This window comes from Cetorhinus maximus, chromosome 3 (assembly GCF_964194155.1).
Source record: "Cetorhinus maximus chromosome 3, sCetMax3.hap1.1, whole genome shotgun sequence".
Lineage (NCBI taxonomy): Eukaryota > Metazoa > Chordata > Chondrichthyes > Lamniformes > Cetorhinidae > Cetorhinus > Cetorhinus maximus.
The window spans coordinates 99,334,483-99,478,661 of NC_135881.1; the positions used below are offsets into that span (position 1 = coordinate 99,334,483).

The following is a 144,179-nucleotide window of genomic DNA, read 5'->3' on the forward strand; positions in this document are numbered from 1 at the left end:
ACTGCAAGGCTGCATGTTTTATTTGAACCATGGGGGAGGCTGGTCCAAACCGGAATGATGACATTGCAAGGGGCTGTGAGCATCTCCACCAGTGACTGCTCCATGGCCAGCTTTAGCAAGGAGGTTGTACGATGTGCCCAGTCATCCAACTGTTCTGCATTCCACTAAAACGCTCATTAGTTTGCAGTCTGTGCCCAAGGGGTGAAACGCTCTGGAGCACTTGGCGGCACTTTGATGCCTCTGCATTGCTTGAGTGGGCAGAGAAGCTAGAGGCCCGGCTCCAATCATATCAACGTGGCTGCACCTGAACTGTCTCAGCTGCAGGGAAATGATCACTTTATATACGGTGCCTCTAATGCATGGCCACTTCCCTCACCCACCCCACCCTCCCCACCCCACACGTGCTTGTGCGCTACCTTCAATCACAGGGCATCCTTTGCACCCCCTTCCCCCCAAAAAGTCACCTCAACCGCAGGGCAGCCTTTTCCCCCCAACCCAGAGTTGCCTCAACCGCAGGCCAGGCTTTGCCACCCCCACCAAACCAAATTTGCCTCAACTGCAGGGCAGCCCTTGCCTTCCTCCCCTCAACGCGCCTCAACCTTGAAGTCTAACAGGCTCCCCTCGTGAGTGCTCTGCAATGTTGCTATGCACTCAACTCCAAGGTCCCCTGGAAGTGCATCCCGCCAAGTGTGCACCATTTGTATGCTTTTGTGAAACATTTCTATGTGCAATCACACTGACGTGGGTGAATGATCCGGCCCGGGGGCAGGGGGGTGGGGGGATCAATTCCAGCAGGCTGGCCTTATAATGATAAGCTGATGTATTACAATGAGGTTCCTGATATCTGATGGCAGGAAACGTGGCCCGCCATCAGACGTCAGCTGAGCGGACGATCTCAAACTGGTTTCACGACGTCATGAAACCGGTTTTTGGCCTTCTCGTCAAATTGTCAGCTCAGGCCACCAAGCATGCCTGACGCCAGTGGGCACAGATGATTCTGCCCTCTGTCTCTGCTTGAGAGGTAGCCTTATAGAAATGCAAACGTGAGGTCCAGTACCATTTTCAGTGAATCTTGAAGTAGTTCTTGGCATCATCAGGTATGAAATTCTAGAGAAGGATGACATGGTATGTCTGAATTTTAATTCACAAAGGAAGTTTCCAGAAAACTGGTCAACCTATCAAACCAGACATCAGATGACTTGTGGCATCCATTTTAAGTCAGCGTTGTTTCTTGCTTTTAAAAAGTCCTTTGTAAACAGTTCAATATATGTTTGATCAGCCAGTGAAATTACAGATTGACATCACTCACTCATAACTCACAGCATTGTGACACAGTTCCTTTATACAGTTCCTTTTGACAGTTCCTTTTGACAGCTCTCTCAACAGTTTCAATGAGCTTGACAGTTCCCATGCATTTATGCACTTTTTAATGCATATTCAAATCTACTTTTAACGATCCGAAAGGGCACACTCCCCCTCTCAAAGGGCACCTGACTTCCCCCAAAGATGTTCCAAGGTCATACTCAAAAGGATACCTTACCTCTCCAAAACGGTACCCTCCCTTTCCAAGCAAATCTTCAAAGTTTAGGCCTGCTTCTGCCAGGTCTGATCTGCACACATCATGTTTCCCACTCGTAGCTGTTGAAAATCAGACATGACTAGAGATAGCTGCTGTCTTATATGGACAGCATGAAAATGGTAGATGCCATGTTCAGGGACGGGACTTCCAAATTCCAGCCTTTGGAGCCATTTTTGCAATGATGGCATCAGTTGGAAACAGGTGGGGACAAATATTTCACCTAGTTTGGACAGTGCTGAAGGCCAAGCGTCTGCTTGGGGGCTTGGGAGTCATTAGAATCCACAGTTCCAAAGTAATGTGGCTTCTCAGTGGGGCAGTGTGTACAAAGTAAAGAGCGTTTCCCAGTGAGGGAGTATGTTCAAAATAAAAATGCTTCTCAGTGGGGGAATGTGTACAAGGCAACTGTGCTTCTCAGTGGGTGAGTGTATACAAAATCAGTGTGCTTCTCAGTGGGGAAGTGTGTACAAGGTCAGAGTGCTCCTAAGTGGGGAGTGGGTATGTGGTAAAGTGAGATACCCTGTACCTTTAAGAGAATGAATGTGTACTGATCATGTGACAGCACTGGTGAATCAATGTACAACATGGGCATCTAGGAACTGTAAGTCTAGATCTGGAGGTTTCTGAGTGAGCACGTATGATCAGGTGCTCTGCCCTATGTCTCAATAAACCATCACTGTTTATTCTTACATCAGTCTCTCCCCATTATTGATTGCGAGCAGCAATTGATGAGAACATAGGAAGGCGTGTAGTTAGAGTTTGGTTCGCCAATGAACTTATTTACCCAAGACATAAAAGTGGTGATGAGGGTAAAAACATTGCAAGACCCTTGAGTGTGAGTCCACAAGACGGGTGGGCAAAGCATTGGAAAGAGTGACAGTGGGCAATTGGAGCAGAAAGCAGTGCTGCAGTTTCAAATGAAATAAAAACCCTGCAGAATCGCGATCGCAGGGATCCCACCAAAACTCAAAAAGAGTGAGAAACCCAGCAGAGAAAAGCCGACAGCAGCAGAGCTAGAGTTAAAAAAAAGGCGACTGCTCTTAAAGCAACAATGTATTTAAACTGGTAAATGCATGAAAATGGCTATGGGCAGAAAATTATAAGGGCCCTCAGAGGGAGGGCAACTTTGTGAAAGACAACAAGAGACCCCAGAGAAAGGGCAACTCTGCGGTAAGCCAAACACCTAAATTCGTTATTACCTGGAAAGCCTATCGGAAGTGCAGTCCCCTTGCAGTTGTTCACGATGCTGCAGTTTGGGTGTATCTATCCATTCGACCCCATTTCAGATGACTGGTCTCAGTATGTCGAACGCCTAGCGTTCTTTTTTACCGCTAACGACATCGCGGGGGAGGAGAAGAAGAGGACAACTCTTTTGTCCTCATGCGGAAGCAAAATGTACGGGCTGATCCACAGTATCATGTCACCTAGCGCCCCAAACTCAAAGACTTTTGACGAGTTAATAAAAATTGTACAGAGCCACCTGAGACCAAAGCCCTCAGTTACTATGCAGCGCTTCAAGTTTAATTCAAGGAACAGGCTTCCAGAGGAGACAATAACTGACTATGTGGCCATTTTAGAGGCATTAACTGAGCATTGCAAATTCAGAACATCCATTAGTGATATGTTGAGAGACCGGCTGACATACGGGATTGGAGATGAAACTATCCAAAGGCGTTTGCTAGCCGAACCTAGTCTAGACTTCAATAAGGCATTAGAATTAGCTACCCCGATGGAGAGTGCTGTTAGAAATTCCGAAGTTATGAAAAATACACAAAATGGCGCCGTCCATCTGGTCGAGCAGGTCAATCCAGCAACAGAAGGCGCGAAAACCTCAGACTCCACAGAACGGTGGGAAATGGTCTTTAGCTCTAAACCATTGAAAAATAACGGTACTGCAGTGAAAACCCACAAAATGAATGAGAGAAATACATCCAGGCCTCCAGTGAGTGAATGACAACTCAAACAAGTCGAGTGCTTTTTCACCGCTGTGGCCACATAAGGCAGCACTGCAGAGAAAGGCTAAAACAACACTATAAAGACAGAAGGAAAAATCGTGAAATATGCATCATGGAAGAGCCAGAAGAAATAGAATCAGACATCCATTCATTATATAACCTCAACGTGGGTAGAACCAAGCCAGTCAAAGTAGTCATTACAGTTAAAGGAAAACCCATTAAGATGGAAGTTGATATGGGACCGTCGATGTCTGTCATTGGAGAGCATACATTTAGATATTTGAGTAAAGGAACCCATCCTATGAAGTTAGAAGCTTCAGACACAAAGCTGAGGACATACACATGCGAAGAAATAAGACTGAAAGGGTTATGTCAAGTCTCGGCAACGTATGGAGATCAATCTGAAAGGTTGCCCTTGTTAGTGGTAGCTGTAGAGGGCCCCAGCATAATAGGTTGCATCTGGCTCAAAAAGATTAAATTGAAATGGGCCAAAATTTTTCAAATTTTATCAGAAGGCTTACAGGAATTGTTGCAAAGGTTTGCTTCCATTTTCAACAGCGAGTTAGGAACGATTTGAGGGTTACAGGCCAAGATCCATATAGACCCAAACACAACCCCCAGATTTATAAGAGCCAGACCAGTCCCTTATGCTCTACGGGACAAAGTTGAAACCAAACTGGACAGACTGGAAAAATTGTGCACCCTACAACAGTGCAATTTTCTGAGTGGATAGCACCCATCGTATCTGTACTGAAGCTGGACCAAAGCGTGCGTTTATGCGGTGACTATAAGCTAACTGTCAATAAGGTGGCCAAACTTGATAGACACCCAATACTCAAGATTGAGGAATTGTATTCGAAGTTGGCAAGGGGCACCACATATTCAAAATTAGACATGAGCCATGCCTACCAACAGGAAGAGTTCGAGAAGGATGCGAGGGAATTTGTCACCATTAATACGTACCAAGGATTGTATCAATACACATGGCTACCCTTTGGGGTCTCCTCAGCATGTGTTATTTTCCAAAGAACAATGGAAAATTTGCTCCAAGGATTGCCCCATGTTATCGTTTACTTGAATGACGTATTGGTCATGGGACTGACTGACGATGAACACTTAGCAAATCTAGAAGGGCTGCTCAAATGCTTCTCACAAGCTGGGGTACATTTAAAACAAGAGAAGCGTCTGTTACAAGCTAAGGAGGTAGTTTACTTGGGCCACAAGGTTGATGTGCAGGGCCTGCATCCTGTGGAAGAAAAAGCCCAGGCCATTCGCGAGGCACCTGCCCCAAGAAATACCACAGAGCTTAAGGCCTTCTTAGGCATGGTTAACTACTACAGCCTCCCAAACCTCTCGACTGCGCTGGCCCCATTGTATGGCCTGCTTAAGAAGAACCAGAAATGGAGTTGGCAAGCCCCAGGATGCCTTCCTGAAAGTGAAGCAATTGTTAAGATCGTCGGCCTTGTTGGTCCACTTTGACCCCAAGAAGGAATTAATATTAACATGTGATGCGTCCCCTTATGGAATAGGGGCTGTCCATTCACATCGGATGGCGGATGGCTCTGAATGACCCATTGGTTATACATCTCGCACACTCAGTGTCACAGAGCGACAATATTCATAGATTAAAAAGGAGGGCTTATCTATTGTGTTCGGCATCCTGAAGTTTCATCAATATCTCCACAGTCACCATTTCCATATTATATCCGACCAAAAGCCTCTACTGGGATTGTCTGGAGAAAATAAAACAATACCACCTATTGCATCAGGTCACATCCAGGGATGGGATCTAATATTAGCTGCCTACGAATACATTTTTGTTCACCGTTCAGGAACTCAAATCGCACATGCCAACGCACTAAGCCGCCTTCCTCTGCCACCTAATAACGGGGAGGCTCCGATTCCCCAGGAGCTGGTTTTAGTGTTAAATTTTCTGGATTCCTCCCCTGCTCAGACCAGACAAATCTGTGAGTGGACAAGCTGGGACCCACTATTGTCTAATGTCTGGGAGCAGGTCTTGAACGGTTGGTCGGGTGGACCTAAATCCGAGGAGATGAAGCCTGATCGCAAATATGAACTCTCCCGCCAGGATGGCGGATTATCGTACCCCTGAGGGGGTGAAGGCTGTAATTAGCTGAGCTACATAGTGCTCACCCGGGCATTAGCAGAATGCAGATGCTCGCACGCAGCTATTTGTGGTGGCCAGGCATGGACTTGCATATAGAAACTCTGGTCAAAAGCTTTCCTCAATGCCAGCAGGTGCAAAAGCTCCCCCCCTTATCTCCATTGCACCCATGAGAATGGCTGGGGCGGCCATGGGTGCACCTCCACATCGATTACATGGGTCCCTTCTTGGGCACAATATTCCTTTTACTGATTGACTCCCACTCCAAATGGATGGACGTCTATAAAGTCCGGTCACCAACGTCGGCTGCCACCATACACCGTTTGTGGCAGAGTGTTACAGTGCATGGGTTGCCGGAGGTCCTCGTGTCCGACAACGGGACCGCTTTTATCAGCGGGGAGTTCCACAGGTTTGCGACCCTTAACGGCATTACCCAAATCAAAACCTCACCCTACCACCCAGCATTGAATGGCATAGCTGAGTGGGCAGTCCAAACCTTTAGATCCAGGATGAAAAAGAGGGAAGGGAATTGCATGAACACGAGATTGTCCCAGTTCTTGTTCGCATACTGGACCACACCACACAAGGTGACTGGCATTGCCCCTGCAGAACTACTAATGAAGAGATGTCTCCGCAACCACCAGACTCTTATCCAGCTGAATTTAGAGGGGAGGATGGAGAAAAGCCAAGAGGTGCAGAAAACCAGGCACAATGGTCATGGTCGCGAAAGAACTTTCACGGTGGGAGGTGCAGTCCTCGCAAAGAACTTTGGAGATGGGCCCAACTGATTGTTAGGCGAAGTGAATGCAGTAACTGGACCTCTCTCCTGTAATGTATTGGTAAACAGACTAATAATTAGACGACACGTGGATCATCTCTGCAAAAAAACACCAGTTCCACAAGAAGAAACACAGTCTTCATCTACGCTTGAGTCTGTTCCGCATGTAGAGGACAGCTCACACAATTTGTAAGCGCTGGTGGGGCCTGTGGGACCCGAGGGGGTCGGGGAGACAAACCTGCTAATTTCTACTGAGGAACCTAGTGGACAACTGTCCCTTGATAAGGAGGTCTTGGAAATACCAGCCGCTCGCTGACATGTAAAATCCTGCCTTATAAGCCTAGTTCTGGAGGTTTCTGAGTGAGCACGTATGATCTGGTGCTCTGCCCTATGTCTCAATAAACCATCACTGTTTATTCTTACATCAGTCTCTCCCCGTTACTGATTGAAAACAGCAATTGATGAGAACATAAGAAGGCATGCAGTTAGATTTCGGTTGGCCAATAAACGCATTTACCTAAGACATAAAAGTGTACAAGTCAGAGTGCTCCTCAGTGGGGAGCATGTACAAGGTCAGAGTGCTTCTCAGGCTTCATTTTAAATTCATATGTTCTGACCTTGATTTTATCTATTTTTTTTATTTGTTCATGGGATGTGGGCGTCACTGGCTAGTCCAGCATTTATTGTCCGTCTCTAATTGCCCTTAATTCCATATTGCCTAATTGCCTTTTGATTCTATATTATTTATAGTTAATTAGCAGAACTTATGTCAATTTGGAATGCAGAGTAGCAGGACTGGTTGGGGAAATGCAGGTTGAAAAACTGACAGATACAAAACTGACACTACAGTGTTATCACTGGCACGAAGGTGACATTACAGCATGACAAGTCCTAATTACCATTATTGATGTGGATGTTGGAATTAACAAAAATGTTTAAAAAAAACTTGAAACCAAGTAATTTTTTTAAAACTAAGATTAGGTTTGTTGATGGTCAGTTTTCTTTAATATAAGTGCTGTACAGTTTGTAGTCATGTCCAAAAAATTTCAATTTGGTTTTGTGGTTTGTTAGTAGCAGCTGTAAAACCAATGCCCCTATGCTGTATAATTTATAGAATATGGCAAAGTATGTATCTATCAGTATAATTCAATAATTCAATTTATTATTGCACATGCCATATCAACATAGTCTACAATAATGAAAAGAAATTCCCTCTTTCAATCTATTTCTGAAGATCTTCATATTTAGTGACTGAAATGCCTTCACATTGTTACGACCAGATGAGGAGGGGTCGAATGGCTCCCTCATTTCCCTCTACTCATTTGACCACAACAATTTTTTTTTGTTTGAAAAGTATATACTTGCCAGTTCAGTGGGCACTTAACTGTATACATGCTGTGATCATAAGAAAATCTGTCCTACTGTTATTTTGAGTTTAACAAAGAAAGAGGTTAGCTTTATTATACTTAAAACTCTCTAAGTGAATAATAAAATATGCATTGACCTTCTCTCTCACTTACACACACACACCACACACAGAGGAGAAGGATGGGTTGGCCAAATTAGAGTCCATAAAAAAATTTAGAGTATACAGTTTGTAGTTTGGCAAGTCGGTTGGCTTCAGGCTGAATGTGATGGTCTTGTTGTTGCTGATTTAAAAGATGTAGACAACTGAGTTTGTTGTTCTTCTGGAAATGATAGATCTGGGTTTGGTTCTTTTAAGAAATCTCTATCGATAGCAGGGCATCCCTGGATGATCATAGTCAGCAAACAGGGCTCAAAGTTTCAGTTCTGATGAAGAGTCATACGGACTCAAAACATTAACTGTATTCCTCTCCACAGATGCCGTCAGACCTGCTGAGCTTTTCCAGCTATTTTTGTTTTTGGCTCAAATTTTACCAGGTGGGTTGGAGAAAGAAAGGAGGTAGGAGGGACCCCACTTAGGTCTTCTCACTAAGCAGCTTGTCCTCAGTTCTGCTGAGAAAACATGTGCTTATAACATTGCCATGTGACCTTCATTCTCCAATTGCCAGATGATTAAAAAAAGACATTGTCCATGTATTCCAAGGTGACTTGATTAACTCATATCTGGAAGCTAACTTGGTCAGGGTCCCATTGTACAGGTGATTAGTTTTAGTAGCCCACATCCAACAGTTGAATACCTCTGGTGAGTGCCATAGGTGTCTTGCTAATGAGGCAGGGCATGTGAGTCCTTCACATTCCTCTGAAGTCATTATTTTTGATGGGCACAGACTGACTCCACTTCAATGAATTATAAAGTGAAGCATATAATAATGCAAATTGAGGTTAGCCATTTTGGGCTGTGGGTTCAAGTTACTTTAGTCTCTGTATCTTTAAAAAGTCTGTTTTTAAAAGTTCAATTCAGTTTCTCAATGGTGGATTGAAAATTGTTTGGCATAAAGCACATCTTCATGACAGCATCTTTAGGTATGAGTGTACATAGCAACGTTTATTTGTAAAAGAAAATACTCTCTTTTTAAGAACTTTCTGTACAAAGCTCACTGCAAGATTATTAAAATGCTATAATTGTTTTAAATTTTCATGACCTAGAGCATCCAAAAGTGCCTTACAACCAGTAAAATGCTTTTGAATTGTAGTCACTGTTGTAGGTAGGAAATGCAGCACCCAATTTGCACACAGCAAGCTCTCATAAACATGATAATGACCAAATTGTTTTTTTTAATTGCTTGAGTAACAAACATTAGCCAGGACATTGGGTAGAACTCTTGTCATATGCTATTTATGCGAAATAATAAAAGGCATATTTTGAAATCAAACTTTTGCTACAGAAGAATTCCTAGAACAATTCTGGCAGAGAATAAATTTCTCATGACTAATTACAAACTTCAGTAAAATTACCTTTCCAAGACTCTAGTTTATAAAAATACATTTGTCCATTAATGCTTGTGAAATCACCTTTATTTCCATTATGCTTTTGGAAAAATAAAGAAATGGGCATTTCGGTAGCAGTTCAATAGATTTAGCAATCACTGTTTGTTCTGTTTTCACAATAACAAGCAAACACATTGCTACATAGAGCTGTCAACATTAGTGAAATTGTCTGAGTAACATAGACTTTGAACTCATTTACATTCAATTTAGCAGGTTGAATGGCATTTATTTGTCAAAACAAATTGCATCAAACAGGTTAATCTTTAAACTAAAAATGCATGTGTTTCACTCCATTTAGTTGTAATAAAAGTTTTGTAATATGTGATTTACTGTACTTTCATTAAAATGTGAACCACCATCTCCTAAAGAATGGTTCTCATTCAACCATTGGCAACCTCAATGTAAATTTGCCAGGTTTGCAACATTGAGAAGATCTTGTAAAAGTTTAACCTGGATTGTACCCTTGTAATGTTGTTTTTGAAATGGTTTTGAATGTGATTGAAGATTTTTTATGAATAAAGTATATTTTTACAAAAAAAAAAAAAAAATTTCCTGCTGCAAGAATGCTCCACTCCGGTTAATTAATGTGCACGCCCCGTCACAAGGGGCCGAGCGGCTGGAGGTTTTTCAGCAGCTCCCACTGCTGCTGGCGACCTCCAGGCCGGTCATTCTGGGCGGTGACTTCAAATGCATCATCGATGCGGCTGGACGATCCAGCAGGGCCGACAGCAGATCCCTGATGGAAACAGTTAAGGATGCCAAGCTGCACGACGTCTTCAGCAACCCTGCAGACGGAGAGCAGCGTAGATACACCTGGTCGCGGCCAGACGGGTCCATCCGTTCCAGGATAGACTTCCTGTTTGTGTCCCGAGCGTTCGCAGTCAGATCCAGCAACATCAAGCCGGTGTTCTTCTCTGACCACTGCCTCCTACTGGCTGACTGCCACTTAGAGAAGGGCCAGAGGGTGGGCAGGGGGGCATGGAAGCTAAACGTGCAACTGCTGACCCCAGAGAACATTGAGGAGCTCAAGAGGGAATACAAAGGTTGGAGAACCGTGAAACCCCTCTTTGAGTCCCTGACACACTGGTGGGAAGCGATCAAGGGAAACATCAAGAGGTTTTTCATCCTCAAAGGCACCCAGAAAGCTAGAAAGGAACAGAGGGAAATGTCCCGACTCCAGAAAAACATGCAGAATCTGCTCCGGCTGCAGTCGATGGGGGTCGATGTCAAGGAGGAACTCCAAGAGGTGAAGAGCCAGCAAGCCTCGCTCTTTGCCTCGGAAGCCTCCAAGATCATCTTCCATTCCAGAGTCTGCTCCGTGGAGCAGGATGAGACGTGCTCACGTTTCTTCTTCCAAAATGTTCACAGAGAGAGCTCTGTGATCAGCAGCCTGAAGGAAGAAGACGGCTCAGTAAAGTCATCACGGTCCGACATTTTGAGAATCAGCAAATCCTTTTATGCCGGATTGTATGACATGAAGCCCACAGACAGCACGGCCTCCCAGTCCTTCCTGTCCTCTATCACGGAGGTCTTAGACAACAGTATGCGGGAGAGCCTGGACAAACCGCTAACTCCTGACGAACTGACTAAGGCCCTTGAGTCCTTCGAGAAGAGTAAAACTCCTGGAAGCGACGGCTTGCCGGCGGAGTTGTATTCGGCTCTGTGGGACTTGATTGGCCCAGACCTGCTATAAGTGTACAAGAGTATGCTCCTGGCCGGCAGTATGTCAGAATCCATGAGGAAAGGCATCATCACCCTCATCTACAAGCACAAGGGGGAAAGGGAGGAAATTAGAAATTGGCGACCCATTTCACTGTTGAATGTGGACTATAAGATTCTGTCCAAGGTCATCGCCAATCGGGTCAAATCCGCTCTGGAATTGGTGATCCACCCTGACCTGACCTGCACTGTGCCGGGCAGGAAGATATCTGACAGCCTCATGCTGCTCAGGGATACGATTGTCTATGTACAGGACAGGGGTGTGGACACCTGCTTCATCAGCTTGGATCAGGAGAAAGACTTTGACAGAATATCGCACACCTACATGGGGGATGTGCTCTCCAAAATGGGGTTTGGGGAGGGAATTCGCAATTGGATCCGACTGCTCTACACCAACATCAGTAGCGCAGTCTCAATCAATGGGTGGGAATCAGATAGCTTTCCGATTAAATCTGGAGTCAGGCAGGGCTGTCCTCTCTCGCCTGTTCTTTTTGTGTGTTGCATAGAACCCTTTGCTGAGTCCATCAGGGAGGATCCGGGCATAAGAGGAGTGACGATCCCAGGCAGTGGAGGCACTCAGGTCAAAGCCTCCCTGTACATGGATGATGTCGCCGTCTTCTACTCAGATCCACTATCAGTGCGCAAACTGATCCACATCTGCGGCCAGTTCGAACTGGCCTCCGGAGCCAAGATAAATCTTGGGAAGAGCGAGGCCATGTTCTTTGGGAACTGGGCTGACCGATCCTTTGTCCCCTTCACCGTCAGGGCTGACGGCCTGAAGGTGCTGGGGATATGGTTCGGAGGGACCAGAGCATGCATTAGAAACTGGAAGGAGCGAGTGTCTATGGTGAAGAGGAAACTGGGCATGCGGGAGCGATGCTCCCGCTCCATTGCGGGTAAGAACTTGGTCATCAGATGTGAGGCACTCTCGCTGTTGCTGTACGTGGCGCAGGTCTGGCCCATTCCACACTCCTGCGTGGTGGCAATCACCCGAGCCATCTTCCGCTTTACCTGGAGGTCGAAAATGGATCGTGTCCGCAGGGACACGATGTACAAGCCTCTAGATAAAGGGGGAAAAAACATGCCCAACATCGCCCTCATACTGATGGCCACTTTTGTGTGCGGCTGCATCAAGCGGTGTGTAGACCCTCAGTACGCAAACACCAAGTGTCACTACATGCTGAGGTTCTACCTGTCCCCGGTGTTGCGAAGGATGGGTCTGGCCACGCTGCCGCGGAACGCTCCAAGTAGTTGGACCGTGCCATACCACCTGTCCTTCGTGGAAAAATTTATGCAGAGAAACACCTTTGACCACAAGTCCATCAGGCAGCGGTCGGCACGTAACATCTTAGAGGCCCTGCGAGAAAAGGAGGGTGGATTCTGTTTGATGGTTCCCCGAGCAGACTGTCAAAGTCATTTGGCAGAATGCCTCATCACCAGAACTTTCCAACAAGCACCAAGACTTAGCTTGGCTGGTGGTGAGAAAGGCCCTCCCTGTCAGGTCCTTCCTACACGCCAGGAGTCTCACCCCCTCAGCACGTTGCCCTCGAGGTGGCTGTGTTGGGGAAGAGACCGTTGTTCACCTCCTGTTGGATTGTGCCTTTGCAAAGAAGGTCTGGAGAGAGATGCAGTGGTTTCTGACAAGGTTCATCCCATTCATCTACGGGCTGTTCCCAGGGACACACACCGAGACAAACATCAACTGCAGCTGGAGGATCATCAACTCGGTGAAAGACGCTCTTTGGTCTGCCCGAAACTTGTTGGTCTTCCAGTGCAAAGAGTTGTCCCCGACCGAGTGTTGCAGACTGGCACATTCCAACGTCCAGGACTACGTGCTGAGGGATGCACTAAAGCTTGGGGCAGCCGCCGCAAAGGCGCAATGGGGAAGGGTCGCTGCCTAAGACCTTTCTACCACAGTGCACCGAGGGATTGGGAACTGTTTAAATCCCCTCGGGCTGTACAGCTCAAAATGAATGTCTGCAAATGATTGTAATATTCATTTTTTGTATCAATGCATTTCGTGACACACGTTGTAAAAGTTGAACCCGATTGTATTTTTGTTTTGGTGATTTTGAAATGGTTTGAAATGTTGTTGAAGATATTTTGTGAATAAAGTATATTTTTGTAAAAAAAAATTTCCTGCTGCCAGAGTTACCATGCCGTACCACCTGTCCCTGGTAGAAAAATTTATGCAGAGAAACACCTTTGACCATAAGTCCATCAGGCAGTGGTCAGCACGTAACATCTTAGAGGCCCTGCGGGAAAAGGAGAGGGTGGATCCTGTGGGATGGTTCCCTGAGCAGACTGTCAAAGTCATTTGGCAGAATGCCTCATCGCCAGAACTTTCCAACAAGCACCAAGATGTGGCTTGGCTGGTGGTGAGAAAGGCCCTCCCCGTCAGATCCTTCCTACATGCCAGGAGTCTCACCCCCTCTGCACGTTGCCCTCAAGGTGGCTGTGGTGGGGACGAGACCGCTGATCACCTCCTTGTGGATTGTGCCTTTGCAAAGAAGGTCTGGAGAGAGATGCAGTGGTTTCTGTCGAGGTTCATCCCGAACAGTTCTATGACACAGGACTCTGTGCTCTACGGGCTGTTCCCAGGGACACACACCGAGACAAACATCAACTGCAGCTGGAGGATCATCAACTCGGTGAAAGACGCTCTTTGGTCTGCCCGAAACTTATTGGTCTTCCAGCGCAAAGAGTTGTCCCCGACCGAGTGTTGCAGACTGGCACATTCCAAAGTCCAGGACTACGTGCTGGACGCACTAAAGCTTGGTGCAGCCGCCGCAAAGGCGCAATGGGGAAAGGTCGCTGTCTAAGACCTTTCTGCCACAGTGCACCGAGGGGCTGGGAACTGTTGAGAGCCACTCGGGCTGTACAGCTCAAAATGAATGTATGCATTGAATACTAATTGTATTATAAATGTATTGAAGCACCTCTGAGTGCAACATGATGTATGTTGATAACTCCAATACCATTGTCTGATTGTCTGCATTGACCAGATTGAAATGATTGTAATATTCATTGATTGTATTGATGCACCTTGTGATACATGCAATACATTGTGATAAAAGTTGAATCTGATTGTACTTACGTGATGGTGATTTTGAAATGTTTTGGAATGTTCTTCCAGATATTTTATGAATAAAGTATATTTTTCAAAAAAAAAAATTTCCTGCTGCCAGAGTTAGCAAATTTACCAGGTTACATTGGGATTGCTGCTACTTTTGGAACAAGGGATGCAAATTGCCCACACAGACCAATGAAGTTGCTTTTATATTGTAATTTTGATATCAGGAGAGCGAGTTCCTAATTTATTTTGTAACAGAGTCAGTTTTTTCCTGTAATCTGTGAATTAGTCAGTAAATTCCAACATCTGGTAGTTAGGGATATTAGTCTAGATTATTCAGCAGTGCGTGGCCAAGCCAAGAAGCCAAAGGAAAGGATCGATAGAAATTGATCCTTGGACTACATCAACATTTTGGGAGCAAGTTGCCAATATTGGTCTTACCCTCATATACAACTTGCGCAATGAAAAAAACGCATCCCAATTTTTATTGTGTCACAATAGTGGAAATGGTTTGTGTGTGATAATACCATAACACTACCACTGGAATGCACTGCTTTACTCAAACTCATGATGACTAACAGTAGCCAAACAGACCTTCTCCTGCCCACCCCCCACCAAAATAATTCATTGCAACAAGACTAAACCATTTTAACAGGTCTTGCTTAATTTGATCACCTGTTGTGGGAGATTCGTACTAAGAGGTGCCCAAGAATAATATGAAAACAATTCATGATTCCAGAATATGTTTTGGGTCATAGATTGTAAACCCATTTATGAACATGTATTTTTAAGACCGATATAAATAAAGCTAGTTACATTTGTGAAAATGACAAGTCTCACTGCCAGTGTCTGCTAGTGTCTCACCTCTTTCAGATACAATCTTTTTTGCTGTACTAAGCTGTAGCAAAAAGGCCACAACCCTCCTGTCAAACTCTCAGATGTCGAAAAGACCCTCTTCCCATAATCTGAATTCTTCTGATGACCTCCCAATCCTGATGTCAATTCATGCAGTAATCCCGTCCTCCCGATGCACTAATCTCAGCAATTGGAGTGATGTCTCCCCAAATCATCGTTCTTACACTGACCAGGTCCCCTGCTATCTCTCTGCCCTGACCCTGTCCCCCCATCTCTCTGCCCTCCCTGGCCCCCCATCTCTCTGCCCTCCCTCCCCCCCCATATCTCTGCACTCCCTGCCCCCCATCTCTCTGCCCTCCCTGCCCCCCCATCTCTCTGCCCTCCCTGCCCCCCCATCTCTCTGCCCTGACTATGTCCCCCCCGCCCATCTCTCTGCCCTGACCATGTCCCCCCGCCCATCTCTCTGCCCTGACCATGTGCCCCCGCCCATCTCTCTGCCCTGACCCTGTCCCCCATCTCTTTGTCCCCCCATCTCTCTGCCCTGACCCTGCCCCCCATCTCTCTGCCCTGACCCTGCCCCCCATCTCTCTGCCCTGACCCTGCCCCCCATCTCTCTGCCCTGACCCTGCCCCCCATCTCTCTGCGCTGACCATGTCTCCCCCCATCTCTCTGCCCTGACCCTGCCCCCCATCTCTCTGCCCTGACCATGTCCCCCTGCCATCTCTCTGCCCTGACCATGTTCCCCCCCCATCTCTCTGCCCTGACCATGTCCCCCTGCCATCTCTCTGCCCTGACCATGTCCCCCATCCATCTCTCTGCCCTGACCATGTCCCCCCGTCCATCTCTCTGCCCTGACCATGTCCCCCCGTCCATCTCTCTGCCCTGACCATGTCCCCCCGTCCATCTCTCTGCCCTGACCATGTCCCCCCGCCATCTCTCTGCCCTGACCATGTTCCCCCGTCCATCTCTCTGCCCTGACCATGTCCCCCTGCCATCTCTCTGCCCTGACCATATGCCCCCGCCATCTCTGCCCTGACCCTGCACCCCCCATCTCTCTGCCCTGACCCTGCCCCCCATCTCTTTGCCCCCATCTCACTACCCTGACCCTGCCCCCCTCCCCATCTCTCTGCCCTGACCAATGTCCCCCCCACCCATCTCTCTGCCCTGATCAATGTCCCCCCCACCCATATCTATTTGCCCTGACCCTCCCCCGAGATCTCTTTACCCTGACCCTCTCTGTCTCTACTACTTCCCACCTGCTGCAGTCTCGGCGCCTGCGCACTCACTGTCACCATGGCCGCTAGCTGCTCCCGGTTGTTTATCCGGAGCCGGACCCGGCTTGGGGCCCGGGTTCCAGTGCTCTGGTCCCGGTGTTATTCCGAGAAAGCGGCCCGTGAAACAAGTTCGGTTCCACCTCCTCAGGACATCATCTACACTCAAGAGCATTACAGCCTGAGGGAGTCTCTCCGAAAGGTACCGGGGGAGAGGGGCGGTCTCAACTCCCGGGCCCCGGGCTGAGGGGGGACAGTGACCGGCCCGGCCCTGGGCTGAGGGGGGACGGTGACCGGCCCGGTCCGGCCCCGGGCTGAGGGGGGACGGTGACCGGCCCGGCCCGGCCCCGGGCTGAGGGGGGACGGTGACCGGCCCGGCCCCAGGCTGAGGGGGGACGGTGACCGGCCCGGCTCGGCCCCGGACTGGCCGCTTCTGGCAGAGATATTTTGCCGCAGGTTCTGAGACCTTTGAGCTGAACTAACCAAGGACAGGCCGGGATTAGGAATGAGGGGTCTCAAAACCTCCCTCACACGGCGTTGTTCAAATTGAGAATGAACATATTTATAAAGTTCCCTTAAAGCATAAAATAATTTCACAGACACTTCACAAGAGGACAGCAGGTCATAGAATGGTTACAGTAAAAAGGAGGCCATTTGGCCCGTCATATGTGCACTGACTCCACGAGAGGAACTTAACCTGACCCACTCCCCCACCTTTTCCCCGTAGCCTTGCAAATATTTTCTCTACATATAATCCAGTTGTCCTTTGGAAGCCTCGATTGAATCTGCACTGCCACACTCAGGTAGTGCATTCCAGTTTCTAACCATGGTTGTGTAAAAAGGTTTTTCTTCATGACACCTGTTTCTTTTGCCAACCACCTTCAATTGGTGCCCTCTGGTTCCAATCCTTCTGCCAACGGGACCAATTTCTCCCTATTTACTCTGTCCAGACCATTCACGATTTTGAACAACTTAATCAAATCTCTTAACCTTTTCTTCAAGGCAAACAACTCCAAACTATACATGTAACTGAAGTTTCTCATTCCTGGAACTATTGTCCTGAACCTTTCCCACACCATCTTGAATGCCTTTGCATCCTTAACATCCTTCCTAAAGTGTGGTGCCCAGAACTGGAGACAATATGCCAGTTGAGACTGAACGTGTGTTTTATAAATGTTTAGCATAACTTGCCTGCTTGTGTACTCTATATCCCTATTTATAAAGCGCAGGTTCCTGTATGCTTTATTAATTAATTCTCAACCTACCCTGTCACCTTCAATGACTTGTGTACATATACCTCCAAGTTTTTGAGTTGTCGAGATGGCTCAAGCGTGGAGGGGGCGGGGTGCAAGGAGGAGGGAGGACCTCCTTGTAAGCCTGTTTCTGGGCCTGGTTGAGGTGGCTTTCAACAGATCCAGACAGCGGCTGGTTGAGGGGGTCATCTGGCCTGACCACCCCTCTACCGCAGCTATGTTCACAGTCGGGTGGCTCTGGAGAGGGAGCATGTAATGTTCACCGGTATGCTAGAGGTCTTCCGTGATCGGTGGGCACCGCAGGGGCTGGGGTGCATCATCACTCTCCCTGGAAATGACATTTTGATTTAGTTTTGTAAGTTTTCTTTAACGTTTTTGTTTTAGTTACAATGCCTCATCAGAGGCTGTCACCTCTTCAGATTATTGATTTTTAGTTTAATTTATTGATTTTGTTTCTCAAAAAGAGTATACCTCCAGGTTTTCGAGGTGTCGAGGCAGCTCAAGCTTTGGGTGGCGCGGTGGGGTGGGGGGGGTGGGGTGCGTGGTAGGGAGGCAAGAAGGGGGAGGACCTTCTCGTAAGCCTGCTCCTGGGCCTGGCCGAGCTGGCCATTAAAAGGTCCAGGTAGTGAGCGATTGAAGGGGTCATTAGGCCCAACTGTCTGCCTCTCTTCCATGGCTATATTCAGACCAGGGTCTCCCTGGAGAGGCTTGAGGCCTTCCGCGACTGGTGGGTGCTGCAGGAGTGCACCATCAGCCCCGGAAACAACACTTTAATTTAAGTTTCTTATAAAGTTTTTGTTACAGTGTCCATTTAAGGGTCTGTTGATTAGTTAATTAGTTCATTTTTTAACTTGTGCTGAAAAGAGTGTACCTCGGGTCCCTCTGTTTCTGCATCCCTTTTAGAATTGTACCCATTATTTTATATTGCAGCTTCCTGCTGTTCATACCAAAATGAATCATTCTATTAGATCTCTTCTGCCGTTTGTCCACTCATCCCACCAGCCTGTGTATGTCCTCCTGAAGTCTATTACTGTCCTCCTCAAAGTACACAATTCTTCCAAGTTTGGTGTCATCTGCAAATTTTGAAATTGAACCCTGAACACCTAAGTTTAGGTCTTTCAATATATATTAAAGAAACCATGCCCCCTGCCTTCATGCGCAGATCCCCTTCTAGGTCCCTAATCGACCCCACTCCTCCTTTTCCTATCTTTTTAGTATTTATATGCCTATAGAAGACTTCTGGATTCCCTTCTATCTTAGCTGCCAGTGTCTTCTCATGCTCTCTCTTTCCTTCTCTTAATTGTTTATCACTTACCCTCTGGACCATCTATATTCAGGCCTTTCAGGAGCAGTTTGAGTATTTGGATTTTAGCAAGGCATTTGACAAGATCCCACATGGCAGATTGGTCAGGAAAGTAAAAGCCCATGGGATTCAGGGTAATGTGGCAAACTGGATAAAAGGTTGGCTTTGTAACAGGAAACAAAGGGTAATGGTCGATGGATGCCCTTGCGAATGGAAAGTTGTCTCAAGTGGTGTTCCACAGGGCTCGGTGTTGGGACCCTTGCTGTTTGTGTTATATAAATTTGTGTTATATATTAACGATTTGGACGTGAACGTGGGGGGCAAGATTGGGAAATTTGCAGATGACACAAAGATTAGCCGAGTAGTGGATAGTGTAGAGGATAGCCATAGGCCTGAATTTTCCTGTTGACGATTTGGGGGCGGGGCCCTCTTGCCGACGGGAAAATGACGTGGGATGTCATCCCACCCCATTTAAATATGCAGGAAACTCTTTCGAGTTATCAACAGTCACAGATTGCAACTCTTTCAAGTACAATCGCAGTTCTTGGTTTCCGGGAGTGGGACATGAACCCACAACCCTCTGATTCAAAGGCGAGGGTGCTATGGACTGTAAATATGCAGGAAGGCGGGCGGACAGTGAAATTAGCTGTCTGCCCATCGACCTGTCAATGGCCATTGACAGGGTAATTAAGGTAATTAAAGGCCCTCCCTGTCCAACCTTCAGGCTGTTGGCAGGCCAAGAGCCTCAGCGGGCTTCTTATAAAACATGAAACCTCATCCACTGGCCGGATGAGGTTTCATGTCCGTTTTAATAATCTTAAATAAACTTTTTGAGATTTATTAACATGTCTCATCTCGTGTGACATCGTCACATGAGGGGGTCATGTTAATTTTAAAAAATGTTTCTATTTTGACACTTTGAAGCACTGTCAGTGATCTCCCTGAGACGCGCGCGAAAGAGCGCACTTTGACAGTTGGGGAATCCCTCTCTCCCCCACCCCCTTTGCACAGGAAGCACATAGCGCTTCCCGTTGGGCAGACCGCTGGGTGGGCCTTAATTGGCCCGCCCACTCAAAATGGCGGTGGGGCCCGGTTGCCCGCCCGCCGCCGAGCCGGTGGGACCCGCCCACTAACCTAGGGCAAAGTTCTGCCCATAATCTCCAAAACGATATTGATGGGTTGGTGGAGTGGGCAGTAAAGTGGCAGATGGATTTTAACATAGAGAAGTGTGAGGTCATACATTTAGGGAGGTCAAACAGTTACAGGGATTACACAATAAATGGGAATATACTAAGAGGGGTAGATGAAGTGAGAGATCTTGGCGTACAAGTACACAGGTCCTTGAAGGCAGCAGTTTAAGTAGACAAGGTTGCAAAGAAGGCATATGGAATGCTCTCCTTCATTGGCAGAGGTATAAAATATAAAAGCAAGGATATAATGTTGGAATTGTATAAAAAACTGGTGAGGCCACAACTGGAGTATTGTGTGCAGTTCGGGTCACACTTTACAGGAAGGACATAATAGCTCTGGAGAGAGTGCAGAGGAGGTTTACAAGAATGTTGCCAGGGTTAGAAAAGTGTAGCTACGAGGAGAGATTGGATAGGTTGGGGTTATTTTCCTTAGAACAAAGAAGGCTGAGAGGTGACTTGATTGAGGTGTACAAAATTATGAGGGGAATAGATAGAGTGGACAGGATAAAATTGCTTCCCTTGGTGGAGAATTCTAGAACCAGGGGATATAGATTCAAGATAAGTGGCAGAAGGTGTAGGGGGGACATGAGGAAGAGGTTTTTTACGCAGAGAGTAGTGGGTGTATGGAATTTCGCTGCCCAAGTTGGTGGTAGAGGCAGAAACTCTAAACTCTTTTAAAAGGTACCTGGATCTGCACCTAAAGTGCTGTAAGCTGCAGGGCTATGGGCCGGGTGCAGGAAGGTGGGATTAGAAAGGGCGCGTGGGTGTCCTCGGGCTGGCATGGACAAGATGGGCCGAATGACCTCCTGTGCTGTAACTCTTCTATGGTTCTATGGTTCTAATAGCGGAGTAGAGAGAGGAGGGAGTGTACAGAAAGCTAGAGGACTGGCGGAAATAAGGTTACTGAAGTAGGTGGGGTGATGCTATGGCAGGAATTTTTCAATTTTATTTTAGATGTATTGGAGGACAGAGGCGATGTTAATAAGTGAGGATAGAAGTGATGTATCTGTCGGATTTAGTATGAGACAGATGTGAGTTACAAGTTTTGGACAGTTTAGAATTTATAGCGAGTGGAGGCCAGATGGCTGATAGGGAAGCATTAGAGAAATTGAGTCTAGAGATAATGAAAAGATTGAAGGTTTCATTGAAGGTAGCAGTGAAGGTAAATGTGGGCAATATTGCAAAGTATAAGTATACAGCCTTAGTGAAGGGTAGGGTAAAGTTTGAAGCTCAGCTTTAGATTGAACAGGATGCTGAAATGGCACACACAATCTGTTCAGCTTGAATGAGTAATCAGACAGGGAGATGGAGTCAGTGACAGGGGAGAGGGAATTTTGTTTGAAATTGTAGAAAATTCTGACTCACTTATGGTGTAATGCTCGACAGACAACTTGACAATACTGAAAAGGCAGGGGGGACAAGGAAAGTGGTGGTGGGAGAAGAGTTGGATGTTGTCAACATAGAAATGGAACCCGACCCTGCCAATGGATGAGGTCACTAAGGGATAGCAGATACAAAGAAAGCAAAAAAAAAAAGTAATGAGCCATAAAATCATAATATTTTCTAGAAAAGAAAAAAAATCAACAATTGCTGGAAAGTAATGTCAATGAAAGAAGCAAGCGAGAATAGTAAATTAATTTGGGAACATAGAAGAGAGTAGACCATTTAGCCCTTTGAGCCTGTTCCACCACCATTCTGTGAAATCATAACTGATTTGTAGCTTAGATCCATATATCTGCCTTTGTCCCCTATCGCTTAATACACTGCACTACAGGAATTCACCAAGGCTCCTTAAACAGCACCTTCCAAACCCACGACCACTACTATCTAGATGGACAAGGGCAGTGGATAAATGGGAACATCGCCACCTGGAAGTTCCCTTCCAAGTTATTCACCATTCTGACTTGGAAATATATCACTTTTCCTTCACTTTCGCTGGGTCAAAATCCTGGAACTCTCTTCCTAACAACACTATATACCTACACCACACGGACTGCGGCGGTTCAAGAATGCAGCTCACCACCGCCACCTCAAGGGCAAAAAAGGATGGGCAATAAATGCTGGCCCAGCCAGCGACACCCCCACCCCGTGAACGAATTTTAAAAAATACATTTGGTTAACAAAAATCTATCAATCTTAGTTCTAAAATTAACAATTGATCTAGTTTCAACGGCCATTTACAGAAGAGTTCCAAATTTCTGTCACACTTTGTGTGTTGAAGTGTTTCCTAACTTCATTCCTGAAATACGTGGCTCTTTCTATTTTTAGGCTATAAGCTCTAGTCCCCAATCAGCAGAAACAGTTTTTCTCTATCCATCCACTCTGTTCCTCTTAATATTTTGAAAACTTTGACTAAATCTCCCCTTAACCTTCTAAATTCCAGGGAATCTATGCTGCACTTCCTCTACGGCCAAAATATCCTTCCTAAGGTTTGATGCTCAGAACTGAACACAGTATTTCACATGTACTAAGCAGGGCTTTGTATAGCTGTAGCATGACTGCTACCTTGTATTCTAAGTTGCCACCAGATTAAGTGGCTAAAGGATGTAAATGCATTGGAAGCAGTTTAGAGAAGGTTTACTAGGCTAATACCTGGAATGGGCAGGTTGTTTTATGATGAAAGGTTGGACAGGCTGGGCTTGTATCTGCTGGAGTTTAGAAGAGTAAGAGATAATTTGATTGAAGCATATAAGATCCTGTGGGGGCTTGACAGGATGGGTGTGGAAAAGATGTTTCCTCTTGTGGGAGAATCTAGAACGAGGGGGCATTGTTTAAAAATAAGGGGTCACTCATTTAAGACAGATGAGGAAAAAATTTTTCTCTTAAGAGTTGAGTGTCTTTGGAACCCTCTTCCTCAAAATCTCCTAATTCCGACTGCAGCCTTGACTATCCCTGCCGCTGCGGCCCTAGCCCCACCTCCCAACACCCGACCCTGCCACTGAGCACCTGACCCCCATCCCACAATTCTACCCACTTACCACCTTACACACATACTTTCTCCCTGATTTCTCATAGTGGCTGGACCTTTATTGTTACCGCCCAATGGCTGTGTGAGTGCCGTAAAATGCAGGCCTGGCTTTCTTTCTCCCTGACTCTGCTGCACTCAAGCAAAGACCTCAGGAACCCACTGTACCGCACTATCCTCAGCCAACCCGAGTTGGAAGGTCAGGCGAGGAAGCTGCAGCTCCCCACTAAGATGGGAGAAAAATAACGGAGTAGCAATCCGACTGCCTTTCCTTGGAAGCTCTGGCCCATTGGCACAAAGGGTCTGATTTTACCCAATTCAAAATGTATTCACTTGCATAGAGTTACTGACCCTCTTGTCAATGGAAACAGTTTCTCCTTATTTACTCTATCAAAACTTCTCTCAGTTTTGTGCTTCTTTATTAAATCTCCCCTTAACCTTATCCGCTCTAAGAACAATCCCAGGTTTTCTCATTTCTTCACGTAACTAAATTCCCTATCCCTGGAGTTTCATGAAGTCCATTGACCCAGCTGATTAAATTTCTCGAATCATCAAAGAATCATAGACTAATATAGCACAGAAGGGACTCTCTAACCCTTGTGCCTGTGCTAACTGTTTGGTAGAGCTATCCAATTAATTTCACACCCCAAATTTTTTTTCTGTATATTTTTTCACTTCCATTCTCTTGAATATAACTATTAAATCTACTTCGACTGTCTTTCCAGATCACGACTGCTCACTGTGTAAAGGAAAATATGTCTTCATGTTACTTCTTGTCCTTTTGCCAATCATATTAAACCTGGGTCTTCTGCTTATCAGCATTTCTGCCACTGAAAACAGGATCTCCTTATTTACTCATCCATGATTTTGAACATCACTATCAAATTTCCTCTGAACCCTCTCTGCTGTAAGTCGTCCAGCTGCAATTTTTCCAATCTCTACATTTCTGAAGTCCCTCATTCCTGACTGATTCTTAATGTTCTGACAAGCCAGTTAGTTAGTTATAAAAACAATTGCTGGAAAAAGGCTCACATTCAATGATTGCTGCATTCTCAGCTTCACCCATACTGTGAGAACAAACTTATGAAATGTTAGTGTCTGTAGCATGTGATATCCACTGTACTGGGGATGGGGTGAACTTGCATCATCAGTTTGCTGCCAAATTCAGCGGTGTCATCAGTATAAATGGTTAAAAGTTACAGAATTATTATGTTGGTTTTATTGCTTATGAAAGCAGTTTTTGGGATTGTAAGCGTGCATATGTGTGACGTAACATTTGTTGATCAATCTTAAATCTAAAGTACCCTTGTATTCTGTTGCTTTTAATCATAGAATCTCAATACTACATACAATTCTTTCATTATGATGCAGCCACTTAAAATATGATTTTTAAAAAAGTTCTGTAGAGAAGAACTTCTACTGATGTTTTGGATTTTTAAAATGTTCTTTCACAGGATGTGGGTGTTGCTGGTGGGGCCAGCATTTATTGTCCTAATTGCCCTTGAGAAGGTGGTGAAGAGCTGCCTTGAACCACTGCACCATGTGGTGTCAGTACACTCGTTGTGCTGTTAGGGAGGGAGTTCTAGGATTTTGACCCAACAACAGTGAGGGGAAAGCGATATAGTTCCAAGCCAGGATGGTATGTGACTTGGGGGGATCTTGCAGGCGGTGGTGGTCCCAAGCATCTGCTGCCCTTGCACTTCTAGATGGTAGAGGCCGTGGGTTTAGAAGGTGCTGTCGATGGAGCCTTGGTGCGTTGCAGCTGTGCATCCTATTAATGGTGTACACTGCTGCCACTGTGTGCCAGTGGTGGAGTGAGTAAAAGTTGAAGGTGGTGGATGGGATGCCAATCAAGCAGGCTGCTTTGTCCCGGATGGTGTCGAGCTTCTTGAGTGTGGTTGGAGCTGCACTCATCCAGGCAAGTGGACTATTCCATCACACTCCTGACTTGTGCCTTGTAGATGGTGGACATGCTTTGGGGAGATTCATACTCAATTCATACAACAGAACTGTCCCACTGCAGTGACGATGGTTTCAGTGAAATCAGTTAGGCATAAAACATTAAACTTGCCAGAAATAGGGTTGTTGCCTTTGCTTGGATATGCTATAATACGGCAGGTTCCAACACATGACCTCCAATTGTCCTGCCCCATCAAACAGCCTTTTCTTCGCCTCCTATACTTAGAGAACTAACAAATGAAAGTGTTCAAAGAAAATTTCAAAAATCATTATTTTGATGCCCCAATGATGTTTCTGCTAGGTTGCTTACAAGAGTGTCCAGAAGATTAATCTTCAATTCTTGGAGATTTGAGGACAGTCTTCGGAGGAGATAACCCAAGTCTGAGACTGCGCTACTTACTTGATGCTGGAAACCGCTATACTGAGCGGGAAACCTGCATTCCTACTGTTTAGCATGATTTTCCAGAATTGGCCAGTTCACAGGTTAATTTAAAGTTGTACATTGGTGTTTACATTGGAGCTGTAATCATATCACTGTAAGCAGGCTAATGGGGAGAGAGGACCTTCTTGAGAGTCTCAGTGATGAAAGATTTTTAAAATTTACTTTGTTCCATAAGAATAGGGAATACTTTGAACAAAATGTACTCATGCACTTTTCAACTCATTTAGGTGCAGGCAAATATACTTCTACCACTCTAAATGCAGTTCTTCCATGACTAGCATCATGGTGAGTTAGAGCACTCACTAAGGAGCTTTCACATTGTGTTGTGCAAGTGTACAATTACTCAGAGCAAGCCTTTCAGTCCAACTACTCTGTCAATGTTTTACCCTCCACATGAATAAAAAGTTCTCATCATATTATCAGCTCTGTTCCCACATACCTTTGTCCCCTTTTTCTTCATCCACCTATCCAAACTTGAATACTGACACAATATTTCAACCATTAAACTTGGAGAGAAATTCCACAGCTCAAAAACTGTGCCTCTGGGTCTCTGTTATAAATCTCTTACATTTAACTCTTACCTCAGAGCCAGAAAGTTGTAGGTTCAAGCCCCATTCTAGTGACTTGAGTACATGATCTAGACTGGGATTTTGTGCACTACTTGAGGGAATGCAGCCATGATGGAAGTGCTGTCCATGGAAGAGTCTTTTCAGGTGGACATAAAGTCGTAAACAATCCCATAGAACTATTTGAAAAAGAGCTTGAGAGTTCTCTCAGTGTCCTGGCCAACATTAATCCCTCAACCAACAGATTTATCTCATTGCTGTTTGTGGATCCTTGCAGCTCAGATTGATTGTTACGTTTCCCTATATTACAATCGTTGCTGTACCTAAAGATTAAAAAAAAAACTTCACTTTGGGACATCCTGAAGTTATGAAATGCATTACATAAGCACGTGTTCGTTCTTTTTTCCTTTCTTATATGTATGTTCTAGGCCACTCTGCTGCTTCTACCTACCTTGTTCCATCCTTTCATAATTTCAAATATTTCCATTCTACTATCCATAAAATGCACTGTTCTAAAAATAAATGCCAGAGTTTTTCAAGCATTGCTTTGTATTTGTTTTTCCTCTTTGGGCATCATCCTAGTGAATCAGCATTGTAACCTATCAGAAACTGTAACGTTGAGTCCAACACTGCACACAGCAGTCTAACTGAGACATGATAAAATTTTTATATCATAGAACAATATAGCACAGAAAGAAGCTATTCAGCCTATCATGCCTGTGCTGGCTTTTTGAAAGAAGTATCCAATTAGTCCCACATGTGACCTGCATATGAACAGCAAATTCATTTTCAAAATGGAGCAGTCTAATGAGCTGTCTTTCCTCTATGTGCTAGTTGAGAAATCCGCTGAAGCATTTTCTACTACTGTCTACCGCAAACATACTTCAGTATACGTGTTGGGATTTCTACAGCTCCCTGTACTGCAAGATTGGCTGTATTGGCATTCATGTAAATGGGGCCCGAGCCATTTGCTCACCACGCAAGCTTTACGTTGAATTAGGGTACTTCAAAACTATCTAGGATAATGGCTACCCCGATCAGATCATTGCTCACTGCATATCCCACATGCCACATGTTCACGAATGGGCCTAAGGCTGCCACTTTTGGATGTGATAAGTGTCCAGTCTGCCTCAAACTACCCTGGAAGGATAAGGTATCTCAAAAATTTGAGCAATAGGTGAAGCTAGTGATTCACACTGCTACTTTGCAGTGGCAACGTGACTGGTGTTTTCATAAGACCATAAGACGTAGGAGCAGAAGTAGGCCATTCGGCCCATCGAGGCTGCTCCGCCATTCAATGAAACCATGGCTGACCTGATAATCCTCAACTCCGCTTTCCTGCCTTTTCTCCATAACCCTTGATTCCCTTACTGATTAAAAACCTGTTTATCTCAGCCTTGAATATACTTAACGACCCAGCCTCTACAGCCCTCTGTTGCAAAGAATTCCACAGATTGATTACCCTCTGAGAGAAGAAATTCCTCTCATCTCTGTTTTAAATGGGCACCTCCTTGCTCTGAGATTATGCCCTCTGGTCCTAGACAAATTTATTAGAATTCTTTGAGGAGGTAACAAGTAGGGTAGATAAAGGGGAACCAGAAGTTGTAATACATTTGGAATTCCAAAAGATGTTCGATAAGGTACCGCACGTAAGACTATTTAATAAGAGCCCATGGTGTTGGGAGTAGTACATTAGCATGGATAGAGGACTGGCTAACTAATAGAAGACAGGGTTGGTATAAGGGGAAACAACCTCTCAACATCTACCCTGTCAAGCCCCTAAGAATCTTATATGTTTCAATAAGGTCGCCTCTCATTCTTCTTAAGTCCAATGAGTACAGGCCCAACTTACTCAACCTGTCCTCATAAGAAAATCCCTCCAAACCCAGGATCAACCGAGTGAACCTTCTCTGGACTGCCTCCAATGCCAGTATATCTTTCCCTAGATAAGGGGACCAGAACTGTTCATAGTATTCTAGGTGTGGTCTAACTAGTGCCTTGTATAGTTTTAGCAAGATTTCCTTATTTTTATATTCCATTCCCTTTGAAATAAAGACCAACATTCCATTTGCCTTACCTATTACCTGCCGAACTTGTATGCTAGCTTTTTGGGATTCATGCACGAGGACACCCAAATCCCTCTGTGCTGCAGCTTTCTTCAGTCTTTCTCCATTTAAATAATATTCAGCTCCTCTATTCCTGCCAAAGTGCATAACCTCACACTTTCTCACGTTATGTTCCATCTGCCACGTTTTTGCCCACTCGCTTAACCTGTCTATATCCCTCTGTAGACTTTTTGTGTCTTCCTCATCACTTGCCTTCCCACCTATTTTTGTGTCATCTGCAAACTTGGCGATAGTTCATTCATTTCCCTCATCCAAGTCGTCAATATATATTGTAAATAATTGAGGCCCCAGCACTGATCCCTGGGGCACTCCACTAGTTACAGGCTGCCATCCTGAAAATGCCCCCCCGTATCCCAATTCTGTCTTCTATTAGTTAGCAGTCCTCTATCCATGCTAATGTACTACTCCCAACACCATGGGCTCTTATTAAATAGCCTTACGTGCGGTACCTTATCGAACACCTTTTGGAGATCCAAATATATTACAACATCTGGTTCCCCTTTATCTACCCTACTTGTTACCTCCTCAAAGAATTCTAATAAATTTGTCAGGCATGATTTCCCCATCATGAAGCCATGCTGACTCTGATTATATTATGCATTTCTAAATGCTCTGCTATTACACCCTTTATAATAGACTCCAACATTTTCCCGATGACAGATGTTAAACTAACTGGCCTATAGTTACCTGTTTTTTGTCTCCCTCCCTTTTTGAATAAGGGTGTTACATTGGCAGTTTTTGAATCCTCTGGGACTTTTCCAGAATCTAAGGATTCTACCAGTGCATCCACTATCTCTGCAGCTGTTTCCTTTAATATCCTAGGATGTAACCCATCAGGTCCAGGTGACTTATCGGCCTTTAGCCCCATTAGATTCCCTAGTGCTTTTTCTCTAATCATAGTTATTGTATTTATTTCCTGCCCCTGCCTTTGGCCCCATAATTATTTAGTATTTTTTGTATGCTATCAGAATACCGCCGTCAAACCAAAAAGAGGTTCTGCCTACCACACAAATGAGTAATGTGGTATATGAATTTCAGTGCTGGTGCGATGCCAGATACGTAAACTGAATGTACCAGTGACTGGCGGTTCATATCAAGCAGCACATCGCTTTGGCTGGTTACAATAGGCAGAGTACTGACTGTACTCAACCAACCCATGCTTGCAAAAGTCAGAACATAATGTCTAATGTTAGGTGTGATTCTGCACTCGCTGAACAATCCTGAGTGTGCTAAGAATTACACTAACAACCAATTTAAGATAATCAGTTGGGCTCGCAATGCAACTCATTTATGCTTGCTAGAAGCTGCATATATTCATATGCAGGGACCTGTCCTCTGCAGGCAAAAGGAATACATCCAGACATTGCATCTTTTTTGAATAAACAAAAGCATGGTTGTCAATAGCTTCCTGGTGCACTCACCAACTTGCAACCAATCAGCATCCCTTTTCTCATGCAGTATAAATTGTTGTTCCCTTTGAAATTTGACATTCTGTCCTTTTGAGTACAAGTTGAAAAGCTTTGACAGCATGTCTCTTTTCTCAGCAATATTCAAGTTCTGTGCTTCCAAGAGACTAATTTTTAATTGAAAATAAAAGCAAAATACTGCAGATGCCGGAAATCTGAAATAAAAACAAAATGCAAGTAAAACTCAGGTCTTGCAGCGTCTGTAACGGAGTTAAGGTTTCAAGTCCAAGATGACCCTTCAGAACATTTTTAATTGAGTTTGCTAACCTTGGTGACCAGTGACCTGACATGCTTAATGTTGAATGTACTACCATATCTACATCCCTTTCTGCTTTATCTTTGGGGTTTTTTTCTGCATTTTCCATCATATACTTGTTGCATCCTTTTTCCTGCCATTGTGTAATTTGTGTTTGTCTATAATGAATTTCATCTGATACTAATTTGTGCAACTATGTAACTTTGTAGGTTCTTTCTTTGTGTCAATAACTGCTCCAGTTTAATATCCTGTACATGTCAACTATATTAATACATAATATGTTGAAGAATTTCAAATAATACAATTTCAAATTGCTTCACCGACACAAAGTTGTTTTGACTTTTCCTAGTCATTTGATATCTTTTTCTTATAGGAGAACTATTTTCTATTGTATTCAGGTATATCTCTAGTGAATGAGGCTTTGTCTAACCAACAATTATTAAAAATTCTCATCACTTGTAATACTTTTAGAAATCTAACTTTTATTAAAAACTGGTCATCTTTCATCTTTTCCCCATGCATCATTATTGAATATTTGTGTTAGGTTGACAAGTGCCATAAATTATAGTGCAGCTGATTAGGAGAAGTTACTGAATAAGACAATGTCAGGGTACTGATTAAGACACGGTTGGAACTGAGCATATAACCAAGCCATGTTTTATCTTTGCTTATGTTAACTGAGCTCCTTCCTATATTGTCCAGGCATGAAATTAAAAATACATTGTTCTGGTGCTAATATGATTCATGAAATAAAGGTCTGTAGCATATTATGAGGCTGTTATCCAATGTCACCTTTTGTAATTTGCTGCGCTTAACTGTTTAAGTTACATGAGTAGTAAATCCCCAGTGGACAAATTAGCAATATCTATTATCAACCATTTTCTCTTCTGTGGTCTGCCATTTCGTTTTACTGCACTTATTGGCCACAAACAGAATTAGTTGCTTTTTAAAATTTTTGTTACCATGCTGTTTTGGACTTGATGGACTTGGCTAAATTTACAGCAATAAAGTGTTGATGGAAAAGTCTATTTCCGTAATTCCACAAGGCTACACTTGTTTTCATTTCTCTTTCAGAGGATATCAAAACTGAAGGATGATGATTGTAGTTGGAAGAACTCATGCTGTTTGATATTTTAAATGATTAGGTGTCAGCTGAGTCTTTTCATTGCTAAATCGTATTTATGACTCTTATAATAGAGTTTTACATGACTGGTCCAAGTTGAACAGTAGAAGTATTAGAAAGCTCGTTCCATAAAGACACTTCTTTTAAATGTAGAATTCTGTTATAAATGTGCATCTACAAATCTGAAATCTGTGTGGCAACTTTTTTGCTATGCTCTATTACAGCATTCGTTGTTAGAGTATTTATTTTGCAGAGAGCAGTACATGTAACAGATTTTCCTATTTGAGATTTTAAACTTTGCATGGAATCTTCTGCCCTCTCTTGTGGCATGTTCAGAGGTTGGGAGGGTATTTAATCAGGCAGGAGGGTGGTGGGTGGGGACCCTACCACCTTCCCGCCTCCATCCCACTTAGGCCCATGGCGGGAAGGGTGCTCATGACCATGAACGGCCTCTTGCCCTGGTGCCAACTGAGGCCCTTAACTGGGCAATAAATGCCCACATAAAGGCCTTGACCCGCTGCTGCTAGCATTAACCCCTTTGCGGGCAGGCGGTTGGCCATGCAGGGAGCAAGACCTGTGCAAGGTTGCTTGTGGTCTCCTGGAGGGGCAGGGGTCACTCAATCAAAGACACTCACTGCTTGATTGGGAAGATAAGATTAACTGAGAACCACCCCCTTCAAATTCCTTCACCCCATGACTCTCATCCGTTGAAAATCCCCTCGCCATTAGTTACCTGTGGCCTGGGTTGTTCCTTGATCCTGGGTCTCCAGTAGCTGTCATTCCAGCAGCAACTACCACCTCCCTGATGATGTTGCTGCGCAAAGGAGCTGCTGGACAGTCAGAGACTGGCAGCTGTCAGTGGACAGGATGTCCTGCCCTTGGGGGTCCTGCTAGTGGCCTCTAAACTGCCTGATTGGCTCATGATTCAGTGGGCCTTTGCCAAAGGAGTCAACGCTAGTCCCACGCCGACTCTCCAGCCAGCAAATGAGACATCCATTGCTTCCACAAGATTCTGCCCATGTCTCTAATCCCCATCAAAACGTCAAAATTCCATTTTAGATGCAGTCTAAGTTATGAAATCAGGCATTTTGCACTATTTGTGTACTAAATACTACGTTAATTTGTAAACACTTGGATCTTTATATTTAAAACAAAATAGAATCTGCATTCATCATTTTTAAAAACATAATTATTCCACAAATGGGAAAGTGCCTAGCAATTGTATAATTTCCAGAAAATGTTAGATGTATATAAGATTACTCGAGACAGCTCTTTGTGAGAAACCGTTTTTTTTCGTGGTAATGAAGTGTCCTTGAAATCTATGCAGATCAATCCACAATTCTGCCATTTTTTTCTATCATAAGTTTCTGCGACGATATTTATGATGAAATGTCACTATACAAACTTGGAAGGATATGATTACAGCGCTTAGCGTCAATAATTACACATCACTTGGATGAACTATTAAAGTGGTGCTACCACTGGAATAGTACTCCAGCATGAGTCACTGCTTTAAGAGGAGAAAATTGAAAGCATAAATTGGAGGGAAAAAAAAAGTGGATTCCAATTCAAATTAAGTGGCAGTAAAATTTTACTTTGTCAGGGGTGCAAATGGATATTAACATTTTTGCATTCCCATTATACATCCCGCCTGGTTTAACTATCCATTGGTAATGTTGCAGTCAGTTTTGTGTCTCTGCCGAAGTTGAATTTCACCCCCTTAGAATTATAAGTTTTTTTAGCACTGGAGACCATTATGTCTATCCTAACTCAATATCAAGTTTGGCAGCAGAAGCAGGACAAATTCAATCCGGCCAATTACTGCCCCTCAATCTATTCTCAATCATTAGCAAAGTTATGGAAGGTTTAGTTGACAGTGCCATCAGGTGGCACTTACCAATAACCCTGTTAACTAATGCTAAGTTTGGGCTCCACCAAGACTACTTGGCTCCAGACTTCATTATAGCCTTGGCCCAAATATAGACAAGACTAAACACCAGAGGTGAAGTGAGAGTGACTATCCTTTTGATCAAAGCGGCATTTGACTTTCTAGTTTAAAGAAAGTGGGGAGGGGGAGGGAAGGATAAAACTCCAAGAAGTATAACTAATGGGAAACAAAGCAGCAGGTTAGCGTGTGGGGGGGTGGATTCAACTTCATGGAAAATTATGAAAATACTGAAAAGAAAGTAGAGCCCAGGAGAGGCTATTAAAGTCTCCAGAACACAAAATAGGACAGAGTTTTGGAAAGGGCTAGGAATCTAACTTCAAGCACATCAGATTAAGGGACGACGATGAGAAAGGGGACGGGAAATACAGGACTGAAGGTGTTGTATCTGAATGCACGCAGTATATGAAATAAGGTAAATGAGCTTGTGGCGCAGATTGAAATTGGCAGGTATGATGTGGTGGGCATTACGGAGACATGGCTGCAAGGGGATCAGGATTGGGAGCTAAATATCCAAGGATATACATCCTATCGAAAAGATAGGCAGGTTGGCAGAGGGGGTGGTGTTGCTTTGTTAGTAAGAAATGAAATTAAATCGATAGCAAGAAATGGTGTCGGGTCAGATGATGTAGAATTTGTGTGGGTAGAGTTGAGGAACCGCAAAGGTAAAAAAAAAACGTTATGGGAGTTATGTACAGGCCTGCGTAGTCAGGATGTGGGGCACAAGATACACCAGGAGATAGAAAAGGTGTGTAAGAAAGGCAAGGTTACAGTGATCATGGGGGATTTCAATATGCAGGTAGACTGGGAAAATCAGGTTGGTAGTGGATCCCAAGAAAAGGAATTCGCGGAATGTCTACGAGATGGCTTTTTGGAGCAGCTTGTGGTGGAGCCCACTAGGGAACAGGCAATTCTAGATTTAGTGATGTGTAATGAGGCAGATTTGATAAGGGAGCTTAAGGTGAAGGAACCCTTAGGAGGAAGTGACCATAATATGATAGAATTTACCCTGCAATTTGAGAGGGAAAAGCTGGAATCAGATGTAACGGTATTACAATTGAATAAAGGCAACTACAGAGGCATGAGGAGGGAGCTGGCCAGAATTGACTGGGAGATGAGCCTAGCAGGAAAGACAGTGGAACAGCAATGGCAGGAGTTTCTGGGAGTAATTTGGGAGACACAGCAAAAATTCATCCCTAGGAAGAAGAAGCATACTAAAGGGAGGACGAGGCAACCATGGCTGACAAGGGAAGTCAGGGACAGCATAAAAGCTAAAGAGAAAGCATACAATGCGGCGAAGAGCAGTGGGCAACCAGAGGATTGGGAAGCCTATAAAGACCAACAGAGGACAACTAAAAATGAAATAAGGAGGGAGAAGATTAAATATGAGGGTAAACTAGCCAGTAATATAAAAGAAGATTGCAAGAGTTTTTTTAGATATATAAAGGCTAAGGGAGAGGCAAAAGTGGACATTGGGCTGCTGGAAAATGACGCTGGAGAAGTAGTAGTGGGGAACAAAGAAATGGCGGAGGAACTGAATAGGTACTTTGCGTCAGTCTTCATGGTGCAAGAAACGAGTGACATCCCCAAAGTTCAAGAGAGTCGGGGGGGCAGAGGTGAGTATGGTGGCCATTACCAAGGAGAAGGTGCTAGGAAAACTGAAAGGTCTGAAGGTGGATAAATCACCTGGAGCAGATGGATTACACCCCAGAGTTCTGAAGGAAATAGCTGAAGAGATAGTGGAGGCATTAGTGGTGATCTTTCAGGAATCACTGGAGTCAGGGAGGGTCCCAGAGGGCTGGAAAATCGCTAATGTAACCCCCATGTTTAAGGAGGGAGTGAGGCAAAAGACAGGAAATTACAGGCCGATTAGCCTGACCTCGGTCGTTGGTAAGATTTTAGAGTCCATTATTAAGGATGAGATTTCAGAATACTTAGAAGTGCATGGTAAAATCGGGCAAAGTCAGCATGGTTTCATCAAGGGGAGGTCATGCCTGACAAATCTGTTCGAATTCTTTGAGGAGGTAACAAGTAGGTTAGACAAAGGAGAGCCAATGGATGTTATCTACTTGGACTTCCAGAAGGCCTTTGACAATGTGCCGCACAGGAGGCTGCTCAGTAAGATAAGAGCCCATGGTGTTAGAGGCAAGCTACTAGCATGGATAGAAGATTGGCTGTCTGGCAGGAGGCAGAGAGTGGGGATAAGGGGGTCCTTCTCAGGATGGCGGCCGGTGACTAGTGGAGTTCCGCAGGGGTCAGTGTTGGGACCACAACTTTTCACTTTATACATTAATGATCTAGATGAAGGAACTGAGGGCATCCTGGCTAAGTTTGCAGATGATACAAAGATAGGTGGAGGGACAGGTAGTATTGAGGAGGCAGGGAGGCTGCAGAAGGATTTGGACAGGTTAGGAGAATGGGCAAAGAAGTGGCAGATGGAATACAACGTGCGGAAGTGTGATGTCATGCATTTTGGTAGGAAGAATAGAGGCATAGACTATTTTCCAAATGGGGAGAGAATTCAAAAATCTGGAGTGCAAAGGGACTTGGGAGTCCTAGTCCAGGATTCTCTTAAGGTTAACTTGCAGGTTGAGTCGGTAGTTAGGAAGGCAAATGCAATGTTGGCATTTATTTTGAGAGGACTAGAATATAAAAGCAGGGATGTGCTGCTGAGGCTTTATAAGGCTCTGGTCAGACCACATTTAGAATATTGTGAGCAGTTTTGGGCCCCGTATCTCAGGAAGGATGTGCTGGCCCTGGAGAGGGTCCTGAGGAGGTTCACGAGAATGATCCAGGAATGAAAAACTTAACATATGAGGAACGTTTGAGGACTCTGGGTCTATACTCGATGGAGTTTAGAAGGATGAGGGGGGATCTGATTGAAACTTATAGAATACTGGAAGGCCTGGATAGAGTGGACGTGGCGAAGATGTTTCCATTAGTAGGAGAGACTAGGACCCGAGGGCACAGCCTCAGAGTAAAGGGACGATCTTTTAGAACAAAGATGAGGAGAAACTTCTTTAGCCAGAGAGTGGTGAATCTATGGAATTCATTGCCACAGAAGGCCAGGTCATTGAGTGTGTTTAAGACCGAGATAGATAGGTTCTTGATTGGTAAGGGGATCAACGGTTACGGGGAGAAGGCGGGAGAATGGGTTTGAGAAACTTATCAGCCATGATTGAATGGCGGAGCAAACCCGATGGGCCGAATGGCCTAATTTCTGCCCCTATGTCTTATGGGTGTGACATCAAGGAGCCCTAGTAAAATTGAAGTCAATGGAAAACTCTCCACTGACTAGAGTCATGCCTAGCACGAAGGAAGGTGGTTATGGTTGTTGGAGACCAATCGTCTCAGCCCCTAAATATCGCTGCAGAAGTTCATCAGGTCCTAGGCCTAACCATCTACATCTGCTTCATTACTGACCTTCCCTCCCATCATAAAGCCAGGAGTGGGCATGTATGTTGATGATTGCGCAGTGTTACTTGCATTTACAAACCCTCAGATAATGAAGTAGTACCTGTGCACTTGCAATAAGGCCTGGACAACATTCAGGCTTGAGCTGAGAAGTGGCAAGTAACATTCATGCTACACAAATGCCAGACAATGACTATCTCCAGCAGGAGAGAGTCTAACTACCTCCCCATGACATTGCATGGTAGATGTTACCATCGCTGTCTCTCTCACCATCACATCCATGGTCACCATTGACCGGAAACCTAACTGGAACAGTCCACATAAATACTGTGGCTGCAAGGGCAGGTCAAAAGCTGAGTATTCTGCCATGTGTAACTTGCTTCCTGACTTCCCCAAAGCCTGTCCACATGGCACAATTCTGGAATTCAATTGAATATGCTCCACCTCAATGAGTGCAGCTCCAACAACATTCAAGAAGTTTTATCCCTCCAGGACAAAGCAGCCCGCATGATTGGCACTCAGTCAACCACCTTAAACCACCACCACCTGCAAGTTTCCTTCCAAGTCACCATCCTGGCTTTGAGATGTATCGCTGTCCTTCGTGATCACTGGGACAAAATCCTGGAACTCCCTACCTAACATGCTTGTGGGTGTACCTGCACCACCTTCACAAGGGCATTTAAGTTTGGGCAGTAAATGATAGCCTTGTCAGCAATGGCTATAGCCCATGAATGAATAACGAATAAAAAAATGCATATTCAAGTATCATTTCCTTCTACTTTTCAGAACCTTTATTCAAAATCCTATCTAATTCCCTCTTAAATGTTATAATTGACTGGACTTCAGCCATGACTTATAGCAATTCATTTCATTCACTATCATCCTCAGAATTTTTGTTTAAACTTCCACTGTATGCTTCAACTGCCAATTTTAAATTCGTATCTCCCTCTTGTTATCAGTTCTTTGACCAACAGGAATAATTTTTCACCACTTGCTCTGTCAGACCCTGTCATAAATATAAGTACCTCTATTGGACGCTCTCTTAATTATTTATGCACCACTGAATATGTTCCAGATTTTCCAAGTCTTTCAACATAACTAATAGTCTCACATCCCAGCTATTAGCTTAGTAAATCCATGGAACAACTTTACAATGTCTTCGACAGTCTTTCTGTAATGGAAGGGCCCAGAAAGTGCACATTGTGCTCCCAACTGTGGCCTGACCTATGTCTTGCTGAAATGTCATCAGTGTCAGCTGTGACCCAGTAGAACATTCTTGTCTCTGAGTCAGACAGACTTTGGATTCAAAACCCACTCCAGAGATTTGAGCACACAATCCAGTCTGACACTTCAGTGCAGTATTGTGGGGGTGCTGCACTGTTGAAGGTGCTGTCTTTCAGATGGGATGTTAAACTGTGGCCCCTATCTGCTACCTTTGGTGAATGTTAGCGATCCCATGGCACTTATTCAAAGAGCAAGTCAGTTCTTCCTGGTAGTGTCTTGTCTCATATTTATCCCTCAATTAACAGCGCTTTAAAAAAACCAGATTATTTCACTGCTGCGATGGTGCCTGGCTATGTGCAATTTGACTGCTGCATTTCATATACCTTAAAAGTAGCTGTAAAATGATTTGGGATGTCCTGAGCCTGTGGAAAGGTGCTAATTAAATAGTCTCTTTTTCCTTAGCCCATGCATCTATATAGATCTCAGAACCACATTCATCTCTTCCATAGTTTTTTTTTCCTACTTGAGATCCCACTTGTAAAGATTCCTGTATCAGCAATCCTGGATAATTCTGCACTTGACTTTATTGAGAATTTTACACTATAGGTTATATTTTCATTCTCTTCTTTTTCCCACAATATGTTACTTTACATTTATCTACATCGACTTATATTTGCCACATATGGACACAACTTGTATGTATTCTCCCATCTCTCACGTTTTCCTTTATCATTCGTCATGCTCTGAGCTTGTTATTGCCAATAATTCTCAATATTAAACAAATTTTTTTGTGTGTAGAATGAATAGTTCAAGCATGGTTCCATCAGCCCCCTACTGGCTACATCTTGCCACACTGAGAGCATCTCTTCCTTCAGTTTATGTTCTATCAATGCTGTCACTTTATATCATAGACTTTAATATTTGCAATAAATGTCTTATGTGCACTTTATGACTTGCATTTTTGAATGTCCAAATGTATCATATCCACTACATTCATGTACAGCATATGTTTGGTAATGATCTCAAACAATTTAAATAAATTAGTCATGCCCTTTACAAATCTGTGTTGAATGTCCATGATTCATTTTTGATACATTCATTATCCATTGTTACGGCAATTAGCAGTTTTCCAATGACATGAGACTAAGTAGCTTATAAATACCTGCCATCAGTGACAATTACATCAACCAAAAATTATCTGCACTGTTTGTTTTTTTGACGTGTACACAGTGAGGAAAGGAATCAGCTCAAAATGTGAATGGTGGAGCTGCTGTAATTAAGCATGGTAGAAAGAAATTTATGTAGTGCCTTTTACAACCATAGGACACCCCAAATCATTTTACTGCCAATAAAGTACTTTTGAAGTATGGTCACTGTTATACTGTAGGAAACACGGCAGCTAATTGTACACAGCAAGCTCCTATAATGTGACATTGACCTGCTAATTTGTTCTTGTGATGTTGATTAGTGGTGAGTATTGTCCAAGACAATGGGAATAACTCCCCTGCTCCTCGTCAAAATAATGCCATTGGGTCTTTTACATCTACCGGAAAGTGCACAAGGCTTCAGTTTAGCATCTCATCTGAAAGACGACATTTCCCTCAGTATTGCAGTGAAATGTCAGCCTTGATTTTTGTGCTCAGGCGTTGAAATGGGTCTTGAACCCACAGGCTTCTGATTCAGAGGCAAGAAAGCTTTGGGCTGACACTCGTATTTCTGTAGTGTCCACAACAGTTAAAAGAAACCTTACTCCAAAGATGCAAACGCATAATACTGCAGGCACTGGAAATCTGAAATAAAAAACTGAAAATGCTGGAAATACTCAGCAAGTATGGCAGCACCTGGGAGAGAGAAACAGTTAATGCTTCAGGTCTGTGACCTTTCATCAAAACCAGCAACTACATGACAGTTAGTTTAACATCAGTGATAGGAAAGCTTTTAGAAATGATAATTTGGGTCAAAATTAACAGTGACTTGGAAAAATGTGGATTAAGAAAATGTTAAGAACTTGTTGAGGGCAAATTGATGAACATAATGCGATTGATGTGGTATACATGGACTTTCAAAAGGCATTTGATAAAGTGCCACATAATAGGCTTGTTAGCATGGTTAGAGCTCATGGAATAAAAGGGACAGTAGTAGCATGAAGCATACTAGGTCATTAATATATCTCACAAAAAGCAATAGTTCTAACACTAACCCCTGGTGGACTGCGCTGTATACCTTCATCCAGTTTGAAAAATCACTGTTCATTACTACTGTTTTCTGTCACTCAGCCAATTTTGTATCCAAGCTACTACTATCTCTTTTATTCCATGATTTTATGCTGATGTTGCTGGTTTTATCCTTACAAATAACATTTGCAATTCTCCAGCCGCCACCACACCACACCCCCTACCCTCTTCTAAGGAGGATGTGCCTCTGCAATTTCCACCTTTACTTCCCTCAGTATCCTTGGTTGCACCTGATCTGTTCCTGGTGACTTGTCAACTTTAAGTACAGCCATCCTACCTAATATGCCCTCTTACCAATTTTTAGCCCATCCAGTGTCTCTGCCTCCTCTTTCACTATGACCTAGGGAACATCTTCTTCCTTGGTAAATTCAGAAGCAGAGAATTCATTTAGTACTTCAGCCATGCCCCCTGCCTCCATGCATAAATTTTCTTTAAGATCCCTAATTAGCCCTACTCCTCCTTTAACACCCTTAACTATTTATATGTCTATAGGAGACTTTGGATTCTCTTTAATATTAGCGTCCAGTCTTTTTTAATACTCTCTTTTCTTATTTGTTTTCTCACTTCCTCTCTGAACCTTCTATATTCAGTCTGGTTCTCAATTGTATTATGCACTTGTTAAGGCTACTTCAATGATAGCGCTTTGAACTGAAAACACAATATCTCTAATGGGTTTCTTCCTAAAATTGTGCTTACTTTGAGGAACAACAATTACACAATTTAAAATGTCTTCAATACTAAGGTGAAGGCATGATTTTCAGTGAGTGACTTTAATATGATTATTATAAATTGGGAATGGTTTCTGAGAACGTCCCTCTATCTTTCTGCCTGCTTTCAAAAGTCTCCATATATTCTCTCTAACTGTACCTTTATCACTGCACCTCTGCCGCTCTCTACCCTTGTTTCACTTGGCTTATTGTGCATTGTTTCTCTCAGCCTTGTAATATGCTTTGAGGTGTCCTCCAGTATATGAGTTCTAAAGTGGTAATCAGGAAAATTGCTTCACATTTAATGAATTCTGACATTCTTTGAGCTTCTCTCCAGTGCTAGTACAATGTCACAATGTAATTGCACAAATATTTTGCCATTTAAAAATCGGCAGGTACTAGCATCAGTTTTAAAAAGAATACCTGGCGAATACTCAAGGTTAAATTAATTAGCTTGGAAAGCTATTTAGGTCACACTAAATGGATATATAGGTTTTAGATGACTGTTCTCCTTAATGGATCAGCCTTGAGAAGACTTGTCAGTGGACAAGGTGTTCCACATTAACAATGTGACTGATGTAAGGTAAAAATAGAATGGTGTGACAGTAAGACCATGTCATTTTTATTTATTAAAGGCAAAGAGCTGTTGAAATTCAAATGATAGTTCTAAACCAAAGGTTTAAATTATGTCCAGGTATTGTAAGAACATATAAACAAGTATGCCCCTTTATGCCAGTTCCAAATTCATGCCTGTATTTGAATGACTCATTTTCTATATGAGGGTTTATTGGTAGTGGTATCCAATTGTAACTTGAGGATCATTCATGCCATCTACAGGTATTGGAACTGTTTAAGAAAGATTTTGCCTACTTCAAGTCCTGTTATTGTTCAGCCTGTTTTTGTTTAGTACCATGTTTTTTTGCCTTGTTCCTTTATCTTGTCTGTCTTGGAACTTATTCCTGTTTGACTGTCAGCTCACCCTTCATTCTCACTGTTTGGTCTCACTATTGTTACCTCTCTGCAATCCTGGAGAAGCCTCCATTATGAGCACTGGACAGGGTTAATGTAGAATCAATCCCCAACTGCCAAACACCTAGCTCCTCACATGAAAGGTCAGTCTGAAACTTCATGTTTTTTTTTACTAAATGGAAAAGGAAGCACTTTTGTTCTTTTCATATGTTAAACACAAAGTTTGATGTGATACAACTAGATAAGAGCAGTAACGAGTTTAAAAAAAAATTACTATGCAACCAAAATAACACAGTAAGGTATTCTTTGATTATATACCTGTACCACTGAATGGTTTCCTTTCTACACTCATGCCAGCTGTCACCCTGTTAGCATTTTGAGGGTTTGTGTTTACGTTTGCACAGGAGTGCCAGTGTTTGCTGACAAAAATCAATGTGATCCAGGTTTCTCCTCCTTTCTGGCCCCTCTTTGCTCACACCCAACTTCTTGCTCCCCCAACTACTACCTTTATTCCACTAATTCTACCTTCATACCTGACTCCAGTTGCTAAAGCCCCAAGTTTTCCATGTCACTTGTCCCAGCCGACGAATACGGTAATTAGGAATTCATGCGAAAACATAAGTTTCTGCTAACGGTGGACAGCGGCTGGTATCTTGGGGAGATTGTCAGCATTAATTGAGGAGGAGTGGGGTGAGCACGAGTACTAGCAGTGACTGAAGATTGTGAAGACACAGGCTGGGATTTTCCGTGCCCACTGGCGTCGAGCGTGTTTGGTGGCATGAGCGGACGATATGGCGAGAAGGTCAAAAATCCGTTTCACGATGTTGTGAAACCAGTTTGTGATCGTCCGCTCAGCCCACCAACGACGGGCCGCATTCCCCGCCATCAGACATCGGAAACCTCTTTGTAATACATCAGCATAGCATTATAAGGCCAGCCCGCCTGACTTATCCTGAATTGTCCTCCCATGTAGGCTGGAAAACACGCCGGTGCAGAACATGTCTTGACAACTGTGACGTGCAGAAGTTGGGACTTACCGCCAGGGCCTTGCTGACATTGTGGATATCCGAGGAACTAAAGATGCTGGAGTCCAACACCAATGGGATCCTGGAAGAACACCCATGGCATGCTGAGTAGATTCTCATGGACATGGCTCTGCTGCGAAGCAGCTCACGGAAGTTGGAAAGTCATTGTTGATGCTCACAACGGATGATGGTCGAGGGGGTGGGAGAGGAAGGCCTAGGACTGACTGGGAGAGGGAGAGGTGTCGGGATGAGGTTGCCGGGGGGTGAAGAAGGTGTTGACGGGTGTGAGGTTGGGAAGGGAGGAATGAAGGTGCCGGGGGAATGAGGTTGGAGGGGGGAATGAAGGTGCGAGGGGGATGAGGTTGGGAAGGGGGAAGGAAGGTGTTAGGGGGTGAGGTTTGGAGCGGGGGGATGAAGGTATCGGGGGGTCAGAGGCTGCGAGGAGGGGAATGAAGGTGTCGGGGTGAGGTTGGTAAGGGGGAATGAAGGTGTCAGGGGGATGAGGTTGGGAGGGAGCAACGGGGGAGAAGATGGCAGCTGGAGAGGTAGCTGTTAGGTGGGTTTAAGGGAAGGAGTACATAGAGGGGAGGGAGTAAGGGTGTAGGAAGAAGTAATGGTGGGGGAAGGAGTCGGGAAGGGGGAAGGACTAAAATTGGAGGAAGAAGTGAGTCTGGAGGAAGAGGTAAGGCCGCAGGAAGGAGTCAGGAGGGGGAAGGACTAAGAGTGGCGAAAGAAGTAAAGGCACCTGAGGGAGTCCGGAATGGGGAGGGACTAAGCGGGGAGTGGGGGGGAGGGGGGGGAGAGTCCGGGGAGGGGTGGGAGGGCCAGATGGGGGGAAGAATCCCGGGGTGGGTGAGGGAGGCCAGCGAAGGAGGTTCTAGGAGGGTGGGGGATGTGGTTCCGGGATGGGGGAAGGAGTGCTGAGAGGGGGAAGGGATTCCAGAGAGGGAAGGGGCCCGGAGAGGGGGATGTCCAGGTGCAAGGGAGAGGTCTGATGGGTCCATAACTGCCTCCTGAGGAGCGAACTGAGGGTGGGCCTGGTATGAGGGAATGGTGAGAATGACTGAGGGCAGAGCGAGGCGTTAGGGTGGGAGGGTGAGTTTCCGATGGTAGGGGGTAGAAGGTACGGCGAGGGTGGTTGGTGGGGACTTGGAGGTAGATACGGACCCTGGGGGTGGGAAGGAGGATATCGGGGAGGTGAATGTCAATGGGGGTGGGACTTTCAGGAAGGAAGGGAATGTGCACTTTCACCTGGGCATCCCAGAAGAAAAAGGGTTGTGGCTGGTAGGTCATGGAGGGGAGATGGAAGGTAATGTCAGCAGGGTCAACAGTGATGGGGGAAAGGAAATGGGTGACTGGGGGAGGGGTAAAGATGGGGAAGCGCACAAGGAACCAAATCCAGACCATGCTGTCCAAATCGGTGAAACAACAGTTGTGGTGGGCGAGATCAGGTGCCACGTGGGAGTGTGATCATTGGGTGGGCAGAGATGCGTGTCAACTCAGATGGACTGCAGGAACTCACCCATGGCCCCCGCGATGGTGTGCAGGTCTGCACACATCTTCACGTTCTGCTGGACCAGGGTCTTGATGGTGTCCGCCATCTTCCCCATGTAGACCTCTATACACACTTGTGGGCACCACTTTATCAGATAGCAGGCGGACGCACCCCTCCGACTCGCGTGCCACTCTGCTGAGGGCTTCCAACAGCTCTGCGTGATGTTCCCATGCCTTCTGCTGACTTTCCAGGAGGAGTTGGAAGGCCAAATCTAGAGGTTTGTCATCTGACTCGGACCTCACAGATGCCTGATCCCCAGCAGTCCTCTGAGTGCCGGGGAGCTCTCACGAACCTGCCTCCTGCTGCTGCTGACGTGTCCGTGCAGTGACCACCAGATTGTGAACCCAAGCCTGCTCTAGATCTAGGCCCACCGGGGTGTGTTTCTCTGCACTGGTGCAGGGTGTGGATAAGAGCTGTGACAGACCTTCCAGGCTGCTTATTTCCAGCTCTTCAGTGGAGGAGATGTCCTCTTGGCTGGAGGTGAGGTCATGGATGGAGCTGAGGGAATGTCTGGCTGAGGTTGTCAGTCGCTTGGCAGTGCTCCCTGTGAACTGGAGTAGAGATAAGTAGTGCTTGGCAGTAGAGTTAAAAGCAGGAGAGAGAGCACTTCCATTTGTGTTGAGAGAAGGATGTTGTGGTGAAGGATCTTTGAGGGTGTTTGTTGCTGACCTCACTGTTGTCGCAGGCATGGTCCACATCCTCACCAGTCAGCCTGATGGTACGCTCCTCAAAGTGAGTGAGGGGCCTAATGTGGATAATGGTTTCATGGTCATCATTAGACTTTTTAATTCCAGATTTTTATTGAATTCAAATTTCACCATCTGCCATGGTGGGATTTGATCCCTGACAATACCACTATGCCACTGCATCCTAGTGCTAATCACTCTTATTTGCCATGATTGCATCACTTCAGAGGTATCCCTTTTGAATTTACTGGATATTTACTTGTTTTGTGTCTCTTTAATTGGCCCGTGAAGTTGCAAAATATTATTGATGCTATGCATAGTGGAAAAGGTGAGAAAAATGGAGAATAGATGATTTAACTGCAAATGTGCCCATAAGTACTAGTAGTGTAACATGTTTGAACATGTTAGTAGCCACAATTTAATGGAGAGAAAAGAAAGCCTGTCAGGTTAGTTTTCCTTCCCTTTTGCCTATTAGCATATTCTCTGAGGTTCACAGATCCAACCGTTGTTTACCTCAATAAATTGTTTACCTTCTCGAGAAACTTTAACACACAGCTTAAACGTAAGGGGATCTAAGTCTAGCATGGGACTGACTTGCCTGAAAAGGAACTGAGTTATTTGGGATTCTCCTGGAAAAAGGAGCATGTCGATAGTACAGCTTTATGGAACCATTCGTGGAGCACTTGAACATTTTCCATTCACCATATGTGGCTCTGTGCCTGTGAATTCACCATTCAGTGAGTTGATTCAAGTGGCGCCACTGTGCAGAGAGAGTTTCCTGCAAGGAGAGAAATCAAACTGTTGGACTAAATGTCATGTTTTAATATCACATGTTCACTTTCTGTCTGGAACATGAGATAACTACTAATAATGTTCCCTTGCCGCCTTATCTGGGAAAGAGGGGAGATAAAGCTGCTAAATCTTAGTCTGGGAAGTATCCTACAATTGGTCAAGTCATGATTGGTTGCTCAAAAACACATGGCCAACATTTTCCATTCAATGAATTGGTGACAGTGCAGACTTTTGTGCTCAATCATCTCCCTGCCCTCTAATCCCAGCAGACCTGGGGATCAGGTTATTTGAGTGTTTGTGAATGGCATTAGGTGATATTTCTGATGCTGCCATATTATTTGCCTTCACAGAATGATAGAACTGGAGAGAGGAGAGAAGAAATATCTGTGGTCCTTAAAATCCACAGACTACAATCTTGCTGGTGCCCACCAAAACTTATCCTGACAGAGTTTGAGGGTCAGTGGTGTGGGATTATCAGGAGGATATTGCATTTGCAGGGGGCCACTGGCACCATTATAGGCACACTTCCAGTTTGCCTGTCTATGTTATGGCCCTGGGAAAGTTGATATGTGTTTTCCATGTGGTGAGAAACCATCGCCCTCTCTACAGCCTATACTCCTTTGGTGGCCAATCCAAAGTTTTCAATAAAATGTTCCTACCGTTCTTGGGTATCACTCTACCTACCTGGATCCTCCCCAAAATTGGGCCCAATTACACTTATCTAAAAGCAGCATGTTTCAGCATACATCCTACAGTGATACACTAGTGCCATCTGAGCCTGGTGAGAATTTGGTGAAAGGGGTCTCTGGCCTTGGCTCATTAGTCTTCTCTCAACCTGATTAGCTTTGTGAAACGGTTGGCTCAAATTTTCACATGGCTGACTGGGAATTTGGCATGGCATAGCTGGGCCCCTGCATTTTTCTGCTGGCAGAGGCTGATGGGACCCTTAAATAAATATCTTTAAATTTCTCATGTTACCTAGTGTGGTTAATCACACTGTTCTGATGTGATGTACCTTATACTAGGTAATCCTTTCATTTTTGATTTCCCCTCACAAAGTCTCCTTTGTATTCCTGATGCTCGGCATTACTATGTTTAGATGACATGATTTTATTGTTAACCTATTCTTTGCATATAGTGTCTACCAGCGCTTCTGATGGAAAATGCTGGATAATGGCGATGGAGCAAGCAGAAGGGTTTGCCTCGATATTTCCCATCCGCCACAAAACCAATCCAGGATGGGTGCTCAATCTTTAGGAAATTTAGGTCATGCAGCTTTAAATCAGCCGATGCTGACAGGTAGAGAGAAGGCAGCCTCCTTACAGTTGTTGTTACAATTCCACCTCTGACAACTAGCTGAGGTTTTTATTTAAACTGTGACCTCCACAACTGCTTAAGATGCTTAAGTCTAATCCAATTACAGCCCAAAACTGCATCAGACTAAACACTTTTATAAGGCTAATCACTTCAACACGAGTAGTGCAACACTAACATTGTAGCATAATTAATGTAAAATGTATTAAGGCCAGAGAATCTTAGAAGGACCCAAGTGCACTATGTATCGGATTTGTACTTGCTGATTGGCCAGGTTTTGTAAACCGCACATAATTTTAAACAAAGTTCTCAATTAAATATTTAAACATCTCTCCATAACTGGATTGCACTGATTTTTCAAATTGTATGAAAACTTGTTCTACTGAACAAAAACTATATGGTAATTTACTGTGGGGCTGATGCATAAAGTGTTGCTGTACTGCTTTAGGCGCCTAGCTCCATGCTGTCAAGTGTTGAGCCCTCGTCGTGATATGGGAAGCAAATGCTTTGTGCACATTAAATATCACCCCACCAACCCCCCAGCAACCCCCGATTTGATTTAAGTTGTACTAAAGCCCATTATGAGGTTAAAGTAGACTTGCGGCTTTCCTTTATTGCAAAAGCTCACTAAGTTGCCCTCTATAGGCTAATGGATTAATGACCATTATGCTCCAAACTGTTTAACTAAAATACAAATGGCAGTGATTGAGTGACCAACAGTAACCCTTCACTAACTACTGCTGTTCAAAATCCTGACATTGATTCTTATGATGTTTCCATCACATTATGTTGTAAACACTCCTGAGTACTACAAATATAAGTAAATTCACTGATCTTATTGTTGGGTGAAGTCTGCTCTGTGGGGTACAGGCTCATGGAACACCTACAGAGCAGTGGACCCAGAAATGCTATCCCAGAAATGCGTCAAATGACAATTTTTATTTAAATGAAAAAATGTTTATCTGTTATAAGATCTTACTGATTCAGCCTTGTTGAAAGATGCTGATGAAAGCTTATTGGTCTTGATTTTAACAGATCATTGAGAAGAACATTGTTCCTTTTGTTGATAAATGGGAAGAAGCAGGGACATTCCCAGCCCATAGAATCTTCAAAATTCTTGGACAAGCTGGCTTCCTGGGTGTTAACAAGCCAATAGGTAACTCACATTTATGATTTTATGATTATAATTCTGGACTATATGCTATTTCAGTAGAATAAATGTTTTAATATCATGAATAGATTAGAATTTCTTTACAAATGGGGTAAGAAAAACAAATAAAAATGTGTAGCTGTAAGCATACATCACATATTATTTGTAAAACCAAGAACATCGGGCGGAAATTAATGCCCTCCCCCGTGGTGAGTTTGGTGATTTGGGAGAGGGTCATTTAATCAGGTGGAGGGGGATGGTGGGGACGCCATCGCCGTCCCGTTTCCACCCTGTCTCAGTCCACAGCAGGAAGGCCAGTTGACTGCCTTCCAGCCCTGCTACCAATTGAGGTCTTTAAGTGGGCTATTAATGCCAACTTAAGGGCTTCATTCCCTGCCATTGGCATTAATCCAGCAGTAGGGAGCTCGCCATGCATGGAGCACGATAAGCAAACATATGCATGATTGCTTGTGGGCTCATGGAGGGAGGGGGTCCATGATCAGGGGACCCAGCATCGGGAAGGAGCGGGCCAGCTAAGAGCCAACCCCCTGCCCCGCGCCCTCACCCCTGCTGCCATCACTCACCTGTGTCTTGGATACAGCGATGGTAATAGGCCTTGGGTGGGTGTCCTTCTGGCAGCAATCACCACCTTCCCCGCAGCACTGCCGTTCAAGAGGCTGGCAGATCTCAGCAGGCAGGATTTCTGCGCCAAGGAACCTTGATTCCGGGTAAGGTCCACTGCTGTCCAGCTGAGTGCCCGAGTGGCACTTACTGTGGCGGGCCATTACTAAAAGAGGCAGTGCAGGGCTCCCACTGTCTCTTCAGCTAGCAGGCGAGGCTCCCATCATCTCTTAAATATTGCTCATCATCTTTCTTTCTTCCCTGAAATCTTGCTGTAGTAGTGTTTTATAGTAGTTCTCTTGAGGACTCATTAGAAGCAATTGAATCCAACTACATACTACTTTTTATTTTGTGCTTGGGTTGTGGGAGGCATTTTGCTGCCTGAGCCTAGTTGCTCTGTGAACATTGTGCTTGACTTTCTTGAACCACTGCGATGGTAGCACTTTCACAATAGGGAGTTCCAAAATATTGACCCAGCAACCATGAAGGAACTACAATGTGTGATCAAGCCGAGATGGTGTGTAACTTGAACAGTACTTAGACCATAAGATATAGGAGCAGAAATTAGGCCATTCGGCCCATCGAGTCCGCTCCGCCATTGAATCATGGCTGATAAGTTTTTCAACCCCATTCTCCTGCCTTCTCCCCGTAACCTTTGATCCCCTTACCAATCAAGAACCTATCTATCTCGGTCTTAAATACACTCAATGACCTGGCCTCCACAGCCTTCTGTGGCAATGAATTCCATAGATTCACCACTCTCTGGCTAAAGAAGTTTGTCCTCATCTCTGTTCTAAAAGGTCTTCCCTTTACTCTGACGCTGTGCCCTCAGGTCCTACTCTCTCCTACTAATGAAAACATCTTCCCCACATCCCCTCTATCCAGGCCTTTCAGTATTCTGTAAGTTTCAATCAGATCCCCCCTCATCCTTCTAAACTCCATCGAGTATAGACCCAGAGTCCTCAAACGTACCTCATGTGTTAAGCCTTTCATTCCTGGGTTCGTTCTCGTGAACCTCCTCTGGACCTCTCCAGGGCCAGACATCCTTCCTGAGATACAGGGCCCGAAATTGCTCACAATATTCTAAATGTGGTCTGACCAGAGCCTTATAAAGCCTCAGCAGCACATCCCTGCTTTTATATTCTAGTCCTCTCGAAATAAATGCCAACATTGCATTTGCCTTCCTAACTACCGACTCAACCTGCAAGTTAACCTTAAGAGAATCCTGGACTAGGACTCCCAAGTCCCTTTGCACTCCAGATTTCTGAATTTTCTCCCCATTTAGAAAATAGTCTATGCCTCTATTCTTCCTACCAAAGTGCATGACCTCATACATGCCCACATTGCATTCCATCTGCCACTTCTTTGCCCATTCTCCTAACCTGTCCAAATCCTTCTGCAGCCTCCCCGCCTCCTCAATACTACCTGTCCCTCCACCTATCTTTGTATCATCTGCAAACTTAGCCAGGATGCCCTCAGTTCCTTCATCTAGATCATTAATGTGTAAAGTGAAAAGTTGTGGTCCCAATACTGACCCCTGCGGAACTCCACTAGTCACCGGCCGCCATCCTGAGAAGGACCCCCTTATCCCCACTCTCTGCCTCCTGCCAGACAGCCAATCTTCTATCCATGCTAGTACCTTGCCTCTAACACCATGGGCTCTTATCTTACTGAGCAGCCTTCTGTGCGGCACCTTGTCAAAGGCCTTCTGGAAGTCCAAGTAGATAATATCCATTGGCTCTCCTTTGTCTAACCTACTTGTTACCTCCTCAAAGAATTCGAACAGATTTGTCAGGCATGACCTCCCCTTGATGAAACCATGCGGACTTTGCCCGATTTTACCATGCACTTCCAAGTATTCTGAAATCTCATCCTTAATAATGGACTCTAAAATCTTACCAACGACCGAGGTCAGGCTAATCGGCCTGTAATTTCCTGTCTTTTGCCTCACTCCCTTCTTAAACAGGGGAGTTACATTAGCGATTTTCCAGCCCTCTGGGACCCTCCCTGACTCCAGTGATTCCTGAAAGGTCACCACTAACGCCTCCACTATCTCTTCAGCTATCTCCTTCAGAACTCTGGGGTGTAATCCATCTGGTCCAGGTGATTTATCCACCTTCAGACCTTTCAGTTTTCCTAGCACCTTCTCCTTGGTAATGGCCACCATACTCACCTCTGCCCCCCGACTCTCTTGAACTTTGGGGATGTTACTCGTGTCTTCCACCATGAAGACTGACGCAAAGTACCTATTCAGTTCCTCCGCCATTTCTTTGTTCCCCACTACTACTTCTCCAGCGTCATTTTCCAGCAGCCCAATGTTCACTTTTGCCTCTCTCTTACCCTTTATATATCTAAAAAAACTCTTGCAATCGTCTTTTATATTACTGGCTAGTTTACCCTCATATTTAATCTTCTCCCTCCTTATTTCGTTTTTAGTTGTCCTCTGTTGGTCTTTATAGGCTTCCCAATCCCCTGGTTTCCCACTGTTCTTCGCCGCATTGTATGCTTTCTCTTTAGCTTTTATGCTGTCCCTGACTTCCCTTGTCAACCATGGTTGCCTCGTCCTCCCTTTAGTATGCTTCTTCTTCCTAGGGATGAATTTTTGCTGTGTCTCCCAAATTACTCCCAGAAACTCCTGCCTCCTACTTGGAAGTGATGATGTAATTACAACATTCTGCTCTCCTCCTTGGTGGTAAAGGTTGCAATGAAGAGAAGTGTTGTCAAAGTAACCTTGATGAGTTATTGCAGCAACAACTTGTATTTATATACTGTCTATAACATTGTAACATGTCCCAAGGCAGTTCACAGAAGCTTAAATAAAATTTGACACTGAGCCACATGAAGATCTATGGGCAGATAAAAAAACTGGTAAAAAAAGCAGGTTTTAAGCAGCATTTTTAATTGGGAAAAGAGAAATAGAGAATGGAAGAGATATATAGGGAGGGAATTCCAGAGTTTAGAGTTACAGTGGATTCTGTAGATCTTATACTGCAGCTACTTTGTGCCTTTGGTGGGGTTAGATAATGAGCCTGGTGGTAAACGCATCCGTCAAGTGAACTGCTGTGCCCTGGATGATGTTGAGCTTCTTGATTACTATTATAACTTAATATATCTAGGTGAGTCGTGTACTTTTTATCCCATTTTTGACTTGAACCTTGAAATGGTGAGGAGGCTTTGAGGCATCAGGAGATGAATCACATGTTGGGGAGTATGATGTCAGTTTCACTTTAACATCGTTCCCACAGACTTCCTCTTCTGTGACCTGCCTGGGTATAAAACATTTCCCCCAGTGCTTCCACTCTTGCCCTCGGTCCCTCTTCTCTTTCCTCTGCCCACTGCTGCCCTTGACTCCCAGCGTTGCTCCCTGTTCTGGCTCCCGAGCCTTGCCTCCCACCCATGCTCCTCGGCCTCCCCTCCCGTGTCTTGGCCCCTGGCCTCAGCTTCCCTCCCAGGCCTTGCCTCCCACCCTCTGTTCTTGCCTTAGGCCCCCACGGTTGTTTGTTCTTGCCCTCGCTGCTGGCCTCACCCCTGTATTCCTTTCTGGCTTTGCCTGTGCTGAACTCCTGCGTTCCATCTTGTGACAGAAGATGGTCAGTGCAGGTAGTTCTGGGACTTTCAGTTGATAATTGCACCAAATAACTAAGTAGATGGAGCCTGGTCAATCTAAAAGTATGGTGAGTATATTTTTTTATTATATACTGTATTGTACAATAATTCTTTTATATCCACTGATGTATTTTATTTTGCAAATTATTTCAACTAGGAATTCACAGTACTATACATGTGTGGTACAGTATTTCAACTTCTACATTGTTTTTTTTCCGGATGAGAAATGTCTAAAGGAACCAAACTCCAGCTTTAACGTTGATTCTTATAGGAACCCATGATTCACTTAAAGTTATTTCACCTAAATTCCGATTTTCAGGAACGCAACCATAACTTTAAGTGAGGGCATACAATACCTATTAAATTACAATACCTATTAAATTAAAGAGGGTAAGGAATGGCAGCTTAACATTCCTTGTAATAGTGTTTTTGGAAAGGCTAAAGGGGGGGGTGTAAAAAAGCAGCAGGGTAGCAATATTGGTTAAAGAAACAATTATATTTGTGAGAAGGGATGATATGCATCAAATGAAGCCATATGGGTTGAACAAAAAAGGGACAATCACACTGCTAGGAGTATACTATAGACCAGTATTTTCAATAGGATTTTGATTCTTGCCAAAACTTCTGGCGATCAGGTCACCATATTCACTACAGGATTCAAAATATATGGAATATTAATAAAACAAATTTGCAATCTTTTGAAAATGGGTTTGTCATTTAAACTGTTGGCACTCAAGACCGATGCACTTACTGCTAGAGCCAGGATAACAGCTTGAGCAGGGTTTTGTGATGCAACTGTTGCCCAAAGCAAGCCTGCTGTATGCACCTCTGAAACTTGGTGACAATTCGTTAAGTGAAGTTTCTGTTTCTGACATTGTGCTCCAGTTTATTTCAAAGATATAAATTCCTTCAAGAGCAAACTGTCTCTTTTTATCGGAATTGAAATATTAGTAGTCTCAAAGGGAAAATAATGAACAAATCTCTATGTATTGGCGCCTGCACTCTGCCTTTAGCTTTACGTAAGCTCTGTCCCCTGCCATTTCCTAACACTGTGTCAGACATTTAATAGATCTTTGGCTCATGCCAACTTCCTATAATTTGGCCTTATACACCAATATTACGCTATTCCTTTCAATCACTTGTTTCAACAGATCTATTAAGATGAAGGTTGAATGCATTTAGATGTTTCTGCACCACCCAGCTTGCCAAAACTGAACATTTCAATCCTTACTAGCGACTATGCAGTCAGATCTCAGCTGCTGTCCAGTGTAAACTCCCAACTACTGCCTAAACAAAACCAAGTTCTTCAGTTAGCATTCCCTGTGTCACTAGAATCCCTGAGAAAATTTTGAGATCATTTGGACCACTGTGCTTCCAAAAACCAGCCTGCTTTTCACAGCTTCACAGAGTGATCCCGCACATCTAAGTGTATTGCCATTTAGAGATACTCAGAAAGAAGAGGAACAGAGAAGGTAACAAATGGTGGACTATTTTTCTTGTTTCGCCTGACCAAGTGGCCCTTCAGCTTCCACGTCATCAGAAACCAGCCAAATGAATTCAATTCTGATAAACATAGCCATGTCTGACAGATATGTGACTCCTGAATAACAGAAACATGATTGATGATTCTTTGCTCAATTAGGGATGGACGACAAATAGCATTCTAGTGAGTGACACTATTATGCATACCCACTGCTGCAACATTAGCGCAACTTGATAGTGTGTGGCTCTAAAAATTAACAGTATCAGTTTGCCACATGTGGTGACTGATGAGCATATTGGATAAAACTGGATTAGAGGAGAGTTGGGAAATATTTTTACCCAAAGGATAGTGGGGGGGTCTGGAACGGAACGCACTGCCTGTAAGGTTGGTAGAGGCAGAAGCCCTCATAGCACTTAAAAGGAACACTTAAATATGCGTTTTAGATTCTGTAACTGACATACCTTAGACCAAGAGCTGGAAAGTGAGATTAGACTGGATAGTTCTTTTTCGGCTAGTACAGACACAATGGGCTGAATGGTTGTTCTTGTGCTGTAAATTTGCCTGTTCTTTGTTTAAGAGAATGCAGGTAATGATCAAAAGAAAATTAGAGTTAACTGAAAGAATGGGGCAAGTTTGTACTTGTGCATAGCAAATGGATTAGATAAACTAAGGACTAGAAATGTAAAAATAGCACATGGAAATAAATATTATAGTAATAGAAATTAGGTTACAAATTCTACAGAATAAGCATTTAAGCCTGGCAGAATGGACAGTATTTAATTATTTACTACCTTAAAAAGGAGTGTGGAATGACGCCTCAAAACCATAAATTATTTAAATTAAACTGAATAATAAACAATCTTGCAGCAATGTTATGTTATTGCTAAACATAATCAAGTACCATTTAGAAATATTCAAATGAAATTGATTGTATTACATCTAAATTTATTTTTTACGCATTGCAGCTGCAAAACAGGTCTTGTTATTATTTATAATTTTCAATGAAAATGGATTTAAAACGTCTTTGGGAAATGCTAGTGTTGCTCAGAGCTAAAACAAATAGCACTAGAAAAGACAATCCTGTGTACACTATGGAAAACATTTATTATCGCTGATGGCACTGGAGCAGAATGAGAATGGGGAGGTGGTCCGAAGGCAAGATAGAGATTTATCTCACTGGATCATCCATTCGTGCCAGGAACAAATTTCTAATCTGTTCTTAACAGTCAAGAAATTTATTTTATTTGGATGCATATTGTCATGAAATACAATCAATGTAATTCTTGGTAGGAATGCTCTGTGCTAGCTGTTACTTTCGTTTCTAATTTTTGTTCTATGTTTTTGCAGTCTTTTTGCAAAAGTGTTGATTCCCAAATTTTTAGTCGTCAGTCATAATTTTGAAAGCAAAGGTTTATTTTTTTGTTATTTTGAGGATGCAGAGGAGAATTAAAAGAAGGATACAAGGCAGGCCATTTTGTATCAGATAGGTTGCCCTTACTCATCATTACACAGAACCCATGCTGCACACAGAAGTGTTCTACCTTGGATTGTCGGAGTAGAACCACTTTCACAGACTCCACTTCACCAAGGACACTTAGTGTTGTGCCAGACTCTCTGACCTCTAGCCAAGCTCCAATATACAATATTGGTTACCAATGTCACCACATAGGGTTTTTAACCCACCAGGATTGGCCTGGAGTCCCCAGGAATTAAAGATCAATCTCCAGGGCACTAATGTGCAATTATGGAGGAAAACCATTCGGACATTAAAAAATATATATATTTTTTTAAATTTCTTTGAACTATTCTCTTTTTACCTGACATAAAAATATTGAAAATGGGAAAAAAGGCTGGTTGGTTGACAGTTAAGCATAATCCAATCGGGTAATGAGTCTTTCTGCTTTCCAGTTAGTATAGGAAGGCTATATTTCACAAGGATGGATGTATTGGCCGACTAATGGCAGCAGCATGGGGCAATTCATGTGATGAAACCTCCAGGAATACATTTAATCGAAATTGGCAGCCCTACCACCACAGCCTAAACTTTCACTTTGCTGATCCTTTCCAAACTATCAGAGGGACACTAGTGATACTGAACAATCTGCAGTTACCAGATGTATTAAGTAGTAAACTGACTTGTTTTTTGCCAAGGTGAAAAATGTCTTTTTTCTTGGGCAACTGTCAGCAAAATAAGGTTCTGAAATATTTTTGGTGGAAATGTGGACTTTGGGTGAGCATTGAATTGCATTCAGTTTTAAAGTCTACTATAGTCAAATATATTACAGAAATTAAATGTTTAGATTCATAGCTGGAGAATGATTTAGACAACATATGAGAAAACATCTGGAAACATAAGAGAGGGAAAATGAAAAGAAAAAGCAGGAAATAAAGAGAAAAAAGGAAAGTTAGAAGCAGGATGAAACGCAACAAGGATAAAGATACAGAGACCATCAGGTACTCTACTTGAGTCCAATAATTTCTGTGCTGTTAAAGCATAACAAGATTATGGAAAATAACAAAACGGAACTGAATAATGGAGGTTATAAGGTTAGATAAATATTCTGGAGATTTTCACTATTATCTTTGAAACTTTTGATAACTGTGTGGGTTGGGTGGATAAAATGATAGATAAAGCTATAATATCTGGCCAAGTACCAAGCTTGGTGAGCCAAAAAGTCTTTTATCATTGCATGCTACTTTGTTTTAAAGAATTCTGAGTGCGTAATATTGTAACACAGAAGATTCCAGGTTTCATGGGCAGGATTTCCGATTGTTGGGCGAGCGCGGTGGGCAGGCCCAGAAGTGGCCAGGAAATGATCCACCGCCCACAATCGGCCCCCGACCGCAATTTCGGACGTGAAAGGGCGCTGAGAAGCTCAGCGCTGATGGGACTGGGGGGCAGAGGAGTGCAAGCACAAAAGTGTGTGAATGTGCGTGGGAGCGTGCACTGAAAGTTCCCTGAAGGCAGGGAGCTGAAGAATTGTAAAAACAAAAATAAAAATTTTGAAAATGTGAACCACATAGGACTCACTCACATGAACATAAACATAATAAAATGCTGCCAAAATATATTTCTTTAATGTTGGAAACCTCATTCCGTATGTGGATGAGATTTCCTAATAGGTCCAAAGGCCGTCTGGTCTTTTCGCAGCTGATTCACCTGCCTGTAATTTTAGGCCTTGGATTGGTCAAGAAATGACTCTTCTCAATTACAAAGAACATAGCATTCAATATGGTATGGTGGTGATTAAGTTTGATAGGCTTTGAGTTTGTTTGTAATTTCCTCACACCATACTGAACAACTGGATGAAAGTACAGAGCCGAAGTTAGTTGTTTGTCTATGAGGAAGGAAGATAAGTCAAAAGGTAAATCTTTGTGAGGTTGTTGAGCACCTGATAGCTTTTCCACAGATAGTGGAATAGGAAGAGAACATTCACATTCTGAATTGTCATGCACATTCTGAGAAATGCAAAGTGAAAACTGTAGAACATTACTGTTGTAGACCATTTTGGTCAGAAAATAGTATGTGAAGAAGAGAGGGGGTTGGAAGGATTATTGTTTTCAATTATTAATCTTTGTGAAGTCCTAACATAAATTATAAAAAAGAAAGCTATTATTGTGTCATTGTGATCATTGTATTGTATGTTTTAGGATGATGATAGAAAAGGACAATAGGCAATCCAGAGTAAAGATAGTTAACTGGACGAGGGCCAACTTCAATGGGGCAAGAACTGAGCTGGGCCAGATAGACTGGAACTAAAGGTTGATGGGACAAACTGTAGCTGAACAATGGGCTACCTTAAAAAAAAATAATTGGTTCGGGCGCAGTCAAGGTATATTCTATTGAAGGGGAAAGGTAGGAAAAATAAATTCAGAGCCTCCCTGAATGATAAAGGAGATAGAAATTAAGGTAAAGAAAAAAAATGTGCTTATGACAGGTGTCAGGTAGAAAATAGAATTGAGAACCAAGAGGAATACAGAAGGTTCAGAGTGGAGGTGAAAAAGCATATTAGAGAAGCAAAGAGGGATTATGAGAAAAGACCGGCAGCCATCATAAAGGGGAATCCCAAAATCTTCTATTGGCATATAAATAGTAAAAGGAGGAGTAGGGACGATTAGGGACCTAAAAATGAATTTACACATGGATGAAGGGGCCATGGCTGAGATAATAAATGAATATTATGCATCCGTCTTTACCAAGGAGGTAGATGCGACCCAGGCCATGTGACAGACGAGAAAACTCTGTCACTAGAAGAGTTCAAAATTGATAAGGAGGAAGTGATAACTAGACTGTCGGTACTTAAAGTTGACAAGGCACTGGGACCGGATGAGATGTATCCAAGGATATTGAAGGGAGTGAAAGTAGAAATTGCAGGGGCACTGGCCATAATTTTACAGCCTTCCCTAGACTCGGGGAGGTGCCAGAGGACTGTAGAATTGCAAACATTACATCCTTGTTCAAAAAAGGTTATAAGGATAAGCCCAGTAATAACAGTCCAGTCAGTTTAACTTCAGTGGTGGGCAAGGCTCTAGAAACAATTATTCAGGATATTGTAGTAGTCACATGGAAAAATATGGGTTGATAAGGAAGAGCGAGCATGGATTTCTAAAGGGAAAATAGTGTCTAACTAACTTACTGGAGTTTTTTGAAGAAGTAACAGAAAAGGTCGATGTTGTTGATGTGGTGTACATGGATTTTCGACAGGCATTTGATTTAGTGCCACAAACAGACTTGTGAGAAAAGTTATTTCTCATAGAATAAAAAGGACAGTAGCAACGTGGATACAAAATTGGCTGAAAATTAGGAAGCAGAGAGTAATGGTCAATGGATATTTTTCAGGCTGGAGGAAGATTTGTAGTGGAGCTCCTCAGGGGTCAGTATTGGGACCCTTGCTTTTCCTGATACATATTAATGATCTAGATCTTGGTGTACAGGGGACAATTTCAAATTTTGCGGATGATACGAAGCTTGGAAGTGTGAACTGTGAGGAGGACAGTGTAGAACTTCAAGAGGACATAGACAAGTTGGTGGAGTGGGCAGACAGGTGGAAGGTAAGGTTCAATGCAGATAAGTGTGAGGTGATGCATTTCGGTAGGAAGAATGTGGACAGACAATATAAAATAAGGGGTGACATTTTGAAGGGAGTGCAGGAGCATAAAGACCTGGATGTATATGTGCATAGATCATCGAAGGTGGCAGGACAGGTGGAAAGAGCAGTTAATAAAGCATATAGTACTCTAGGCTTTATTAATAGGGGTATAGAGTACAAGAGTGAGGAGGTTATGCTTAATTTATATAAGACACTTGTTAGACCTTAGCTAGAGTATTGTGTACAGTTCTGGGCGCCACATTTTAGGAAGGATATGAGCACGTTATAGAAAGTGCAGAGGTTTGCAAGAATGGTTCCAGGGATGAGAAACTTCAGTTATGAAGATAGATTGCAGGGATTGTTCTCCTTGGAGAGAAGAAGGTTGAGGAGATTTGATAGAGATGTTCAAAATCATGAGGGGGCTGGACAAAATAGATAGGGAGAAGCTGTTCCCACGATGAAAGGATCAAGAATGAGAGGGCACAGATTTGAAGTGATTTGCAAAAGAAGCAAATGTGACGTGAGAAAAAACTTTTTCACACAACGAGTGGTTCGGGTCTGGAATGCACTGCCTGGAAGTGAGGTGGAGGCAGGTTCAATCAAGGCATTCAAGAGGGCATTTGAAAGGAAACAGTGTGCAGGGGTACGGGGAAAAGGCAAGGCAATGGCATTAGGCCATAATGCTCACACGGAGAGCGGGTGCAGACACGATGCACCAAATGGTCCCCTCTGCTGTTAAAATTCTGTGATTCGCAGTTGAAATAGTTGTTGTATGAAGAATAAAAAAGGATTCACATGAAGAAAAATATCTCATTCTGTTGTTTTGATGCACATTTATTATTAATTTATAATTGTATAACTGAAAACTAACAAAATGCGCTACTCTAATATAAATGCAAAACACTGCGGATGCTGGAAATCCAAAACAAAAACAAAAATACCTGGAAAAACTCAGCAGGTCTGGTAGCATCTGCGGAGAGGAACACAGTTAACGTTTCGAGTCCGAATGACCCTTCAACAGAACTGAGTAAAAATAGAAGAGAGGTGAAATATAAGCTGGTTTAAGGGGGGGGTGGTGGGACAAGTAGAGCTGGATAGAGGGCCAGTGATAGGTGGAGATAATAAAAAGATGTCACAGACGAAAGGACAAAGAGGTGTTGAAGGTGGTGATATTATCTAAGGAATGTGCTAATTAAGGGTAGAAAGCAGGACAAGCAAGGTACAGATAGCCCTAATGGGGGTGGGGTGGGGTGAAGGAATCAGAAAAAGGCTAAAAGGTAGAGATAAAACAATGGATGGAAATACATCTAAAAATATTGGAAATAGGTGGGAAAAGAAGAATCTATATAAATTATTTGGAAAAAAAGCGGGGTGGGGGGGTGGGGAAATCAGAAAGGGGGTGGGGATGGAGGAGAGAGTTCATGATCTAAAATTGTTGAACTCAATATTCAGTCCGGAAGGCTGTAAAGTGCCTAGTCGGAAGATGAGGTGCTGTTCTTCCAGTTTGCGTTGAGCTTCACTGGAACAATGCAGCAAGCCAAGGACGGACATGTGGACATGAGAGCAGGGTGGAGTGTTGAAATGGCAAGCGACGGGGAGGTCTGGGTAAAGATCGAAGGTGTTCTGCAAAGCGGTCACCCAGTCTGCGTTTGGTGTCTCCAATGTAGAGGAAACCGCATTGGGAGCAACAAATACAGTAGACTAAATTGAGGGAAGTGCAAGTGAAATGCTGCTTCACTTGAAAGGAGTGTTTGGGCCCTTGGACGGTGAGGAGAGGGGAAGTAAAGGGGCAAGTTTTGCACCTTCTGCGGTTGCATGGGAAGGTGTCGTGGGAGGGGGTTGAAGTGTAGGGGGTGAAGGAGGAGTGGACCAGGGTGTCCAGGAGGGATCGATCCCTGCGGAATGCCGCCGGGGGGGGGGTGAAGGGAAGATGTGTTTGGTGGTGGCATCATGTTGGAGTTGGCGGAAATGGCTGAGGATGATCCTTTGAATGCGGAAGCTGGTGGGGTGATAAGTGAGGACAAGGGGGACCCTATCATGTTTCTGGGAGGGAGAGGAAGGTGTGAGGGCAGATGCGTGGGAGATGGGCTGGACACGGTTGAGGGCCCTGTCAACTACCGTGGGTGGAAAACCTCGGTTAAGGAAGAAGGAAGACATGTCAGAGGAACTGTTTTGAAAGTGGCATCATCAGAACAGATGCGACGGAACACCTGCCCCTTTACTCCCCCTCTCCTCACCGTCCAAGGGCCCAAACACTCCGTTCAAGTGAAGCAGCATTTCACTTGCACTTCCCTCAATTTAGTCTACTGCATTCGTTGCTCCCAATGCGGTTTCCTCTACATTGGAGAGACCAAATGCAGACTGGGTGACCGTTTTGCAGAACACCTTCGGTCTGTCCGCAAGCATTACCCAGACCTACCTGTCACTTGCCATTTCAACTCCACCCTGCTCTCATGCCCACATGTCCGTCCTTGGCTTGCTGCATTGCTCCAGTGAAGCTCAGCGCAAACTGGAGGAACAGCACCTCATCTTCCGACTAGGCACTCTACAGCCTTCCGGACTGAATATTGAGTTCAACAATTTTAGATCATGAGCTCTCTCCTCCATCCCCACCCCCTTTTCGATTCCGCGCCCCCCCCCCCCCCCCCCCCCCCCCCACTTTTCCAATAATTTATATAGATTTTTCTTTTCCCACCCATTTCAATTATTTTTAAATGTATTTCCATCCATTGTTTTATCTCTACCTTTTAGCCTATTTCAATTCCTTCACCCCACCCCCACTAGGGCTATCTGTACCTTGCTTGTCCTGCTTTCTACCCTTAATTAGCACATTCCTTAGATAATATCACCACCTTCAACACCTCTTTGTCCTTTTGTATGTAACATCTTTTGGTTATCTCCACCTATCACCGGCCCTCTATCCAGCTCTACTTGTCCCACCCCCCTTAAACCAGCTTATATTTCACCTCTCTTCTATTTTTACTTAATTCTGTTGAAGGGTCATTCAGATTCGAAACATTAATTGTGTTCCTCTCCGCAGATGCTACCAGACCTGCTGAGTTTTTCCAGGTATTCTTGTTTTTGTTTTAAAATGCACTACTCTTTCTGCTGCAGATACCGAAAATGGAATATTCCCATTTTAGTGTGCATATACTCTGTCATTCTGCAGCTGTAAATGAATCCTGACAGAAATTAATTTTGATAGATATTTCTTTGGTATGGTCTGTGGGAGAATGTATGACTCCTTTAGGTTATTAGAATTTTTCAGCATATCAGCAAATGAACCAGCTGTCTTAAAAACCTGATATTTTTTTTTGCAACAGACACTAAGGAGTGTGCAAGATCAAAAACTGTAGTTCTCTGCAATAATAATGTATGATTTTGCTGAGATAGAAGCATGTATTGTATGTGCATTCCTGTTGCTTTGAAATGTAAAAGACAAGCTTTGAAACTCATAATTTTGCGATCAGTCAAACAGTAACCCGGTGCAACAGTTTCATATTTTTTCACAAATGATTTGGAAAAGGTTTCCATTTAAATTTTGGGGTTTTAAATCAAGGTGTATTCTCACTTTTAAAAAAAAGGCCAATAAAAGTTAATTAAAATGCTAATTTTCCTTACAGACTTATAAAAAAGCAATTCATTGGACTGTCTCAGTAAATGAGCTTACATCCAATGTATGGAAGGTACTTAGCCTGGATGCTTGGCAAGGGCCTTCGAGCATATACCTTTCCCTTGGGCAATGAACATAAAGATTTAAGAGCAGAGACAGAAATGTACATGTGCAGGTTTTCAAACGGAAAGCTGTAAACGCAAGATTTTGCCAGGTTTAGTAGTTTAGAATTCAGAAAGGTAGTTGGATGTTATTTTATTTAAGCAAAGCAATATAACATACTGATGTGGTGGTATATTGCATTTATTACCGTGTATTAAGATACAAAGAAGTAAGTGAATCTGGTCATAATTCTACAACTCCATGCACTACAAGATTGACTTAATGAACAATCTCATAAATAGAGCCCAAGCCATTCTCGCTGTGAAAGCTTGACATCGAAATAGGGCACATCAAAGCTATCCTGCGGGACAATGACTATCCTTATCAGATCATTCCTCGTTGTGTATTGCACATATTCATGAATGGGGCTAAGGTGGCCACATTCAAACCTGAAAAGTGCCCTGTCTGCTTCACTTTACCCTTCCTGGGTAATTTATCTCAAAACAAAATTTGAGCAACAGATGAAGCTGCCATTTCATGCTGCTACTATGCAGTGACAACATAAGTGGTTTCCACTAATAGAACACTGCCATCAAGCCAAAAAGATGTCCTGCCTACCACAGAAGTGAGTAATGTGGTATATGAATTGCAGCGTCAGTGCGCTGCCGGGTGTGTAGGAAGTAGAGCCTCACAGTGAGTGTGTACTCCTGTTCCAATATTCTGTGACACTGCACTGGGGCTGGGACTCTAGTGAGCTGCATAACTAGGGAAGTAGGGTTTCAAACTGAATAGTGGGGGCTAGGGATCAAATTTTGGAAAACCAAAGAGTAGAGGCAAAGAGTATACCTCACAGTGAAGGCACCCTTAGGTAGCAGCGATCATAATATAAATGAATTTTACATTTTGAGGAAGAGAAGAGTGGGTCCAAGTATTTTAAGCTTAAATAAGGGCAATTATGAGGGCATGAAAGCAGAGCTAGCTAAAGTGAACTGGCAAATGAGGTTAAGGGATAGATGCAGTGGCAGACATTTAATGGGATATTTCAGAATATACAGTACAAATACATTCCAACGAGAGAGAAAAATTCCAAGGGGAAGACCCACCATCCGTGGTTAACTAAAAAAGTTAAAGACAGTATCAAACTTAAAGGATAGGCAAATAATTGTGCAAAGACGGGTGCCAGATCAGAAGATTGGACAGAATATAAAGAACAACTAAGGATGACAACGATTAATAAGGAGGGAAAAATTAGAGTATGAGAGAAAGCTAACTAGAAATATAAAGGCAGATAATAAGAGTTTCTGTTCGCCTTTAATTAAGAAAATAATTAACAAAGAGAGTGTTGGTCCTATAAACAGTGAGCCTGGGGAATTAATAATGGAAAATAATGAGATGGCAGATTAATTGAAAAGGTATTTTGCATCGGTCTTCACTATAGAGGATACAAATAACATCCCAGAAATAACTAAATCGGGAATTGGAAGGGAGGGGGGGAACTCGGGGAAAACTACAATCACCAGGGAAGTTGTAATTAGCAAATTGAGGGAGCTGCGGGCTGACAAATTCCTAGATTCTGATGAACTTCATCCTAGGGTCTTAAAAGAAGTGGCTAGTGAGGTACTTGATGCATTGGTCTTAATTTTCCAGAATTCCTTAGATTTGGGGAAGGTTCCATTAAATGGGAAAATAACAAATGTAACTCCTTTATTCAAAAAGGGAGGGAGACAGAAAACAAGAAACTACAGACCAGTTAGATTAACACCTGTCATAGGGAAAACTTTAGAAGGTATTATTAAAGATGTTATGGCAGGGCACTTAGAAAAATTCAAGGCAATCAGGCAGAGTCAGCATGGTTTTGTGAAAGGGAAATCATGTTTAACCAATTCATTGGAGTTCTTTGGAGGAATCACGTGCTGTGGATAAAGGGGAACTGGTGGATGTGCTGTCCAGAAGGCACTTGATAAGGTGCCACATCAAAGATTATTGTGAAAAATAAAAGCTCATGGTGTAGGGGGTAACATGTTGGCATGGATAGAAGATTGGCAAGCTAACAGGAAACAGTGTAGGCATAAATGGGCCTCTTTCTGGTTCGGAGGATGTAACAAGTGGGCTGCCACAGGCATCAGTGCTGGGTCCTCAACTTCTTACAATTTATATAAATGAGTTGGATGAAGGGACTGAAGGTATGGTTGCTGCATACTTTCATAGCTACATAGGTAGGAAAATTAAGTGTGAAGATGACATAAGGAGGCAAAAAGGGACATTGGTTAAATGAGTGTGCAAAGACCTGGCAAATGGAATATAACGTGGGCAAATGTGAAATTGTCCGTTTTGGCAGGAAGAGTTAAAAAAGAAGCAGATTATCTAAATGGTGAGAGATTGCAGAGCTCTGTGATTCAGAGGAATCTGGCATTCTAGTGCATAAATCATAAAAGGTTAGTATGCAGGTACAAAAGTAATTAGAAAAGCTAATAGAATATCAATGTTTATTGCGAGGGGAATTGAATATAAAAGTAGGGAAGTTATGTTTCAGTTGTACAGGACACTGGTGAGACAATACCTGGAGTACTGTGCACAGTATTAGTCTCCTTATTTAAGGAGGGATATATTTGCGTTTAGAAGCAGTTCAGAGAAAGTCTGCTAGACTAATACCAGGAATGGGCAGATTGTCTTATGAGGAAAGGTTGAACAGGCTAATCTTGTATCCACTAGAGTTTAGAAGAGTAAGAGGCAACTTGATTGAAACCTTTAAGATCCTGGTGTTTCTTGACAGGGTCAGTGTGGAGAGGATGTTTCCTCTTATGGGAGAATCTAGAACTAGGGATCACTATTTAAAAATAAGAGGTCGCCCATTTAAGACAAAGATGAGAAGAAACTTTTTCCTCCTAGGGTAGTGAATCTTTGGCACTCCCTTGCTCAAAAGGCAGTGGAAGCAGAGTCTTTGAATATTTTTAAGGCAGAGGTAGATAGATTCTTGACAAGCAAGGGAATGAAAGGTTATCAGGTGTAGGCGAGCAGTTACAATCAGCCATGATCATCTTAAATGGTGGAGCAGGGGTCAAGTGGCCTACTCCTACTCCTGCTCCTAATTCGTAAGTTCGTGTGCAAGCCATACTCCCAGTGCTATATTTTGGGAATGGTGGGAATGCATTCATTGCTATTCAGTTCCTTGTCTTAAATCCAGAATATTGGGGCGGAAACTCCTGCTAAAAATTAAGAAATACTAACATCATTAATTTGAAACTCATTTGAACTGTTGGAGGTTAAGATTTTAGTTGTTTATTGTGTGGTGTTTTGGTTCCTGCAAAGCCCAGTACAGACGTTAGGAAGTTTTTGATGATTAGAGTTTTGTTCTGCCAAGTTCCATGTATTGTGACAACTGGAGAGAGAAACTGTTGATAAGCTCTTGTCCTCTATCATTCCCAATATGTGTTTGGCAGATTAAGTTTCCTGACAAATAAAATGCAAGATTTATTTCTGTACAGCTGAATCAGAAAATGAGAAAAGTATAGCCAAAGTTATATCTATTTCTTCAAACTTCTATTTCAAAACATTATTTCAAAAATGGCACACACAATTGCACAATTCAGTGACTTTATGGAAAGCTATAGACAGTAAAAGGAAGAACTCTAACCTCCCAGAATGTGTAGGTTGAGAGGAGGTTGGGTGGGGGGGCGGGGGGGCGTTGGGCGTTGTTGGTGGTCAGGGTAGGGTGAAAATTTGTGATTTTTAGAACAGGACCACAACCCAGCTCCAACGTGTCCACTCCTGGTTTCAAGGGAGGCACTTTCGGATGCTGATGAAAAATCTGCATGCTAAAGTTGGGAATTTAATAATTGGATGCCTGGGAGTACTCTTGGCTCAGTTAACATCTTTAGTTCATGCAAATAAGTTATTTTCAAATTATTTTTAACTTGGCTCTAAAGTTAACCTGAGCAGCACGATGTCCTGGGGCTCAAGAAACTGACCAGGGAAATGGAGGCTAGTTTAACCAGCAGTTCAGGTGTGTATTTAAACTCATCATTGCTCACCTGAATAAAAACTTACTTATTGCAGCTGGTGTCTTTATTCCGTCTGGCAAATATATAGCAGAGCGTACTTGTGTGCATGCAGCTCTGTACAAGTTCTTGATTATTTCAACTTGACAAGATCAAGATGGGAAGCACCTTTGATGTGATTTTGATAGCACATCAGAAGAGGAAGACCAACAGCATTCATGGCTACAATGATGCACTGTGGTGGGATCAGCTCATGCACTGAAGAGGGATCGAGGTGGCAGAAGGCACTTCCCCCACACAGTTTGCAGACAGCTTCCTTGACCTCTGAGAGCAGTATTTCCGCGTTTTCACCATGTGGTGATTGACATCTGCAGCCTCTTACAGGAAGATCTGCTCCCTCTTGGACCTGGTGGCATGCATTCCAGTAACTGTGATAATCATAGACCCCCCCCCCCGGCACAAATCTTTTGCCTCTGGATCCTTCCTACTGGTGACATAATCAGGCTCTCTCAGCCCACTGCACATAAATGCAAAATGCATGTGCCAAATGGCTTGTGTGGAGGGTTAACAATTATGTAAATCTCTCCTGTGATGACAATAGCCATAATGAGCACGCAGGAGAATTTTTCTATGTGGTTAGAACCCCACAGGTGTGGCTGACAGTGAGGATATTAATTGACTGCAAAAGGGCAAAGATAGACTAGGAGAATGGGCAGACAAGAAGTAGATGGAATTTAGTGCAGAGAAGTGTGAGGTGATGCATTTTGGCACAGGGATAGAGAGACACAATATAAATTATTGGCACAGTTTTAAAGAGTGTCCAGGGATGGAGGGACATCGGGGTTCAGGTGCATAGATCTTTGAAGGTGGCAGGACGTATTGAGAGAGTAATTAGCAAAACATATGGGATGTTGAGCTTTGTAAACAGAGGTATTGATTACAAAAGCAGGGAAGTTATGCTGAACCAGTATAAAGCTCCAGAATATTGCATCCAGTTCTGGCCACCACACTTTAGGAAGGATGTGAGGGTCCTTGAGCAGTTCAGAAGATATTTACCAGGGTTAAGGAATTTAGCTACAAGGTTAGGATGGAGAAGCTGGGTTGTTCTTCTTGGAGCAAAGGATATTGAGGGGAGACTTTGGGTGTTCAAGATTATGACAGGTTTAGATAAAGTAGACAAAGAAAAACTGTTACCGTTAGATAATAGTACAAGGACTATGGGACACAGGTTTAAAGTTTTAGCCAAGAAATGCAGTGGGAGTGTGAGGAAGATTTTTTTTATGCAGCAAGTAGTAATGATCTGGAGCTCACTACCTATGAGGGTGATGGAGGCATAGACGATAAATGATTTGAACAGGAAAATTAGATGTGTATTTGAGGAAAATAAGCTTATGGGGTTATGGGGATAGAATGGGGGCGCCAGTCTCCCAAATGACAGAAGGTGAGTGGATGTGAAAATCACAAGCCTGCCCATCATTTTAAAATTGCTAGTTAACTATTGAGCTTGTTAACAACCCAATCGCCCGCAATTTTTTGTTGCCCACTGCATTTTTTTTGGACATCAGATGTGAAAACATTTGGGAGTGTTTTACGGCAGCTATGGCAAGACAGCACAAGAGCGGAAGAAAAGGCCTGCCACTGAGACCATGGCTGAATATAGTAGCAGATTCTGCTGGGGAAGGTGGCAGCATCTGTATACTTTATAACTTTTTAAAAATTTTGCACATTCAATAAAAAATAAAGCAAATTCTGTGATCACGGGGACTTTAAATTTGTAGCCCTGACCCACTTCCTGTTCGAGGTGTAACCCCTCTGCCAGATGACACCCCGGCCTAGACTCCTGATTGGGCGCGGAGCCCTCCCTTTCCACCTCTAATTGGCTGCCTTCCTGCTGGACGAACATTAATTGGCTATCCGACGCTTGACTCAACAAGCTGAGATGGCGGGGGTGGGGGTGAGCGGACCACTCAGTTTATGTTCCGCCCCCCCCTTACCCCACCTAAAAATGTAAAATCCAGCCCAAGGAGTTTTTACAAACCGCAAGATGTTCTTCAGCATTGTGAAGCTGCGACCATTGCTACAGGAAATTATTTCCCATTTTATCTTCTATGAACAGGAGGTAGAAACTCACGAACAGTGCTTCAAGGAAGAGGGTGGTGGTGAGAGCCGGAAATGTTCTTTTGGGCTCTGATAAAGAAAACAAAGGTTGTTTCTGAGTTAGGAACGTCAATTTGAGAGAGTTGAGAAGGTAGGAATGATGCTTCTTGGGAACAGAGTGCCAGGATCAATTCAGGAGTAGAAGGCAAGGTAAATGCACCGTGAAATGTATAAAGGAGAAGGAGATTCGAAGATTTCAAAGGGAGATGGTGGTCCGAATCTTCCAAGCAGCGGCAATGCTGGGCGCATTGCCACTGCGCGCAAAGTTTCTGCCAACAGGGCGCTTTTGTACATTCCTTCCAGGTTCTTCCAGTCCCAGCTGTCAAAGAAATGTTCAACTCGCTATTCTCTGGGGAACTCCGTTGGAGCGGAGTAGAGTTAGGGGAAGACAGGACAAGCCTCATTTTTATAGCATTAGCTGCTGTATTCTGTCTGGTCTTTGTGGGTTAGTGAATGGATGAGTGGATGGGTAGATGGTTGAATGGATAGGTGGGTGGGATGGTTAAGGTGGGTAGATGTGATGTGTGCATAGGTACTGAGTTAGGTTGATGAAATGGGTGACTAGGTAGATGAATTAGATGACTGGGTGGGTAGGTGGGTGAGTGGGTACCCACCAGTCAGTGGGTAGGTAGTCAGGTCAGGAGTGGGAAATCATGTCAGGGGTGGTTGGCGGTTGTGGGGGGGAGGGGGGGGGGGTTGGGTGTTTGTAGTCGGGAAGTCTGGTATTAGCCGGGTCTGGTCAATGGGGTAGTCACATTGGGTCTGGAGGTTGTATGGTTGGGTTCAGGGTATAGTCGGATGGCCCAGGGTGTAGTCGGGTTGGGGGAGTAATCGGGTAGTTAGGTCAAGTCTATGGGATAGTCAGGACAGGCCTGGGATGCAGTCGGGTGGTCCAGAGTATAGTCATAGGCCGGGGCGTAGTTGGATCCGATTGGGGAGGTGGGGTGGTATTAGTCGAGTGGTGGTGGGGCAGGGGCGTTCGTGGTTGGGTCTAGGGTTAGTCAAGTGATCTGGGTTTAGGTGGGGTCGGGATTATTAGGGTCGGTTGGTCAGTGGGGTGATTGGGGGGATCAGTTGTGGAGTTACCAAGGTGTTAGACCAGGTTTTAATCTGTCTATCATTTCCTGGGATCGATCAGATAAGTGTCATGGATCTCTCCCAAGTCTCAGACTTTAGCGTGTTTAGGTTCGCGTGTCAGGACTTCTACAGAGTCCTGACGCACATCTTCAGTCGTACGTTCAGTTTCTGACGATCTGGAGACCCGAGGGCTAGTGTCTGTGATTTTGCCTCCCCCAAACCCCAAACTCCACCCCCGATGGGATAGAAGTAATTCCTGATTCTGTCTGAGCTTTCAATTTCACTGGGTAGATGAGGTAAATACTACTATTATTATTGTAGCATAATTTGAAGTAATTCACTGGTTTGAAGATCTTCTCAATATATAGCTCTCTATGGGCTAGATTTCCGGTCCTCTGCCTAGTGTGTTTTTGTCAGGGGGAACACAAAATATGTTGGGTAGCCAGCCCACTACTTTCCCATTAACCCATGATCCTGTACCAAATATAAGGGGGGTGGTGTGAGTAAGGCACCCACTGGTCCGCCTGCTCTTGGGTCTATTGTGGTCTCTAAATGGTCAGTTATTGTCCATTCTTCAGGCCCTGAACTCACCTCCACTGCCATAAAATGTTGGGTGGTGGCAGGTGGGCAAGAGTGAGAAGGCCATTTTTTAAACAACTTTGTTGAAAAGGTGGGAAAGAAGGGGGTGCACATCATTTTGGGGGTTGCACATCAGGGGCATCCCTACCCCCAAGATGTCGCTCTTCCAAGATGTATCTCTTTCCACCACCACCACCCCCACCCCCACCCCCACCCCAACTCTTTGTTCCTTCTTGGCTGGCTTCCAAAACCTGTCATCCCCTCTTCACCCCGCACCCCAGGGTTCCCCAATCCTTCACCAAGCAAATCCCCAGACCTGCCTCTCTCCAGTGACCATGTCGTCTTCATCATGCGTCCTCCTTGCAGTGCCAGCACCACCCACTACTGAGTTCTGGCACTGCTGGGATTGCTAGAGCTCCAGCCAATCAGATTGGCCATCAGCTCTTGAGGGCAGGACTTCCTTCTAGTGAGGGGTGGATTTCTGACCCTCAGCTTGTTTAGGCCACCGGCAGCAGGTTATCATTGCGGGTCGGCCTTTTTTTAAAGCTAGTCAGTTCAGAACCCGACTTTCCATTCAGGAGATAGGGGAGCAATACACTCCCACCCCCACGCTCCGTCCCCAATAAAATCCAGCCCTATATCTCCAGAATAATGGGAAGAAACCAGACCAAATCTCAGGAGAAGAAGAAACATGATTTGCAGCACTTGTACTAACAATTTTACAGTTTGACCAGACAAGAAGATAACCTGCAGGACCTGGATGCTGATTGGGAGTATCCAAGACTAGAAACTTTAAATGCAAAACTATCTAAATGCAAAACAGTAACTAGCATTGTGATGGTAGCTACACGCCAATAGATCACTGATCACAATGTCCTCAATTGTGCCTACTCCTCACAACAAGAACATATGGAATCAGCCCGGAGAAATGTGAGGAAGAAAATCTGATTTACAAAGTCTGTAACAGTCAGTGGAATTTGGTGACAGCTTTTTATAGAAGAGGCAAGTCCATTTGCTTTCATAGTTTGGCTAAACAGGGCTTCATGTCAGAAATATGCAGTTGAAAATAACAGGTTCAAATTCACTGGTTCAACACCCACCTTGCAAAACTGACTCCTGTCATTGAAGCGAAAAGTGCAGCTCATTTGGCTTACAACCTATTTCCTCCCCTAAAGCACTTGACAGTCTCATACCAGCCAAGGCAGTTGAGAGAATACAGCAAGGTACTGTGCTAACAAACATTCGATCAATCTATGCAAAGAAATGCAATCTGCTAATGTGGTCACCTTCACGTTACATATGATGGTATCAAAAGAGCATTCAGCCCCCTCATCACCAACGTTTTTCCTCTGAAATCTGCAGTTGGGGAAGCACTCACTGACACAAACAGCAAATGGCCCACTGGATAGAGCACTACACTGAGCTATGTATAAGGAGGCGGTGGGGTAGTGGTATTGTCACTGGACTGGTAATCCAGAGACCCAGGATAATGCTCTGGGGACCTGTATTCGAATTCCACCATGGCAGATGGTGGAATTTGAATTCAATAAGAACCTGGAATTAAAAAGTCTAATAATGACCATGAAACCATTGTCGATTGTTGTAAAAACCTATCTGGTTCACTAATGCCCTTAGGGAAGGAAATCTGCTGTCCTTATCTGGTCTGGCCTACATGTGACTCCTGATCCACAATAATATAGTTGACTCTTAAATATCCTCTGAATAAGGCAATTAGGGATGGACAATAAATGCTGGCCCAGCCAGTGATGCCCACATCCCGTGAATAAAAAAAAATTGAGATGGATATCTCCCTGCCTATGCAGCTACCTATCATAGATGAGCTTGATGCAGAATCCTCATTACTTGAGTTTGAAAAGCTTCTGCATTGACTCCCTTGTAGCAAGGAGAGCAGTTGGAAAGAACAAAGCACAAGCTGAGCTACTCAAGTATAGAAAGCCCTACTTGCTACCATTACTTCCAATACCATCACCTCTTCTGCTGAAGAGAGGCCTTTGTGCCACAGGATATGCGTGATCACATTATACAAGAACAAAGGAGATCGAGGGGATCGCAACAACGACTTGGGCATCTTGCTCTTCACTGTCACTGGGAAGGCCTTTGCTGGAGTCATTTAAACGAGGCTCATCGACTAGCCAACAGAATATGCCCAGAGCCACAAAGTGGTTATGGTATACATGTTCTTATCCCTACGTCAGCTTCAAGAGAAATGCAGAGAACAGCAAACACCACTGTGAGCAGGCCTGGGTTTTAGATTTTATTTTAGTTTGCATGCTTAATTTGACCATTTTTAGAGGCTGTATTCTGCAAAAGGCTAACAAGATCAAGCCGTCATTCTGTACTAACGCCTTGTACAAAAGAAGCTTTTTTATGATTTGAATACTTGCGTCCAAACTATGCAACATTTTAGTACGCTAACCACCAGTATTGTAAAGTAGCAACCGACCAGCGACAGATGATTGTTAGAAGAAGAACCTCAATTATTTTGTAATTGAAAAGTAAGTAATTAATAACGTAGTTATTGAAAGTTGGATTATATTTATTTCCGTTTTTCTACTGACATTCCTCTCTGTATTTTAAACATGCTGCGAGTATGTCTGTGGGAAGCAACAGCATTATTCCGCCAAGTCATGTTCTTGACGAAACCTAGTACTGGCTGGAGCAAGGTCAGTGAGATTAACCAATCAGATTGAAGAATCCTCACTGAGTCACGCAGAGCCCAAACTGGGAATTATAAATTAGATTTAAATCTTGTACAGAGAGCAAAATAAAAATTGGGAGCAAAAGGTGGGATTGAGGAGGAGATTAAAAAGGCTGAAAAAGTAAAAACCAATGTTTGTAAAATCTCCAGAATTGGTTAAGTTCTGAAGGAATGAAACTCCTATAAAATTAAACTTTAAGGACCAAAGAGGTTACATGCCAATAATTATGACTTATTACAGCATTAAAAATTCACTTGCACCTGAATGTGCCAGCAATGATTTTTTTTCTGCTGTGTGTTGTTGCTAACAAATGGATAAGTACCACAGATTCATACCGTTTGATCTTAATGCCAAGTCTGTAGCCATGGTATTGTTATAATGCAGCTTGTGGAGGAGCAAGATAACTTCCAGATTTGCATGTTTAACTGCGCATTGGTCGAGTTTGAAAGCTGCTGTCCAATTTACCCCATAATATTGGTGAGCGCTGTTTGGTGAACATCATTAACCAGACAAGTTTTTGTTTTCATTAACCATGCCGGCATGCACATAATGTGGATAATTTCCCCTATTCACTAAGTGTAGTGAAATTGTTATAAGCTAATTTACAGTTTTTCTCTTTGTTTATTTTTGCTGCATGTCCTTGAATTTTTCTTTCAGAACTACTTTTTTTGGTGTTTTGATTATTCAGCTGAATAGAGAATCATCTTGAGGCACATCACTGTAACCTTTGCTAAAAATTAATTATAAATAGCCAACTGTTCTCCACATCTCTATAAAGAGTAAGCAAAAGGGACCAATGTGTATCAAAGTATACTTCATTGTAACAATAAACCACTTCAGATTTATCACCACTTGCAGCTTTTGATCAGATTTGTATTTTTGCTCTATCACTTTAGTGGATAGAATTTCCATTTTAGCCTTAGATGCTTGATGTATGCTGACAGATTCAAATTATATTTCTATATAGTTTTACTACATATATTTAAAAACAAAACACATTTTCACCTTGACCCCAGTCTGGAATTCCCTACGGAGTCCACTTCACTACCTGTGAGGAGTTCCCGACACAAGTCCAGCTCACAACAGTGGTGACTACAGGTAAATGGGTGGCTGCCTCCACTTACAATAATTGAAATGGCAAGATTGGCCTGTTCATTACAGATTCAGACCCACTCTTCCCCTCCCATCAGAGAATATAATATTTCAGATTTGTATGTCACACTTCACATTTATATTGCTACATGTGCAATTTAAAAAGATATTAAAAGAATTCTAATCAATAATTGAGCTGAGGATTTATGAGTAAGAATACAAAAGTTAGTCTTCATTCAATGTGGAGCAATCTCATCTCAGAGTCAGAAGGTTGAGGATTCAAGCCCCACTCCAGCATCTTGAGCCTATAATCCAGGCTGACACTCTGTGCAACACCCCCTCAGTACTGTGAAGTACCATCTTTCAGATGAGATGTTAAGCCAATCTTCTATGGTCATCTGCCCTCTAAGGTAGACATTAAAGATCCCATAGCCCTATTTGAAGAAGAGCTGGAATCCTGGTAATTACTGGTATCCTGACCAATGTTTATCCTTCATTCAACAACACTAAAACATTATCTGGTCATTATAACATTTCTGTTTGTGGATCATTGCTGTGCATTAATAGGTTGCTGCATTTTTGACTTTACAATAGTGGCTGCACTTTGAAGTATCATACAACTCGTTCTTAACCTATCCAATTGTAGCCAGAGCAACCAATGGAAATTCTTGGAAGTTACTACAAAGAAACAAGCTGTTTGGCCCAATTAGTCGGTGTAACAACATTAACTTGCGTTTATGTAATGCCTAAACTTCACTGGAGCATAATCAGATAAAACTTTAATACCAAGCCAAAGAGAGATATTAGGATATTTGACCAAATGGTAGGTTTAAGGAGTGGCAAAGGAGGACCGAGGTAAAAGATTTTAGGGAGGAAATTCCAGACCTTGGGTCCTAGTTAGCTGAAAGCACAGCGGTGGTGGGGCAAAGAAAGCCAGAGATACATAAAAGGCCAAGATTGGAGTTTTCAGAGGATTATATGACTGGAGAAGGTTACAGATATTGGGAAGGGACGAGGTTTTGAAGAAAATGGAACATAGGTTGAGATTTTTTTAATATTGGTCAGCAGTAAGTGAATGGGATTTTGTCTAAGTTAGGGTATGAGCAATGGAGTTAGTTGGGAGACAAACGATCTCACCAGATTACAGATGAGTTTTAGAGGACCTCAAGTTTATGGAGGGTGGCAGACTAAAAGGCCAGCAGAGCATTGGAATTGTCAAGTCTGGAGGTAACCAAAGTATAGCTAAGAGTTTCAGCAGCAAATGGACTGAGGTGGGAGGGGTTGGGTTGGGGGGGAGGGGGCAGGAGGGTTGGTGGAAGAAGGCAGATAGAAGTAGGCAGATAGATAGAAGTAGGCAGTATTTGTGACAGAGGGATACATGATCAGAAGCTCAATTCCCGGTCAAATAGGATGGTGAGGTTGTAGACATTCTGGTTCAGCCTGAGTCAGTGATCAGGAATAGGGATGGAATTGGTGGCTAGGGAATGGAGTTTGTGGCAGGGGCTGAAGCTTTGATCTTCATAACAGTTAATTGGAGGAAGTTTCTCCTTATCTAGTACTGGATGTTGGATAAAGGGATAAAGCAGTGTGACATTAAAGAGGCATTGGAAGGGGTCAAAGCAGCAAACACATTTATCCAATCACATTTATCCATCAAGTTCCCACATTCCTAGAATTACTTTTCCTTCCTATCTGATCCAATTTTGAATTGAAAGAATATACTTAAAAATAATTTAATGTCTCTTGATGTAAAGGAAATCTGTACCTGCCATACATGTACACCAAGGCTATGAAATGGTTTATAATATCAGTCTGAGTGTTCGCCTTCCAGTTGTGATCCTTACTAGGACACAGACAATCACACCCTACTATAACAAAAACAGAATTACCTGGAAAAACTCAGGTCTGGCAGCATCGGCGGAGAAGAAATCAGTTAACGTTTCGAGCCTTCATGGCCCTTCGGCAGAACTGAAGCATAGTTAGAAGAAGGGAGAAATATAAATTGGTTTAAGGTGGGTGGGGGGGGGTGGTGGGGGGCGGCTGGTGGGGGGAGAGAGAGACATCGAGGGTGTGGTGATTGTGGAGATGAGCAGATAATCAAAAGATGTCACAGACAAAAGGGTCAAAGAGGTGTTTTGTCTGAGAAGAGTGCTAATTAAGAATGGAAGACAGGATATTCAAAGTACAGCTCTAGTGGGGGTGGGGTGGAAAGGCTAACAAGGTTTTAGTTTTAGATTTAAAAATAATGGAAATAGGTGGGGAAAGAAGAATCTATATAAATATTGAAAAAAAAAAGTGGGGGGTGGGGGGGAAGAAACGGGGTGAGGATGGGGGGAGGGGGAGTTTAAGATCTAAAGTTGTTGAATTCAATATTCAGCCCGGAAGGCTGTAAAGTGCCTAGTCGGAAGATGAGGTGCTGTTCCTCCAGTTTGCGTTGGGCTTCACTGGAACAATGCAGCAAGCCAAGGACAGACATGTGGGCAAGAGAACAGGGTGGAGTGTTAAAATGGCAAGCGACAGGGAGGTTTGGGTCTTTCTTGCGGACAGACCGCAGGTGTTCCACAAAACGGTCGCCCAGTTTGCGTTTGGTCTCTCCAATGTAGAGGAGACCGCATTGGGAGCAACGAATGTAGTAGACTAAGTTAGGGGAAATGCAAGTGAAATGCTGCTTCACTTGAAAGGAGTGTTTGGGCCCTTGGACGGTGAGGAGAGAGGAAGTGAAGGGGCAGGTGTTGCATCTTCTGCATGGGCATGGGGAGGTGCCATAAGTGGGGGTTGAGGAGTAGGGGGTGATGGAGGAGTGGACCAGGGTGTCCCGGAGGGAACGATCCCTACGGAATGCCGTCAGGGGGGGTGAAGGGAAGATGTGTTTGGTGGTGGCATCATGCTGGAGTTGGCGGAAATGGCGGAGGATGATCCTTTGAATGCGGAGGCTGGTGGGGTGATAAGTGAGGACAAGGGGGACCCTATCATGTTTCTGGGAAGGAGGAGAAGGCGTGAGGGAGGATGCGCGGGATATGGGCCGGACACGGTTGAGGGCCCTGTCAACGACCGTGGATGGAAAACCTCGGTTAAGGAAGAAGGAGGACATGTCAGAGGAGCTGTTTTTGAAGGTAGTGTCATCAGAACAGATGCGACGGAGGCGAAGGAACTGAGAGAATGGGATGGAGTCTTTACAAGAAGCGGGGTGTGAGGAGCTGTAGTCGAGGTAGCTGTGGGAGTCGGTAGGCTTGTAATGGATATTGGTGGACAGTCTATCATCAGAAATTGAGACAGAGAGGTCAAGGAAGGGAAGAGAGGTGTCAGAGATGGACCATGTGAAGATGATGGAGGGGTGGAGATTGGAAGCAAAATTAATAAATTTTTCCAGGTCCCGACGAGAGCATGAAGCAGCACTGAAGTAATCATCGATGTACCGGAGAAAGAGTTGTGGGAGGGGGCCGGAGTAGGACTGGAACAAGGAATGTTCCACATACCCCATAAAGAGACAGGCATAGCTAGGGCCCATGCGGGTACCCATAGCCACACCTTTTATTTGGAGGAAGTGAGAGGAGTTAAAGGAGAAATTGTTCAGTGTGAGAACAAGTTCAGCCAGACGGAGGAGAGTAGTGGTGGATGGGGATTGTTGGGGCCTCTGTTCAAGGAAGAAGCTAAGGGCCCTCAGACCATCCTGGTGGGGGATGGAGGTGTAGAGGGATTGGACATCCATGGTGAAGAGGAAGCGGTTGGGGCCAGGGAACTGGAAATTGTTGATGTGACGTAAGGTGTCAGAGGAATCACGGATGTAGGTGGGAAGGGACTGGACAAGGGGAGAGAGAAGGGAGTCAAGATAACGAGAAATGAGTTCCGTGGGGCAGGAACAGGCTGACACGATCGGTCTGCCAGGACAGTTCTGTTTGTGGATTTTGGGTAGGAGGTAGAAGCGGGCCGTCCGAGGTTGGGCGACTATCAAGTTGGAAGCTGTGGGAGGAAGATCTCCAGAGGAGATGAGGTCAGTGACAGTCCTGGAAACAATGGCTTGATGTTCTGTGGTGGGGTCATGGTCCAGGGAGAGGTAGGAGGAAATGTCTGTGAGTTGATGCTCAGCCTCCGCGAGGTAGAGGTCAATGCGCCAGACAACAACAGTACCACCCTTGTCAGCGGGTTTGATGACAATGTTGGGGTTGGACCTGAGAGAACGGAGTGCAGTGAGTTCAGAGAGAGACAGATTAGAATGGGTGAGAGGAGCAGAGAAATTGAGACGGCTAATGTCACGCCGACAGTTCTCAATGAAAAGATCAAGAGAAGGTAAGAATCCAGAGGGAGGGGTCCAAGTGGAGGGAGAATATTGGAGGTGGGTAAAAGGATCCGTTGAATGGGGAGAGGACTCCTGCCCAAAGAAGTGAGCACGGAGACGAAGACGGCGGAAGAAGAGTTCAGCATCATGCCGAGCCCGAAATTCATTGAGATGAGGGCGTAAGGGTATGAAACTAAGTCCTTTGCTGAGCACTGAACGTTCAGCATCGGAGAGGGGAAGGTCAGGGGGTATAGTGAATACGCGGCTGGGGCTGGGATTGGAAGATGGGGTGAGGACGGAGGGACAAGCAGGGGTGGAGGGTCCCAGATGGGTGTTGGAGTCGATGAGTTGTTGGAGCTTGCGTTCCTTAGCACTTGAGAGAAAGAGAAAAAGTTCCTTGTTGAGGCGACGGATGAGGCGAAGAATAAAATAAAACTGGGGGCACGCGCAGCTTTGAAAAAGGGTGCGGCGGTGCTGCTGGAGGGAGAGGTCGAGTGTGTTCATATGGCGGCGCATGGCACTGAGTGTGGATCTCAGAATGCGACGGGAACAGCAGTCCGAGAAACGTTTTATGTCCCGGAGATACCTGTAATCCTGGGTGGGTTCGAAACAAGAGAGATGGAATTTCAGTTGAAATCCACGTGGGGTGAGTCGGAGATGGAGACAGTCACTGAGAAAGGAGATATGGCTGTGAAAGCGGGTTTTAGTAAACACCTTGTCAAACACCAGGAGAGAAATGGAAAGCAATGAAGGTGAGCAGGGCAGAAGAGACAGTCGGAAATCCTATCGGAGGACAGAACCGTACTTCTTCAAAGAGGGCATTTCTTGAAGAGGGGTGGCAGTCAATTAAACACAAAGATAAAAACAAAAAGCTAAAAGCTACTGCGGATGCTGGAAATCCAAAACAAAAACAGAATTACCTGGAAAAACTCAGCAGGTCTGGCAGCATCGGCGGAGAAGAAATCAGTTAACGTTTCGAGCCTTCATGGCCCTTCGGCAGAACTGAAGCATAGTTAGAAGAAGGGAGAAATATAAATTGGTTTAAGGTGGGTGGGGGGGGGGCGCTGGTGGGGGGAGAGAGAGACATTGAGGGTGTGGTGATTGTGGAGATGAGCAGATAATCAAAAGATGTCACAGACAAAAGGGTCAAAGAGGTGTTTTGTCTGAGAAGAGTACTAATTAAGAATGGAAGACAGGATATTCAAAGTACAGCTCTAGTGGGGGTGGGGTGGAAAGGCTAACAAGGTTTTAGTTTTAGATTTAAAAATAATGGAAATAGGTAGGGAAAGAAGAATCTATATAAATATTGAAAAAAAAAAAGCGGGGGGGGGTGGGGGAAGAAACGGGGTGAGGATGGGGGGAGGGGGAGTTTAAGATCTAAAGTTGTTGAATTCAATATTCAGCCCGGAAGGCTGTAAAGTGCCTAGTCGGAAGATGAGGTGCTGTTCCTCCAGTTTGCGTTGGGCTTCACTGGAACAATGCAGCAAGCCAAGGACAGACATGTGGGCAAGAGAACAGGGTGGAGTGTTAAAATGGCAAGCGACAGGGAGGTTTGGGTCTTTCTTGCGGACAGACCGCAGGTGTTCCACAAAACGGTCGCCCAGTTTGCGTTTGGTCTCTCCAATGTAGAGGAGACCGCATTGGGAGCAACGAATGCAGTAGACTAAGTTAGGGGAAATGCAAGTGAAATGCTGCTTCACTTGAAAGGAGTGTTTGGGCCCTTGGACGGTGAGGAGAGAGGAAGTGAAGGGGCAGGTGTTGCATCTTCTGCGTGGGCATGGGGAGGTGCCATAAGTAGGGGTTACTATGATGTCTTTTAATCAGCACTTCTTTATTTAATTTCAACAAATGTTTTTTTTATCAAAGCTTATTTACTTCGTTAGCATCATAATGGTTTTTTAATCAGCATTTACAATCGCCCCTTTCGACCTGGAATAATATCTTTAGTTCGTAAACCTCCCACCAAGTGCTGCTGACTAAATTCCTGGATTAGAATGCAGGTTCCCTTTGGTAGTCTGGCTGATAGCTACATTGGGGTCCCCCTTAATGGTCAGGATGCAAACCCTTTAAATACTGCCTCCTTCCACCTTCATAACATTGCCTGTTTCTGCCCCACCTCAGCCCATCTGGTATTGAAACTTCATCTCTATCTCTGTCACCTGCAGACTCAACCATTGCAATGCTCTCCTAGCTGGTCTTCCAGCGTCCATCTTCTATAAACTTTATTTTCTCTAAAACCTTGCTTTCCATGTCCTGACCTGCAGCAAGTCCTGTTTATCCTTCACATTTGCTTACTGACCTATACTGACTCCTGGTCCCCCAAGTCAGTCCAATTTAAAATATTCATCCTTGTGCTTAAATCCCTTCATGGCTTGTTGTGGAGCACCTAAAGACAGGTGACACAGAGTCAGCTGTAGGTGAATCAAGCAGCAGTTTATTCAATACTAGTATGCATATGCGGGACAGCATTCTCAGATTGCTCCAAGAGGCTACTCAAAATTACACAGTTTCTTCCATATATTTACACCATTCTCGTGACCATTCTAGTGATTCGTTTTACTGCCAAAGTATACCACTTCATGTCCTCACCCTGCCCTGTCTCTGTAACCTCATGCAGCCCTAGAACCCTCTGAGACCTGTGTTTCATTAGTTCTGGCCTGCCTCTTGCCATCCCCCACTCCCTTAACCTCACAATTTTCAGACATACCTTCAGCTGCCTATGGAAAGGAAGAAATAATTTGCAGTTATGTAGCACCATTTGCAACCTCAGGATGTCCTAAACTGCTTTGCAGCCAAGTAATTACTTTTGAAGTGTAGTCAATGCTCCAGAAACAGCAATGAAATAAATGATAAAAGCATGATAAATGAAAATAAATGACCCAATTATCCATTTGAAACTTAAGTTGAGGAATAAATGGTGGCCAGCACCCTGGGAGACTTCCGCTGCTCTTCCTCCAATAGCGTCGTAGAATATTTTATGTTTGCCTGAGGAGATTTATCATGTCATCAAAAGGACAGCATCCTTGACGATGTAATGCTTCCTCTGTACTGTACTGAAGTGTTAGCCTAGATTATGTGCTGAAGTCTGTGAAGTAAGCCTTGAATCCACAACCTTCTGGCTCAGAGGCAAGAGTGCTACCACTGAGTCAAGACTGACACCTGTAATCCCTGACTCCGACAGCACTCCTGATCCAAACATAAATTTAGGACATTTCCTAAGAAGATACAATTTTATGGAATGTTGCATAAATAGTAAATCCTACCAGGTACTGGATAACTGAAAACATTTTTTCTTGATGAATCAAGAACTTAGATTATGTGAAAAGCATCAATTAATGTTTAATTTCATTTTAGCTGGTTAATGCAAAGTTTGTCCCAACTCCTCCACATATTCTTGGGTGTAGTCAAGTTTGGATAATCCACAGTATCTAAAAACATCACAGTGGCTAAGAAAACATCCGATTGTAATCTATTTGAAATCTAAGCTAGTTTGTTTATTTTTTTAAATGTTACATTTTGTATTGTATAATCACCTTATTTTATCAGAATATATTAGTGGTATGTCACTCAACATGATTGGATTAAAACTGGAGTTGAGACTGTTGTGTTTAAAATATTAGATTTTCGATGGTGTACAGTTTTGTTTCAGATATAGCAAAAGGAATTTGAATGAAAGGTGCAGCTTGACTCATTACTAGTAATACAAATGTACTATATGACAGCCTATGAATCAGTGAGCCACACTATTAGCATAACCTTAAGATGTCAAGGTAATAAATGATAAATTAGGCACCTTAGTGTGTGAGCTGTCACCCACAGAGGCACTTTTATCAGATAATTATTCCTGGAATCTGACAATGAATGCCCTTCACCATTTGTTCACAGCTTGGAAACAAATGCTGTAGCTGATTTAGTTTTCAGCCAGTTGATGCAAGCTTTTTTTTTGTAGATATTGTTGTCCAATGAGTCCTATTTTGATCTTGTTCATAAATGCTAGATGCTTAGTTCATGAGTCCGATTCCTGTGATGAGCGGATTGTTATATTAGAAGAAATTGAATAAATGAAACCTATATTCCTGAATATTTAGTAGAATGAGATGTGATCTAATTGAATCATGTATAATTCTTAAAGGGAATGACAGGGACAGATACTGGGAGGATATTTCCCTTGGCTATGGAGTTGAGGATTAGGGGCCAGTCTCAGAATAAGGGGTTGGCCATTTAGGACTGAGATGAGGGGAAATTTCTTGCCTCAATCTTTGGAATTCTCGAGTTCAGAGCAGTGTTCTGGCTGGTAAGTAAGGTAGCAGTACAAATGCTGAAATTGATGCTTTATTACTGGGCATGCATAAAATGAGAGAAGAATTGTTGGCATAAAGAGTACATTGGTTGATTAACAGAAAATATCCCCTGTACATGTAAAATGGCTCTTGTAATTGACAATGGTGCTTGTGTTGTTCAACCTCCACGTAACTGGGAGCAACAGTAGGTCATACAGCCCTTGAAGCCTGCTCTCCTATTCAATAAGATCATGAGTGATCTTCTACCTCACCCCGACTTACGTACTATCCCCATATCCCTTAATTCCCCTAGTGCCCAAAAATCTATCAATCGCTATCATTAATGTGCTGAACTAAGTGTCCACAGCTGTCTGAGGCAGTGAATGCCAAAGATTAAGGACCCTCTTAGAAAAGAAATTCCTTCTCATCTCTGACTTAAATGGGAAATCCCTTTTTTTGAAGCAGTGCCTCCCAGTTCTAGATTCTCCTATAAGGGAAAACATCATCTCAGCATCTACCCTGTCAAGTCCCCTCAGAATCCTACGTGTTTCAATAAGGTTATTTCTCATTCTCTAAACTCCAATGAGTACAGGCCTAACTAGCTCATCCTTTCCTCATCCCTTCATCCAGGAATCAACCTAGTGGGCAGAATCATCCCAGATTTGCACTTAAGTGCGGTAGCAGGTGGGTAAAACGACGTTTTACCCGTTAGCCACGGTGGCGGGTTTTCACGCCATATCGTCCCAAAATCCTGCCGCATTACTTATGCATTCCTGGGAAACACGTCGTTTCCATGGCAGGCGGGGTCGCATTCACCCCCCCATGCCATCGCCTCACCGCTACAGTACACTGGGCGCCATATTTAAAGTCCAGCCATGCGCACTCATCTCAGTGCTTCCAGCCCACGACTGCTGCAGGGAAGGTGACCACGAAAGGCAAAAAGACTGCAGCCCCCACGTTTAGTACCTTTTTGATGCGTCACCAGAACATCTTTTGGATGCCATGGAGGCCTGCCACAATGTCCTCCGCCCCCGCTGTGGCTGCAGAATGGGCATGCCAATGCACTTGGTACTCAGGCTATGGCCCATGGAAGAACAAACTTAGCTTTTGGCTGAGATGCAAATCTGGATCTGGATACTGGAATTTTTTAAAGGATCTGTTAACATTGGGAGATAGGGCAAATTGACCTTTGCTGGAATGTTTTGGGTTATTTTATTTAGAATGTTGTTGTCTCAGCTGCTGTGGTGCAATTTGTCACAGTTGTCAAAATGTGAGCACAGTTTTCAGAGCAGGCTGTTGGATATGGATTGACCTGAAGCTTCCTCTGAGATGGAAGCTCTTAATAAAAAGATTTATTTTTTCAGCTTTGGAGTTACATAGCATCAAACAAACAGGGCTAGGCCTCAAGGAAGAGCTGTGTAATTGTAATAACATTGAGTTAACACTATGGTGGAGGTGTGCACTCTATTGAGTGCCCCCTTCACTTGTACTCGCTATACCTGCGAGCTAACATTTTGTGGTTTATGTACTAGGACATCCAGAATCCTCCACACTGCAACATTCTGTAGTCTCTTTCCATTTAAATAATATGCTGTTTTCCTATTCCCACCAAAGGGTTCAGCCCATCGTTTTCCCACATTTTGGGCCTTCTGCCCAATTTTTATCCACTTACTTAATCTATGTAAATTCCTTTTTAAATTCTTTGGGCCGGATATTTGCAATTAGCTCAGGTTGGGAGATTTCCAAACTTGCCAGGCTTGCCTCGGTACCCCAAATCGTGCGAGTTCTGCTCTGGGGGAAGGGGTGGGGGTGGGTGTGGGATGGAATTGGGCCCACTGACCTTGGAAATAGAGCATAGACAGCCACAGGGATGAGCAAGTGCTGACGTGGGCTGGTCTGAAGGCCCACCTCGGTTCACTGGAACATCATCCCAGTTGTTTCAGAACCTGTAGCCCTGTAGCCCTCACCACTCTCACGTCCTCACTCCCCATCCACTCCCCATGGCCTTTCATATACCCTTCATGCCAACTCAAGCCCACTACCCAACCATGGCCCTCATTACTCCATGCCAACTCACCTCACCTATCCCCATGACCCATCATACTCTCTGTGGCAACTCATTGGCAACTCAGGCCCCCAGCCCAGCATGGCCCTTCAGACCCTCCATTGCACCTCCATAGCCACTCACCCAGTGTACACCTTGGGCAAGCCTCTGGTGCCATGTCAAGATGAAAAAATTAAACTTCTAACAATCTAAATAGCTCTCACTTCTGTGCACTTGACAGTGAAAAAAACTCCCATTCATAAAATCTACTTATAGCTTTTAAATCTTCTCAAGTTGTTAATCTCTTATGAAAACAAACACATTTTTATTTGGGCACCACATCAAAGACAGCTAATCCTTTAGTTGCCTCTTTAAACTGTCAATCAAACTGTGAACTCAACACCTGCTGAGATAATTGTAGCTTTTGAAACTCAGCAAAGCATTCGCGGTGACAGAATAATAACCTTTGGGGAATTGTCAACAAAGAACTCAATTGAAACTGCATGACCAGATGCTAAATTTTTCTAACCTGTAGCAGGTTACCTGTCAGTCAAAGCAGTCCAGCATTTTTTTAACTTTGTGATAGCTGCAGCCTGTTTATTTTAAGTTTAGTGAGCAGGGGATTGAAAACACTTCAGATCATGACAGTTATAGAGACTTTATCTGGCCTTCAAAGTTGTTTATGTCTACTCCATCAATTTGTGACTCCCATGCTGCAGGCTAAGGCTGTTGCAACAGCCAAAATGGGATCTGTCTGAACTCAGCACTGAATTTAAATGGCTTTTCTATGAGTTAGCCAATTCTCTGTCCATGCTAATATATTACCAGCAACACCATGAACCCTTATCTTCTCTAGTAACCTTTTATGTGGCACCTTATTGAATGCCTTTTGGAAATCCAAATACACTGCATCTACTTTACCCACCCTGCTTGTTATATCCTCAAAGAATTCTTAATAAATTTGTCAAACACGATTTCCCTTTCATAAATCCATGTTGACTCTACTTGGTTGTATTATGATTTTCAAAATGCCCTGCAGCTACTTCCTCAATAATTGACTCCAGAATTTTCCCAATGACAGATGTTAGGCTAACTGACCTATAGTTCGCTACTTTTTGTCTCCCTCCTTTCTTGGAACAGAGGTATTAAATTTGTGGTTTTGCAATCTGCTGGGGCCATTCCAGAATCTAGGGAATTTAGGAAGATTCCAACCAATGTATCTACTATCACTGCAGCCACTTCTTTTGAGACTCCAGGATGCAGGCCAAGTCCTGGAGACTTGTCGGTCCTTAGTCCCATTAGTTTACATAGTACTTTTTCTCTAGTCATAGAGATCGTTTTAGGTTCTTCCCTCTCTTTGCCCCCTCATTATTCTCGACTATTCTTGGGATGCCTTTTGTGTCTTCTACCGTGAAGGCAAATGCAAAATACTTTTTCAAATCTCTGATACTTCCTTGTTTCCCATTATTCATTCCCCATACTTATTTTCTAAAGGACCAATGCTTACTTTAGCCAATCTCCTTTTTATATACATGCAGAAGTTCTTACTGTCTGTGCTTATATTTCTTGCTAGTTTAATCCCTTTATTCTCCCTTTATTATTTGTGGTCATCCTTTGCTAGTGTTTAAAATGTTCCCAATCTTCTGGCCTACCACTGATCTTTGCAGCAGTGTACACCATTTCTTTAAATTTGAAAGCATCTTTAACTTCTTTAGTTTGCCACAAATGGTGCATCCTTCTCATAGTGTTTCTTTTTCAATAGAATACATCTTTATTGAGAGTTATGAAATATCTCCTTAAATGTCTGACTGCTTATCCACCATCTTACTTTTTAACTTATTTACCCATTACACTATAGCCAACTCTGTCTTCAGATTGCCTTTATTTAAGTTTAAGACACTAGTTTCAGACCCAGGTTTCTCACCTTCAACTCTTAAATCTGATTGTACTTCCTTCAGATTGGAAGGGCTGCGATGGAGTTGGCGGGGTACATACAGAGTAGCTTGTTGGATCTGGAGGAACTGTGCTCCTCCTAGCTCTCAAGCTGGAAAGACACTTGCTTCATGGATTCAGCTTCTCTTGCCTCCTTTAAGCTGCCAATTTTCCTGAGGCCTCAGAAAGCTGGCCACCTGTTGTTTAAAAATAGATGAATGTGAAATTCAATCATGTTATGATCACTCTTGCCTAGAGGAGCCTTTACCATGATATTGTTAATTAACCCTGTCTCATGACAGATTAACAGGCCTAAAATAGCCTGTTCCCTAGTTTGTTTCAGAATGTACTGTTCTAAGAAACTGTACCAACTGTGTGTATGTGCTCATTCACAAGGCTACCTTTGCCAATTTGATTTGTCCAATCTATATGAAGATTAAAATCGCCCATACTTATTACAGTTCCTTTTTTACAAGCCCCCATTATTTCTTCATATATACTCTGTCCTACAGTTTAGCTGTTGTTAGGGAGCCTTTAAACTATTTCCATCAGTGACTTTTTTCCCTTACTATTTCTAATCGCCACCCAAACTAATTCTGTCACCCTATCCTTCCAAAATGTTAAATATCCTTGAATATTCTGCTCCCAGCCTTGGTCACTTTGCACCCATGTTTCTGTAATGATTCTCGTATCATACCCATTTGCTTCTATTTGTGCTATTGAATCATCCACCTTGTAATGAATGTTGTATGCATTCAGATAAAAAGAGCCTTTAATTCTTTCTTTTACAATTTTTCCCGCTCTGATCCTCTTTGCTGGTGCACTCTTTGTTTGTACACTCTGTCCCTTCCTGTCACACTCTGGTTATCATTACCTGAATCCCAACCCTGCACTATTGCCTTGCCCTTTCTCATTAACTTTCTAAATCTTCCCTCACTTGAGCCCCTCCAACCCACTATTTAATTTAAAGCTCTCTCTACAGCCCTGATTATTCGATTCATAAAGACCCTGGCCCAGCATGGTCTAAGTGAAGGCCATCCCAACGGTATAGCTCCCTCTTTCCCCAGCATAGGTGCAACTGCCCCGTGAATTGAAACCTATTTCTCCAAAATTTTATTTTTGAGCAACGCATTCAACTCTCTGATCTTATTTCCGCTACGCCAATTTGCTCATGGCTCAGGTAGTAATCCAGAGATTGGCATCTTTTGGGGTCTGCTTTTTAATTTAATCCCTACTTGCTCATATGATTTTAGCAGAACCTCTTTCTTAGTTCTACCGATGTTGTTGGTACATACCTGGACTAAGGCAACTGAGTCCTTCCCCTCCCACTCCCAAGTTCCTCTCCAGCCTGTGGTGGTGAAATGTAAGAAATTTGGGTCTTTAATAAACTGGTACTTTCTGCATAGTATGGAACTTTTACGGGATTAGCTAAATAGCAGTGATTCTCTCTCTAGAAAGGCAATTTCTAAACACTCTGACTTCGAAACAGTTCCTGGAAATGGCAAGGTCACTTGATTCAGCCTGCTATGTTGACATTCTCAAGTTGGTAGGATGGCATCTTGTGTGCTCCTCGATCTATGCAAGTGTTTAGAAAGGGCCAGTTTAAACTAAAAAGCTGACCTCGAGCAGGGTGACGATCAAGGGAGGAGGTAACCACCCCGGCATTTTGGGCACCTGTCCCCAGCCATTAGTCAGAAGAGTTTGAATAGATAATTGACACTGGATAAGCTACCAGCCCTCAGAAAAAGGGTACATTAACAAGTACTCAAGGACAGGGGCCAGGTCCTGGTGAGGTGCCAGTGCTTGTCAGGCAGAGGGGGGAGGAGGAAGACTGAGGGAAGAGTTTCCCAACACCTCCGCTAGAGAGAAGAATGCTGCTATCACAAGCTACTGACAGCAACACACTCTGTGCCAACTGTCCATTCGTTCTCTGAGATCAGTAAATTGCACTCAACTGCCATGGGCAGTATAATTTTTCTGTCTAATTAATTAATGCATCGTATCTAAACTGTTGCTTCTTAATAAACTTAATTAACTATCTCAAATTACTAACGAATGGTCGACTGCCTATCTTGGGTACCTGTGGCCCTGAATCTAAAAATCTCATAGATTGATGTCAGGAGTGGGATCCACAGCAGTCGAGGTATCATTGGCTTGGAATTTGAAAAGCAACAGTCTTTGCAGTTAAACGCATTGAGTAGTCATTAATTGAAGCCAGGTGTCACAATGTTGCTTTAACACATTACTTGGCATTGCCACTCATTCCTGTTATGTTCAAAGTACAGCTCGAACCTAAGTAAGACTCTATAAGGGACTCTCTCATCCTTACAATATCCTTAACCCTGGCACCAGGAAGGCAATACAGTCTTGGGGACTCTCTCTTGGCAGCAGAGAATAGTATCTGTCCCCCTAATTATACTGCCCCCTATTATTACTACATTCCTTTTTGCTCTCCCACTTGAGTGTCTCCCCCCCCGACCAACCAACAGTACCATAGTGCTGTGGTCAATATGCCTCTTCTCCCTGCAGTCCCTGCTCTCATCCACACAGGTTGCAAGAACCTCAGCACTGTTGGAGAAGTGAAAGGACTGAGGCTCCTGTAGTGCTACCTGCTGTGTCTTCAGATCTGTGTCTCTGGCAGCCACACCCTCCTGTCCCTGACCGTGAACTGATTGACTCCATCTGATTGTACTTCCTCCAGATTGGAGGGACTGCAATGGAGTTGGCGGTGTGTTTACAGGTAGCCTGCTGGGTCTGGAGGAAACAATGTGCTTAACATAGGAACATTCAAAATAAGAACAGAAGTAGGCCATTCGGCCCCTCGAGCCTGCTCTGCCATTCAATCAGACCATGGCTGATCTGTTTGTGTTTCGAGTTCCACATTCCCATCTACTCCCGATAACTTTAGATCCTTGTTAGGCAAGGGTATCAATCGACCTCCTCCTTAAAAATATTCTATGATTCCACCTCCGCCACCTTCTGAGGCAGAGTGTTCAAAAGTCGCATAACCCTTTGAGAGAGAAAAATTCTCCTCACCTCCGTCCTAAGTGGGAAACCCCTATTTTTAAAACAGTGCCCCCTAGTTTTGACTCATCCACAAGAGGAAACATCCTTTCCATGTCCACCTTGTCAAGTACCATTCAGGATCTTATATACTTCAATCAAGTCACCCCTCACTCTTCTAAGCTTCAGTGGAAACAAGCCCAGTCTGTCTAACCTTTCCTCATAAGAAAACCCGCTTATTCCAGATATCAATCTAGTAAACCTCCTCTGAACTGCCTACAATGAATTTACATCCTTCCTTAAATAAGAAGACCAAAACTGCATACAATGTACTAACTTTTTGTGACTCATGCACAAGAACACCTTGATCCCTCTGCACCTTGGAATTCTGCAGCTGTTCTCCATTTAAGTAATACTCTGCTTTTTTATCCTTCCTGCCAAAGTGAACAACTTCACATTTTCCCACATTATACGCCATCTGCCATATTTTTGCCCATTCACTCAACCTATCTATATCTGTCTGCAACCTCCTTATGTCCTCTTCACAACGTACTTTCCTACCTATCTTTGTGTCATCTGAAAATTTAGCTATCATGCCTTCACACCCCTCATCTAAGTTATTGATATAAATTGTAAAAAGTTGAGGGCCCAGCACAGACCCCTGTGGGACTCCACTCGTCACATCCTGTCAATCAGAAAAAGCCCCATTTATGCATACTCTGTTATCTGCCAGCCAGCCAATCTTCTATGTTAATACGTTATCCCCTAAACCATGAGCTTTTATTTTCCACAATAACCTTTGATGAGGTACCTTATCAGATGCCTTCTGGAAACCCAAGTACAGTACATCTATAGGCTCCCCTTTATCCACAGAGCATGTTACTCCTTTAAAAAACTCCAGTAAGTTGGTTAAACGTGATTTGCCTTTCACAAGACCATGCTGACTCTTCCCGATTTACCTTGAGTTTCTCTAAGTGCTCAGCTGTAACCTCCTCAATGATTGATTCTAAACACCGTCCCCACAACAGACATCAAGCTAACTGGCCTATAGTTACCTGTTTCCTGCCTCCCTCCCTTCTTGAATAGAGACGTTATATTTACTACTTTCCAGTCTGATGGAACCTTTCCAGAATCTAGGGAATTTTGGAAAATTAACACCAACACATCTACTACCTCATTAGCACCCTGGGATGAAGTCCATCAGGACCCAGAGACTTGTCAGCCTGCAGCTCCAGTGATTTGTTCAGTACCATTTCCCTAGTTGTTGTAATTTCACCAAGTTCCCCTCTCCCTTCTACCTCCTGATTTATAGCTATTACTAGGATGTTTCTGTATCCTCTAGAGTGAAGACAGAAGCAAAATATGTGTTCATTTCATCCGCCATTTCCTTCTTATCTCCCCATTCCCACTCTCTAGAGAACCAACATTCGCTTTACTTACACTTTTCCTTTTTAAATACCTGTAAAACCTCTTACTATTCAGTTTTACCTTCCTAGCTAGCTTCCTCTATTACTCTCGTACAATTTCTTTCTCCTGATTAACGTTTTAGTCATTCTCTGCTGTTCTTCATATTCTGACCAATCATCTGACCTGCCACTCATTTTTGTGTAGTTATATGCTTTTTCCTTAAGTTTGATGCTTTCCTTAACTTCTTTAGTTAGCCACGGATAGTGGGTCCTCCCATATGAATTTTTCTTTATAGTAGGAATATACTTATTCTGAGTATCCTGAAATATTCCCTTAAAGTCTGCCACTGTTTCTCTGTTGATCTATCCCCTAGCCTAGTTTCCCAGTTCACTTCAGCTAGCCCAGCATTCATGCCCACATAGTTGCCCTTATTTAAGTTTAAAATACTAGTCTCAGACCCACCCTTCTCCCTTTCAAACTGGATGTAAAATTCAATCATATTGTGGTCGCTGCTACTTAGGGTGCCTTCACACTGAGGTCATTAGTTAATCCTGTGACATTTCATAATACCAAGTCTAATATAACCTGCACTCTGGTTGGTTCCAGAACATGCTGCTCTAAGAAACCATCTCAAAAACATTCTATGAACTCCTCATCCAGGCTACTACTGCCAATCTGCTTTTTCCAATTTATATGTAGATTAAAATCACACATGATTACTGCCATCCCTTTATCACAAGCACCCAATATTTCTTCTTGTATACTTTGTTCTATATTGTGGTTACTGTTAGGGGGCCTGTAGACCACCCCTACTAGTGACTTATTTCCCCTGTTATTCCTCATCTCCACCCAAACCAATTCTACATCCTGATCTCCTGAACCAAAGTCGTCTGTAACTATTGCACCAGGCAGGCAGCGTTCTGGATTCTTGCTCTTTGCTGCAGAGAAAAGTGTCAACCCCCCTCACTATACTATACCCTACTACCACTACATTCCTGTTTGCTCCCCCTGCTTGAATGGCTTATGGTACCATGGTGCTATGACCAGCCAGCTCATCCACCCTGCAGACCTCGCTTTCATCCACAGCTTGTAAGCACCTCAAACCTGTTTGACATTTGCAAATTCTGAAGCTCCTCCACTACTGCCTGCTCGGTCCAATTACCTGCCTCACTCATGGTCGCATCCTTCTGTCCCTCACTGCTGACCGAAAAAGATGACCCTGTTCTAAGAGGTGTGACCGTCTTCTGGAATAAAGTGTCCAGGTATTTCTCCCCCTCCCTTATGTTGCGTAGTGTCTGCAATTCAGCTTTCAGATCAATAACCCTGATCCAGAATTCCTCTAGCCGCTGACACTTTCTGCTTGTCCTGGATCGCCTTGGCATCCAAAAGTCCTCACATTCCACAGTTGCAATATAATATCTGTCCTGCCATTGTTACTTATGTAATTAACTTAATTTAATTACTCACCTGATTAATTTAGAATAACTCCTGTGTATGCCACACCTCTTTCCTCCATGCATCGAATTCCCACGTGAATTTAATTCGCTACTCACTCCCTCTCTGCCTCACTTGGGCATAATTACCTGTCTCCTCGCACACCCCTTGCTACTCCTAGCCCACAAGTAGTGCTGAAAAGACTCTTCTCTTGTCTCTTTTAAGCTGCTGAGTTTCTTGAAGCCCTAGAAAGCTGGCCACCTGTGGTTTAAAAATAGAATGTTAAAATGAAGGCAGGCAACCTCATTACAATATTTAAATGACTGACCTGCTTTCTGCAAGCAGCTTAGTCACCCTCCAGTTGTCCATTAAAAGTACAAATGGGTGTGGTCAAAATGGCTTTGGTTCCTGAGTTTTAACCCCATATAATCCCAACCCACCCATTTTTGGGAGGTAAGATAAAACCCAACATGTTGGCCTTATGCCTATTGATACAGCTGAAAGACTTTTCCTTTCTTTCCCCAGAATACGGCGGGCTTGGTTTGGATTTTAGCTACAATATAGCAGTGGCAGAAGAACTGGGAAACATACCATGTGGTGGAATTCCCATGGCAATCGGCGTCCAGAGCGATATGGCAACACCAGCTCTCGCCAGGTATTGACTTTTTTTCAGGATGGCAGGTATATTTGGACAGTTATTTGGTAAAGGCAAATTAGGGATGCTGTCAAATAAGTTAAGGCAGATGTAATAATTTGTTGCCAGACTTTGCAAAGTAACAGCATTGTTTGCGATTTGACCTTTCACTGCTACTTAATTGTAATTATATCCCATTCAATTGAAATTACATATGTGCTTACGAATAGTCAAGTAAAAACGATTAAGCATTAAATATAACAGATTGGGATCACAGGGCTGGATTTCCCTGATCCTGAGGTGCAGGCCTTCTCCGCATTGCCCTGATGTTTGCTGAGACAGGGTCATTATGCATTCATCATAGTCTCCCAGCACAATTCTGAGCAAGTAAACCTGGGGCAGAATATTTCGCTCGCCGGGCGGGCATACACTCGACCCGAATGAATGTAAAATGACGCACAATGACATTGGGCGAGCATCCCAATGTCATCGTGCACTCGTGCGATATTTCGGTCAGCAGGGAGGCGCGAGTAGGCAGTGCGTCCACCGACAATTAAGCAGCCTATTAAGGCCATTAAAGTCATAATGAAAATAAATTTTCCATTGCCCGGGCTGGTGAATTGGCCAGGCGGCCTTTGGATTTTTTTACAAAACTCCATCCACAGGTGGAATGAGGTTTCAATCAGTGATTAAAAAATATAAAAAAATTTCAAACTAATTTCTAACATGTAACAGAGTCATATGAGCAGGGACATGTTTTTAACATTTTTAATTTCTTTATTTTTTATTTTAAAAATATTCAGCTCCCTGAGGGGAGCTTTTACTGTGGATATACGCGAACGTCTGTGCTCGCCCTCCTCCCCCCACCCCCCGCCCCGGCAGCGCTACAGCACGTGGCTCACGCTGGCTGGCCGTTAATTGGCGGTCCGTTTCACAGCCGCAGCCGCTCCCGCCCGCCCAATGACTGGAAAATCCTGGCCCTGATGTTTTTTTCTCTCATTTTCTTGTATATTCTTTCATATGACCTCCACCTCAATTAGAGTTTTTTGTAAGTGTAAATTTTCTGTTGAATTAATCGAAAGTACCATGACTTTATTCTTAACAGTATTATGGATCCCTAATGTTATTCTATTAGAGAGAGATATTGGTCAAAAGTTTATGCCCCGCACCAGGAGCAGGCTGGCAGGTGGGAGGAGGGCATAAAATAAGTGACATGGCAGGTGGTGCCTTGCCCATCGGCTGCCCACTTCTGGTAATTTTAACAGTGGCAGGGGAGGTGTCAGGTGGCTTGGTTGCCCTTGGGCTAATTGCAGCTGTTAAGTGACCAATTAATGTCCCTCGTGAGAGAGCCAACAGAGCCCACGCCACCCCATGGTACATCTTGATGCTGCCTTCCCAGTGGCAGTCTCCCATTCCCCTTGGTGGACCCTGCCTGACTGGCCCCGATGAAACCCTCTTCACTCACCTTGTTACTCAGCTCCAGCAACACTCTGCCTGGGGGTACTGGCTGCAGCCCCAGCAGCGGTCACTACTCTTGGTGGCGCTGCTGGGATTGGAAAGCTGGTAGCCATTTGATTGGTAATAAGTCCTGCTTCCAAGATGGGGGCGAAAGTCTCCACCTCAGCCAATTAACAGCCTAACAGCCGTTAAGTCAGATCAGGCCTTCCTAGCAACATGGAGGTGGGCTCGCCCCTGAATTGTCAGCCATCTGTTGAGAAGAAGTCAGACATTTGCTCATAGGTAACGAAGGAAAGTTTCCAGACAAGTCATCCCACTCCCCAGTCGACTTGTCCATTCCTTCAAGGAATTAATTCTATCTTAACTTAGGAAGTGGCTTGGGTTCATGTTATATGTTCATGTGGCTGTGAAGTGTTGCAGAAACCCAAGCAACAAGGTTATTATTTTTAAGAAATAATATAAGTAATGCGCTTTTGGCAAGGTCCTTCCACATCATGCAGGCAGTTGCATTGGCAGGTTTCTTTCCTCCAGAACCAAGAATGTCATTGCGTCGACACCTATTTCATCTGTTGGTAGATTCAAATTGTGCTGTGATGTAAAAGATCCTATAGACCTTTTGGACTCGTTTCAATTATCTGACTTTAAGGCCATATTGGTAACTTGTGAATTTTGTTTGTTATAAGTGGGACTCAACCTGTTACATGATTGAGCAGCAATTTACTAAGTACAATTGAGAACTCAATTGAGAATTGCATTACCCAAGTCCTTAGGTAGAAGTTATGACATCCTGTTCCACATTCCTGCTACAGTTCACCCTCGTTTGACCTCCAGGTCCCCACTGTTGATTCTTCTACACTGAGTGGTCCCAAGCTTCCTAGTCAATACCCTAAGAATGGGAAGTTGCAGCAGAATTTGTCGACTCATGTTTTCTCCCATGCTTCCCCCAATCATATGTGCATGAACAGCCACAGATACTTCTAGGGCCGCTCTTATCTCTGTCCTCTGTCTCATCAAAATGCTCTGTTATCTCTGAGTTAATGACCCATCGCACAGACCTTTAAACTAACGGCCTACCAACTGCCATCATTCTCTAAACATCATCATCATCACTTATTTAATTATAGGAATTAATGTAACCGTGGCCTATCAAAGCTAAGAAATTAGAAGTAGTCTACCAAGGCTCATTATAAACAATATAAACAAATCAAAGAAGTTTGGGACAAAGGAGTAAACAGAATACTTGTTAGATTGGAAAAGCCTACTGGCAATTGTAGCAGTTTAAGGTGAATCCAGTGTTCCAGGCAAGATTGCAATTTTAAATAATTTCGTTCTGTTTTTCCCAAATACCGTCAAAACCCAGATTTCCTTACATCCCTCTTCTTTGTTTTGCAGATGCAATCTCTATGCCTTCTCAAGGTCTTTAATTTACTGCAATCCTTTAAATCTTGCTTTGCGCCTTGACTTTTGCCCTTCTCTCAAATTTTCTGGGACTGCTTTGATGTAAATGCTCTATTGCTGGGACAACTTTTACCTTTGTCATTCCTCATGATATTCATACGAGCTAACATCAGGATTTCAGACAGGATCATTATCGTTATCTTTGAAGACAGCTGGAGGTCCTGCCCTGCTCCACTTCCGCCAGAAGAGCAAGGGGCCAAGAATTTCAGAGCTGAAATCGTTTTGGATGATTTATTCCATCAACAGACATGTTTGTGAAAGATAAAGGCCAGGTTGCTCAACATTTTACTGAAGATATATTCTTGCTATATCCCATGAAAACAAAACCTTTTTTCTTGGTGAACAAATTAAAACGAGCCTAAAGTCCCATTCCTTATTTCTTGTAGCAAAACACACCAACTCTTTGTTTAATTTCGTTCAAGCCTCTAATCCGTATACTAAAAATGTTGACTAAGAGTAAGAAAATAATAACAAACATTCAAAATTTGGTGTAATTTCTTTCCCAGATTTGGGTCAGATGAACTGAAACGTCAATTCCTCGTACCTACCATTGCTGGGGACATGGTAGCCTGTTTGGGAATCAGTGAAACTGGAGCTGGATCTGATGTTGCAAGTACATAAGATATATTTATGAGTAAAACAATTATGAAAGCTAAGTCTGTACAAACAATTCGATAAATTATTTTAAGGCATTGTAGAATAAGGGCTAAATTTAATATTTTGAAATTTAATAATGCTGCTGAATAACATGTGAAACTCTACCAAGCACATCAATTTCCAAAATCGGGCTTAATAGCACATCAGGGGATTAATTTTATAGCACCCTGCCGGGCTTGTCTTTGGCGGGGGGGTGGAGACATGTAAAATATGGGTGTTTAGCCCACTGCCTTCCTGCTCACCCCTGACCCTGTCCCCATAATAAAGTAGGTGGCCAGGTACTGAAATCAGCAACCTGCCTGCCATTTTGAAAAAAAATCATTAACAAGCAATTGAGCTTGTTAATAAGCCCAGTTGACCCGGATATTACGCTTTCCCCTCCATAATGTGTTGGCGTGGGCAGGCGGATGAGAATGGGAAGTCCATTTTTCACCATCTGAGATGAAAAAGCAGGAAGGAAGGGGCAATGCACCTTTTGGGGTGCCCTGTGCACCTCAGGGCACCCGTCCTTTTGTGCTAGCCTGCAAAGCCCATCCTCACGCCCCCCCCATCAGACGGTGCCTGATCGCTTCCCGCCCTAAAAGTCTGGGACTTACCTTAGTCCAGGATCCATTGTTCTTTTCCCAGGGCCTGCTTGCAGTCCCAGCAGTGCCCACTATTGAGTTCTGACACTGCTAGGACTGCTAGAGCTGCCAACCAATCAGATTGGCCAGCAGCTGTTGAGGGCAGGACTTCCTTCTTTTGAGGTGTGGAAGTCCCTCTCTCTGCTCGCCAAGGCCACTTGCAGTGTGTTATTGCTGTGGGGTGACCTTTTTTTTAGAGTCGATGAATTTGGAACAGACTTTTGTAATTGGGGGAGGAGGGTGCATAAGCAATACACTTCCCTCCCCCTGGTTAAATTCAACCCCAGATCTCACAGCACAATAAACACTCGTATTTGTACGGGTACTTTTGAGTTCCCAGAATTAGTAATTGCTTTATTTCTCAATGAGAGGCAGTTACTAACTTTGATGCAGTTTTTTCCAATAGTGATTGCACTGGTTGAATATAATGTCAGTTTTCAAATATGGATGTTCACCTAGCTTCAAGTAGGTTTCACAGAATCACACAGTGCAGAAGAGGCCCTTCGGCCCATCGAGTCTGCACCGACACGTGAGAAACACCTGACCTACCTACCTAATCCCATTTACCAGCACTTGGCCCATAGCCTTGAATGTTATGACGTGCCAAGTGCTCATCCAGGTACTTTTTAAAGGATGTGAGGCAACCCGCCTCCACCACCCTCCCAAGCAGTGCGTTCCAGACCGTCACCACCCTCTGGGTAAAAAAGTTTTTCCTCACATCCCCCCTAAACCTCCTGCCCCTCACCTTGAACTTATGTCCCCTTGTGACTGACCCTTCAACTAAGGGGAACAGCTGCTCCCTATCCACCCTGTCCATGCCCCTCATAATCTTGTACACCTTGATCAGGTCGCCCCCTCAGTCTTCTCTGCTCCAACGAAAACAACCCAAGTCTATCCAGCCTCCCTTCATAACTTAAATGTTTCATCCCAGGCAACATCCTGGTGAATCTCCTCTGCACCCCCTCCAGTGCAATCACATCCTTCCTATAATGTGGCAACCAGAACTGCACACAGTACTCCAGCTGTGGCCTCACCAAGGTTCTATACAACTCCAACATGACCTCCCTACTTTTGTAATCTATGCCTCGATTGATAAAGGCATGTGTCCCATATGCCTTTTTCACCACCCCACTAACATGTCCCTCTGCCTTTAGAGATCTATGGATGCACACGCCAAGGTCCCTTTGTTCCTCAGAACTTCCTAGTGCCATGCAGTTCATTGAATACTTCCTTGTCAAATTACTCCTTCCAAAGTGTATCACCTCTCACTTTTCAGGGTTAAATTCCATCTGCCACTTGTCTGACCTTTTGACCATCCCGTCTATATCTTCCTGCAGCCCAAGACACTCAACCTCACTGTTAACCACCCGGCCAATCTTTGTGTCATCCACAAACTTACTAATCTTACCCCCCACATAGTCATCTATGTCGTTTACATAAATGACAATTAATAGAGGACCCAGCACAGATCCCTGTGGTACACCACTGGACACTGGCTTCCAGTCACTAAAGCAGGTATAAAATAAAAGCAAAATACTGCTGATGCTGGAAATCTGAAATAAAAACAGGAAGTGCTGGAAAATCTCAGCAGGTCTGGCAGCATCTGTGAAGAGAGAAACTGAGTTGACGTTTTGAGTCCGTATGACTCTTGGATTCGTCGTCTTCATCATCATGTTCATTTTCGTGGGCAGAATTTTACGTCCCATTGGCAGGCGTGCGCCCGACCCGATCGGGAGTAAAATAGTGTGCAATGACATCAGGCGAGCATCCCGACGTCATTGCGCAATATTTCGGTCGGCAGGCAGCGTGAGAGTCGCCAGTGTGTCTGCCAACAATTAAGTGGCCTATTAAGGCTATCAAACCAGAAAATAATTTGTATTTCTCACTGCCCGCCCAACCTTACGGTTGGCGGGTGGGCAAGTAGGCCAGACGGCCTTTGCATGTTTTAAGAAACCTCATGCATGGGCAGGATGAGGTTTCCGACAATAATTTTTTAAAAATTTTTTAAATGTTTTTAATATTTTCCTGTTCATGTGGCTGAGTCACATGTGGGGCCATGTTTCCCTTATTTTTAAAATCTTTGTTTTCCATTGTAAAATTCTTCAGCTCCCCAAGGCAGTTCTGTGCTTTCAGGGGGCTTTCAGTGCATGCTCCCCCACGCATGTGCAGACTTTAGCGCTCGCGCTCCTCCCGCCCCCACCACAGTAGCGTGTTTCACGCTGACTGGCCCGCCCGCCATGTCCACCCGATGAAGGGAAAATCCTGCCCCAAAGAGAGGTGGGATCAGGCAATACAAAATATGAACATTGTAAAAAAAATAATTAAATTTAAGTAAGGAAAAAGAGATAATCGAGGCAGGATAGGCAGAAAAAATTAAAGTTAAAAGACTTCATTATGAGCCTCGGAGAAGTACTTCTGCTTTTTCTGACCCCTGAAAGAAACCATGAAAATGTTTAAAAATTATACTTACCTGAGCCTCTCCTGGCTATGCTACTACTTATGTCAGATTTCACGGTCAGGTCAGCCACAGGTGTGTGTCTTGCATAGCTTGAGATTAAAAATAGTGTTGAGATCCTAACTGTGTCATAGAACCCTGACTTTTACATAGGCAAGTGTGGGAGCTCATTATTTGATTGATACCTTTCCCAAAGCCAAAATCAATGCCATTAGAATGGTGGCAAGCATGAATGCTTCAGGAATGTAGCAGAAAGCACGTGACTACTATTTTAAGCACTTGCCTGCCCCATTCCTGCTGGGCAGGAAAAGTTAAGATTGGCCCTTCAAAATTTTTGAGACAAGAAAATAAGGAAGATCAATAAAGTAGAAAAAAGTAAAACATAAGATATATAGAAATGGGAATGAAGAAACATTGGGATTAAAACAGGGCAAATGGAATTGTTTACTTTTAATTCTTCTGCAGAATGTTGGTGTCCTTGGCTACTTTAGCATTTATTGCCCATAACTAATTGCTCTTGAGAAGGTGTTCAATTTAAAACATATTTTGGTTTTAAAAGTGTAATATAATAGCAATAAACCTGCTCTTGATATCACAGTAGATTTACTACTGTAATATTGGTGCTCGGTTCAGTTTCACAGTACATCAGGTGAAAATAAACATTATCTGTTGGACTAGTGAGATAAGAACTTCTTAGGTCCCCCCCCCAACCACCATCATAAATGCAGAGAAATACAATCTAATTGTATATAAATCAGCATTAATCATGATAAGCAGATATTTTTCTTGCCAGATTTAATGTACATTTTTTATTTTAATAAGCTAATAGCTTCATATATCCCTTTACAATACAAAGTTGGATAAGTAATTAACAGTTTTGCTGCCAAATCTAGAATTTTTAGAGAGCTACCTATTGAGATCTGGCTGGAATGTTTGTTTCTTTCAATCAGAAAGAAAAGGTTAAAACACAAAAGAACATTTTGAATCTCAAGAGTTTTGATCATTATGCTTCATGGGTCTTATTATCTTTTATATCTTGAGAAAATGGTCCATCTTTGCAGACATCAAGACCAAAGCTGTCAAGAATGGAGATGACTACATAATAAATGGAGAGAAAATGTGGATAACTAATGGTTGTCAAGCTGACTGGATGTGTCTTTTAGCAAACACTGATGATGGGTCTGTTCACAAAAGCAAGTCTCTCATATGTCTGCCCATGAAATTACCAGGTAAGAATTAGAGTGAACATAAAATATAGGCTGACCTGAGAGGTTTGTGGAAGATCCTACTGTCATATCTGCTAACAAATAAATAGACACCAGAAGAAATCTGTGAAGCATTAGACTCCCATACGAGAGTGAATTCAGCCTCTCGATTCTCCATAATTGCTGAATTTTGATAAGATTTCAACCAACTACTATAAATTAAAAGGAGTATGTGAAATTAGTTTAATTGAAGACCCATTATAGCCACTTGAAGTGCCTGTCATACCTGTAGATGGCACTCTATAGGGAATTTCAATGAAATAAAACGTGACATACTGTGTGATATCCCACAACTGTTATTTTATAGTGAAAATAAATTTTTCTGATAAGTCATAAATCATTCATTTTTCATCTAATTTTCCTCAGCAACTGAAATTTCTCACTTAAAATAAATAAGTCCAAAAATTACACATTCCATGATGTTAGTAAATGTATCCACTGAATTATATTTTAATGTCTTCACTAAAGTTTTTACTTGAAGGCTTCACCCTCTCCCAAAGTCTGGAATTGGGCTTGATATTTTTGCCCAAAGTTGTAAATTTGTGATCTAAATTTGGGTTTTGCAGTTTAAGTGTGGACACTGTACCTAATTTCCCAGGATGCATCAGTATTACCCAGTCAGCTGCACTGCTGGAACATTGCTCCTCCTAGCTTTCAACTTTTGCAGCTTTTGTGTGTTCTGTAAATTTGGGAAATACATGTGGTGAAGGCAAGAGACTGCGGCCAGAGAAAGAACAAGAGAAGGGTAGGAAAAGGCGGAAGCCTTGTTAGTTCAATTTTTAAAAAATATTGCATTTTGAAGCTAACTGTTCACCACTATGTTTTGACAGTTAGGAAATGTGATTGTGAATTCCTTATAGCAATGAGACAGGGGGAAAGATAAACAGTTTTTTTTTCCTCGTTTTTTTATCTGATTTATTAAAAAATAAGTAAATTGAGCAAACACTGCTCCTTTAAAGGAACCAGATAGGAAACAACAGGAATAAGTGAGGGGAGGTGGAAAATAGGGGTACAGTGAGGGATGGGCTATGGCCTTTTGCCACCCATACTGGAGAAGGTAAGTGAGGTAGCGGTGCATTGGTTGATTCTTTAGGGTGAGATGAATGACTGTAGAGCAAGGATGAGGGGAAGATACAAAGCTTAATTAAGCGGTTCAATGAAAAGGAATTGGAATAGTGATGAGAATGTGATGATAATAGGAAGGGCAGGCGATGGTGGAAAGGTAAAGAGATAGGGATGCAAATGATAAGAAAGATGGGAGGAGGCCTGAGTTATTAGAGTAAAGAAGGCATGTCTACAAGGGCCACGTTTTCCCCCACAATCCCACCTCAAATGCAGCCTGAAACCATTGGTGGCTCCTTTTCCTGTCACATCATTCAGTACCACTCACTGCCTGTGAGTGGCCAGAGCATTGAGTGAGTTCCTTTTTGTTCACAAAGTTCCATGGGAATTTTATGTCTAACTGAACAGGCATTTGAGCCTGATATCATTCAAAAGACAGCAGCATCTCTCAGCGCCGCACCAAAATGTCAGCCCAGGTCCTGTCCTCATGTTTGTAGAGAGATTTAGAAGTCATAACCTTATTGCAATTGACTGATGGAGAACGAACCTCTGGTACTTTATTACTTTTGTTTGTCTTTATGAAGGAAATATTTCTGTTGAGAATAGGAAATTTAATTCAAAGTGTTGTTAAATTAGTTAACCATATGAATTACATTTTCAGGAATCCATGTGGCTAAAAAGATCGATAAGTTGGGCATGAGGTCATCAGATACAGCACAGATCTTTTTTGAAGACGTCAGGGTTCCAAGAAAATATCTCATTGGGGAAGAAGGAATGGGCTTCACTTATCAGATGTTGCAATTCCAGGAAGAGCGCATGTGGGCAGTTGCAGCAAGTAGGTAATTTATACTGTACATGAGCCATATGTTATGTGGAAAGTAAAACACTGCTTAATCTGCTACAATGGGACTCAGTAAAACAAAACATCCAGCAACTGGATTAAATGCAATCCATCGTAGTGGGAAACATGGCAGCCGGCCCACTTAATCAAGGGAGAGGCTGCACGTCAGTCCCTCCACGGCGGGAAAACCTCCCGCAATTAAGTTGGAGGAAGGAACAGACCCATGAGGGAAACTTGCCCACTCGCAGCAAGTTGTCAATTAGGCATGTTATTGAGCCAGTTAACACCAATTATCCCTGAGCCCACCAGATTTTAGCAGTAGCTCAGGGATTACATACAAGCGGCACAGCTTTCTGTGTCTCCAGAAGGCTGCTGCCTTCAGCCTTCCAGTGTGGGGTCCCCCTTTCAAAAGCACTTAGTGCCAGATCAAGGGACCCAGCATTGGGCCGGATGGTGGCCTCTGGAAGCCTCATGCCTTTGCCCCCAAGCCTCCTCCACCAACAACACCGATCCTGCCCTCATTCACCTATGGCCTAGTTTCCTTGGTGATCCTAGACCTCTCCCTGGGTACATTACCGGCAATAGCTACTGCTTCCGGTGGCGCTGCTCCTGGTTGGCTGGCAGCTTTCAGCAGGCGGAATCCTAGGGAAGGTCCACACTGGCAGGTTAAGTGCCTGAATCTGGCTGGGTCTTCCACTCATAAGCAATGGACACTTCCCACCGATTCTCCAACTGATGGGCTGATCCTGTGTTAATCAAATTAAGTTCCACCCCAGGAGTTCAGTATATAGCTATTGAGCCTGTTTCAGAGCAGTAAAAGAACACAGTAACAAATTGCTGGAGGACGCTGCAGTTGAAGAAAAGTGGAACATCTTTAAAAACATACCATTCAGCTTGCAAAACAAATATGTTCCTAAATGCAGTAAGTCTCTTGCTAATCAGGTATGAACCTTGATGAATTAACGGAATAGTCAAAAGTAAAATAATAAAGAAAACGCCTGTGACAGATTTTCCAAGGAGCAAAAGAAAGAAAGGACTTGTGTTTAGAGAATGCCTTTCACAACCTCAGGACATTCCACAGCACTTATGATGTTAGAGATTGAATTAGATGGTCTTTGTGATGAGGAGGATGTGAACTTAGAAGGTCAGTAGATGTTGAATCGAACACAAGGGTTGCAAACAGTCTGGTTCATTCTTTGACATTAGCCTTTGACATTTGACATTAGAGGGTTAGAATTGGTAGTAAGGTACAGAGTTTGTGGCAAGAACAATGGCTTCAATCTTCCCAATGTTTATCTGGAAAATTGTGGTTCATCCAAGACTGGATGTTGGTCAAGCAGCCTGACATAGAGGCATTGGAAGGGTAGAGATAGGTAGAGCTGGATGTTGTCAGCGTATATGGCTGTAGATGAACCCAAAGAAGAACATGTGGATGAAGAAGAAGAGGGAACCAAGGATAGATCCTTGAGGGACTCTAGAGGTGTAGGGCCTGTAGAGAAGCCATTGCAGGAGATGCTGTGACTATGATTGAATAGGAAAGTGTGGAACCAAGTAAAGACAGTCCTATTGAGCTGGACAAAAGGGAGTGACATTGCAGGATGATGGAATGGTGGACCAAAGACTGTAGAAAAGTTGTGGACAGATGACGTGTTAAAATAAACAAATATTACCTGAATAGCATTTAACAAACATTATCCTCTTAAATGCTTATAAATCTATCAAAATAAACAAACTCACCTTTCCCTTGACAACTTTGTCAACAAACTTTGCTGAGCGGAATCTATTAGAGCCATTGAACACAGCCAGAAGCTCAGCTATTTATCAAAGCTCTGAAACAGCTAACAGATGGCTGAAATTCAATACTTTACTGAAAGCTCACCCACCTCTCAAAGCTTTGAAATAGCCAAACAGATGGCTGAGTTGAATTACAAGGAAAAGATTAAAGCATTGAGGAAACTTTACACAATCTGATCTGGATTTCAGTAGTATGATATGGAATAGCGCTTTATCAAGTTGATAAATGCACTCTTTAATACATCTGAAAACTTTTCCACTTTCACAGTGCTATTCTTTCCCTTGACAGCTTGTTAGTTGTCAGAAGTAACAACCTGGCAACCACATTATTTAATGATCACTTACCTTTTCAAACAAAACACACTGATCAATGACTGTAGTAAAAACAGGCATAATTTGTGCTGCAATGTTTCATCATGACATGTGGAGTAGGCAACATCTTTTGTACTTGGCTTTCATACAGTTCCTGCTTCCAAAGCAGTCATGACACCTCTGCTGGTGCGATTCATGCCACCTACCAAAGCCCAGCCTTCGCCGGCAAAATTGTGGAAATTTTGAAATGGCCGCTTCCACTATATTGTAGGCAATGTTGGGACAGTAGAATGCAACCCTGTTATCCGCACTGATGAAAAGCACTGGCGCTGCGAATGGAGGGGATAGGAATCCTGGGTTCAGGTTCTGCCTGCCATTTTTAAACTATGCTTACCGCGCTTTGGTCCCACATCAGAATGGGTAAATCTGGCCTCGTGTTTGTGTTCCAATGTGTGAACTGTGCACAATTAACACACCACAATATTAGCAGTTGTGTAAAAATGTTATTTTTCTCTTTGCAGTTTTGGCTCCAGTGCAGAACATCATACAGGAAACAATCGAATATACACGCCAACGCAAAATCTTTGGCCAGTCAGTCTTACACAACCAGACAGTGCACTTCCGGCTTGCTGAACTTGAGACTGAGATTGAACTTGTTCGTTCTCTCCTTTATCGTTGTGTCGGTATGGCGCTTTAATAACTGATATCACTTTCAAAATCAAGCATATTCATCATTTCAAGATAAGTGGAGTCTGCTTCATTGGAATCTGCTGGAATGCAACCAGATACGCTATCCATGGGAAGCAGGAGTGGGAGTTCCCAGGCAGAAGGCTGCCACTGGGCACCTGCAGGATTAATCCCAGGCAGTCAGGGTGAAGTTGATTGAGGTAGGGGGAGAAGCTCAGTCATCATTGGGATCTAAGCGGCATAGTTAATGAAGACCCTGTCGGCCTGTGGCTGGTGTCTTGTTCAACTGATCAAATGATCTGATTAACATCATCACCTGATAAAAGGCAGCAGAATAACGGGTTAAGTTGTTCCCTTTGTTTTATCTGTGCTGCCAACCCTGTTTCCTCAGGGCAGAAGGAAGTGTTAAAATCAGGACCTATACCTCTTACATTAGTTTTTCTTTGTATAAAGTGTTGATGTTATTTTGTCATAACAGTGTCCCTTTTGTTAAAACTACTGGCTTATAAAAACATTCTCAAAGAGAATGATGGAACTTAGTTATTAATTATTGAGGAACATAGAGAAATTACTACTAGGAAGAAATAGCACTGAAGAAATTAATGTGACTAAAAACCTAGAACCCCAGGCCTGATGACCTGCACCCTAGGATTTCAAAAGATATGGCTACAAAGGTAGTGGATGCATTGAACGGTCCCTGGAAGATAGCAAGCGTAACCCTTCTATCCAAGAAAAAAGGAAGAGAGGAAACAAGGATCTGTAAACTAGCTAGGCCGACATCAGTAGGAGGGAAAATAAAACAATCTCTTGGGACATGTTAACAGACTGCTTGAAAAATCAAATGATTGAGTAGAATCAACACAAATATATGAAAGAAAAATTGTACTTAACAAATCAGTTTTTTTGGGGTTGTAACTAGCAGGGCAGATGAGGGGGAACAGAGGATGTAGTGTATTTCAACTTTTAAAAAGTAATCGATAAGGTGCTACACAGGTTATTGCATGAAATTAGGGCTCATGGGATTTGGGAAAATATATTAGTATGGATTGAGGCTTGGTTAATGAGCAGAAAATAGAGAGTAGGAGTAAATGAGTCATTTTTCGGCTGTCTGGCTGTAACTAGTGGGACACTGCAGGAATCAGTACTTGGGCCTCAGCTGTTTACAATCTATATTGTAAATGAATTGATTAGGGGACTGAGCATAATGTATCTAGATTTCTTGATGATACAAGGTTAGGGAAAGTAAATGAGAGGAGGATGCAAAGGGATATAGATGGGATAAGTAAGTGGACAAGAACATGGCAGATAGAAATAACGTGGCTAAATGTGAAATTTTGGTAGGAAAAATGGAAAAACAGAATATTTTTTAAATAGCAAGACTGGAAAATGTTGGTATTTAGAAGGATTTGATTGTTCTTGCACATGAACCATAAAAAGTTAACTTGCAGGAACAGCAAACAATAGGAGATTGGAGTACAAGAGTAAAGAAATTTTAATTTAGGGCTTTGGGAGACCAAGCCTGGAATGCTGTGTGAAGTTTTGATCTCCTTACCTAAGGAAGGACATACTTGTCTTAGAGGGATTGCTTTAAAGATTCGCCGCCAGCTATCGGCTCCGCGCTGCCATTTTACGCGGGTGGGCCAATTAAGGCCCGCCCAGTGTAATACTGTAGCTCTCAGCGCTACCTGTACGGGCAGGGGGGAGGAGGGAGAGTTGGGGCCAGCGCTCTTTCGTGCATATGCACAAAAGAGCGCTTCTATCTCCCTGAGGCACTGAGTTGTCTCAGGGAGATTGAATTGATATTGAAATAATTAAATAAATGGAGAAAACGTTTAATTAAACATTTCCCCTCGTGACTGTGTCACATGAGATGGGACATGTTTTTAGATCTAGGAAATTTTTAACATTTATTTAATAAAAGCTTTAGGAAACCTCATCCCGCTTGTAGATGAGGTTTCCTAAAAAACGTAAAGGCTAACCTTAAGGTTGGACAGGCAGCATTAACAATTACATCAATTACTTCCTTAATAGGCCATTTAAATATCAGCGGGCGCGCAGCTGACTCCGCTCACCTGCCGAACGAAATATCACGGGACTGCGCGATGACAGGACGCATGCCTGACATCATCGTGTGTCATTTTACGCATTGGTGTGTCGGGCCTGCCCCTGCACACTGACCGAAAAATCCTGCCCTATATTCCCTAGAGTTTAGAAAAACGAAAGATAATCTATTTGAAACATATAAAATTCTCAAAGGACTTGAAGGGTAGATGTTTGGAGTTTGTTTCTGCTAGCTGGGGCTTCTAGAACATTAGGGTTACAGTCTCAGAATAAGGGGTTGACCATATAGGACTGAGATGAGGAGAAATTTCTTCACTCAAACAATTGTGAATCTTTAGAATTCCCTATCCCAGAGGACTGTAGATGCTGAGTTATTGAGTATATTCAAGACAGATATCAATAAGACTTTTTGGATCAGAGGCATCATGGGATATGGGGATAGTGCAGGAAGTTGATTTGAGGTAGAAGATCAGTCATGTTCATTTAAAATGGCGAGTAGTCTTGAATGACCAAATGGCCTACTCCTCCTATTTCTTATGTTCTTATGCTAGTTTTGCTAGCTTTAATGATCATTTATGAGCTTAACTTTTTTTTATGGTGATAAAGGTGTTAAAACCTTCCAGATTTTACATTTTAGATTCTTCAATTCACATATACATCTAAACTCAATTTATTGGGACAAGCTACTTTTTAGAGCCTATTAGCATTTAATATAAATATTTGCATGTTTTTATTGAATTTCTTTTTTTTTTGATAATTCTTGCATATTAAATGAAAAAAGTATTTGTTTTTGAAGTTTGCCACACAATTAAGGTGAGATGTTTGAATTGTTTGTATACATGATTGTAACATGGAGACTAAAACATTTCCTAATATAATTTCTCAAAATAAATCTCAAAATTGCTGCTGGTCACATCTACATGGCACGACATCACTATTTTTCAAATCAATTTAACTTGACCCAGGGAACCTATCTGTCACTGTCAGCCACAACACTTTGCTGGCCAAAAGTGGCAATGTTATGATATTCTTAATTTGTTACAAAGAATAACACACATTGGAGTTTGTCCAAGGCAATAGTATTTCAGGGGGTTGAGGTGATATTATTGAACCAAGCATTACCTCGTAGTTTATGTTGTCATGTGAAACCCCTCGCCACCAACCACCACCTCGCCCCCAACCAAATATGATACTGCCTTCTAACACTTAACTTTGTGTCATGCTGTATTCATACAAGATTTATTTTAAATTATAGTTATAATTAAATTTATCTCTTCTACATTCAGCACAGTATATTCAAGGAAATGATACAACAAAATTAGCCTCAATGGCAAAATTGAAGGCAGCCCGCCTGGCTCGTGTGGTAAATGACAGCTGTCTCCAGTTCTGGGGAGGAATGGGTTTTACTAATGAGGTGCTAGTCAGCAGACTGTACAGGTGAGTAAAATGAAAGGATACATATATGAACTGAGTTTAACTGCAAATATGGTTTCTTCATGTTTTAAAAGCAACGCATAACGTATGTGATCTCCATTAAACCTGTAATCCAGAAAAATAGATATTCAACAGTAATAGGTTGTGAAGTATATAAATTACCATCTATATAAGGTTAAATAAGGTTTCTAACCATATCATTTGACTATGAATTGTTTATAGGGTAGATTTTCCTGGGCTGTGTTGGTGTGGTAAATAAACGAACATCAGGCAGATCATAGCACATGCTTCTCGAGGAAGCCACCCAATTTTCCTTTCATTAAGGAAAGAACATTGGATGGGTTCCTTTACAGATGTGTGCTCTTGACCCATTGGATTTTCCAATAATCACTGTGGCCAGATGATCCAGTGCACAGACCCAGAAAATATTTCCTTGTCTTAAAATGCCAACTAATGCTTTCTCAAGTTTGTTCATATAATGAATTATAGTAGATCTAATAAAATTCAGGTGTCTCATTGACTCAAGCACACAAAACCTAGAAGGTTCCGTGTTTGATCACTGTTTTGTGTTGATGTAGCAGATCTCAGCTGGCACTGAGAGAACTTTAGCTGCCTTCAGTGTCCCTGGGGTTAAAAAAGAGAAAATTGATCAGAATTTCTGTCCTTGATCGCTATCCAGTATCCTTTGCTTTAAGTCCTTAGAGTATTGGAGGAGTAAAGGAATAGTTTGGTTTTGTGCTGCTGGACTTAAATCTCTTTCTGAGGCTCATTCATAAGAATTACTTATGATAATTGCCAATTGAGAAATAACTACTTGAATGCAGTACCAGAGGATGGCCAGCACCCTTTGGCATGTCACACATACTCATGAAATACTCAATGGCTTGAGAATGAGAGGATGGGAGGGGAGGAATTGAAATAAAAGAGAAAGCAGTTACTGGTGCTATTTCAGTAATTTTGGAAAGCGTCCTGATCAAATAGTACAAGTTTTAAAAATACACCATCAATATAGTCAAAAAAGGTTGACATCAATCATTTATTATAACAGGAAATGTTGGAATTTTCAGGAAATAATTTCTAAAATGAAGTTTTAGGGTTTTTTCCTTCAGGATTTGGATTGTGTTTGACGCCCTCTTGCCCTTGAATGCTGTTCTTTTTTGATAACTTTTTACCAAGGAGCAAAATTGCTTTTTTAAAAAATAATTTGAATGTATTTTAAAGAAGGTAAACTGACCATAGAATACCTGTTAATTTATTTTAGTCAAACTGACAGAAATGGATTCTATTATTAGTGAGTTCCTTTGATTTTGCATCCATGTTCGTCAGAAGTGCACAGGTATTGAAATAGCAATTACATATGAACATACAAATTAGGGGCAGGAGAGAAGGAGTAGGAAGGAGAAAAGAAGCAGGGCAGGCAGTTACAGTAGAGTTGAATGATTAAAGTTGCAAGGGATGCATAAAAACAGATGGGCTGTTTTATGGTATTTGTGTTTTTAATATGTTTTTGGGCTGCCTATAGAGACTGAAACTGCCATGGTTTACTTCCATTTTTCATTTTTGAATCTGGGATTACTTAAGTGTAAACTTATATATTTGAAGTGCACACTTAGTTTTAAATTGACTTCACTCATTCTCAATCTATGAACGTATAGAAGGGCAGCTGGGGGCCTATGGAATCTCATGCCTGCAGAGTTAGAAGGGAGAACATTTTGATAAATGTAACCTTTCTAATCTAAAGACCTATAATATTGGTCACAAAACCCTTTTAAAAAAAAAGTTGGTAGACTTCTTGTTTTGCTTAATTCCATATTGTTTGGCATCATATGGTGAGCTGCCTTCATGGGCTGCAGCAGTTCAAGAAGGCAGCTTAGCACCACCTTCTCAAGGGCAATTAGGGTTGGGCAATAAATGCTGGCCTCACCAGTAACATCCCACTCCATGAATGAATAAAACAAGTTCCTCTCATTGAAAGTTACTAATTTTAAGTTTGCCACTAGTGATAGAGAAGCAGAGTTAGTAATAGTTTTATTCTCAAAATAATGAATCCTATGTGGACTGAAGGAAAAGTACAATATAATTTCTTGTGTAAACTTATACTGTTCATCAGTTTGCTTCTTAACATAAACCTAAAACAATTTTTGATGTATGAAACTATGAAGACAGAAAGGATCCTGTAAAGGGATAATTCCAGTGGCTAAAGTATTTAACAAAAAGGTAGTTCTTGTTGTTATCTTGGACATTTTACTGAATAAGCATCGTGTTTGATGCGCAGCTGAGACTGTGATACCACCTGGTACAGATTACAGAGAGGTACATAAGGAATATCATAGGAACATAGAAAATAGGAGCAGGAGTAGGCCATTTGGCTCATTGAGCCTGCTTCACCATTCAATTAGATCATGACTGATCTTCTACCTCAACAACATTTTCCCATACTATCCCCATATCCCTTGATATCTTTAATACCCAGAATTTCTTTTTTAAATATATCAATCAGGATACTGGCTATAGGACACTTGTCATGACTCATATGCTGGAAAAGGCCTGCATTTTTTTGTGTGGTGACTCTTTAAGAAAAAAATGTGCTGGGGAGTATTTTGAAAGAGGGTTCATTGATTTCCTGATTGTGGCATCATTTGGCTCCAAGAAATACCCATGTGACCTGGGGTTGCCATGGGGATGACGAGCTAAGAAGCAAAGGGTAAATAGAAAGCTGTTTGCAGCAGAGTTGGATTTTGGTCAGTTTTTCCTGTTTGGCAGTTGAGAATATTAAGAATTTGCGCAAAGGGAGAATAGACCAGGCTCTTTCCGAATGGAACAGTTTTCTGTTTGGCAGTATTAGAACACGTCTAGGTGTTCAAGCAGGGCTCTGATGAGATTAGAGTAGAAACTATGCTGGAAAGGACAGAATACTGAAGACAGGAAGAATGAGGGATTGTGGATTGGAAAATACCCAATTGCTGTTGTTGAAGTGGTACCAGAGCCCACCAGACTGTATAAAGCGATCAGAGAAAGAAGTCTCAGGACTCTGTGCCATCAGATCTGTCATGACCTTAATGAGAGAGGGTTTGTAGATGTGTGCCTTGTCGGTGGCAACTGTGTCCGGGAACTTCAGATGAAATGCGATTGCTGGTGAATGCGACTCAAGGGCCAAAATAGATGGATGAGAAGTGGGAGATCCTACAAAACGAAGGCTAAGTTGGAAAGATTGTGAGACTGCATGTGATCATTTGTACGGGAAGTAATGAGCGTGCTTGTAACTACATGAGGCATATCTCTAAGATAAAAGCAAAACACTGCGGATGCTGGAAATCTGAAACAAAAACAGACAATGCTGGAAAAACTCAGCAGGTCTAACAGCATCTGTGGAGAGAAAAAAAGAGTAAACGTTTCGAGTCTGTATGACTCTTCAGAGCTCTGAGGAAGAGTCATAAGGACTTGAAACATTAACTTTTTTTTTCTCTCCACAGATGCTGTTAGACCTGCTGAGTTTTTCCAGCATTGTCTGTTTTTGTTTGAGGCATATCTCTATTGTATCGACTATTTAAAGTGAAATTTACCTTTTCATTTGAAATACCCTTTGCCTATTAATTAATGTTTGAATTATTTTGACTCCAGTTGGTTTGCTACAGTAAAAGTTTTTAAAAGTGAAATCCTACCCAGTGGTTTTCTTTCCATGGATATCGTGGGGATTTCTTTCTTTTTAAAAAAAAAGGTTATCGGTCTCTACGGGGATCATAACACACTCTTGAAACATTGCTCACGTGGCTGGACATCGCAGCGTGCAATTTGCCAAATACAATTAAAATGTAAGCATTTTAATCTCTATGTAAGGTGAATGAATGATTGTGTTTTCTTATTTTACCCTTGAGGGATATGAGATTGATGTCAATAGGAGCCGGTGCAGATGAAGTTATGCTGTCCATCATATGCAAGTACATGGGGACCCTTCCTGGAAAGAATTGACTGATTCAGATATCATAAAATTGATCACCAGGGACAAGAACAAAACAATGTTCTGTTGCATTAATCGCTTTTGTGACATGGTACCATTTTGGAAAATGGTAACATACAGAAGCATATCTAGCTTTGTAGATATCTACTGCCTAACATGTCTTTCTGTGTTATAATTATTTTGCCTTGGAGAAACCTTATTGTCAGCAGACATAAAATAACCAATCATTTGTTTAAAAGCATAGAAGAATTTTGGAAGTTGAATGATGAATGATTATTTCAATTTTTATTTAGTACTGGTTTAATGTCTGATGTAACATCACATCTAAAGAGGTGAAAAGACTGGGATTACTCTCTTTTCAAAGTACTGATACCCAGCTCCCAATATTTACCTTTCTGATTCGATACCAAGAATGAGAAACTTATGAGGAAAGACAAAAAATTATATCCCCCTAGTACGGAACAATCTGCAGAGTTTTAACAGATTTTTTTAAAATTAGGAACATTTAGATAGGGTGAAATAGAAAAGGATTGTTGCTTCTGGTTGGGATTTCATCTATTTAAAATCTTCAGTCAAGTGAGGGAGACATTAAGAGAAATGTCATTAGGCAGAGAGTTCTCAACTTATGAGATGCTTTGCTATAGTATGGCATAAGTAGATAAATATGTAAACAGAGAAAAACTCAGGGCATGGAAAGAAAGGGATTAGTTTTAAATTACTCCAGGTAAGAGCCCACAAGTGACAATAGACCATTTGTCCCAATGTGCTGTAAAGCTATATGGTCATATGTTACCTATTATACAATATGTGGGATTTTGTAATCTCATAGACTTGCTGCACTTCAGGTACTCTTCAGCTTAAACTCTGTGATACATGTTCAAGAGAGCCTGGACTTGTACCAGCATGACTATATTCACTTTAGTGAGAGTTAGCAATTTAAAACACCTGACACTCAATCCAGTGTCTTCCAACCTTGGGGAAAGACACATACTACTACTGGGTCAAGCAGCTCCAAGGCCAGACCCAAATTCAGACGGCAGTGAAAGTGAATAGAGTAATTCTGAGACACATACAACATGAAGTGGCTGAACAAGGGTGATAGTTTGATATTGTGGATCTTTGTGAAGCTAGAAATGGCACAAGCCTCAAGCTACTAAGGGAAAGCTGTGGGAAAAACCTTTTACAGAAAATGCTCACCTCAGACTTTTACACCATTTAAACTAGTTTTCTCACACCACAGATTTTTTGAAACTCGCTGTTCAGACATAAAATTCCTGAATCTATGACTCAAATTTTATTGCCAAAGTTCTATTGAGATCTGCCATTAAATGGAATTCCAGCAGCTGGGCGAGGTAATGACTGGGAACAATATGGCTAAAATTAAACCCATGAAATCACTGGTAAAACATTTTTTTGAGAGCAGTGGGAGCAAAAGTTTTGAAGGGTCTGTAATCAGCACTTTTGTTATTTGACAAAAGCTGAATGTTTACCATTAATAGTTTAGGTTATTACTTTAAGGTCTTAGAACTGGTAACCTAACTGGCTTTATGTCTGATTTTGGTGTATCATTACACTTTATAATTTTATGTAATATTGATTGATATATGTAACATTGCACATCATCAATTATTATGTGTAAAAATGTATTAGTTGATCACCCACGATATGTTCATGAGCAAAAATTGTAAAAGTGAATAGCAGCAGTGGATGGAATCTCCACTATCCAACCAAAAAAATGATAAATTTATGCACAATAAAACATTGACATTTTCCTGATCCTACTAGCAGCACCAAATAAATTCCAATTCTTGATATAATTCAGTAATGTTTGTTTGTTTCTTTCTTTACTTTCAAGTAGCACATAAACATAAAGCAAATTATTAATTTAAAATAGTAATATGTACAATCTCCCCTTTGTGGCAAGTAAAAACTTGGTATGAATAATACAATTCTTTTGGCTTTGAACTGATTAGTTACTTTCAAAAATGATTTTTTTAAAGAGAAACTAAAAACCCCAATGCAATCTAAAACTGATTGAACAAAACCATATCATTTATTTCACCTTCCATCTGATTTGATATTGAACTTGGTAGTTTAACTTACTTCTAATTCACTATTCGGACTCTGCTGTTCACTAATGATTCGTCAGTCTGATTGGTGAAGGAGATTGTTTGCCCTGTTCACACGGGTCTCAGATTCCCTTTCGAGGAAGCTGCACCATTTGGAGCTTTCAGTGAAAAGGTGCACGGAAAATATATTGGCAAGGGCAAGTCAAATATGCTGGGTGACATTCGTTCTCCGCTTACAGTAAATTCTGACCATTTTATAAATGCAGCAAAGGAAAATATACAACACCATTCCCTCTGCTGTTTAGGGAAAAGGTTACTGAGACTGAAATGAATTCTGACCCATTTTTGTGTGTCAACAGCTACAGACACATTCCTGGGCTGGGAGGCTTGAGGCTCACGCTAAATTGGGCCTTGGGTCTGATTTGAATACTTTGGGCAACTATCTCTAGAGACAGTTTGTCCATTTTCAAAGGTTTGGAGAAAAGGGTAGCAAGTAGCCCTCAGGTAAGTTCTGAGGGGGAGCTGAAAGTGGAGCAGCAGTAGACCTTGGATAGCTCAGGAGCCAGGAAGAGCAGCCCTGCACCTGGCTCCATATCAAGCTTTTTAAAAAAATGCTTTTTTTTGGTGACAGGTATAGAAGAAGAACAAAGAAAAGTACAGCACAGGAAAAGGCCCTTCGGCCCTCCAAGCCTGCGCATGCGGTATGTTTTATATCTTGGACCAGTGAAAATATGGCACTAATTTCTGTGTGTTTAACAGGCCTTATTTACAGTGCTTCAAAATGTCTACTCCATGATTCAACTCTGGCTTCCAGCTGTTTCTACAGCTTTGTTTATTTTTCCCTTGAGTCCACAGCCAGGCTTAACCAATCAAGCACAGTGAGCATCAATAGTAAACAGACTCTCACAATCAAACAAAGAACAATTGAACACTACGAGTGAAACTTAATAAGAGTATAGTTCCTGAAGCTGGGAGCAGGAAGTAGGCACCACTTTCGCTTACTTGTCGGAAGCTGCAAAGCACACAATCACAATCCAAATATTAAGTGCATAGAGCGAGCACATGTCCCATGTGCAATCATGTGGCAAAGACAGCTCTCAGCAGCCTGCCTCCTCACCAGCTGCTGATGTCAGGGTTGTAACAAGGTGTAGGGATCGTAAAAGAAAAATTGAGAAGTCTTGAGGGAAGAATAGTGGCATGGGAGCTGAGATACTGTTGTGGTATGCACATGTACATAGATATCACAATCTAGTTTGTTCACCTGACTATTATGTACATTTGTTGCAATACCCTTCTTTGAAGGACATATAGTACTGCATTCTTCATTTTTGGCAGTTGTTGCTGACTGAAGGAAGCTGAGGGACATCTTACCTATGAAAGCAGCTATGTGGTGGGGTATTAGAGGTTATTTATTGGATGGTAATGTGTGTGGTGTGATTTGTATTCTGAATGGCAATGCAACATGGCTCCACATGCAGTATCACTGTTCATGCAATCATTGGCCTTAACAATTTGGGCAAGGAGCAAAGAGATAGTTCATGATAGCTTCACTGACTTGAGTTTCAGTGCAAAGCCAGCATCTTCGGAGGAGTCATCTCTTTTCATCCCATGTGAAAACAGTCCATTCCCCTTGGTCCTCTAGGGGTAGAGAACATGTGTAGTGAAGTAGCTGCAAATGGAAGCTGGCAGAGGTGGGCGCACAATTGGAACAGGCAAAAGTTTGCAGGTGAGGAAATGGTCAGGTAGGTGCATCATTCTTGGTCAAAACAATTGAAGATATGGTTGTCTCTGACAGCTTTGGCACGTCTCACTGTGGCCCTGGCGTCCAGGAGAGCTGCTGTGAAATCTCTGTCGCCCCATTCATATTCCTGCCCATCATCCTCAAGTGAGGAGGTTAGCAGCTCCTCCATGTCTTCGATTGGCAATTCTTCTCCCCTTTGCAATGCCACTGTGAGCAAGCTTTTAGTCACCATCTTGATATATAAATTTGAGGCTTTGTGGTTTGTTATGAGCAATTGAGGTGGAGTGAACTGGCTCCCCTCTATTCAGCTTCCTCGGTTGATTGCAACAAAGGTTTGTTTCTTTTTTGCAAGGATATGCCTTTTCCAAATCCAAATGTATTTAACTGTTTAAGCTGTGAGCAATAAGAGGCCAATCAAAGTTTTCTTGAGTTAAAGAACCAATAAAACCAAAACAAATAATAAAAATGTGACATCAAGCATTTGGCCCTCATGCAGTCATTTGAGCCACACACACATACACAGGTATCACAGATAAGTGAAGTTAGAGTCCAATAAAAAATATTAAAAGAATATATGGTTAAGCGTCCTTTGATTGTCCTTGAGGCCTAGATTTTTAAACATTGCAGCCAATTTGGATTAGCTAGTTTTGAGGATGCGATCAGATGTAGAGGATGTTGTAATTATTATGAAATCTCGGTGCACTGGTAGATTTCTAGTAAGGTTGCCTTTCGAACCAGGTAAAACACTTGTTCCAAATGAGAGGTGGAGGGAGAAAGAGAGAGACCTTCTAGCTTGTCTCTTCTGCTGAGGCCTTTCTTGTAATCTCTCTACAGTGGATGCAGCCTGGCTTGTTATACTTCACCCATTGTATTTCCAAGGGGTTTTGGGTGGGTCTGTCTGGCAGCCATTGTTTCAATATCCTGCATTTTAATGTTTCTTCCTTCGACAGTGATGAGTTTCAGTGGGTCTCCAAATTGTAGGAAATGTCTCTCTCTTCACACTCCCCTGAGGGTGTCTTGTTTGCTTTTTCACATTCACCTTGGAAGGTGGCCTTGCATTTTTAGGTAGTTTGTTCTGTCACATTTCAAATTGCAAAATTTCCAGTCAGTTGAAAGTTGATAAGTCATACTTTCAAAAATAACGGCGCTGTGGGCCAGCAGCAGAATTGCACTCGAACATAATCTTAACCTCATGGTCTATCATTACCATCAAGCCAGGGGATCAATCCTAGTTCAATGAAGTGTGCAGGAGGGCATGCCAGGAGCAGCACCAGGCAAACCTAAAAATGAGACGTCAACCTGGTGAAGCTATAACACAGGACTACTTGCGTGCCAAACAGCAGAAGCAGCAAGTGATAGACAGAGCTAAGCGATCCCACAGCCAATGGATCAGATCTAAGTCCTGCCACATCCAGTCGTGAATGTTGGTGGACAATTAAATGCTTACTGGAGGAGGAGACTCCACAAATATACCCATTCTCAATGATGGAGGAGCCCAGCACATCAATGCAAAATATAAGACTGAAGCATTTGCTACAATCTTCAACCAAAAGTGCCGAGTGGATTATCCATCTCGGCCTCCTCCAGAGGTCCCCAGCATCATTGATGCCAGCCTTCAGTCAATTTGATTCATTCCACATGATATCAAGATACGGCCGAGGGCACTGGATAATGCAAAGGCTATGGGCCCTGATGATATTCCGGCAATAGTACTGAAGACTTGTGCTCCAGAACTTGCCGCACCCCTAGCCAAGCTGTTCCAGTACAGCTACAACACAGGCATCTGCCCGGCTATGTGGAAAATTGCCCAGGTATGTCCTGTACACAAAAAGCAAGACAAATCCAACCCGGCCAATTACCGCCCCATTAGTCTACTCTCGATCATCAGTAAAATAATGAAAGGGGTCATAACAGTGCTATCAAGCGGCACTTGCTTCACAATAACCTGCTTACTGATGCCCAGTTTGGGTTCCGCCAGGGCCACTCAGCTCCTGACCTCATTACAGCCTTGGTTCAAACATAGACAAAAGAGCTGAACTCCAGAGGTGAGGTGAGAGTGACTGCCCTTGACATCAAAACCGCATTTAACAGTGTGGCATCAATGAGCCCGAGCAGAAATGGAGTCAATGGGAATCAGGGGGAAAACTCTCCACTGGCTGGAGTCATACCTAGCACAAAGGAAGATGGTTGTGATTTTTGGAGGTCAGTCATCTCAGTTCCAGGACATCACTGCAGGAGTTCCTCAGGGTAGTGTCCTCGACCCAACCATCTTCAGCTGCTTCATCAATGACCTTCCTTCTATCGTAGGGTCAGAAGTGGGGATGTTCGTTGATGATTGCACAATGTTCAGCATGATTTGTGACGCCTCAGATACTGAAGCAGCCCATGTCCAAATGCAGCAAGACCTGGACAATATCCAGGCTTGGACTGACAAGTGGCAAGTAACATTCGCGCCACACAAGTGTCAGGCAATGACCATCTCCAACAAGAGAAAATCCAACTATCGCCACTTGATGTTCAATGGCATTACCATCACCGAATCCCCCACTATCAACATCCTGGGGGTTACCATTGACCAGAAACTGAACTGGACTAGCCATATAAATACTGTGGCTACAAGAGCAAGTCAAAGGCTAGAAATCATGCGATGAGTAACCCACCTCCTGACTCCCCAAGTCTGTCCACCATCTACAAAGCACAAGTTGGGAGTGTGATGGAATACTCTCCACTAGCCTGGATGAGTGCAGCTCCCACAACACTCAAGAAGCTTGACACCGTCCAGGACAAAGCAACCCACTTGATTGGCACCACATCCACAAACTTTCACTCCCTCCACCACTGACGCACAGAAGCAGCAGTGTGCACTATCTACAAGATGCACCTGCAGGGATTCACTAAGGCTTCTTCAACAGCACCTTCCAAACCCACAACCACTACCATTTAGAAGAACAAGGGCAACAGATAGATGGAAACACCACCACCTGGAAGTTCCACTCCAAGTCACTCACCATCCTAACTTGGAAATATATTGCCGTTCCTTCACTGTCGCTGGGTCAAAATCCTGGAACTCCCTTCCTAACAGCACTGTGGGTGTACCTGCACCACATGGACTACAGCAGCTCAAGAAGGCAGCTCACCACTGCCTTCTTAAGGGAAACTAGGGATGGGCAATAAATGCTGGCCCAGCCAGCGAAGCCCACATCCCATGAATAAAAAAAAGCCTTTTGACAGGCTGCTTCTAGGATTTTCCTGATAGTTTCTTCCAAGTGGGTTCCAGTCCTTTCACATTATAGACCTGTTTGAAACTGCCCAATTTTCATTGATGGTCAGTTTCACACTTCTAAAATAGCTGATTATTCAATTAACTAAGAATTGCTCCAAAAAAAGTAACAATATATGCATTTAATGACCACATGAACTGTGATTACACTGTGTAATCACAGTTCATGAGATCATTACGTGCATACATTGTAACTTTTTTTAACAATTCGTAGTTAATTATTCAGCTGCTTTAGAAGTATGAAACTGACCATCAGTGCAAATGTATAACATTTAATCTGTTACTTTCTGAGTCTGCCTTACCGATCGGAAATTTGCTCAGAGCACATTGTGGCAATTTGAACACAGCTGCCCTCGTTTTCCATCCGTTTGTTTTAATGGACTCAAAAGCACAGAAATTTACTCCCTATCTGTATCCAAAATACACTCAGACAACAATCCATGAGCCGGAAATGTAAATAAAAAGTTACGTTAAATTACACTTGCTTATTTTACCATACTTTTATTCCGCAATAAAACCACTAACTCATTAGCTGTAAAGCTAAAAGATCAATCTTACATAGAATTTGCAGTGCAAAATCAGACCATTCAACCCACAACTGGTTTATGTCAGTGTTTATATTCCACACAAGCCTTCTCTCACTCCACTTCATCTAACTGCACAGCATTCTGGAAATGCCACGTTGCTTCCCAAATGTTGGGGCTGAATTTTCCGGTTGGCATGCAGGGGCGGGCCCAACACGCCGACGCGCAATGATGTCGGACGTGCTTCACAATGTTATCGCAATAAGGTTGGCGGGCAGCCGAAAAGCCCAAGCGGCCTTCGCGTTTTTCAGGAAACCTCATCCACGGATAGGATGAACTTTCTTGAAGCTTTTATAAAATAAATAAATAAATTTTCCCAACTTCATAAACAACACTGTCACATGAGGGGACATGTTTAAATAATTTTCACATCATTTATTAAAATGTTTTATTCTCTATTCAATCTCCCATGGCAGCTCCGTGCCTCAGGGAGATTGCTGGGCTCATTCGTGCACCCGCACGAAAGAGCACGCCCCAACTTTCCCTCCTCCCCCCACCTTTACAGGTAGCGCTGAGAGCTACCGGTCGTGCATTACGCTGGGCAAGCATTAATTGGCTCACCTCTGTAAAATAGCGACACGCAGTCGATCGCGGACGGCGATCAGTTCCGCTCCCGCCCAGCCCTCCCACCATAGGAAAAATCCAGGCCTTGGTGTTTGAAACATCACAGCGTAGAGGTTCTGGACTTTGAGGGTGAACAGTGGGAATATCACAGCGGTCTAATTTGTTTTCAGCTGTTGCTGCATTGAAAGAAGCTATAAAACCTTAGCACATCATTATCCGAGCCTCAGTGATTTCCCAGCTCAGCAACAGCAATTGGCACTGTTAATTTCCCATTTACCCTGTCTTCCTACTTTCATGGATCCATATAGCAATGTCATTGACTATGCAACACAATTCAGATCTTTGCTCAAGTTTAGGTGGGAATGCAGTAAAGCCATTTTGCAATCCAAGTATCGCAAATATTGCTTCAATATCCTAAAAAATTTTATCTGTGAGATCCATAGGCCTAATGTTTACATTACATTAATGCTAGAAGGGCAGTTCTTCCATCTAATGGTTCATTGTGCTATTGGATCATGTTCTCGCCAAAATTAACGTGATAAACTTGTATGCTGGGCCAGGAATGTAACTCTTTCACTGCAGGAAGGACTAACTGTTGCAAGATGGAATGATTTGCATTTATATAGTGCCTTTGACGTATGGACACAGAACCAAAATAGGAGAAAATAGAATGAGTGATGAAAAGCTTGATCATAGGTTTTAACGATAATTTTCAAGGAGGAAAGGCTGGTGGAGAAACAGAGAGATTTAGGGGAAGAATTACAGAGCGTATGTGGCACTAAGGAATGGTTGCTAGTGGAAGGGTGATGGGGGGAGGGCATTGTACAAAAACATAAAAATAGGAGCAGGAGTAGGCCATTCAATGAGACCATGGATGATCTGACTGTGACCTTAACTGTACTTCCCTGACTGACCCCTCACCCACCACACCCGCAACCACCCCACCCCACACCTGGCATCCCCCCAATAACCCTTGACTCCCTTATAGATCAAAAATTTGTCTAACTCAGCCTTGAATACATTCAATAACCCAGCCTCCACGGCTCTCCAGTGTAGAGGATTCCAAAGATTAATGACCCTCTGGGAGAAGAAATTCTTCCTCATCTCCATCTTAAATTGGAAACCCCTTATTTTGAAACTGTGCCCCCATTTCTAGATTCCCTCAAAGGGGGAACATGCTCTTAGCATCCACCCTGTCAAGTCCCATCAGAATCTTATATGTTTCTATAAGATCACCTCTTAATCATCTAAACTCCAGTTAGTATACACTCAACCTGCTTAGCATTTCCTCATAAGTAAACCCCTTCATCCCAGGCATCAATCTAGTGAACCTTCTCTGAACTATCTCCAGTGCGTATCCCTCCTTAAATAAGGAGACCAAAACTGCACAATTCTCTAGGTGAAATCTCACCAATGCCCTGTATAGTGTAGCAAGACTTCCCTACTTTTATACATCATCCCCCTTGCAATAAAGGCCAAAATTCTACTTGCCTCCCTAATTACTTGCTGTACAGGTGTGCTGACTTTTTGTGATTCATGTACAAGGACATCTAACACAGCATTCTGCAGTCACTTTCTATTTAAATAATAATCTCCTTATCTATTCTTCCCACATAAGTGGACAACTTCACATTTTTCCACATTATACTCCATCTGCCATTTTTTTTCCCCACTCGCTTAACCTTTGTCCCTTTGCAGACACTTTGTGTCCTCCTCACAACTTATTTTCCTATCGTTTTTGTATCATCAGAAAATTTGGCAGCAATATACTCAGTCCCTACATGCAAGCCATTAATATAGACTGTAAATAATTGAGGCCTCAGCACTGGTTAATGTGGCACACCACTAGCCACAGTTTGCCAACCTGAAAATGACCTATTTATCCCGAATCTCCTGTTTGTTAGCCAATCCTGTATCCATGCTAATGTATTACCTCCAACACTATGAACTTTTACCTTGTGTAGTAACCTTTTATGTGGCAACTTATCGAAAGTCTTTTGGAAATTCAAATACACTACTGGTTCCCTTTTATCCACTTGCTTGTTATATCCTCAAAAGACTCTAATAAATTTGTCAAACAATTTCCCTTACATAAGTCATGTTGACTCTAACTGAATTATGATGTTCTAAATGCTCTGCAACTACTTCCTTAATAATGAATTCCAACATTTTCCTAATAACAGACAAGTTAACTGGCCTATAGTCTCCTATTTTCTGTCTCCCTCCTTTCTGCAATCGAAGTATACATTTGCATTTTTCCAATCTGCTGGAATCTCTCCATGGGAATCTGGGTAATGTTGGAAGATTACAACCAATCAACTCTGCAGCAACTTCTTTTAAGACCCTAGGATGCAGGTGACCAGGTCCAGTGGACCTGGTGGCCTTTAGCTTCATTAGATTTCCCAGTACTTTTTCTCTAGTGATAGTGATTATTTTAAATTCCTCCCTCCCTTTTGCCTTTGATTTTCTTCTCGGGGTACTTTTTTGCCTTCTACCGTGAAGGCAGTTATAAAATACTTATTCAAAGTCTCTGCAATTTATTTGTTTCCCATTATTAATTCCCCAGACTCATTCTCTGAGAGACCAATGATTACTTTAGCTACTCTCTTCCTTTGTCTATGCTTCGAGAAGCTCTTACTGTCTGTTTTTATGTTTTTTGCCAGTTTACTTTCATATTCTAATTTCTCCCTCTTTATTTTTTTAAATCAAGCTTTGCTGGTTTCTAAAATTGTCCCAATCTTCTGGCCTACCACCAACCTTCACTTCACTGTACCCCATTTTTTTTTCAAGTTGATACCATCCATAGTTAGACATGAATGGTGCATCCTTCTTACATAAACTTCCTTTCTCAATGGAATATAACTTTCTGAGAGTTATGAAAAATCTCCTTTCAAGTCTGTCTTTTGTTATAAAGCCATGCTATATTGAAAAATGATGTAATGTATTTATTGGCCTGAAATCGCTGGTTGAGTTTTAAGAAACTGAACTTCAGCATTTCAGTGATTTAAAAGAGCATCTTCTAAGATGGCCAAACATTAATATTGCTGTACCCTGCAAATTACAAAGCTGCTGTAATAGAGCCAGACTGTCTAGAAGAACCCATGAGAGACAATCAGCTTAGAGGAATGTGAATAGTCCATCTCCTGAACCATTCACAAAACATTCAGGCAATCACCTGTGTGTTCAACTGGGAACAAGCCATTAGACACTTCGAACAATGAGTCCTGGCAGAGAAGGGAACCCTAATCATATCTAAACCATGGATCTGGAATCAATTTGCTATGACCATGTTTGGGTCATTTGGTGAGAGGGAATCGTGTGATGAGCCCACAAACCCTCTTTTGTGTCTTAAGAAACTGTTTTTCTCCAGACCAGAGAACAGAAGAAGAAAACAGAAGCCTGTTGTTTGACCAACTGCACATTGCAGGCAGTGTTTTAAGAATCAATCCAGCAGCTGCTGACCCCAGGAGACCAAATAGAAAACATCCGTCAATATCTTTGAATTGCCAGTCATAGAATTCGGAAAGACCCCTGGGCCCAGTCTGAAACCACCCAAGGCATCAATCTACCAAATCCATATAGAACTGACTTCTTTTGGACTTTTAAAGGTCACTTGATCTAACCTCACACTTTGTAACTTGTGTGTGTGTGAGATTTGGAATGTTTTTATGATTTTTTATTTAGATCAGGTGTTGAATGCAATAAGCACTATTCTCTTCTTTTAAAAAAGAACTTACAAGAAACCCTGTCTGTATGTTTCTTTGACAATCACACCACATAAATACTTAAATACTTATGAGATTGGCAAGCATGTCCTTTAAAAAATGTTGCAGTTAGTGGGGAAAGAGGGGAGCCATTCTACCCCTTCTCAACTGATTGTAAACACTGTTTATCTGTTGTCTTACCTTTTAATCTATTTTCCCAGCACACTGTAGCCAACTTTGCCTTCATTTTTTTGTAATTACCTTTGTTTAACTTTAAGCCACTAGTTTCTGCCCCAAGTTTCTCACCCTCAAACTGAATACGGAATTCTATCATATTATGATCATTCTTGCCTAGAGGATCCCTTACTGTGAGATTGCTAATCAATCCAGTCTTAGCACACATCATCAGGTTTAAATTAGCTTGTTCCTAGATTGGGTCTAGAATGCATTGTTCTAAGAAACAAATACACTCTATTAACTCATCCTCAAGGCTATCTTTGCCAATTTGATCTATCTATATAAAGATTAAAATCACCCACACTTATTGCAGTAGCTTTCTTACAATCCTCCATTATTTCTTTACTCAGTCTATCCTACAGTATAGCTATTGTTAGGGAGCCTATAAACTAATCCCACATTACTTTTTCCCTTGTTATTTCTTACCTCAAACTGCTTCTACACCTTGATCTTACAAGCCAAGATCATTTCTCACTACTGTACTGATCTCATACTTTATTAGCAGAGCTACTCCACCTCCTTTTCGTTCCTTCTTATATTTCCAAAATGTCAAATACCCTTGAATATTCAGTTCCCAGCCTTGATTAATTTACAACCATGTCTCTGTAATGACTATCAAATCATGCCCATTTATTTTTATTTGTTCTATCAATTCATCTATCTTGTTATAAATGCTGTGTGCATTCAGATAAACAGCCTTTAATTCATTTTACCATTTTCCCTAATTCTTTACCTATTTGCTGGTGTACTCATGTTTTTATGCTCTATGCCTCCCTGTCATACTCTGGTTATAATGGCTTGTATTGCTACCCTGCACTATTGCCTTGTCCTTTCCCTTTAACGTTTTAAATCTCCCCTCACGTGGATCCTCACACCCCACTATTTAGTTTAATGCCCTATCCACAGCCCTAGTTATACAATTCATAAGGACACTATATCCCATTGCAGTTCAAATGAAGTCTGTCTCAATGGTACAGCCCTCTCTTTCCCCAGTACTAAAGCCAGTGCCCCATGAATTAAACCCATTTCACCCTCACTAATATTTGAGCCATGTATTCTACTTTTTGACCTTATGTACCCTATGTCAATTTGCTCATGGCTCAGGTAGCAATCCGGAGATTATTTTTGTGGTTCTACTTTTGAATTTAGCCCCTAGCTACTCATATTCCCTTAGCAGAATGTCTTAGTCTTACCTATGTTGTTGGTACCCACATGGACTACAACAACTGAATCCTTCCCCTCCCACTCCAAGTTCCTCTCCTGCCCTGAGGAGATGTCCTTAACCATGGCACCAGGCAGGCAACACAGCCTTCGGGAATCATGCTCTCAGCTGCAGAGAATGATATCTATCCCCCTAACTATACTTACCTCTGTTACTGTGATATTCTTTTTTACTCCCTCTGGTTGAATGGCCCCCTGGACCTCAGTGTAATTATCAGTTTGCTCATCATCCCCACAGTCCCTGCGCTCATCCACACAGACTGCAACAACCTCAAACCTGTTGGACAAGTGCAAGGATTGGGGTTCCTCAGGTACTACGTTCTGAATCCTCATATCTGCCTCATTCATAGTCACACTCTCCTGTCTCTGAACCTGACCAACTCTGAAGTTTCCACCTTAAGGGGTGTCACTGTCTCCTGGACCAAAGTGTTCAGGTAACTTTCCCCCTCCCTGATGTATCACAGTGTCCAGAGCTCATACTCCAGCTCAACAACTCTTAGTCAAAGATGCAGATACTCACTGCAGATGTGGTTGCTGTGGATCAGACAGGTCCACCAGCTCCCACAAGCTACAGCTACAACACAAGAGGCAGAAAGAGAGGAATGCAGAGTTTGCAGCGTGGGATTTAGTGTTGAACAAAGTTACAGAGATGGGAAGCAGTGAAGCCACGGATGGATTTAAACACAATGATGAGAACTGTAAACTTAAGGTTTATGGAGACTGGAAGTCAATGCATTCCAACAGAAACCTATAGCAGAAGTTAAAAAGGAAAGCGTGATTTTCTTTTAGATAGAGGCATTAAATTCAGAATAACAGTAAAGAAGATGGGTGGCTTGGAAATGTACACTATTTATCACCCAAGGGTCTTCTCCCATTCAAAACAGTGCTGTTACTTTATATTTCTGATGGGCTCATCTGTGTACATTCTGGCATGCTTGCTTCACAGTGCATTCCAAGATTGTCAAGTGCAACCTGTGTAATGGCACCCACAGTGGGGCTTACTACTTGCTACATGCCTGTTGGCAGCACTGCTCACTCAGTTGAGAGGTGCAGGGTGTGTGAATGGCTTGGCTCATCAGAGTTTGCATCTTTCATCAAAGCCAAGTATCATATCACTCTTTTAACTTTAGGCTGGTATGTGTCTCGAATTACAAGATCAATGACTGAATATCATTTTTAACTCATCAAGTTACTTTATTTTCTCATTAACTTGTGTTGCTTCTATGCTTGACAATTTTGTATTGTAAGACTTTTATTTAAGAATCTTGTTTCCAGCAGCCATTTCACTTACACAAACTAAAGTGGGTAGGGTAAGAATTCCTTTGGAGGTTCTAATGATATTCCTAGATTTGGAGGAGGAAGAGCAAATTAAGGGGACAATGACTAACATACTACTTGACTGTGTCTCATGTGTTATGTATATCAGTCTTTATCCCAGGAAATCTTTCTTGGGCATTTCAGTGATTTATTTTCAGTGTCTCTGTCGCAAATAGAGATGGCCATAAATCTATACCATACTTGGAGGCAGACCTGGAGCCAATTTACACCACAGGGACAACTCTTCCTGCAGATATGGAAGTCCTTACTACATAAAACTCTTACTTCAAGGTGAGATATGCCAAATCAGTCCACATGTATCTTTCTTGCAAAGGGCTACATACTCATCACATTCCCTATGAAATAGAAGCATTAACTTTACTTTGTGTTGAATAGTTCCCACTGAGAATACAGAGTGTGGCAGATGGTATCCATGTACAGTACAGACTATCGAATGTAGCCCCAACCAGCTAACATTTAAGTTGCATTGCTGCCCTCTAAAGAGGGTGGCTTGTGCTGCCAAACAGAACACTAATCCTCCCGCAATTCATGCAATTACACAATCACTTTGTCAGCTATCAAACGAACTATCAGGTGCTACCTCATTCTGGCACTCGCCAGCAGATTCTGTTCCGTGCCTCCACATTTGTTTCCCTTTCACTTCACCTTCGCCTGGTGTTTTGTTCCCTCCTGCGTTTCAACCTTAGCAAAAGCTGACAAATATTTCTAATCTATTCGGACTTTTATAAAGGGAGGAATAGTATATTTGAGTACTAGCCCACGAGGGGTTATCTGATGATCTCATGCACTGTAAGCGCAGAAAGGGGAGGTAACGGTAGAGTATGGGTGAGCAGTCAGGAAATCCCACCATGCAGTCACATACCACTCAACTTGAGCTGTTGGATAGATTTTCTGCCTGCTCCATTAGGCAAGTTGCTGACTCAAGGCCAAAACTGTGTTCAGAGCTTGTGCTAATTATTTTAATGAACTTGATCATGCAAAACGGTAGCAAAAATCCATCCCTCGATGACATGCATTCTCAACAGGTGATCTGATGAGGCTAAGACTACTAGGAATATTTTTTTTTATTCATTCACAGGATGTGGGCCAGCATTTATTGCCCATCCCTAGTTGCCCGTGAGAAGATAGTGTGAGCTGCCTTCTTGAACCGCTGTAGCCCATGTGGTGCAGGTACACCCACAGTGCTGTTAGGAAGGGAGTTCCAGGATTTTGACCCAGTGGCAGTGAAGGAACAGTGATATATTTCCAAGTCAGGATGGTGAGTGGCTTGGAGGGGAACTTCCAGGTGGTGGTGTTCCCACTCATCTGCTGCCCTTGTCCTTCTAGGTGGTTGTGTTCGTGGGTTTGGAAGGTGCTGTCTAAGGAGCCTTGGCGAATTCCTGCAGTGCATCTTGTAGATGGTACACACTGCTGCTGCTGTGTGTCAGTGGTGGAGGGAGTGAATGTTTGTTGATGTGGTGCCAATCAAGTGGACGGCTTTGTTCTGGATGGTTTCCAGCTTCTTCAGTGTTGTAGAAGCTGCAATCATTCAGGCAAGAGGGGCATATTCCATCGCATTCCTGACTTGTGCCTTGTAGATGGTGGACAGGCTTTGGGGAGTCAGGACACAAGTTACTCATCACACGATTCCTAGCCTCTCATCTGCTCTTGTAGCCACAGTATTTATATGGCTAGTCCAGTTCAGTTTCTGGTCAATGGTAACCCCCCAGGATGTTGATAGTGGAGGATTTGGTGATGGTAATGCCATTGAACATCAAGGGGCGATGGTTGGATTCTCTCTTGTTGGAGATGGTCATTGCCTGACACTTGTGCGGCTTGAATGTTACTTGCCACTTGTCAGTCCAAGCCTGGATATTGTCCAGGTCTTGATGCATTTGGACATGGACGACTTCAGTATCTGAGGAATCGTGAATGGTGCTGAATATTGTGCGATGATCAGTGAACATTCCCACTTCTGACCTTATGATGAAGGAAGGCCATTGATGAAGTAGCTGAAGGTGGTTGGGCCAAGGACACTATCTTGAGGAACCCACAGTGATGTCCTGGAGCTGAGATGACTGACCTCCAACAACCATAATCATCTTCCTTTGTGCTAGGTATGACTCCAACCAGTGGAGAGTTTTCCCCCTGATTCCCGTTGACTCCAGTTTTGCTGGGGATCCTTGATGCCACACTCGTCAAATGCTGCCTTGGTGTCAAGGGCAGTCAGTCTCACTTCATCTCGGGAGTTCAGATCTTTTGTCCACATTTGAACCAAGGCTGTAATGAGATCAGGAGCTGAGTGGGCCTGATGGAACCCAAACTGGGCATCAGTGAGCAGGTAATTGCTAAGCAAGTGCCGCTTGATAGCACTATTAATGACCCCTTCCATTATTTTACTGATGATCGAGAGTAGATTAATGGGGCGGTAATTGACCGGGTTGGGTTTGTCCTGCTTTTTATGTATAGGACATACCTGGGTGATTTTCTACATAGCTGGGTAGATGCCAGTGTTGTCGCTGTACTGGAACAGCTTGGCTCAGGGTGTGGCAAGTTCTGGAGCACAAGTCTTCAATACTCTTGCCAGAATGTTGTCAGGGCCCATAGCCTTTGCAGTATCCAGTGCCTTCAGCCATTTCTTGATATCAGATGGAGTGAATTGAATTGGCTTAAGACTGGCATTTGTGATGCTGGGGGCCTCCGGAGGAGGTTGAAATGGATCATCCACTTAGCACTTCTGGCTGAAGACTGTTGTGAATGCTTCAGCCTTATCTTTTGCACTGCTGTGCTGGGCTCCTCCATCATTGAGGAGGGGGATATTTGTGGAGCAACTTCCTCCAGTGAGTTGTTTAATTGTCCATCACCATTCACGAATGGATGTGTCAGGACTGCAGAGCTTGGATCTGAACCATTGGTTGTGGGATCGCTTAGCTCTGTCTATCACTTGCTGCTTATGCTGTTTGGCATGCAAGTAGTCCTGTTTTATAGCTTCACCAGATTGACACCTCATTTTGTTATGCCTGGTGCTGCTCCTGGCATACCCTCCTACACTCTTCATTGAACCAAGGTTGATCCCCTGGCTTGATGGTAATGGTAGAGTGGGATATATGCCGGGCCATGAGGTTACAAATTTTGCGCGAGTACAATTCTGCTGCTGCTGATGGCCCACAGTGCCTCATGGATGCCCAGTCTTGAGTTGCTAGATCTGTTCGAAATCTATCCCATTTAGCATGGTGGCCATGCCACACAACACAATGGAGGGTATCCTCAATGTGAAGGTGGGACTTTGTCTCCACAATGACTGTGCGGTGGTCACTCCTACTGCTACTGTCATGGACAGATGTATCTGCGGCAGGCAGGTTGGTGATGATGAGGTCAAGTATGTTCTTCCCTATTGTTGGTTCCCTCACTACCGGCCGCAGACCCAGTCTAGCAGCTATGTCATTTAGAACACGGCCAGCTCGGTCAGTAGTGGTGCTACTGAGCCACTCTTGGTGATGGACATTGAAGTCCCCCAACCACGGTACATTCTGCACCCTTGCCACCCTCACTGCTGCCTCCAAGTGATGTTCAACATGGATGAGCACTGATTCATCAGCTGAGGGGGTGCAATACGTGGTAATTAGCAGGGGGTTTCCTTGCCCATGTTTGATCTGATGCCATGAGACTTCATGGGGTCCGGAGACGATGCTGAGGACTCCCAAGGCAACTCCCTCCCGACTGTGTACCACTATGTTGCCACCTCTGCTGGGTCTGCCCTGCCAATGGGACAGGACATACTCAGGGATGGTGATGGTGGATTCTGGGACATTATCTATAAGGTATGATTCCATGAGAATGACTGTGGTAGGCTGTTACTTGACTAGTCTGTGAGACAGCTCTCCCAATTTTGGTACTAGCCCCAGATGTTGGTAAGGAGGACTTTATAGGGTCGACAGGGCTGCAATTGCCATTGTCTTTTCCGGTGCCTAGGCCGATGCCGGGTAGTCCTTCCGTTTCATTCCTTTTGTGTCTTTGTAGCGTCCCCGTGTTCTATTGCTTAAAAAGAGATAAAATGGAAAGTGTGCAAACATTTTTTGCTGTGACATATTTACCATATTCTGTCAAGACTTAGGTCACAGTGAGACTTTTCCTTAGTTACAAGCAGTGTGCAAATCAGAAAGATCCTGTAACCATCACTGAGAACTCAGTGAATTTATGAGATGCATAACTGAGTCATACAGCTCAGCAAGGTCCCAGATTCTGTCCTGCGATTCCTCAGCTAAGTCAGAGAAGGGTAGGGTCTGTACAGAGAGGCCTCCCCAATTCTGGCACAGTTGGAGAAATGGCTAAGTACACACATATAGAAATGCACCAGTATTGTTTTACTGATGGGACATTGCCAGTGATATTCCCCAGGAATCTGTGCTGGAACTGCTTTTGTTTTCTAATGTTGTGGATTTTGTTAAAATCCTCATGGAGACCAACAAACTCAAAAGTACTGGATTTACCGAAAGGCCCCAGTGAAAATACAATGGACAGCTGCAGTCACAAGCTGTGCACAATAAGCTGCCTCCGATAAGAATGGGTTGCTGTGAAGAGTTGGAACTGTTACTGTAAAGCTTGACTCATTACTTTGCTGAAACAAGTGATCTGATAGAGTTTTTCATTGCTGCTGAAAGAGGTGTTTATTTTGTGATAGTTTATCTTGCTAACTGTGACTATGGTGCTCATTATCTACCACAGTGAAGCAGAGATTTAATGATGCTTATGCTTCCACTGTGTAGGTTTATTGAAGTCAAAGGACTGAATTTTCCCAGAATTGCACTAAGTGCGGTATTGGGCGGGTAAAATGGAATCCTACCCGCTGATGAAAATGGCGGACTTTCACGTCGTATCTTCCCGAGTCTGCCTCATTATTTATTCACTCCCGCGAAAAATGCCATTTCCATGGCGGGCTGGCTCTCATTCACCAGCTCGCCATCAACCCACTATTGCATGAAGCCAGCTGCCATCTTTAAAAGACAAAGCGCTCATCGCCATCAGCTCACCACCGCTGCCTGGGAGACATGGTCAGCAAAGGCAAAAAGACTGCAGCCCCCCCGCTTCAACAATGGGTCCCTCGAGCAGCTGCTGGATGCTGTGGAGGCCCGTTGAGATGTGCTCGACCCCCACTCTGGCCGCAGAATGGGTAGCAATGTCACCAACCCGGCTTGGGAGGCGGTGGCAGCAGTGGTCAGCGTCAACGCCTTTCAGAAGAGGACAGCCACCCAGTGCCGCAAAATGATGAATGATCTCCTCCATTCCGCGAGGGTAAGTCACTCTTTCCATCACTCCCAACTCACACTCACAAATCCATTACACACCCACAGGGCCCTCACTCATTGCCAGTGCAAGGAACATCACCATTCACTCTTTCACACACACCATTATTATCCTCATCCTATCCATGGGACCACTCACCATCCACAGAGGCCAGGCATACTTATCACCTGGCCCAGCAGGCATCCTGATCCACTCTCCCCATCTCTTTCCATGCAGGACAAACTGGTTCACAACAGGAGGGAAAGGTCACAGACAGGTGGAGGGATGCCAGAAATCAAATTCTGACAGAATTTGAAAACAGAGCCATCCAGCTGGCCGGCAATGACTGGGACTGGTGCTGTGCTGATGGTGAGGTTGGTGCTGCTCTACCAAGTGAGGATCCAGCAGTGCAACATCCATCAGACAACCATGCTGTGAGTGATCTGCTCTCTTTCTCAGGCCACTGCCATGTACTAATTATCCCCCCTTGCTTTCGCAAGTACATCTGGGAAGCAGTAGACGGAGTCCACAACCCAGAGCCTCCAAGAAAGCTCCAAGGAAACCTCCGAAGAGTAATCTGAAGGCACTCTCCCTGAAATCCCATCACAGCGCTCACCCACACCCTTCACCAGCGCAGATGCCCACACCTCGGTGGATCTAGCTTTAAGAGTAGCCTTGGGACCACAATCTGGTGAGCACATTGCACTTTCTGATCCACAGCTGGCAGCGGCAGGGACTTCCCAGGTCCCCGGAACTCGGAGAACTGCTGGAGGCCAGAACGTTGCTGAGTCCGAGTCAGATGATGGGCCTCTGGACTCAATCATGACACAGTTGCTGGAGCTGCAAAGGCAAGTTCAGGAACATCAGGAAGGGATGTCGGCTGCACTCCTCAGATTGCAAGGCACGATGGAGGAGTCCGTCCATCTTCAGGCTGAGGTGATAGTGCCGGCATTGCAGTGCACTGAGGTTAATACTGGCAGGATGGCGGCTGCCATGGAGACCTTGGTCCAGTATGTCACTCCTGCACTACTGCGCGGGCTTAACTCAATCGCTGATGCCATAGTTGGCCTCCAAAAGTGTGTACGGGAGAGATGTGCTGGGCAGCTCAATCTCACTCCAGTTAACCCTTCCACTCACAGAGTCAGCCAGGGGTCCTCAGGCACCCATAGGGAAGAGGATCAGCAGGTGCACCGGGGCCATCTACCCAGGTGACTCTGGGAGTGACCGACCCATCTGACTCCCCTCTTCCTGTGGCCTCTGCAGATCCAGTTTCACAGGCCGAGGAGGGTGCCAGTGCCATGCAGCAGGACCCTGAAAGCAGGCCGGTGTCCTCCAAGTCTCGGCCCTCCAGAGGACACCCGCCAAAGTCATCACAGACAGAGTGTCACAGTCAGTAGGCTGCCTCCACCTCCGCTGTGGATGTCAGGAGAGCACCAAGATGTAGTGGCAGGGTTAGGATAGTTAAGGAGAATTAGTTGCACAGCCTGGGCACGGGTGCTAATCACTTGTACATAATGTTCACTATTGTCATTAAACTCCCAAGAATGTCTCCCTGCCTATGGCTCCTTGTTCCGATGAACAGTGTTCTTGTCACTCAGATGTGAAACTTTTTTGCACATGATAAAAGGCAGGTGTCTCAGTCCAGGGCCTCTTCCCTGTGCTCTATGCAGCCTTCAGACCACAGTAATGGTCCAGCCTCACATTCCCTGGAAACATTACTGATGCCTGCACTTCGGCAGTGCTGATCATTGCTGCCAGAATGTAGTGGGCAGGCGCCTCAGAGTTCTCTCAAACTCTCTGTGTGTTCAGAACCTTTAAGGTGAGGCTGGCCGCCAACACACTAGCATCTGCGACCAGTGATGCTGTGCACAACCTGAAACATGGTTGTCATGGCTGTACTGAGCACCTTTCCTGGCCCTGTGTGACCACCCTTTAATGCTTCCCGGAGAGTGCTGGTCACCCCTCGGATGGCCAGAGATGAGTGCACTGCATGGATGCCCTGTCAACCTGCAACATGGGGGACACTGGTCCAAACCAGGATGCTGTGATTGCAAGGGGCTGTGAGCGCCTCCAGCAGTGACTACTACATGGCCAACCTTGGTGAGGAGATTGTACAACACGTGCAGTCCAACTGCTCTGCGGTCCAATAAAGTGGTGGCAGACTCAAAGTCTGTGCTGGGAAGGGTGAGGGTAAGTAAGGTATGGAGGCCAGACCCCAATCATATCACTGTGGCTTTTATTTTATTTATGTAAAAAATGAATAAAAGAACTATGAAACTGGACAGTAACATCGTGAGAGTAACCGAAGAGTCCACGCTCATTCAATCCTACACACAAGTGGATTTGCAACTTATTGTGGCACTGCCATATGCAGGCAAGCTAAAATTAGTAGGTCCATATCTGACACTAATTTTGATGATGGTGGCTTTACCATCAGAAATCTGATGTTGTTTCAAATTCAGCAGGTCACAATATACTTAAAATTAATTAAGGCCATTTTGCCCATCTTGATTGATCCATCCAGAAAGGCTCTACATTTCCACAATTTCTGTATCTAATTGTTTCTTAAATGATTCCAGGTAGTCCACTCTCTGCATGAAGAATTTTCTGATATTAATCCAAAAGTTTGCTTTCACTCGTTTGACCTGGATCCTGGTATTGTACTCCCACAGTATTCCAGATTAATCTTATTCCATTCTCTGAATTATTTTATAAACTTCCATAAGATCACTTCTCAGATATCTGTTTTCCTAGAGATTGAAATTGGACTCTGTAGCTCCCAATTTTTAGGTATTATGGGGCCTCTGAATCTAACAAAACAAAATCTGTGACGGGTGCACACGATCTTGATGGGAAGTGCATTGGAACCACCTTCATAAAGGGGTTTGCACACACGTGCCTAATAATTGCAGGCAGCATGTAGAGCAGGAAGATCATAACATCAATCAGTGTACAATGCTGAAATAAAAATAGAAAATGCTGGAAAAACTCAGCAGGTCTGACAGCAACTGTGGAGAGAGAAACAGAGTTAACGTTTTGAGTCTGTATGACTCTTCTTCAGAGCCGCCCTTCAGACAGACAGCACACAGAGTAGGCTTGTTTACTTGAAGAGAGAGGAGGAAGAGGGGGGAAAGGGCTCTCAATAGGAGGAAATACCCACAGAAAGGGCAGAATTTAATAGAGCCCACCAGAGCAGGCATTATGGAGGGTTGGGAGAATCAGCATGGGGTGGGAGGGGGGGTGGGGGTTGGGGGGGTCGCTGAAAGTCAACCCCTGCACTTGCTTCTAACCCCCTCTCTCTAGCAGCTAAAAGCCACCTCCTGTCCTTGCTTCCGACCCCCACATGCAGATTCTGCCTCTATGTTATCCTTTAAATTATGCCCGGTGTCAGTATCTGAGCCAATGCCTGCAATTGTGAATCTGGGTAATGATGTGGCTTCATCATCACTGTCTTCCTGTTCTTCAATCACTGTCTGGGCAGTTTCCAGTTCTTTCATATCTGAAATGAAAAAGAGACAATGGATAAGGTTGTGGTAAGTGGAGAGGAGAAAGTAAGAAGTGCATACTTACACCATTTGCAGATTGTAAACCAGAGGAGGTTGAAGGATGAGGGAAAAATGGAATGACAGAAGGAAGATTACTTGTATAATAATCTCACCTTTGATGTGTCATGAAGATATTAATGTATATAATGTTATTGGAAATTATTTTCAATTAGATTCGTAGGGTCTATGTCTGTGGGTGTGAGCGTGTGTGTCTTAATTGGATTAAAGCCAGCTATTCTGGGTGCTTTGGTGTACGGTAGTTTTAAGATGTTAAACAGTAAGGTAGAGGATACATTTGCATTTTGTTGAATAAACCATTCAAAGACTAGGGGTGAAATTTTGCACCTAACTAGGTGACACCAAGCAATATGTTTATATTACTAATAAAATTGGTACTTGGAAAGGGGTTTTATTATTAGAAGAGGTGGAGTTCAAAGGCCCTGGTGATACAATGAGAATTTACATTCAAAGGGAAGGCTAGGTATATACAGAAAAGAGTTTCCTGTGTGAGTCAGAGGCATGTAAGATCTAAGCAGCTTGTAAGCCTATAACTGTCTGCTAAGGAAACAAATTGAAAGGAATCTCACTTTGAATTTGTAAGATAAAATGTGCTTTGCCTGATGTTTGTTTAAAGTCTATGGGTTATTGTTGCCTTGGGGAAGATTACCTGGGAGTGATTAATTTGGGGATTTGTTTTAAAGTTATTATGGTAGTAATTTGTAACATGTGTATGTGTTTAATTCTTCGTTAAATTAATAAATGTTTAATTTAATTTATATTAAAAAAAACTCTGGAGGCTCGGTGGTTTCTATTTCTGAATTCAGAGCTGCATCTCAAACATGCCAATTGAAAATATGGGTTATGACAGTTGTTTAAAGTTTTCCTCTGGGATTTTAAATAACTCAGCCTTTACCAACTGCTGTGTCATAACAATTGGGGGCTCTTGGTGGGATAATATTTGTGACTCCTAGTTTGGTTTGGAATTGGTGAATCTTCAGGTTACGAATGCGAGAAGCATTTTGAATCCAGGAGTTGGTGAGGTATTTTAGAAGTGGTGAGACTGCAAGATGGCTTTGGAAATTGCTAAGACTTGTCTGGGAGTAGAAGATATAACTCTGATTGGGTTGCAAAGAATAACCAAGAGTAAGTTAACAGAGTTGGCAGATAAGTTAAAATTGGGGTTGCCCGTGGGGGGCTAGGAAATCAGATATATTTAAAAGTATAGCACAGCATCTACAGTTGGCACTAGTGAGTCATAACTGGAGGTAGTGAGACTTCAGTTTGAAATGAAGAAGCTTGAATTTGAACAAGCAAAGGAAATGAAAAACTTGAATTAGAAGCAAAGGAAAGAGAATTGGCATTTAAAAGGAAGTAAGCAGAAAGGTAGGAAAAAGAAAGGAAACTGGAACTGGAATTGTAGGCAAGTGAGAAAGAGAAAGGGAATACTTGCTTAAAAGGCTGCAAGTTAAAAAAAGATATCTCAGATTCTAAGGATAGTTCTGATGATGAAGAAACCTTTAACCTAAAACCCATTGGGAGATGTTAAGATTTGTACAAGTTCTTCCAAAGTTTGAGGAAAAAGGTGTTGAAGTGATATTTCATTTGAGAAGATAGCTAAACAGATGAAATGGCCATGGGAATACGTTATTATTAGTCTAAGCTGCTGGGTAGAGCGCATGAGCTATATGCTTCACTGTCTGAAGAATTATCAGTGAATTATGATGTGGTTAAAAAGGTTATTCTGAGTGCATATGAGTTTGTTCCTGAGGCACACAGGCAGAAATTTAGGAATATGAGAAAACAGCCTGGGCAAACTTATATTGAGCTTGAGAAAGTAAAACAAAGTAATTTTGCCCAGCGGATTCGGGCGTTAAAAATAGAGACAACATATGCAGCTCTTAGGGAAGTAATTCTTTTGGAAGAATTTAAAGACTCAGTCCCTTTAGTAGTGGGAACTCATGTGGAGGAACAGAGGGTTCAAACTGTAAGACAAGCAGCAGAGATAGATGATCATTATGAGTTAGTTCATAGAGTTAAACCATTTTTTCGTCACCCTTTCAAATCGGAAAAGGATAGAAAATGAGAAGGTGAAAGGAAGGTTGGTATCAGGGATGAGAAGGAGCAGCTGAGAATTCCCAGGAAGTTTTTTTTCTCATAATATAAAGGAAGGTGCTGAGGGTAGGAGTGACATTTGAAAATTGAGGTGTTTTCATTGTAATAAAGTGGGGCACACGAAGTCAGTGTGTTGGAAATTTCAGGAAAAATCTGTTGGAATTATTGAGGTGCAGAAAAGTTCTGGAAGTAAAAGTACTGTGGGTTCTGAGGTTCCGGAACAGGAAAAACCAATGGTTTGTGTACAGGTAAAACAGAGCGAATCAATGATAGGTAAAGAAGTGAGAATATGTTCACAATTTACCGAAGAGAATTCTGAGGAGCAGGTTGCAGAAATGCTTAAAGACTTGGTGTGTGAAGGGAAAGTCTTTCCATGTGTACGGGATGGAGTAGGTAAATATGTTAAAACTTTAAGAGACACAGGAGCTAGTCAATTTTTAATGTGAGATAGTGATATTTGTTGTTCAAACGAAATATTGCAGGAGAAGGTGATAATAAGTGGGGTTCATGGAGATGCTAAATCTATTCTGTTGTGGAAGGTAAATTTAAAGATCAAATAGATGAAGTTATTGTTGGGGTAGTGGAAAAATTGCCCATTGCAGGGGTTCAACTTATCCTGGGTAATGATATAGGTGGATCACAAATGTGGGTGATGCCTAGGGTAGTTGAGCAGCCTGTAGAAGTGTTTTCAACAGAGGTGTTACAGAGGGAGCATCCTGGATTGTTTCCAGATTGTGTGATAATGAAGTCACAGGCACACAGGTTGAAACAAAGGCAAGAAAAAGGTGTCAAAATCCAATTAGCTGGCACTGTGTTTGATAACATTGTTCAGGAGGAAAGACTACAGGACAATTCAGCTGAAGTGTTTAACTCAAGGAGGTTAATGGAGCTACAGAAAAATGATTGCAATTAAAGCAATTATATCAGACAGCTTATTCATAAACAGAAGCAAAATGTATTCCAGCATGCTATTATCTTAAGGGAGATATTTTAATGAGAAAATGGAGGCCGGATCATGTCTCAGCAAATGAAAGCTGGAGTGAGATGCATCAGATTGTTATCCCATTAGGGATAATGGGATATTATGAGGAATGCTCATGAAATTACAATGAGGGGACATTTAGATATTAGGAAAACATGGGATAAGATATAGAGGTTTTTTTTATTTTGGCCAAGATTGCATAGGGATGTAGTCAAATTCTGTAGAATCTATCATACATGTCAAGTAACAGGGAAACCACAAGCAGTGGGCCTTTAATCCCAATACCAGCATTTGAAGAACCTTTTACTAGGCTCATGACTGATTGATACCCCTCCCTAAGACTAAAAGTGGAAATCAGTACTTACTAACAATAATGGATATGTCTACTAGGTTTCTTGAAGCAAAACTTTTAAGAAATATTACAACTAAGAAGATTGTGGAGGAGTTAACTTTTTTTTACAAGACATCGTTTACCTAAGGAAATACAATCAGATCAAGGGTCAAATTTCATGTCACAGCTGTTTGAGGAAATAATGTGCAGATTGGGGATAAAACAGTTTAACTCAACAGCTTATCATCCGGAGTCACAAGGAACTTTGGAAAGACGGCGTCAAACTTTAAAAACTATGATGAGAGCATACTGTCTGGATTGGGATACAGGAATTCCATTTTTGTTATTTGCTATTAGAGACGCTCCTAATGCATCGCCTAGTTTTAACCCTTTTGAACTAGTTTATGGTCATGAGGTAAGGGGACCACTGAAATTAATTCATGAGAAATTGGTGGGTCAAAATTCAGAAACTATTCTCTTGGATTCCAAATCAAATTTCAGAGAAAGATTGAATAGAGCATGTGAGTTGGCTAGGGAACATTTAAAGATATCACAGTAAGTGCTGAAAGTGAAGGCAGGTAGGAAAGCTAAAGCTTGCAGTTTTGTTTCCGGAAAGTATTCATTTTGTTACCGGTACTAGGTGATTCATTAAATGCAAGGTTTAGTGGACCTTACAGGATTGAAAAGAAATTGAGTGAAGTAAATTATTTCATAAATATTCCAGACAGAAGAAAGAAACAGAGGGTGTATCATGTAAATATGCTTAAAAAGTACTTTGACAGGGAAGAGGAACAAAATGAGGCATGTAATATCTGAGCAGCCTGTCTTATTGACATGTCACCACCGTTACTGGAACTGCAAATGTAAGGTTTACTGTTGTGATTGTTGCCTTCTCAGAGAAATTAAGAAGGTGGATCAGGCAGAATTCCATCTAAGTGTTGATGGCCGAAGGTTGTTATTACATAGGTAATCCTCAAATTTACTCCTGATAATCAATCCCAATATTTTTCACAATTAAAGACTAAAGGGTCTTTAGTAGCCTGTGCCTGTTTTTTTCACCTTTTTTGAATATAAACACACTAGCTTATTTTCAATCTACTGATATCTCCTTGTACATTAACTCCTTTATAAGTAAAAACTGAAAATGCTGGGAACACTCAGCAGGTCTGGCAGCACATATAGGGACCTTCTGGCCATGATCTTTCATCAGAACTGGAAAAATGTTGGAGATATAACGGGTTTTAATGTGTATGGGCTGGCGGGAGCAGTGGGGGAGGGGGGGGGCGGAGGGGGTGGGTGGAAGAACAAAAGGGAAGCTCTGTATAAGGTGGAAGGCAGCATAGATTAAATGACAAAGAGGATGATGGTACATGGCAAAAGAGGATGGTAAAGGAACAAGTACAGTGACTAAAGATGGGCCGAAAGGAGGTGTAAATGGGAAAAGTAAATTGACAAAAACAAAAATACCATCATGACTGCCTGACTCACAAATCTCTCTCCCTCCATGCCCCTCATGAGAGTGAGTCTCAGCAATCTGATGTAAATACAATCTAATTTAGAGATTATTTAGGGGTTGTATTTGTGTAAACTCTGTCAGATTGTCTCCATATTATTAATAATAGAAACCATGAATATTGCTTTGATACCTCTTCGGGAATGGCACCCATACGCAGTCAGTTTCATATCCAAGCTCACCTCTCTGATCCTCTCACTTTGAGCACTGATTTTGATTCAGTTAGAATCTACCTCTGCAGAAATGCTTTGTTCTCTCAATTTTTCTGTGCCTCCTATTTCACTTGCAGTAAGCCCTGTCACCTTTTACCCCACATGATTTGTTTTTTTTGCGTAATTGTTCCACATACTCGGCATTAAGTTCCTGATAACTGACCTACCAGACCAGTGTCATGGGTACAGCTCTCTACAAAAAGCACAATATTGTGAATGCCGGAAATCTGAAATGAAAAGAGGAAAGGCTGGAAATACTCAGCAGGTCTAGCAGCTAAAATGAGAGTTAACGTTTCAAGTCTGTGACCATTTATCAGAATTTTCATCACCTCTTCACAATAATATTCCATAACTCTATCTTCCTGAAACATTTGTAACTTAATATTTAAAGGCATTTGATTCTGAACAAAACAATAAACAAGAAACAGTGGAGTGGATCTCTTCAAAGCATTCTCAGTCAGACAACAGAATCATAGGACGATTAGAACACAGAACAAGGCCATTCGGCCCTTCGTGTCAGTGCCGTCTCTTTGCAAGAGCAATTCAGTTAATTTCAATCCCTGTCTTTTCCCCCGGACCTGCATATTTTTTTCTGTCCACCGATTTAAATATATATATATATATAAATATTTTAAACGCAATCCAGAAGGCCTTAGGGCCCAGCGTGATGACGAAAATCAGGCGGTCGGCAGTGAGCTCTGGGAGCTGTAGTTTTAGCTGTAGCGTTGATGGAGCAGGATAATGACAATCATTCCAGCTGATAAAAGCTCAGCCAGAAAGCTGGACTGGCTCGTTCTGGGTGAAGTGAGCAGCGCGGGCTGGAGACTGGAGCGCGAACAGGAATGCGGTGCCAGCCAATGGACTGCACAAGGTTCTCCCAGCATGCCGGCGCGCGCTCAGCACCGCCCCGCTTCAGGCTCACTGATGTCGTGGCGCTGCAAGGAAGTCAGGGACCAGAGTTCAGCAAACAACAGGGTCCCTGCCTACACACCCATACATAGAGTGACATCGTCACCAAATAAATCGGATTGCCGGAGAAATGAGACGCGCGGGTTTGGGTAAGGCGAGAATGCTAAGCGTTTTTTTTGAAAAAAAAATCAAAGTGAAATGATATTTGTGGACGGTGCATATTTCATGGAACACAAGTCCCAGGCCACCAGTTAACTGATAGTAGCAGTATTAGTGAACTATAAATACAGTACTGGTTAAATCACTGGGATAATTTAATGGATTAGATTTTTAGAAAAACAGTTACCTTGTGTGAAAGGGTCAGAGATGGGAGGGTAAGCCGCTAACTGACTAGAACCAGACCTGTAAGCCAATAGTTCTAAACCGCATCATTTCCGAAACAATAGTTGCATATTGGAGGTTATTTATGAGAGAGGGTGCTACATATAAAATTCAACATATAGTATTACGCATTTGGAAGAAGCCACATAATTGTGGAATGTCTACGAGATGGCTTTTTGGAGCAGCTTGTGGTGGAGCCCACTAGGGAACAGGCAATTCTAGATTTAGTGACGTGCAATGAGGCGGATTTGATAAGGGAGCTTAAGGTGAAGGAACCCTTAGTAGGAAGTGACCATAATATGATAGAATTTACCCTGCAGTTTGAGAGGAAAAAGCTGGAATCAGATGTAACGGTATTACAGTTTAATAAAGGCAACTACAGAGGCATGAGGGAGGAGCTGGCCGGAATTGATTGGGACATGAGCCTAGCAGGAAAGACAGTGGAACAGCAATGGCAGGAGTTTCTGGGAGTAATTTGGGAGACACAGCAAAAATTCATCCCTAGGAAGAAGAAGCATACTAAAGGGAGGATGAAGCAACCATGGCTGACCAGGGAAGCCAGGGACAGCATAAAAGCTAAAGAGAAAGCATACAATGCGGCGAAGAGCAGTGGGCAACCAGAGGATTGGGAAGCCTACAAAGACCAACAGAGGACAACTAAAAAAGAAATAAGGAGGGAGAAGATTAAATATGAGGGTAAACTAGCCAGTAATATAAAAAAAATTGCAAGAGTTTTTTTATATATATAAAGGGTAAGGGAGAGGCAAAAGTGGACATTGTGCTGCTGGAAAATGATGCTGGAGAATTAGTAGTGGGGAACAAAGAAATGGCGGAGGAACTGATTAGGTACTTTGCGTCAGTCTTCACGGTGGAAGACAGGAGTAACATCCCCAAAGTTCAAGAGAGTCGGGGGGTAGAGGTGAGTATGGTGGCCATTACCAAGGAGAAGGTGCTAGGAAAACTGAAAGGTCTGAAGGTGGATAAATCACCTGGAGCAGATGGATTACACCCCAGAGTTCTGAAGGAGATAGCTGAAGAGATAGTGGAGGCGT

The 144,179-nt window shown here is 43.0% G+C and overlaps 2 protein-coding genes across 2 annotated transcripts in view; both read left to right on the forward strand.

Annotated features, from left to right (window-relative positions):
- Positions 1–16,259: 16,259 nt before the first annotated feature.
- On the forward strand, positions 16,260–114,959 carry LOC144678812 (putative acyl-CoA dehydrogenase 6). Its single transcript, XM_078538755.1, has 9 exons — positions 16,260–16,467; positions 47,815–47,935; positions 92,969–93,098; positions 96,500–96,606; positions 100,790–100,957; positions 102,717–102,890; positions 105,524–105,685; positions 109,037–109,187; positions 113,060–114,959. Exons 1-9 carry the CDS (start codon positions 16,288–16,290, stop codon positions 113,151–113,153), a joined length of 1,287 nt encoding a protein of 428 aa, XP_078394881.1. The 5' UTR covers positions 16,260–16,287; the 3' UTR covers positions 113,154–114,959.
- Positions 114,960–142,740: 27,781 nt separating this feature from the next.
- bet1 (Bet1 golgi vesicular membrane trafficking protein) overlaps positions 142,741–144,179 on the forward strand; it is a 12,537-nt gene continuing 11,098 nt past the window's right edge. The window contains exon 1 of the mRNA XM_078538756.1: positions 142,741–142,895. Coding sequence (XP_078394882.1) covers positions 142,877–142,895 — 19 coding nt within the window. The 5' untranslated portion in view covers positions 142,741–142,876. The remainder of the gene's footprint in view (positions 142,896–144,179) is intronic.

Excerpts from the sequence above, each read along its gene's own strand:
- LOC144678812 (XM_078538755.1), top strand. The coding sequence starts at position 16,288 with ATGGCCGCTAGCTGCTCCCGGTTGTTTATCCGGAGCCGGACCCGGCTT. Across the intron at positions 93,099-96,499 it reads GCAACACCAGCTCTCGCCAG|ATTTGGGTCAGATGAACTGA; the intron begins GTATTGACTTTT and ends TTTCTTTCCCAG. Across the intron at positions 109,188-113,059 it reads CTAGTCAGCAGACTGTACAG|GGATATGAGATTGATGTCAA; the intron begins GTGAGTAAAATG and ends TTTACCCTTGAG.